The sequence below is a fragment of the Notolepis coatsorum genome (assembly GCF_963971535.1).
Source record: "Notolepis coatsorum genome assembly, chromosome: 13".
Taxonomy (NCBI): Eukaryota; Metazoa; Chordata; class Actinopteri; order Aulopiformes; family Paralepididae; genus Notolepis; species Notolepis coatsorum.
Genome location: NC_140177.1, coordinates 29,507,781 through 29,643,930, shown reverse-complemented (window position 1 = coordinate 29,643,930; position 136,150 = coordinate 29,507,781). Strand labels below are relative to the sequence as shown.

At 45.4% G+C, this 136,150-nt stretch overlaps 3 protein-coding genes across 3 annotated transcripts; all 3 read left to right on the top strand.

The window, feature by feature from the left end:
- Positions 1 to 20,819: 20,819 nt before the first annotated feature.
- On the top strand, positions 20,820 to 25,819 carry tmem200ca (transmembrane protein 200C-a; the record flags this gene model as incomplete). The annotated part of the gene is made up of 2 exons (XM_084327614.1): positions 20,820 to 20,884; positions 24,254 to 25,819. The coding sequence occupies exon 2, from the start codon at positions 24,287 to 24,289 to the stop codon at positions 25,817 to 25,819; it is 1,533 nt and encodes a 510-aa protein (XP_084183740.1). The 5' UTR covers positions 20,820 to 20,884; positions 24,254 to 24,286.
- A 1,398-nt stretch (positions 25,820 to 27,217) lies between these two features.
- On the top strand, positions 27,218 to 111,325 carry LOC311239505 (band 4.1-like protein 3). The gene is made up of 28 exons (XM_084327811.1): positions 27,218 to 27,336; positions 41,412 to 41,558; positions 57,523 to 57,698; positions 69,892 to 70,035; positions 82,956 to 83,060; positions 83,728 to 83,770; positions 84,749 to 84,824; positions 85,431 to 85,649; positions 87,735 to 87,822; positions 89,477 to 89,521; positions 90,183 to 90,335; positions 90,444 to 90,541; positions 93,695 to 93,870; positions 95,048 to 95,259; positions 95,816 to 96,412; positions 98,627 to 98,680; positions 99,410 to 99,445; positions 100,076 to 100,141; positions 100,724 to 100,909; positions 101,890 to 101,958; positions 102,152 to 102,781; positions 104,020 to 104,052; positions 104,337 to 104,444; positions 106,089 to 106,181; positions 107,402 to 107,500; positions 107,644 to 107,724; positions 108,282 to 108,397; positions 110,252 to 111,325. The coding sequence occupies exons 3-27, from the start codon at positions 57,534 to 57,536 to the stop codon at positions 108,390 to 108,392; spliced, it is 3,687 nt and encodes a 1,228-aa protein (XP_084183937.1). The 5' UTR covers positions 27,218 to 27,336; positions 41,412 to 41,558; positions 57,523 to 57,533; the 3' UTR covers positions 108,393 to 108,397; positions 110,252 to 111,325.
- Positions 111,326 to 112,961: 1,636 nt separating this feature from the next.
- Positions 112,962 to 114,967, top strand: LOC311239307 (zinc finger and BTB domain-containing protein 14-like; the record flags this gene model as incomplete). Its single annotated transcript, XM_084327613.1, has 2 exons — positions 112,962 to 113,092; positions 113,697 to 114,967. The coding sequence occupies exon 2, from the start codon at positions 113,720 to 113,722 to the stop codon at positions 114,965 to 114,967; it is 1,248 nt and encodes a 415-aa protein (XP_084183739.1). The 5' UTR covers positions 112,962 to 113,092; positions 113,697 to 113,719.
- Between the last annotated feature and the right edge of the window lie 21,183 nt (positions 114,968 to 136,150).

Here is a 136,150-nt window from a genome sequence, read left to right as displayed (position 1 = left end):
GTTTCACATGTGTGTATGTGTGAGTGTTTCACATGTGTATGTGTGTGTTTCACATGTGTATATGTGAAGGTTTCACATCTGTACTGTATGTGTGAGGGTTTCACATGTGTATATGTGAGTGTTTCACATGTGTATGTGTGAGTGTTTCGTGTGAGGGTTTCACATGTGTATGTCTGCACATGTATGTATGTGTTACACAAAGTGTTTCTCTCGTGTGTATCTGCTAGTAAACTATGAAATACAACTGCCCTAAAGGACATAAACTCACGTCATGCTAAAATATTGTCCAAAGAATCCATCTTTAATGATGACTTTGAGTCAAAATTACACATTGATTTTGTGCCACATTTTCACTACGTTACCTTAATAATTTTCGTGTTTTCTCTTATTGGCTATGCCCTCAAGGACATAACCTCACACATTTCATAAAAAAAGGAAAGAAATTATATTATATATAATTTAATTTAATTTAATTTTATAATATATATATATATATATATATATATATAAAGATGACATTGAGCAAAAGTTACACTGCACTTCACTTTCAGACAGCACAGTTCCGGATAGCAGCCATATTGCGTCACCTGACCTGAATACTGCACGTTGATTCGCTGTGAACTGATTTGTTGAGCTCTATAAACAAAAACAGCAGTGGTGTTTTCTGCTGTAAAACGTGAACTTGCAATACAAGATACAAGATACAAGATTCCTTTATTGCCACACAACCAGGTTGGTGGTATTCGTGATCGGTACAGAGTGTATTAACTCTACAACATAAAACTGGAAAATAGATACATTTACCCCCCCCCCCCCCTTCCCAGCAATGGATACATAATACAGCCCAACATGACACAATAAATACATAAATACAGCACAGCATGACACAGCACAACATAACACACGGAAGAGTCTAGTCCATCAGGTCAGGAGCTTGGTTAGTGTAAGGGGGGGAGGGGGAGAGTGGGGCCAAGGGATGCTCTTCGAACTCTTTGATGGACAATAACAGATTTTGTGACAGAACTCACCCAGGGTTCAGAATGGGCTTAATATCCTACCAACTGATATTTATGTGATCAGGTATTTTATTTACTACTTTAATTCAAATTTCTGTCAAATCTGTTTCTTTGAATTTCTTTCTTTTTATCCTCTCTCATGCTCTGTAACTCAAGTATGATCACGTTACATAACCCCTCGACTGGATATATCTATAGTGTCTCAGGCAGCCAGGAGGAGCGTGTAAACGACTTCAATAATTGAGACCAGCGTGGCCTTTTCTAAATGTTTAATTGATGACTCGTCATCTTCCTCAGATCCCCGAACACTCCCCGGGCTTCCCTCCTCAACCCAGAGCCTCTTTGTGGGCTTTTATCTGGGAGGAGGTGAAACCCGATGGCTTCTGCAGCAATTATGGGCACCGTGGAAACGTCTGGGGGGGGGGGGGGGGGGGGGTAGTTGAACCTTAACTGAGCACAACGCGCCCGTTCCCACGTTCTCAATTAGTCTCTCAAACATCCCGAGCGAACGCGGGGGAACAGCTCCAGTATAGCTTCTTGAGTCCTCGCACCAGATGGCATCTGATTGGTCTCCACTCTCGGCTCGCTAACCAGAACAGTACAGTGTCTGTGACAAGCGGGAGAGGCTGAAGGACGGAGCCGCGCGACGCCGTGGTGCATGGTGATAACGAAGCCGCTTGGATTTCAGAATGAAAAAGAAAAAAGGACCCACAGGCAACAATTATGGCCTTGTCCATGAGCCATGACTTAGAGGGAGTTGTCTCTCCTGGGCTGATGTGCCTACATATAACTGATGGCCCCGGCTCCAGCGTAGCCTGCTGGGACCACAGACCACAGAGATGATCCATCTCTTTTGATAAAAAGGCACTCAGAAAATGGTAGGATCAGATACCGTGCCTCGATAGGGTCCTGTGGTGTTGGAAGCCCCATCAATCTGCAGCCTCTGGTAGTAGAGGAGGCAGAGACGACTGGAGGCAGTGATGTCTGAAATTACCGTGACAGCAGTGAAGTGATCAGTCAGAAAAATAAATGGAATTACTGAATTATTGCTGCGATAATGATGGGAATGATATGCCCTCCCCCCCACACACATACACACAAGATGAAAGCCACAGGATTAGAGGAACTCTCTCTCTCTCTCTCTTCTCTCTCTCTCTCTCTCTCTCTCTCTCTCTCTCTCTCTCTCTCTCTCTCTCTCTCTCTCTCTCTCTCTCTCTCTCTCTCTCTCTCTCTCTCTCTCTCTATCACTCACTCACTCAGTTTCTCTCTCTATCTTTCTCACTCACTCTATCTCTCACTCTCTCTCATTTTCTCTCTCTCTCACACACTCTTTATCTCTCTCACTCTCTTTCTCTCTAATTATCTCTTCTCTCTCTCACTCTCTCTCTCTCTTTCTTTCTCTCTCATACTCTCTCTCTCTCTCTAACTACACACCCTCAAGACCCCTACGCTCTGCATCTTCTGGCCGCCTCAGACCGACTCCTATCCGAGCTCCGGGAGGGTCATCAAAGAGAAGTCGCCTATTCTCTGTCCTTGCCCCACAATGGTGGAACAAACTTCCCACCACAGTTAGGACAGCCGAACCCGTCCAATCATTTGCCATCGACTAAAGACGCACTTCTTCAATCATTATCTGAAATTAAATGAGAAAATAATAAGAATAATTAATAAATAAATACTCTAACCCTAACTAACCTTACTGCACTTGTCCTAATATACTAACCTACATTATAGCACTCAACACTTTGATGAACATTGTTACTCAGCTGATAGAGTTTGTGAGATCCAACTGGTTTTTCAATGTGTACATAATGTAAATATCTGTAGATGACAGCATCTACTCTGACGGATCTATAGATCTTAAAGTGGAGGCAGCCAGAGTGTGTGTTTCCACGGTAGACGGAGGGAGAGCAGCAGGCAGGGTGCTAGAGATAGGGCCAAGGTCATTGGCCAAGGTGTTAACATCAACATAGCAGGCCGCAGGTAAGGGAGGTGTCAACACCGTTGCTATGGGGAGAAATAGAGAAAGGGTGGGTCAGAGGTGACGTAGAGACATGGTTGCTATGGGCTATCAGCCGTCGCTAGGGATTATACCTTATAGATGGGAGCTCTTCCAGTTTGGAGTCAGACTAGGAAACGAAGCTGACGCGTAAACACGTTTATAGAGAGACACCAGTGAGCTGGAGCGGTGGGGGAGGCGAGGCTCCTCCACCCTCCTACGCCAGGAGGTAGCTAGCTCCACCCTCCTAGGCCAGGAGGTAGATAGCTTCGGCTAACAGGGAAGGCTTTCGGCTAACCACTAGGCCTCAACCATCTTCGAACAGATAGCAGGAGAGATCGGTAGACATGAATTCAATAGACCTTCAAAGACCTTTCAGAACTGTTTTCCATCTGGTACAGAGGCTATGTTTATGGAAATAAACATCACCATCAAGGAAAGGTATCATGTTTCCAGTGTGTCATTAATTCTTCTGAGTCAAATGCATCACCGGGGGGAAAGAGGGTATCAGTCAGTACGATGAGTAAGAGATAAACACAACGCAGAAACATCACGGAACCACAGGTGACGAGGTGATTACTGGCTGAGGACCCGAAAATCCAACAAGTTGTACCCTTCCTGCTTTCTTGTTGTACAAAACTTGTAAGTCGCTTTGGATAAAAGCGTCAGCTAAATGACAAAATGTAAAATGTAATGTAAATGTCTCTCACACACTCTCTCTCTCACACTCTCTCTCATACTCTCTCTCATCTCTCTCTCTCTCTCTCTCTCTCTCTCTCTCTCTCTCTCTGTATGTGACAGTGAGTCTCAGAGGGGGATAGCGTGTGCCCAATTCATCAGCAGGCTCTAGGTGAGTTTAATTACCCAAAGATGTCTTCATAATTTGATTAAACATGCAAGAGTAAAGCCATTAAGACAAGCTGGAGTCTGGAAATAAAAACATATCTGCAGTTCCTGTGCTCTTCTTCTCTTTTCCCCAACAATAGACTATCTATCTCTTTCTCTCTCTCTCTCTCTCTCTCTCTCTCTCTCTCTCTCTCTCTCTCTCTCTCTCTCTCTCTCTCTCTCTCTCTCTCTCTCTCTCTTACACACACACAATCTCTCTCACACACAATCTCTCTCTCCCTCCCTCTCTCTCTCCAGCCTCTCTCTTCATCTCCCTGCATCCCTCCCTCCTGTCTCTATTCCTACCATCACAACACCCGGCGAGGTTCTATACACATAAACAAACATTTCTTGTATGTCCTCCTCAGCCTCCTCCTTTCCTTCATCTCCCCTGTGAATAATTTGCCACGCCAGTGAGATACTGGAGCCTTCAAGGCGCGATAACGTGAGAATTCATAACTTGCCCTACATTGTGTAAAAAGACTAACGCCTTTAAATTTCGCCCTGTTCAATATTGCGACTAATTTAAACAGTGAGCCTTGGCCATGAAGGGCATGTTGCTAAATGTCATCGGAGGGACCATGTTAAAGGAACACGCCAACATTTTAGGAAATTAGCTTATCGTCTTCTCCAGAGAGAGACAAGAAGATAGATACCAGTCTCCTCTCTGTGTGTTCAGTAGAAAGCTATCTGGCTGCACGTTAGCCTAGCTTAGCACAATGAATGGAAGCGGACAGTGCCGGTTAGCCTAGGCATTATTTTTACGCCGAAAGATTATACGTTTAGTCACGTCTGTCTGTCTGTCTGTCTGTCTGTCTGTCTGTCTGTCTGTCTGTCTGTCTGTCTGTCTGTCTGTCTGTCTGTCTGTCTGTCTGTCTGTCTGTCTGTCTGTCTGTCTGTCTGTCTGTCTGTCTGTCTGTCTGTCTGTCTGTCTGTCTGTCTGTCTGTCTGTCTGTCTCTGTCTGTCTGTCTGTCTGTCTGTCTGTCTGTCTGTCTGTCTGTCTGTCTGTCTGTCTGTCTGTCTGTCTGTCTGTCTGTGCTTCTATACTCAGCTAATCTTGCATACTACTATGCCCCACTCAGCTTAATGTTGGCTGTGCATGCTGAATATAGCCTAAGGTTTGCTGTGCTCGAATATTTTTCCTATCGGTCAACAACAACTATTTTATTTGAATGAATGTACATGTTTTGCAGAGTGATGCTGGGCCCAGCAGCAGCGAAAGCTCGCCTGGAGAGGACAGACCAGTGCAGACCAGCAACAGTGTGAGGATTCGCATTGTTCAAAGTAAAGGGAAAATCCTCATTGTGGATATTAGGCGAAAGCTAGGAAGACATGAAGACATGAAGACATGAAGAGATGAAGACATGGGAAACACGATGCAGATAATAAAACCACTCTCCAGGCGACAGAACATCGCCTGTGTATTCATACCTGTATCACTATACATAATAATACTGTAGGCCTACATACATCATATTAGTATTACTCAGTAGCTTTGTTACAGTTTTTCTCAATTGCTTAAACACATTATTTGGAACATCAGACACAAGGTGCACAACCTGAAACTCATTTACCAACTGCTAAACCAATTCTGCTAAACTCCAAACACATTTTCTGCTTCAGACTCAGATTCCCATTCCAAACCACACATTTTTCACAACACTAGACACAATTCTCTATATCTTGCACACTCTTCTTGATTTCCCTCTCTTGGTGTTCACACAGAACACACTGCCAATCATATTTCTAAACTCCAAAGGCTGTTGTGCAATTTACAATCAGAAATTGAGCTCCTGGATTGTTTGGAGAAAAATGGATGGCGGCAGCATTGAAGAGAGAGGTGAACAGCAAGGCAGAGGAGTGAGAGTAAGATGAGGATGAGGAAGAGGAGGAGTAGGAAGAGGACAAGGAGGAGGGGAAGGAAGAGGTGGAGGAGGAGGAGGAAGAGGAGGAGGAAGAGGACAAGGAGGAGCAGGACAAGGAGAAGGAGGTGTAGGAGGAGTAAGAGGACAGAGAGGAAGAGGACAAGGAGGAGCAGGACAAGGAGAAGGAGGTGGAGGAGGAGGAAGAGGACAGGGAGGAGGAGGAGGAAGAGGAGGAGGCCAAGAGGCCAGGGAGGAGCAGGGCAAGGAGGGGGAAGAGGAGGTAGAAGATAAGGAGGAGGAGCAAGAGGAGGAGCAAGAGGAGGAGGAAGAGGCCACAGAGGAGCAGGGCAAGGAGGAGGAAGAGGAGGTAGACAACAGGGAGGAGGAGCAAGAGGAGGAGGAAGAGGACAAGGAGAAGGAGGTGGAGGAGGAGGAAGAGGAGGTAGAGGACAATGAGGAGGTGGAGGAGGTGGAGGAGGAGGAGGAGGGGGAAGAGGACAAGGAGAGCAGTTCAAACATATACCATACCTTTCTATCAAGCATTCAACAGTTCAAACACCTGTCTATCAAACATTCAACAGTTCAAACATATACACCTTACCTTTCTATCAGGCATTCAACAGTTCAATCATATACCTTACCTTTCTATCAAGCATTCAACAGTTCAAACATAGACCTGTCATAGACCTGTCTAGACCTGTGTCATTCCACTGCTACGCTGACAACACCCAGTTATATATCCGGATCACACCATCATCACCTTCATCACCCCCCACACTGACCGCTTGCCTGGAGGAGACTAAGGCGTGGATGAACCACAGGTTTCTCCAGGTCAACAGTTCCAAAACACAAGCCATGCTGATCGGTACCCCACACCAGGTCCGGTCAACCACCATCACCACCATCTCCTTCTCCGGTCAGGACATTGCCCTTTCCACCCTTGTCACCAACTTGGGCGTGAAAATGGACCCCCACCTCACATATGATACACACATCAAACACCTCTGCAAGACCTCTTTCTTTCACCTCCGAAACATCACTAAACTCCGCCCCTCACTCACCCTGGCAGATTCGGAGAAACTCGTCCACGCTTTTGTTTCCTCCAGGCTGGACTATTGCAATGCACTCCTCATCGGGATTCCTAGCAAAAGCATTAAAAAACTGCAAACCATCCAGAATGTCGCTGCTAGGATCCTGATGAGGGTGCGCAAATATGATCACATCACCCCCACCCTCAGATCCCTTCACTGGCTCCCCGTGGAACACAGAATTGAGTACAAGGTGTCCCTCCTCACTCACCAGTGCGTACACGGTGGTGCCCCTGCCTATCTCAAGGAACTCCTCACCCCCCAGTCCTCCTCACGTTCCCTCCGCTCCGGCACAGCCTACCTCCTCAAAGCCCCCAGGACTAAGCTGCACTCCATGGGCGCCTTCTGCTCCACCGCACCCAGACTTTGGAATGCTCTCCCCATCCACCTGAGAGCACCACAATCCGTCGAAGTTTTTAAAAGGGGCCTAAAAACATTTCTTTTTAACAAGGCTTTTGCCTGAATTTTCTTTTACTTTTATTTTTACTTCTATTCATTTTACTATTATTTTTATTTTATTTTACTCTTAGGTTCTTCCATTTCACTGGTTGTTAGTCTTTTTAATTGTTTTTATTCATTTTAAATTGTTTTATTCATTTAACTTTTGTCTTTATCTCCTGTAGCACTCTGAGATTCTCACGAATGTAGAGCGCGGTACAAATTGAATCCATTATTATTATTATTATTATTAGGGGTGTAACGGTACGCGTATCCGTACTGTACCGCCTCAATGTGGTCCTCCGGTACAGTACGCGCTGTGCACCGAACGATTGCAATGGTATACGGAACCTTTTTTTGCAGAACTTAAATCCCCCCGTCCCAAATATAACGTGCACAACTAACCGGATGTTGTTTGGTCATCCCACGCAGCACGCAGCCATGCTGAGCGATAGCTGTAATTCAGCATAGCATATTAGCCTTAGTATGGCGGTGCAATACTAACTGACAAGCCAGAGCTAGAAGATGCTCCCACAACATTCAAGTCTCCCGTTTGGGATCATTTCGGATTCCCAGTTAACTACAGCAATGGACAAAGACAGGTGGATCGCACTAAAGCTACGTGCCGGCATTGTTCAACTGAGATCGGGTATGTCGCTGGCAGTACGTCGAACTTTATCACGCATTTGAAACGGCATCACCCGAATGTGAATATCACTGGTACAAGGAAGAAACAGACCCTAGTGCAAACCCAGCTCCCCGTGGCATTCAAGCAGCATCTCGCTATTAATTCAAACCGGGCCAAAGCAATAACAAACGCCATAGGTGTTTTTATAGCAGCAGATCTGCGACCATACTCCGTTGTCAAGAACACAGGGTTTAAGCACATGTTAAAAGTAATAGAGCCCCGCTACGTAGTTCCCTCTCGTCCGTATTTCAGCCAGCAAGTCATACCAGCTCTGTATAAACAAGCACACGCTACAGTTGTCCACGACTTATCCAAGGCATCTGCTATCGCTCTCACTACCGATGGGTGGACATCCCGAGCTACCGAGAGCTACTTAACAGTAACGTCACACTACGTCACCCCCGAGTGGAACATGGAAAGCCACGTTCTGCAAACTTCCCCCCCACTGTACCGGAATGAACCGTGAACCGTGAACCGTGACTTTCAAACCGAGGTACGTACCGGACCGTGGTTTTTGTGTACCGTTACACCCCTACTGTCTATCAAGCATTCAACAGTTCAAACATATACCTTACCTTTCTATCACGCATTCAACAGTTCAAACATATACCTTACCTTTCTATCAAGCATTCAACAGTTCAAACATATACCTTACCTTTCTATCAAGCATTCAACAGTTCAAACATATACCTTTCTATCAAGCATTCAACAGTTCAAACATAGACCTTTCTATCAAGCATTCAACAGTTCAAACATAGACCCGTCTATCAAGCATTCAACAGTTCAAACATATACCATACCTTTCTATCAAGCATTCAACCATTCAAACATATACCTTACCTTTCTATCAAGCATTCAACAGTTCAAATATAGACCTTTCTGTGGGCGGTCAGGTGGCGTAGCGGAGATTGTGCTTGTCACCAATGCAAGAGGCTGCGGTCTCGACTCCCGGAGAGTCAGCATTGCCTTGGCTTGGGCTGATCGCTATACTAACTCGTTTGGCTGAGTTAGGGGGAGGGAAGCCGTGGGTGGGTCCTGGGCGTTGTGGACAGCGACCCCTACAGTTCGGTCGAAGTGCCTGCACAGCGAGGGTAGGATCTGGAGAAAGGTAGTGTGACCTTCCACACGTTACACTCTCCCGGTGAGAATCTGCGCTGCCAGGCTGGCTGCCGGCTGGCTGCACATGTGTCGGAGGAAAACATGTGACAGTCTCCGACCTCCCGGACCAACAGTAGGGGGGGGTGCGCAACAACCAGGAAGGGGGTTGGGAATTGGCATAACGACTAACAGTGGGATGGGAGAAAAATCGGAAAAAGGAGGGGGGAAAAGATAATAAAAAAAATATATATAGACCTTTCTATCAAGCATGAATGAATGTTATTAATCAGCATTAGAAAACCTAATATAATATTTCTGATAACATAGAAACTATATTTTACTTTGGATTCGTTCAACGTGATTTTTGGAAGAAGTGGACTACATATGGGTGTTTCAAACAATTCCAACATCCATGCAAATGCACCAGACTGCTGCACTGGTTACAACAGAGAACATTGAATTGTTTTTGCCGAGCGATGAGGATGGAAACAGCTGGTTGGGGAGCTCTGCCTGGTGGAGATTTGTTCTCTACTGCGCACATCTTTCTAGTAACATGTTGAAATACATTGTGTGACACAACACCATCCTCCCCTTAGCAGTATAATATGCTTTATTTCTATAGCACTTTTTGAAGCAGGGTTCACACAGAATACAATATAGCATATACCGTAGTTAAAGATTACACAAAAAACACTGTAAGAGAAGAAAATAAAAAGCACTAACAAATAACACCATAAGATTTTTGCAAATGAGAAGAGAGCAATTTGTTAACAGAAGCAATTACATAAAATAAAACAAAACTACTATGAAAAAGCTTTTACATAAAAGTGAGTTTTGAGACATAAAATATGTCACAGATTTTGCTATAGATTCTCAGGCAGGGAGTTCCACATCTGAGGGTCCCGAACAGCAAAAGCCATGGTCACCTTTGGTTATAAGGCGTGTTTTAGAAGCAACAGGAGACCCCGACCCGAGGAGCTCAAAGGGGACTAACAGGTCTGAAATGTAACTCGAAGCCTGACCTTGTAAAGCTTTAAAAGTCAATTCTTTAAATCAATTCTAAAAACTACAGGCAACCAGTGCAGAGAGGCGAGGATGGTGTGTAACATGGTCTCGTCTCCTATAGAGGAGGTTAGAAGACTAGCAGCAGAATTCTGCACCAGCTGGAGGCGGGGAGTGGCTTTCTGACTCAGCCGTGAGTAGAGGGAGTAACAGTCATCTAAACCTGAAGAAATAAAAGCCTGGATGACCTTCTCAAGGTCTGTTAAAGATATGATGTTCCTCAGCTGGAGAAAACACAATTGTACAATTGTATTTCCTTGGCCATCAAAAGCTTGGAAGTGTGACCTTAATATAACATTGAGGACTTCCCAGTGGAGTGCAAGGTGGAGGTCTGCTTTGAGCTCATCTAAATGTGTGACATTCAGGATTATACAATACAAGATTCTGTGTAGAGCATGTATCACCCCTATTCAACACCAAGATTTATGCTGGCACAAATGTGGCAACCGAGGTTCATTATTGCATCTGCTTTGGGAGTCCAGCTGTTAAAACTCAGGAGTAATATCCCTACTGTCAGAGTTTATTTTAATGTTAATTTCCCTATATGTCCCATAGGACGCCGGCTGTGCCAGAAACCAGATGATAATGCTGGAGTTACTGTTAACTGGACCCTGAATTTTTTTTATTTAAAAGATTAATTATTTTAAACTGGAAGGAGGATAAATCAGCCTGCTTTTCTAGGGAGTCTTGGCTGGAGGAATACCTGGCTATTCATGAAATGGGCACCCTGCCTAAGATGCTGATAAGGACCTGGATGGACACTGGGACACTGTTTTATTGTTTTATTGTTTTTTTATTGTTTTATTGTGGATCCCCATTAGTCTACACCAAAGTGAGAACACTGTCCAGCCTGTTAAAAGACTATATAAGGACCTGGATGGACACTGAACACTGTCCTGTCTGTTAAAAGACTATATAAGGACCTGGATGGACACTGAACACTGTCCTGCCTGTTAAAAGACTATATAAGGACCTGGATGGGATGTAATTGTTGGGATGTAATTGGACCCCTATTACTTAATATGATTCTATATTCAATCAAGGAGGGGAACTTCCATAAGAACGACAATAGTGCACTCATAACAGTCCTTCTTAAAAAAGACAAAGACCCCACCGATTGCGGTAGTTATAGACCCTTAAGCCTCCTCGGAACCGATATCAAGCTGTACTCCAAGGTATTAGCCATCAGACTTCAAAAGCATATGACGTCTTTAGTTCATCCTGACCAGACTGGCTTCATAAGAGGCCGCTTGATCACGGATAATATAAGACGGTTACTACATGTGCTAGATGCCAGCAAGGATGACACCACACCTAAGGCGATGCTGTCCCTGGATGCGATGAAAGCCTTTGATAGGTTGGAATGGTCTTATCTATGGGCAGTATTAGAAAGGATGGGGTTAGGAAAAGGATTCATTGATATGATTAAAGTATTATACAAAGACCCATCGGCCATGATTACAACAGGTATAATCACCTCCGAAATCTTTCCGGTATCGCGCTCTTCCAGACAGGGTTGCCCTCTTAGTCCCGGACTATTCGCTTTATCATTAGAGCCTTTAGCACAATATATAAGACAATCCCAATCCATAGAACCAATCGCAATTAAGGGAACACAACATCATATTAGTTTATATGCGGACGACGTAATATTGTTCATGCAAAATCCTAACACCTCAATGCCTCATCTTCTCAAGTTGATTGATGACTTTGGCAATCTATCGGGATTTAGGATAAATTGGCCAAAGTCGGCTTTCCTTCCACTTAATGCCCCTGCAAAGAATATACTCCTTCCAGAAGAAATACCAATGGTTAAACACTTCAGATGTTTAGGAGTTGAAGTATTCCGTACTATAAGCCAAACGGTGAAGTACAATTACATAAAATTCCAAGATAAGATCAAATACAACTTTGACAGGTGGTCCAAACTTAAAAACTCAGTACAGGCACGGGTATCAATAGTTAAGATGGATGTTCTACCTAGAATCAACTTCATTAGCTCAATGTTACCGTTACCCCCTCCAGATGGTTACTGGAAAAAATTACACTCCACCGCATACACATTTATTTGGAATAACAAACCTCCACGTATAAAAAGATCCACCGCACAGAGAAACAAAGCCGACGGAGGTATGGCATTTCCAGATTTTTACCACTATTTTAAGGCGTACTCTTTAAGACCACTGACAACCTGGTTTGATTCCCAAGCATCTGTATCCTGGAAAAACTTAGAAGTAAATATAGTAGCACCACATAGACTGCAGGACATAGTATACACCATATTATCAATTAAGCAATGCGAATTGAAATTTGGCCCCCTTATTACTCATGTGATCCGGATATGGCGTGAAACACAAAAAAAATATTCTAACCTACATAAATGGCATAGTCATACTCCCCTATTCAATAATGCACTCCTGATTGGAAAACGACCTATAAGATACCCTAAATGGGAAAAGCAGGGCATACACACATTAGGAGATGTTTTCAACAAACAGGGTTTTTGTAGCTATAAAGACATACATGAAAAATTTTATCTCACCAGTTCCACATATTATTTTTATGCACAGTTATTGGTCTGTTTGAAGGCTCATGGAGTCCCATTAAGGATACCAATTGAGCACCACAGATATCACAAATTCTTCTATGAAAGAGAGACATCGAGAGGTTTCGTATCTGATTTTTATCATCAATTACTAACGTCCTCGTATGGAATCCTCCCCCTAGACTCAATCTGGAGGAGGGATATACCAGACTTGGAAATAAATTTTGATTGGCAAGAAGTCTGGGCAAATGTTCGAATTGCGTCACGTAACCCGGACCATCAACAAATTAATCTTAACTATATTCATAGGACATACCTGACTCCTATAAGATTGAACAGAATGGGACTTAAACAAGACTCCAGATGTTCCTTATGTACAAATGGGGATGAGGGTACATTTATGCACATGTATTGGGATTGCCCACCAGTTAAGATATTCTGGAAAGAAGTGGCCCAGCAATTATCAAATTTCTTATTGCTGAACATACCTGTACACCCCTCTGTATTGCTGTTGAATGATGTTTTTCAGTATGGAGCCCCTATACAGCTAAAGAGATTAGTTTTATCTGGTCTCACAGCGGCTAAAAAGCTGATAGCATCACAATGGTTTCAACTGGAAAAAATGTGTCGTAAGGTATGGGTTCTTACATATCTCGATGTTGTTATGGTTTGTAACCGACCCCAATCGCACAACACAAGACAGGTATGAGAGTAAGCCAAGAACAGGGCATTTATTGAATACAAACAAAAAAGCGACACTGTCCCTTTAAGGGAGAACACAAAAATACTGGAACAAGGAAATAGGGAAAAATGAGGCACTGTGCCTTTAAGAGGCGAGCAGGCTACGGGGAAGGCTAAGGGACTGGGCCAGGGCAAAGGACAGGGCAGGAACAGGGGCACTGGAGAGGGGAACAGGGACAGAGGCCCACGGAGGCGGGCTGGAGACAGGGACAGAAAAAACAGGGTTAAGGCCTTGGACAGGGCGAGGGCCAGAGCTGCTTACAGGGATGGCAGGGTTCAGACGACGGAGGCCTGGCAAGGAGATCCTCCTTGGAAGCGAAGAGACGCATCCTCCCGTAGATGATTAGGAAGCGATGCGCGTCTGGAGTGGGGCGCGTCGGCTTGAAGAGCGCGCCGGCTCGGAGAGCGCGCCGGCTCGGAGAGACGCATCCTCCCGTAGAGGATTAGGAAGCGATGCGCGTCTGGAGTAGTAGCGCGCCGGCTAGAGGTCTGGAGTGGGGCGCGTCGGCTTGAAGAGCGCGCCGGCTCGGAGAGCGCGCCGGCTCGGAGAGACGCATCCTCCCGTAGAGGATTAGGAAGCGATGCGCGTCTGGAGTAGTAGCGCGCCGGCTAGACGTCTGGAGTGGGGCGCGTCGGCTTGAAGAGCGCGCATCCCCCCGTAGGATAGGGAGCGATGTGCGCCGGCTTGGAGAGCGCGCCGGCTCGGGGTCTGGAGTGGGGCGCGTCTGGCTTGAAGAGCGCGCATCCCCCCGTAGGATAGGGAGCGATGTGCGCCGGCTTGGAGAGCGCGCCGGCTCGGGGTCTGGAGTAGGGCGCGTCGGCTTGAAGAGCGCGCCGGCTCGGAGAGACGCATCCTCCCGTAGAGGATTAGGAAGCGATGCGCGTCTGGAGTAGTAGCGCGCCGGCTAGACGTCTGGAGTGGGACACTGGAAAACCTCCCGTAGAGAATTAGAGAGCGCACCGGCTGTGTCCCACTCCAGGCAAACGGCGACAGGTGGCGATGGCTGGCACCTCGTCTCACGCCGGAGAAGAACCAGCATACAGATACAGATAAGATACGGATACGGAATGACCCGACCAGGACTGGAGGGGAAGTCCAGGTATTTAAAGCCCTCTGGGGCGCTAATCATAACTTAACACAGCTGTGAAAGGTAGTCCAAGGGTGTGGGCTGCTGAAGAGCAGAGGAGAGTAAAAACAACGCGAGGGTGGGGGCTGGTGAGGTGAGGAGACAGGGAATTAAAGGTCCAGGGAACAGGCAAACCTCACAGATGTGATCTATGTAGAAATATCTACAGCAAGAATTTTAGGTGTCAGTGAAGCCAAAATTGCAATCTGGTTAGAAGTGGTGGAGAGAATAAAAGCTAGCATATGAATGGTAGTGCCTGGATAGGAACGAATGATAATGGATGGATTATCCAAGTGGGGGTCCGGGGGGTGGGGGGGTGGGCGAGCGAGAGCATATGTATGTAGGGTATTAGATAGCAAGTATTAGGTGTATATCTCGTATACTACATTTATTTAAATGGTGATTTCATTGGATGTTTACTGTTAATGCTTGTATGTCTAATTTTATGTTATGTTTAAAAAATAATAAAAAAAATAAAATACAAAAAAAATAAGGACCTGGATGGACACTGAACACTGTCCTGCCTGTTAAAAGACTAGATAAGGACCTGGATGGACACTGGGACACTGTCCTGCCTGTTAAAAGATGCTGATGAGGACCTGGATGGACACTGGGACACTGTCCTGCCTGTTAAAAGATGCTGATGAGGACCTGGATGAGACACTGTCCGCAAGTTCCTGGTGGAACGCCCTACCCAAAGCTGCAAGGAATGTGAATCCCTACCCACATTCAAAACCGTAAATGTCCAAACCCCCCCACCCCCACCCCCTCCTATAGACAATCTTCTCCCCACCGTATGTATATATTCTCTCCCCACCGTAAGTATATTTCTCTCCCACCCACCCCCTCCTAATGTACAGTCTCCTCCCCATCAGTTGTATATATTCTCTGTTAGGATCTATGGGTAACAGTACTGTATATTTGCATATCGTATATATGTCACAAATGTAACAGTACTATATACTGTATGTCATGTATGTCCCTATGCCATAAATGTCATGATGTCATGTATGTTGTGTATGTCATAAATGTCACTATGCATTGAAAATGGGGGACCCTGATGTAAACAAGACAAACGTCTTTCTCTGGTCTGCATCCCCTTAACAATTGTGTGTATTGAGCCGTACTGTATTGTACCCATTCTGCAATCTGTTAAATAAAGTTTTCATTCATTCATCATGTTGTAATTATTCAATGATAATATTTGTCTTTGTATGCAGGTTTTAGGGCGCCACCCTTGCTTGGAATTCCTCAGAAATGCTAGACATTGGTCTAAAATTATATAAAACAAGTGGATCTAGATTAGGTTTCTTAAGCAAATGTTGAACTATTACTTGCTTAAGGCTGCAGGAAAATGAGCCCGTAGCCAGCGAGCAATTGAGACCGACTGTCTGGAATATTTTTTTCAGGAACCAGCAGGGAGGATGTCTAAGCGGCAGGCAGAGGATTTCATGTGGAACGTGGTATCCTCTAACGTTGACAAGGAGATGGGTTTTAGCAAGGCAGGGGGATCAGAGGAGATCCAGAGGTCTCTGGTCTCAGGGGAAATCTTCTGACTAATCCCCTGTTTTGTCGAGAACTCATCACGTTTTTCACTGGAGGCTTCTGTTTACCATATTCACACGGAGGCCATTTTGCTCTTACAGTATGTCATGCTCAGGTTGGGATTCCTTTCCACCCTGAGCAGAATATGGTCAATTGACTGATTGGAAGGGGGGATTGATCACTGAGTCAGTGGTCTGAAATAGGATCCTGGGATTGTGACACTGGCTAGAAGGTCAATTAGGTAAAAATAAAATAAATTCTTTTCTTTAAAAGATGCAATAGAGTCAGGAATATTCTTAGGGTTCCTCCAGTTTGCTCTGAACTAGGAAACACTGCTTTTTCCTTTGACGCTTTCCAAGATCTGGAATGCCCTCCGACTGACTCTGAAGCTGAATGTTCTTCCTTCTTTTGCTGCATTTAAAAGTACGACCACTGTGTGTCAACTTGTAACTGTCTTAGCTGTTTATTCTTATTTATTGTGCTTATGTGTATGGAATTGCTGATAAACTATGTCTTGTTTCATTAGATATTCAAGCGGAAACTGGCTAATCAGTGTGAATTGAGAGAGCGAGGATGGATGGAGGTTCAGCAGTAGGGAGCTTGGTCTGCTTTGAGGTCAGAGACGGGGACGTCTAGCCAGTGTAAATGATCCAGAGAGACAAACCACAAGACAGCACAAGGTCAAGAGATGACCCTTATTGTGTTTAGGACCTCTGACAGACTGAACAAGACTAAACCATTCAGAAATATGAATAGAATCGGGAGCGGCCGGGTAGCGCAGCGGACTAAGCATCTCTCTACCACCGCAGAGACACTGGTATCGAATCCGGCTGTCAGCGGTGCCTCCGGCTTGGCCGGTCGTCATACTGACACAATTGGCAGTGTCAGCGGGTGGGAAGCCGGTGGGGTGTGTATCCTGGTCGTTGTAAACAGCGACTCCTACAGGTCGGTCAGGGAAGGAACTGGTGAAGGTAGTGTGATCCTCCCACGTGTTACACTTCACCAATGAGAGTCCGCGCTGTCAGGTGAAAAGAGGCTGCTGGCTGTCGCCTATGTAACCTATCGGAGGAAGCATCTGATAGACTTCAGGGCTCCCTAGACCGGCAAGTAGGGGGCGAATGCACGCAACAACCAGGAAGGGGAGGGGGGAATCGGCATAACGACTAAATTGGGATAGGAGAAAAATACAGAAAAATAGGAGGAGAAAGAGTGGATAAAAAATATATATATATGAATAGAATCAAAAGAAGGAGTGGGGTGTTAAAATCACCAAGAAGAACTCTGTCATAATGGGACATAATAACTGATAGAAAATTTAACCAAATTTAATAAAACCAGCATTTACCCACTCCCTCAGTGGTTTTCAATCAGGACCCCCACATTGATACATGTTAGGACCCCCACATTGATACACATTAGAACCCCCACATTGATACACCTTAGGACCCCCACATGGATACACGTTAGGACCCCCACATGGATACACGTTAGGACCCCCACATTGATACACCTTAGGACCCCCACATTGATACACCTTAGGACCCCCACATTGATACGTGTTAGGACCCCCAAATTGATACACATTAGAACCTCCACATTGATACACATTAGGACCCCCACATTGATACACATTAGGACCCCCACATTGATACACATTAGAACCTCCACATTGATGTGTGTTAAGACCCCCACATTGATACACATTAGGACCCCCACATGGATACACGTTAGGAGGACCCCCACATTGATACACATTAAGACCACCACATTGATACACATTAGGACCCCCACATTAATACATGTTAGGAGTAGGACCCCCACATTGATGCACATTAGGGCCCCCACATTGATACACATTAGGACCCCACATTGAAACACATTAGGACCCCCACATTGATACATGTTAGGAGTAGGACCCCCACATTGATGCACATTAGGGCCCCCACATTGATACACATTAGGACCCCCACATTGAAACACATTAGGACCCCCACATTGATACACATTAGGACCCCCACATTGATACATGTTAGGAGTAGGACCCCCACATTGAAACACATTAGGACCCCCACATTGATACACATTAGGACCCCACATTGATGCACATTAGGGCCCCCACATTGATACACATTAGGACCCCCACATTGATACATGTTAGGAGTAGGACCCCCACATTGATGCACATTAGGGCCCCCACATTGATACACATTAGGACCCCCACATTGAAACACATTAGGACCCCCACATTGATACACATTAGGACCCCCACATTGATACATGTTAGGAGTAGGACCCCCACATTGAAACACATTAGGACCCCCACATTGATACACATTAGGACCCCCACATTGAAACACATTAGGACCCCCACATTGATACACATTAGGACCCCCACATTGATACACATTAGGACCCCCACATTGAAACACATTAGGACCCCCACATTGATACACATTAGGACCCCCACATTGATACACATTAGGACCCCCACATTGATACACATTAGGACCCCCACATTGATACAGTTAGGCTGCAGATTCCCATTTGATAAGGTCTTGTATCAGGGAACCCCATCTGTGAAGATATTAGTTGTTAGATATGATTAAGTCCATAACTGTGAGTCTATACTGCAGTTGAAGAGATAATATATATTTGCTCAATGGGTTTAACATCTAACAAATGAGATTATAGATAAATTAAACAATTCCGTTTTTCTGGGGACCCCCCTGGAACCCCCTCAAGACCCCCCTCGAGGACCATGTGGTTTTCTGTTGGATTCTGTGGCTGAAACTGTTTGTAACCACGGTCCTGTCTCCAAGCGCTGTATAACCTATCGAAGGACCAGTGACTGTGAACTCGAGGGACACGTGCTCAGAAACATCTGTTGTGTGTCACTCTTCGTTATATTGCGCAAATGTAGCCGTACACTCTAGGTCTGGGCCTGGGGCCGGACTAATCCTTACCGACACGCAACCGGTTGACACCACTATAGATTAAGGACAACCCCTTCACGTTAATCATCTGAGAAACCGCTGGATTATTTCCTCATTCGTGCACGTAATGAACTCAACAGCAGACTGGAGCCATATCGCTCGGTTCCATCCAGTAATTTATGCCGTAAACAACACACATTTCTGGGTCACAAATTCAAACCTCTGGAGCATCACAGGGCTTTTGTTTTTCATGTTCCCTCCTGTCTAATGTCCCCCCTTCGGTCTCCAGTCTCCGCTCATGAAGACACATCTGGGCTCTGTCATATTTCATTGTTTATGTGTATTCGTTATGTATAAGCCAAATGTAACATGGCAACGTTTCCCTGGTAGGATATGGAAGAGGGAAATATCGTTATTTTGTCCCTAGAGAGCATTGATTGATTGATTGATTGAAAACTTTATTAACAGATTGCAGAATGGGTACAGTACAGTACAGCTCAATACATACAATTGTTAAGGGGATGCAGACCAGAGAAAGACTTTCGTCTTGTTTACATCAGGGTCCCCCATTTTCAATTCATCGTAACATATATGACATACATGACATACAGATAGACAGAACTATACATCTATACATTTATGACATATCAGATTTGCAATTACAGTACTGTTTGTGATACAAAAAGAGTCCAGAAAAAAAAAGTATATACATTTGACGTAGAAACTGTACATTGGATTGGGTAGGTGGGGGTGGGGGGGGACTGTACATTGGAGGTGGTTGGGTGGGTGGGGGGGGGGGGGGGGGGGTTGGGTAGGAGTGGGGGGGGGGGGGTTGGGTAGGAGGGGTGGGTGGGCGACACTGTACAACTGTACAAACAAAACTGTACATTGGATTATTGACAAGACCATACTTGGTAATTTACTGTACATTGGAGGGGGTTGTGTTCGGACATTTACAGGGGCCAGTTTCGAGTTGCAGTCTCCCTTAGGTGTTTTTTGAGAGTGTTTTTGAAAGTGGGTAGTGATTCACATTCCTTTACAGCTTTGGGTAGGGCGTTCCACATTGATGTGGCATAATTGCGAAACGTGTTTAGTCCCTTGTTTGAGCCGAATCTGGGTAGGGTAAAGCAGTAGATTATAGTCATTGTACATATATGCCTTTATACGCATATCAGAGGACATTGTCATATGACATGTGTGTTTGTTTCTAACCTCACGCACACACTGTCCTGATGCATTCATTTTGAAATACAGCCCATCATTTATTCCATTGCTGTACATGTGAAGTTACTTAGTACACGCTGCACTTAATGGGTACAAATAAATTATGTAGTGTGGCCTATGTCCTTGATGTGTGTGTGTGTGTGTGTGTGTAGGTGTGTGTGTGTGTGTGTGTGTGTGTGTGTGTGCGTGACGTGAGTGTGTGTGTGTGTGTGCGTGCGTGTGTGCGTGCGTGCGTGCGTGTGTGTGTAGCGTGTGTGTGGGGGGGGGGGGCTATTCTACTTTATGCTGAAGTATAATATGTGCAGATAGACGTTTCTAAAGCAACGAATCCACATGAAAACAATCTAATTAAAGCATGTTATGAAATAAATGTGTCCGGCATCACTCGTTTTGACAAGAGAAAGTGATTTCCAAGTAATCACCACCACCTCCAAGGTAAACGCCGTTGTCCCGCCCATTTGGGTGTATTATGGTGAGTGCGTGTTCAATTGAAAAGCACTCTTCCAGCCCGGGTACCACAGCGGCAGCGCGCCGAGCCAGGGATGCACGCAGAGCCATTGGATCGTATACCGACGGTGCGGGTGCATGCGCGCTTTTAAAGATGCGTGATCATCAAGGAGCGTTTTCTGGTAAGATATCTGCTGTCTGTGGGGTTTTGGTGACCTTTTCTAATTCAAATAGCAAAGGTATACCTTCACATTTGCCTTATATTGAATAGACGCGTATGTCTTTTGTATTGCATAGACGCATGTCATAATGGTCATTGCCTATTGTCTCCCCACACAACCATGGTCGGCTATGTGAGGCTTGTGTATGAGCTATGAGGCTTGTGTAGGTTTGTAGATACTGTTGTCAGGTCATTCGAATTTTCACATTTGATCTTAAACAAAATAGAACAGGAGTTTTGTTGTCACGCAGCGGGTGTTGCATTTGGAACGATGTGCTCTATCTAATTTCATTATACCTGATCTCAGAAATATGACAGATTGAAAAGACTGTGATGGTTGTTTGATGCATTGAAGTAGCCTAAACATGCGACGGGTATAGAAAGATCATCGGTAGTATAGCTTGCCAATATCTGCACCTGGCCCAAAAATGAGAAAGACCATTTTTTTTTCAAGTCAATTGACATTATAGTTGAACTTTCTATGGTTCCGTTGTTTCTGTAATAATCGTTCCTAAATAGTCGGGCGGACTGCATGGCAGATGAAATAGCTATTTCTCTATCAAGGTATTGTAACACGAGAGTCACGCAGTTTTGAGTTGTCTTCATATAGAGTATATGGACTATATCAGGCCAAGGGATATGTTTGTTACAAGGTAGACGTGTGCATATTTGTCGTGGTGTGTGAGTCTGTGCCCGTGAGACGAAACATACTGTGTTTTGGTTTGTATTGGAGACAGATGCCTGGCTGTGGCTCTGGCTATTCTCCCAGTCACACCTCCGGCTCTAACGCAACTGATATTTGTATCACAGTCCTTCCAACAGAAGAGAAACAGATGTGTGGTAATATCAACAGTGATTATTCATGCAGCTTTGCACAAAATATGTACACTGTAGTCTCTTGTCAGAGGAAGCGTAATAATGCTACCCTTCTCAGTTAGCACGAGACAAAGCTACGAGCTGGCAGCTTCCGTTCAGCACCATGGACAGGGGACGACAAAACAATTGTCCACACACACACCTCTATGGGGTCCAGGGGGTCCACAGAAGGGACGTCTCGTGGTCACCCACGCATTCTCACTTTGCCTCGTGCAGGTTGACTTGCCAGGGCGCATTTGGGTGCTCATTGGTATAAAGGGAAATTATATATACATAAAGTGAGTGTACCGTTTGTTCCTCAGTTTAGGTATGGAACTATGCATCGCAGTCACTGTGGGGATTGCATTTTAACTTGGTCCTTGAAGGGATTGTAAGCATCTCCATCGTTGTTTTATTATTAGGGCCAGGCTGATCAAAACGAATGCTCAAAGCATCTAAAAAACGTCTTCCTATTTGCTACTCTGAAAATGATTTGTGGAATCATTTATTCATAAATCTAAGCCTTAAGGCATACATAATTAGGCGTGATTAGTCAAATTAAACACCTGGCTATCAGCATATTCAAGATAAGAAGTGTTATCTTCACTTTACTATTCACTGAATGTGATTGGAACCCATCAGCAGACATTTCTGTAATGACAATAGGTGTAGGTGGCTTCAACACCCTTTGCCTTTGGACCAGAGCGATTATTATACAACCATAACTCATCTGGTTCTGGCATGAGCCAACAACCCAGAACAAAGGCAAACATCAGCCAGCAGTGACCGTGGATGGAGTGGAAAGCTGGTATAAACAGATGCACCATTAGCTTACTGTGTGACATATTATTTGGGGGGAAAAACAATTGTTATCTTCGTTCATATTCGTGTGGATTTGGGGGTATATATTTGGGGGTATATATATATATGTATATATGTAACGGTTGTGACATCGTCACCTTAAACTTCGATGCCCGAGGGAGTTTCGAACCCGGGTCTCCCACGCCGCGGGCAAAAGCACAGACCGCTATACCAAGAGGTGAATTCACTGCTTTGTAACGTGTCTAATGTCTATGTGTCTTTTGAGGATGAGAGTGAGTTTAACCCATAGCACCGCTACTCACCCCAGTCACTTCACAACATCTGAAGTCCTTTGTGACTGCGCTTCACAATACCATCCGTTACACTCACCCTCCTTAAACTCACTCCACTCCACCCAAGGCATCCGGCACCAATGTAACGGTTGTGACATCGTCACCTTAAACTTCGATGCCCCGAGGGAGTTTCGAACCTGTGGTCTCCCACACCACGGGCAACAGCACAGACCGCTATACCAAGAAGTGAACTCACTGCTTTGTAACGTGTCTATGTGTCTTTTGAGGATGAGAGTGAGTTTAACCCATAGCACCGCTACTCACCCCAGTCACTTCACAACATCTGAAGTCCTTTGTGACTGTGCTTCGTGGTACCATCCGTTACATATATATATATATATATATATATATATATATATATATATATATATATATATATATATATATATATATATATATATATATATATATATATATAGAGAGAGAGAGAGAGAGAGAGAGAGAGAGAGAGAGAGAGAGAGAGAGAGAGAGAGAGAGAGAGAGAGAGAGAGAGAGAGAGAGAGAGAGTGATAGAGAGAGATAGAGAGAGGGAGAAAGAGAGATAGAGAGAAAGGGAGGAGGGTTGAATAGATAGAGCATGAGAGGGATAGAGAGAGATATGGAGAGAGAGAGAGGGGGAGAGATAGATAGAGAGAGTGAGAGGGAGAGAGAGAGAGAGAGAGAGAGAGGGAGAGAGAGAGAGGGGGGGGGTCAAATATGGTGGGAGACGGGAGCTGGGGAGAGAACAGGCCTGCTGGGCAGCTGTCTGGACACATTATATTTTCATAGGTTGATATCACACTGCTGAGTCGGCCAGAGATAAATGCCAGGGCTTGTTCCTAACTGTCAACTTGGCTGCTTGTCTCCATGTCAATCACATCACTGTATTCATACCGTGGCAGATGAACATTGTCTGTTGATTCAGCTTGTACATGATGACAGATGTCCTTCTCGCCTTTGACAATTGTTGGGGAACACACACGTAACATATACAGTATGTAAGGGTAATGTCCACGACGTGCCTGGATTTTATATGCTGTGCAATATGAAATAACCTTGGATTTATGGGACTGTGCCACATCAAATGAATAACGTTGGTTGGGAAGGGAAGGAAGGGGTTAATAAAATAAATTGTAACGCAGTGTTGTGTGTTATGACACAAAACAAATATCTGTATCAACGGACAATAAAGAATTATCTTCTCTTATCTTATCTCTTATATGTAACCCCTCATTGGATGACGGCGGTATGATGTGGATAGGCCGAATCTGGCGTGTCGCCTGGTACTCTCTTACGAGGCAATTGACTTATCGCCCCCTCTTTTCTGTTTCTGGTTTTCCCAGGTTGAGTGACGAGCCCGCTGCCCAACTGCCACCATGATAGCCACGGGCGGCCTGCTGCGCATGAACCGGCGCCAGGACTCGCTCCGCGCCAAGAACCGAGCGGAGAACAAGCGCAAGCGGAAAGCCAGGAAGCGGAAGAAGAACGACGTGGTGGTGGTGAAGGGCAAACTCAATCTTTGCTCCCCTGCCGGCGTGGTGGCCGCTGTCGGGGTCGTGGTCCTCATGGTGGGGATTTCCATGGCCGTTCTGGGCTACTGGCCCAACCAGAGCCACCAGGAGTACCAGGAGCGCCGGAGAGCCGGGGCACGAGCCAACAGGATGAGCTACTCCAAAAGTGCATCTGTGTCTTCTAACTGGACGAGCAATAAACCCCCCTTTCACCAGGCGGAGTCGTTGAACCAGAGCCATGTGAACAGCAGTGTCCCTGAGCCCTCCCCTTCCTGTGGCCTCCTCTGTGACTTCCTGGACAGCTACCTGTACTCAGACAATCTGAAGGTCTTCGGCCCGCTGGTGATGGGGATCGGCATCTTCCTCTTCATCTGTGCCAACGCGGTCCTCCACGAGAACCGGGACAAGAAAACTAAAATCATCAACCTGAGGGATATCTACTCCACGGTCATCGACCTGCACAGTGTTCGTACGAAGGAATATTCGCCCATCAACGGCTTGGTGAACTACACGCAGTCGAGGGGCTCAGAGGTCATCCCCCCATCACATTCTGGGATGCTAACGCGCGGCTCCTGGCCTAACACCGGCCTGGGTTTCCCGGGGGAGCTGGGGGGCGACGAGTTCTTCAGACGCCCGTCGTTGGCCAGCAGGCCGCGGAGCTGGTCCAGAGATGTTCAGACGTTCACAGACACCGTGTACAGTATCTACAGGGACCACAGCAGCAGCACCGAGGAGGCCCCGCAGCCCAGGCAGTGGGAGACCACCTCCATTGTCACCTCCTCCGTCAACGCCTTCACCCTGCCGGTCATCAAACTGAACAACTGCGAGGTGGAGGAGTCCGCGAGGGCCGACGCGCGGGGATGCGCCGAGGAAGGGCCGGTTAGCGACACCGCCGGTGAAAAGGGCATCGAGGACGCGCAGGCAGGTAGCAGCGACGGCGCTGCGATGGACACCAAAGAGAAGGACACCGGGAAGACGGATTCTCTCCTCCCTCAGGAGAGGGACGATACAGGACCTGCTGACACGTGCGAACAACAGGAAGCGGCGAAAGCCCAGGCCCAGTGGCCTCAGATGCAGCTGCTTCCTCCGTCGCCGGTCGCCAGGGCGACGGGGTCGCGGCTGTCACTCAATTCGCTCACGGAGCAGCCCAGGGCCGCTCGCCGCTGTAGCCTGTCTGTGTCTGCGTGTCGCCAAGGCGACAGAGCCAGGCGCCTCAGCTGCCCTCGCCTGGAGCGGTGCAACAGTAAGGGCTACATCAAACTGGCTGACCTGGGGGGGGAGTCCTTTGAAGCCTCCGACACGGACACTTCCTTATTGGTCACTGACCAGGAAGTGGCGGTGGAAGCTGCAGAGGTAGCTCAGGGGGGCGGGGATGTGGCGACCTCGGCAGAGACCTAGACTGACTTGTGCTGACAAGCTTCGTTTTGATGTCTTCTTTTTCCTCGTTTCATTGTAATCCTTCTCCGACTGCTGATGATGAGGGAACGTCTGTTGGACCATGAAGGAAAGGAAAGGAGGAGAGGAAGCAGCTAAGGATTATTGAAACATAGCCATGAGCACTGTAGAGCGAGACTCTTTACAAATACCACGTTCCCCAGCTCCATGTTCAGATGTAACTTTTTCTATTTTTTCATTGTAGCAAGAGCAATATTAAAGCATCATAAGATTTGTTAAAAAAAAAAAAAAAAACAGTAGGACAACTGCAGGAATTGCAGAATTGTCCAAACTGATGTCAAAAAACTAGGCTACGTTACGTTATGACATGTGTGCTGTAGCATAAAATTGTGCCACAGAAAAGTTTTAGTTTAGATTTGTTTCTATACATCGTCATGTGAATAATATCTATGTGAAGGTGAATTGAACTGAATCTCAGGTAGATTAGGACTGGGACCTTCAGGAAGAGGTCATCTCTCTGTGCACACTTGTAATAAATTTGACTGTAACCTCGGTTGTCATTGTGTGATATTGTCTTCACGTTCACTAAATTGAGACAATTAACTGCTAACCAGTAAAGGGACCTTTAGAATAAAAAATCATCGTAAATTTGTGTAGTAGAGCTATGAAAACATGTGAATTGGTATAGGCCTATCTACAGTATTATTATCATTATGGACCTCCCATCCGCAGACCACCACATTTTTTGATAAACCAATCCACATTTGCACTTTGGTCAATAAATACCTCTGTTACAACCCCAGTTGTGTTATCCTTCTTGCTTCGTGTATGATTTTCATAGACTAACATGGCCATCTGCCGGTCACATTGCATAGCGTTCCTCCCATAAACGACCTCAAGGTGGCAGTCAAATTGTATGGAGTAGAGTGTAGACCATAGATATAATATCTATGGAGTCAGTAGACAACCGCAACACTTCCGGTATTTTGAGCTCATGGGAGAGAGCGGGGGGAGGGGGCCAGGGGGGAAGGGGGGAGGAAATGGAGTGTGTGAATGAATGTTGATTAGAGCCTTGACGTAAGTGGTTGTAGCCGTGTTCTATATATATCTATGGTGTATGGTTGTAGCTACGGCTAGCCTACAACAACCACTTACGCCAAGGCTCTAATCAACATTCATTAGTTGTATCCCCCCGCGCTCTCTCCCCCCCCCCTCCCCCTCACGAGCTCCATGTAATACGGAAGGCCATTTCTTTGTGGGCGTGCTGGTATGTGGAACGTGGGCGTCTTTGACGGTTGCGTTCCAATCAGGATCACGTGGGGGCGGGGCCAAGTCGCTCGTGTGAAAGGGGCCGCCCTGGGTAGGTTCGTCGAAGTAGACAGAAGTAGACGCTCACAGGTGTCAAATCTTCCCTGTTCCTCTCTCTCGGGATCCTCTCCCCCTCCCAGTGTGACAGCCACTTGTCACATTTTGGCATTTTTGGTTGTGCTGGAACTTCTTACCCGTCACACAGGAGTCAGGTACAGTGTGCACTACTACCGACATTTTCAGTGTTTTGTTTCGGCGCTAAACTACAGCTTCAAAACCACAACAACACATGCCCATACAGATGTGTGGTAAACTTCTAGCCTATAGCCGAGTAGTAACGAATACAATGTTAACTTGTTTACGCTGCGTTGTTATGGTGATGTATGATTATTCATAATGATTTGAAAAAGCCGAATCAAGTCATGTCAACTGAATTGCTTTTGTTTCGTTGTCTGTCGGTCTGTTGGAACAACCATATGGGCTTCCCATCACGATGCGACCTGGCTACTGTACTGGGAAATTATATGATATGGTGAGTACCAGAGACAAGGCTGTAACTTTCCCCAGACAGGGAATTAATGAATATCAAAATATCTGATGGTTAATACAGTATGTGATATTAATGTGAATGACAACATTAATAATAATAATCTTGTTGATGATGATTGTTGTTATCATTGTTGTTGTTGTTGATAATAATAATAACAACAATAACAATAATAATAATTATTATTCTATTGTTAAATAAGATAAGTTAATACCTAAGCCTACGATAGTATAATGTAAATTCCTCTATGACGTATACGGTCATAATGGGGATCTTTGGAGTTGCTGATTGTGGTGATATTGTCCATATCAGCACTTTTTCTCAAGAGATTCCTTCACTTTGACCACTGTTCTGTTCTTCTAAAACTGCTGATTGGGCACAGCATGTTTTCCTCGACTCTCACTCAGCTGACTACATATGAGTGGGCAAAAGCAGCCAGCTCGGAAAAAGGAAGTTCTCCCAGCATGTGTTTCCTCTGTCTTTGCTAAGTTCTGAGACAAAAAAGTCTGAGAGCTCTTTGCTTTATTTGTATTCAGCCAACTTTTATTACCAGAGAGAGCGAGAGGACACTAATCACTTTGCTGAAAGGACGGGTGTTGTAATGCTGTAATGCACAACCGTGGGGTTGTGATAATGTTTTCCCATAGTAAATAATGTAGCATTCTGGAGTTGAAAGGTTTTTAACCTTGAGGGCCAGTCGGGATTTATGCAGGGTGACATCTTCCTTCCTACCGGTCCCGGTAGCTTTTAAAATGGGTTTATGAAGTTGAATAGTGAAGTTGAATTTACAACACCAAAGAAAGATAAGACGGGGTAAAGTCCATGAGACGGCACGCTCTTTGGTTGGTGTTTGACCCACAGTACATACATAGGGCTAGCCGATGGAACCGAGACAGAGGGGTGGGGGGTAACCTCCTGTTGAAGTGATGCAACGTTGCCAATGTCAAAGAGCATTTAATCTTCGGCTATCTACCCTAAAGGCATTTGAATCAATATTACGTTCTATAACATTTTTGATCACTAGCATTTTGCCACTGTATTGGAACAGCGTAGATACTGGTCTAGCCTGCGCTGTTTGCACATGATTAAAGCAACGTGTTGTCTCTCGCTAAAGAAAGGGTACGGTGGCACGAGGAACGTGTGTGAGAATCGAGAGAAAAAGGTCAAGGGTCAAATTAGATGGTTTGTCATTACTAGGTCCTTATCGTGATTTAGAATGAGGCACGCAGAGAGATAATCTTGGGAGAGGTCGGGAGCGTAGTATTGAGTCATGCCAGTATAGGCCTTGGGCCTACTGATTTGACACTTTTTCAAATGTGCCATCTCACAAGTGAGCAACGCAGACTTTCACCCTGTAGCCCAGCTTTCTGAACCATGTGTGCAGTTCCTCACTCTATAGTCCAGCTTTCTGCACCATGTGTGCAGTTCCTCACTCTATAGTCCAGCTTTCTGCACCATGTGTGCAGTTCTTCACTCTATAGTCCAGCTTTCTGAACCATGTGTGCAGTTCCTCACTCTATAGTCCAGCTTTCTGCACCATGTGTGCAGTTCTTCACTCTATAGTCCAGCTTTCTGCACCATGTGTGCAGTTCTTCACTCTATAGTCCAGCTTTCTGCACCATGTGTGCAGTTCTTCACTCTATAGTCCAGCTTTCTCTACCAGGTGTGTAGTTCTTCACTCTGTAGTCCAGCTTTCTCTACCAGGTTGGTAGTTCTTCACTCTGTAGTCTATATCTTTCTCTACCAGGTTGGTAGTTCTTCACTCTGTAGTCTATATCTTTCTCTACTAGGTTGGTAGTTCTTCACTCTGTAGTCTATATCTTTCTCTACCAGGTTGGTAGTTCTTCACTCTGTAGTCTATATCTTTCTCTACCAGGTTGGTAGTTCTTCACTCTGTAGTCTATATCTTTCTCTACCAGGTTGGTAGTTCTTCACTCTGTAGTCTATATCTTTCTCTGCCAGGTTGGTAGTTCTTCACTCTGTAGTCTATATCTTTCTCTACCAGGTTGGTAGTTCTTCACTCTGTAGTCTATATCTTTCTCTACCAGGTTGGTAGTTCTTCACTCTTCTTCCACCGGCCAGTGTGAGGGAGTGGAACCCAACACGTGAGCACTCTGTACAGCGGCGTGGGTTCATGGTCCCCAGACCCGGGGAGAGAGATAATGCGTTATGCCTCAATCCCATTGGGTCGAAAGGATAAGCGTGTCGGGAGTCCGTTATCTCCAGAACGTTGCCTGATCACTTGAGGGTGGTATGGGCTTCGCCTTATAAAGCTACGGCTCTGAGGATGCCACCTCTGCAGCCGCAGGGTATTTATAGAGTGGCGGTCGACCTCAGCCCGCGCTTTTCTTTTGAAGTCCCTCTACAAGTGTGTTATTGTGCAGACACCTTTGGTTCCTGCCAAGAACCTTCTTGGACCGCTATCAGTCCGTTTGTGTGAAGGAGCGCTCCAGACAGATGGACGCTGTGGTACCGCGTTTTGAACCGTCCCCTAATGTTTTGACAGATGGACAACATTATGCCGTGTTTTGCACTGTCCTATAATATTCCGTCTGGTTGATCTGATGTACTAATGTATTAGATTAGATTCGATTAGATTCAAATGTATTGTCATTATACAGCAGTACAGTACAACGGAAATACGTTTGGCATCCAACCAGAGTGCAAATATAACAGTAAGGTTACAGGTGATTAAACTGGGTATAAAGTAATAAATGGGTACTACTGATTAGTATATTGCTGTGTACAGAGTTGTAGTATTAATATGTACAGTGAAACAGGTATAAAGACACTAAGGTAGTAAGTCATACTGGCCAGCAGCGTAACTAGGAAGAGTAGGTAAGGGATATGTACAGATATAGATGCAGTATGATGTATAAAAAGGATTATATGCAGGTATGTACAGACAGACAAATATCACTCCTATATTCGATTTTTGAATGCTGAGAAATAGACTAAAATAACATATTTCATTGTGGAACAACAGTTTGGTGGCAGTACTTTTTAATTGTTTACATTCACACGTCAATGAGAGTTGATTCCCAGTCGAGTTGAGCTGTTAGATGCCTGAGGCCGTCAGGCTGCTTATCCGACTTGTTATCAACAGCTACAAACAGATTAAACATAATCAAACATATCTACTCCCGTGTTTGTTTGAAGTGTGAGTTTCTGGACTATCTTCTCGACGAATGCAAGTGGGTGACATGCATCACTCCAGATTCCACAGGCAGCTAAAAAAATAAGTGAAAATGACTAAAGTGAGTCACTCACTGTAAGCAGTGAGTTCCACAGTGGTAATAAGGAAAGAGTTGTTGTTGCAATCGCTGCTACTACTGTACTAACTCTGTCACAGTACACATGTGTGGTGCCCCTCCCATCGGTCTAAACATGCGTCCTCTGCAATCATGAACCCTTGGAAGGGCAGAGTCAGATTCATTACCCGGGTCGCTTTCCAAAGGTTAGAAACACTTAACGCCGTTTATGACACCCTCTGATTACATGTGTGTCTCATGCAGGTAAGGGTCCCGACCACGTCCATTTTGCTCGTATGTCACGCTCAGGTTGGGATCCCCCCGGCCCACCCCCACACACACACACATACCCTAATCTTTTCGGCGATTTGTATCCACAGCCTCTTTTTAGGCATCACAAATCTCAGCAACGGCTTCACTAGATGAAAGGGGGGGAAGAGTTAAGAGCCGGACGTGGTGCCTTGCATCCCAGTAGGAGAGGCGTAATGATTGAAGGCTGAAGGTAGGGGGTTGATTCTGGAACATTGGGCTAGGTCTGCGGGTCAGAATCCGGCAGTAATTTGGCGTGTAATCACTGGAGGCCTGCTGAACCGCAACCCCCCGCCCCCCCCCCCCCCCCCCCCCCCGCCCCCCCAGCACTTAGGCCATAGGCAAACAGTTGGGGACAGTGGCTATGAACAAAAGAACAAACAGCAGAGGTAAAATCAGCCCAGCGCATATCCCTGTGGTTTTGATTGTCTCTGACACCGTCTGTGTGCTGATCAAACACACAAACTAGACGTTGGATGGTGTTTTTTTTTCTTCTTGTACAGTCGCTGCCCTCGGAGCGGTAATTATTTCCCACCAGGCCTCGGGGACAGTGAGGAATGCGGGCCCCAAACCTGTTTTTGGTAATTGGATCACATGGGCGATTTGCCGTGTATTTTAAGGGATGTGCCTCACTGTAATTATGTATCGATTAGTGCCAGATCGCTCTCGAGAGACGGCACAGCGCTAAATGAGATCACGGTGATGAGGTCCGTGAGGTGGGACACCTCAGAGACGCGTTTCTGACACGTCGTAACAAGGTTTTGGAACAAGGCCGTCGAGATGTGTGCTCGTCATTTTCCAAGTGAGGATATTGTTCGAGACGTTTAAAGTCTCCCCGTCTGAACAGTCGTGTGACTTTCATGCGACTTTTACGTCACTCTAGATTGACGTTTTTGTAAAAAAATTATAAAATACATCCATCTTCTTCATTATTATTATTTTTTAATTGTATAATTTTTGGGGCATTTACTGTACACATATTCTTGGAGGGTATGGCTTACTAATGAAAAATACACTGTAGGATAAAATTTTTTATCCAAACCGAAATAAATGTGAGTCTATTGAATGAGCATAACCCAAACTATTACGTGTTGCATATCTGTCATCGGAACATTTTAGTGGTTCAAATGACCGCTGTTCCCAAAGGGTTCAGATTTGGGACATTCCACTGTAGTCTCTATAACTCCCCAGTACCTCAAACTACAAGGCTGATTTAGCCCTTGTCATTTAAAAATAGTGCAAAATGCGAACCTTTTACAGCGTAAGCAATGGTGGAATGAACTACCCACCCCAGTTAGGACAGCCGAAACACGTCCAATCTTTCGCCGTCGACTAAAGACGCACTTCTTCAACCATTATCTGAATTTAAAAAAAGAAAAAAAAAATATATATATATCTAACCCTAACTAACCATACTGTCATGCACTTGTCCTAATAAACTAACCTACACTGTAGCACTCAACACTTTGGCGAACATTGTTACTCAGCTGATAGAGTTGTGCCCTTCCTGATGGCTTGTCGTACAGAACTTGTAAGTCGCTTTGGATAAAAGCGTCAGCTAAATGACTAAATGTAAATGTAAATGTAAATGTAAGCGAACATAGCTGTCATCTACCATCCTTGTATCAAGAGCTCAGTCAACCAATCTCACGAGTAGCGTTGAGGAATCATTCAATATGATCGTTTATCTTGGTGAAATTATGACATCATGATATTGTAGTACACAACTTTTGTTGTCTAAATGAGCATAAAAAGCACATATCAACATGTATCCGTATTGACATACTTCAATTGGGATTTTACCATTGTAGGATTGCAGTTATGAATACACTGCCAGTGTATAACACAGTGTATAACTCAGTGTATAACTCAAATCAACTCTATTACTTTGACATGTTTTATCATGTCCATGAAATATTTTGTTACATAGTACTAGTTTAGATTTGATTACATTCAAATGTATTGTCATTATACAGCACAAGTACAGTACAACGAAAAGAGGGTTGGCATCCAACCAGAGTGCAAATGTAATAGTAAAGTGCAATAATAATGTACAGGTGATTAAGCTGGGTATGTACAGAGTTAGTAGTATTAATATGTGTACAGTGATGCAGGTATAAAGACACTATGGTAGTAGTCATACTAGTCAGCAGCGTAACTAGTAAGAGTGGATAAGAGATATGTACAGATTAGGGCTGACCCCTATTAATCGATTAGTCGACTAATCGGTCGAAAGGAGCCGTAGTCGACTGGCCAACCTCTTAGTCGAATATAATAAATAAAAAATATTTAATTTTTTTTGTATCATTCTTTCCAAAAGAAAAGAGGCCTAGAAGCGTGGCTAACGATAATGGCACGCATACCAGAGGCTAACTGCCTACGAAAACAGGCACAGAGGCACTGAAAGAGGATTTCATCTAATGAACACACTAGACTAGACAAATATCAAGATGTATCCATCAGTGGACCAATTGCATGCTTTTGCAGAGGACAAGAAGCCTTCAGTACATTGAGTTAACCATTTCACTACCACTCTACAGAAGGTTAACCTTCCACTACCACACTACAGACGGTTAACTGTCTGTCACTACCACACTACAGACGGTTAACCGTCTGTAGTGTGGTAGTGAAAGGGTTAACCTTCTATAGTGTGGTTGTGAAAGGGTTAACCATTTGTCATGTGACAGTGAAAGGGTTAACCTTCTGTATTTTCGTAGTGAAAGACTTAACCCTTTGGTGGTGTGGTAGTGAAAGGGTTAATTGTCAGTGGGCTTTGTGAGAAAGCCATTGAGATTTGGGACCCTGGGTCAAAGTTCAAGGTTAGGTAACTGATTGGAGCACATGAGCCCCTGGACTGGAACAAGAGTGTCTGAAAACAGCAGGGGGAGAGGGGGAAAAGTGAAGAGGCAAGCAGAGTGGTAGAATCCACAGAGATCACATGTTGTCTGTCTGGTCTGCTCTGAGTCATCCTGCTGACCAAGGGTTGCTCCTTAAGACTCTAAAGAGACATTGGATCTGTCATCACGCTAACCACTGTTATCCGCGTGTCCCCATACGTCAATTACACAATGTTACAGGACCGGGGACAAATAGAGAGGCAGCAGTAGAGCGTCGTTTACTTGAACCTCAGACATGCAAACCGGCCATTCCGCGGAACGGGGGTAATGGACAGATGTATGCAGCGTCAAGATAATAATATGATATTAATTATGTGCAGCTGATGGGATTCTGCCGTTGACGTTTTCACAGTGTTTTGCCCTGCCTTGTAGAAGTATTGAAGGTCTGGTGCTTTATGGTAATTCAGTCCTCCAAACATTTTGTTAGTTCGATCAATCTTTTCCCATGTTTAATTTAGTTTAGTTTAGTTTATTTAGCACGTTTTAAAAGACATACAAAGAACAAATACAGAAATGTGCCAAAGCGGAGGGAAGAGACCCAGATGGGCCTCCACTTGAAACAGAAACCACATTAAATACATAACAAAAACATTATGTTAGCTTTTTATGAGCTCAAATTGAAGACAATGGAGGGGGAAAAAACGTTCATTGTCTTCCCCTCCATATCTGAGGGGTTCTGAAGAGTGAGGGTTTTACGATGACTTTATTTGACTGCAAGAAACGGACACACAGGCCTGGAAGCCGGGTCACGTCATATATCTGAAGCATTTTCTATTCCCGCTTTCGGTAGAAGCGGTATCTCAAATAATGATTGAGTGCTGCTTCAAAGTTCACAGATCATTATTCATTCCTAGACTCGTCCGGCTGTTAACACTTTGATCGCCATGCTTAAATTCATAATTTACCATCCTTCGCCAGCCCTATTTAATATGGAGAAGTTCCCCTTTGCAGGGCTATAACCTTTTAAATTGTATTGCTAAATTGACATTACTATGGCCCATTCAACGTCCTATATCTATTGTTCAGGGTGTAGCAACGTTATACTTTTTCATTCACATATTCATACTAAAATACGGTCTAAAGTATAAGTATGTTTTTATCGTTTTCTGCAGCTTTCTCCAGAACTTGATTTATAGCCCCAAATGCATTATATTGATGATGAAATACAGTTTGATAGGAATCTGAGCGAGATAAAAAAATTCAAGTGGACGTGCTTCTTTTTTTTTTTTTTTTTTTTTACTTTATTTTTTAGCGTTTATCGCTTTTCTGGTCAAGCATGACCGACAGATACAGGGTGAAACGGGATATAGAGCAGGGGAAGACATTCTGGCAAATGACGGCGGGTCCGGGAATCGAACTCGGAGTCCACCAGATCCGTGACGCAGCACGGTTTTCCCCGACGCAGAAATAGCGCCGAGATATGCGGTGAGCTACTGGAGCCCCCCCAAGTGGACGTGCTTCTAGAAGTTACTAAGTATGATCTGATGATGACCGGATGGGGGGGGGGTCATTTATAATTCCGTGGCCAACGTTATATGATTCATCTAGTGTGGGTGATATGATCATTAGAGCAGTTAGTATCGAACACATTGAAAAATAACGCTGAATCTTACCGTAGCTTCCTCGCGCCGTTGGGCGATGAGCGTGGAACAGACATTTTCTTATTATGGGATGTAGAAATATCCGATCCATTTCCAGGTTGTATAATAGTATATACGTCCAAATCATGTTGTTTATCGAGTTATTTGCAACCGATCGATGTCCAGTGGATCAAGATGGAGTCCCGCTAACGATAGCGAGTGCCCGGACGAAATATGGGAGAGCACCACATCCGGCGCATCACTTCCTGTTTGGGCGATCCGCCGATCGGCCACCTGATGGCGCTCTTGAACCGTTGGAGAGTTGAGAGGGGCTCAACAGTAGATCTCAGGTCTCCGGGGGAGAAATATGATTTCGATCACAGATTTTTGAAATATTGATATCAAAGACGTGGTCCAGCGTCTTTGGCAGAATGAGCATGGCGGGGAAAGACGTGTTCCAGCGTTTTTGGCGATTAAAGTGTTAAAAGGAGTCAAAAATCTAAGTCACAGTGTTTACCTCATTGCTGTTGCTTTGTTGCTTTCGGGTGTACAGTCTCACATAGTATGAGCGTTGGGGTAGTACGTTTCACATAGTATGAGCGTTAGGGTAGTACGTTTCACATAGTATGAGCGTTAGGGTAGTACGTTTCACATAGTATGAGTGTTAGGGTAGTACGTTTCACATAGTATGAGCGTTAGGGTAGTACGTTTCACATAGTACGAGCGTTAGCGTAGTACGTCTCACATAGTATGAGCGTTGGGGTAGTACGTTTCACATAGTATGAGCGTTAGGGTAGTACGTTTCACATAGTACGAGCGTTAGGGTAGTACGTCTCACATAGTACGAGCGTTAGGGTAGTACGTTTCACATAGTATGAGCGTTAGGGTAGTACGTTTCACATAGTATGAGCGTTAGGGTAGTACGTCTCACATAGTATGAGCGTTAGGGTAGTACGTTTCACATAGTATGAGCGTTAGGGTAGTACGTCTCACATAGTATGAGCGTTGGGGTAGTACGTTTCACATAGTACGAGCGTTAGGGTAGTACGTCTCACATAGTACGAGCGTTAGGGTAGTACGTCTCACATAGTACGATCGTTAGGGTAGTACGTCTCACATAGTACGAGCGTTAGGGTAGTATGTCTCACATAGTACGAGCGTTAGGGTAGTACATCTCACATAGTATGAGCGTTGGGGTAGTACGTTTCACATAGTATGAGCGTTAGGGTAGTACGTCTCACATAGTACGAGCGTTAGGGTAGTACGTCTCACATAGTACGAGCATTAGGGTAGTACGTTTCACATAGTATGAGCGTTAAGGTAGTACGTCTCACATAGTACGAGCGTTAGGGTAGTACGTCTCACATAGTACGAGCGTTAGGGTAGTACGTCTCACATAGTACGAGCGTTAGGATTTAGAGAACTTAACATTCTACTTTGGAATTCTTCTGGAATTCAGGCGGAACGTTCCAGAGGAAGAAACCTGAAGGGGATGAGAATGTGAAGTGAGTTTCGAGTGCGAGCCCCGGTCTTCATAAGCACTCACCACATTCTACGAAGCACATGAAGAGCGAAACTCGCCTCCTCCGGGCCTTTTTTTAAAGGCCACCTAGACGTGATACGCCACACACGGTTACTGCTGTGAAGCGTGCAAACCTGCCCATCGGCTGCGGGTTCTGAAAGACACTTTCATCTTTTCTCCTCTGTGGTATCTTTCAGGACAGGATGGACTTTAACCCCTGGTTTCCCATTTGAAACTAGTTTTTATTTGCATTACAGGCATAAATGCCTGCCTGCTGGCCAGACAGGCTATGATGAGCAATGTCTGAGACGAGACAATGGAGTCACAACAGCCCTGTGCTGGACTCCACCTCCTCTATAAGGAGCTGACTGTTGTTTGGTTGTACAGGCTTCCTAGTTGGTCTTTTAGAGCAGTGGCTCACAAAGCCTGTCATGTCGAGGACTCCTGAGTAGGCTGCGTTCAGACTGCAGGCTGAGAGATTTCTTTCTTGCTCATATGTGACTCCGATCTGGGGGGGTTTTCATGACAGTGTGAACAGCACACAGCGCACATCACATGGAATCTGATCTTTTCAATTCTGATTTGGTCCACTTTCACCTGTGCAGTCCTAAATCAGATGCAGGTCTGAACAGTCTGAATACGACCTCAGTCTGAACAGGCATGTGACTTTCATGCGACTTTTACGTCACTCTAGATTTGATGTTTGTCAAATCTTTTAAACATCTTCTTTATTGTTCATTTTCGCATGCGGGTCAGTTCAGGAGCGTGACCGGTTCACACTGGAATCAGATATTGGCCACATTTAAAAAAATATAATAATAATAATAATAATAATAATAATAATAATAATAATAATAATAATAATAATAATAATAATAATAATAATAATAATAATAATAATAATAAAAATTAAAAAATAATAATAATGTTAACTCATTCAGTGCCATACCCAACATTTCTCGGGGTAATCTCGCCAGCGGTTCAGCGCCATACCCGAGATTTCTCTGGTTTTGATCCTTTGATCTTTTTCATCTGATCCCCGTTCTAAACTATCATCCTGATCATTCTATGTGTCCCTGGCTCGCTAGCCTACGTTGGAATTGCAGTATCGCCTACCAGAAAGACTCAGAAAGAAATGGGTCAGGAGAGGCAATGAATGAACCGGACTATCGAGACTCGCTCTGAGGGGGAGGAGCTCTTCCAAAGCAATCGCTAGCAGATCTGCTTGCCTCAAAACCTATAGTGTCCCGTAAACACGTGTAATTACTAGGGGTGGGACGATACATCGATCCAGATCGATACATCGATGTAATTATCAACAATCGAATCGGATCGATGCAATGTAATAAGATCGATTCATATCGATACTCTTATTTTGAAAATCCTGTGGCGAGTCTCATATCCGCCCAAGAACAACAGCAGTAGCTCCGTGTGTGTAGACGTTACAGCATAGCATTCTCCCTTTCTGTGTGTGTGTGTGTGTGCGCGCGTCTTTGGAAAGACCAGATGAGGTCAGAGGAGTTTGATGTTTAAATGTTATTTAAACATAAACAATATAATACATAATAAATGTAGGCCTATACATGATCATGCAACATCAACAAATTGTTGTAGGAACGGTTGGGGAGAGGGAGGTAGGGAGGGGTTTTAGGTTGAACAGGAGGTCTATTTGTATTAAAAACAATAGATTGATTTTCCTTTAAATGTCTGGAAGAGCTCAAAAATACAAATGTCAAATGATATTTTCGTTACCTTTTTTTAGTTGATCTAAATGTTACTGATTGTGTTGAATGGGCATATGATATCATCTCATATCGATTGCAGGCACCTGAATCTAATCTAATCGTATTGTATCGTGAGAGACTTTGTGATATCGGCAAATATCGTATCGTTGTCCAAAGAATCGATATCGTATCGTATCATGATGAAACTGGTGATTCCCACCCCTAGTAATTACATATAAATGAGTGATCGCGATCGGCGATGGGATCATTGGAATTATTCTTTATATATTTCTCATATTTATATTATTCTCATATATTCTCTTGACTGGCCCATCTTCTAGTGAACAGAAAAACTATAGTGAAACTTAGTGATGCACCGATGTTATATATTATATCGGCGGCCGATATATCGTGCATCACTAGTGAAATTGAACTATTGCTCGTTTTGCTGGTAACCCCCTGAATCTACGCTGTCTTAACGCACATACATCAACAAGGATAGTTCCACCCATTGGCTGGCTACTCTGGAAATATTCTATACAAAGATTTAATATGTATTTAAAAATATTTAAAAAGCTGGGTGAGGACCGCGATCGACTGCCACTCGCAAAGTCATTTGAAAACACAAGTTGTTTGTCACTTGCCCAAGCAGGAGGACGGGTCGATGCTTGTCATTGACCATATTCAAAAATGGCCGCCGTGTGAATACGGTCAATTGGGGGGGAAACATGGCCGTAGATCTTAGGTTTCCTAAGCGGAACTCGAGCCGTATTACAACATCACTGTTACTGAATTGCTGACATAATTTGATCATGTTGTCACGTTGCCTGCTTCATGAGATGTGCCCTGCAGCTAGCTAGAAGATACACAGGGTGCCAGCTAGCTTCAGCTCACGTTGTAATTATGTAAAAAATATATGCACTTAGGCAAATTTGAAAACAGCCATACAGAATGTTGTTATATGTACCTTCTACTGTCTCAGCGGGGGATGTGTGTGTACTGTTTCTTCATACACACTAAAGATTTACCACAGAAATACTGCTGTGATTTATATTATTTTTAATTTTTTTATCAGATTTTTATTTTCAATTTCTTTTTTTTCCAACAACAAACACAACATTGACATCAACAATAATAATAATAATGACAAGACAATAAAAATAATAAATACAGACTTAAAACTTGAGTAATAATTACAAAATACAAAAAAACAAATACAAAATATAAAATATATAATATAGAGGACAAAATAATAATAAAAAACACTATAAAGAACACAAAAGACATTAGACATTTCACAATTCCTCCCCCCATTCCCAAGACCGCCGGATCCCCCAGGACCAACACAAGTGATTTGTATTATTCTTGTTTTTTTTCTCCATACACACTAAAGATTTACCACAGAAATACTGTAGTGATTTGGTTGAACAGTGCGGTTCATTCTGGTGTGTGTGTGCGCGCGTAGACCGCGTACTGTATGTGTTTTCATGCTATGTGCTATACCATGAAAGCAATTAGATGGGATAAAAGTCAAAATAGTGCCCAAGCTGTGGCAGAGAAGTGGGGTCAAATTCCCACTGGGTGACAGGAGGCAAGACCTGCAAAGAAGGAACAGCCCAAACACTAATTAAAAACGTGTGTGTGTGTGTGTGTGTGTGTGTGTGTGTGTGTGCAAAATACTTTTAATTTCAAACCTTTATTTCAACTCGTAAGACACTGAGGTTACCCTCATTTACAGCGATGGCAAGCTTAGAAAACAAGACACAGTTTATATAAGCAATTTCATACATATAGGCAGTTAGGCACAATACATACCTAAACAGCTAAGACAGTTACAAGTCAAGACAGGGTCGGAGATCATACTTTTAAATGCAGCAAAAGAAGGAAGAACCTTCAGAGTCAGTTGGAGGGCATTCCAGGTATTGGAGGAAAAAAAGGTTTTTCCTAGTTCAAAGCAAACTGAAGGAGCCCTAAGTAAGAACCAACCAGTCACGTCTGTGCACACTGTGAGCACTTTGAGTGCAGTAGGTCTGTGTGTGGTTGTGTGTGTGTATGTCTGCTAGTCTTCGTTTGTGATATGAGGTTAAGTGGTTGTCTCCAGAATAGATGCATGGGATCAGACAGGAATGTAGCCATGTGTGTTGTTGTCATCAAAACCAGCGGAAACGGTGTGTAGAGAGAGAGAGAGAGAGAGAGAGAGAGAGAGAGAGAGAGAGAGAGAGAGAGAGAGAGAGAGAGAGAGAGAGAGAGAGAGAGAGAGAGAGAGAGAGAGAGAGAGAGAGAGAGAACATCTGTAAAGAACCATTGTTGAATTTCATTAAGCATGTTGATTACCCTACTTCAAACCATGACAAAGGCCGTGGCGGCAGGCAAGCCCAATAAAACATCTGCTGGAATAATGCCCCTGCAGGCTCCTGGCTCAGCCGCCGTCCCACAATTCTACTCTCAGCTGCATAGTCGACTTTGATAGGAGGCTGGCGGAGGAGGAGGGAACTGCAGCCAGAGCACCTCAATGGTAGCACCGCTGTCAGGAACTACTGAAGCAGTCTGCTACGAATGCAACTCGCATATCCCAACTGGAAAGGAGAGAGGACGTTTTGACCGGTAATAACATGCTTTATTCTCAACAGTTCTTTGTATGGATGATTGATAGAATGTAGTAGTCTGTGTGTGGTGTATACAAAAAAAACGTGTGCATTGTATCTTTTGCGTGGCAAGATAGGGTCGTCTGGTCTAACCACATCACCAATGACAGATAATTGGCTTGAAAATACATTTCTACTCTGTTCATTCAGCCATGCGGTAAAGTGGAGTGGACATGCTAAATATCTTTGACATATTGACCATAACCCTCTGCTGGAATGTAACCTTTTACTAGTGCGCAACGTCGTAAGGATATTTGTGCTGAATGGGCTCCCTGCCTGCAGTAGTTGGGATTGAGTGAGTCAGGCTCGGGGGGAGACCGAGCACTTCTCGCGAGAGCTGACACGTCTGCTCAGCGCGCGGGGAGACGACAGACGTTTCAGCTCGCGAGAAGAAGCAGCCTGTGTGTATTATTTATTTCCCCCAATATCTTAAAAAAAAAAAAAAAATTACATCACGGTTAACTCTCATTTCATATTATTATTCTCAAATAATGTATTTACCAAACAAATGCAGACGACTACTACTTCTCGCGAGCTGAAACGCCTAGTAGTAGTAGTACCCGCGCGCTGCTCAAGGTATATAATTGTGTTACAAATTCTCATCGAATCGGTAGAAAATGCCAGAAGAAAACAAACCACGGTGAAGATTGTTTTTTTTTCAACCCAACGTTTTCGAGCGAGATGTCGTGTCAGTGAAACAACGACGACGACGTCGCGAACACAAACGAGTCGTGCGCTTATTATATAAGCGACATATGAAACCAATTTGATTAAAATGAACAATGTTTATTAAAGTTCAGTGTTTTTGATCTGCAGTGCGGTGGGCGTGGTGTGCTGGGGTGGGCGTGGTTAACTGGGGTGTCTTAACTGGTCTGTATCCTTTTGTAGCATCTTCTCTACACCCTTGAGCTGCTATCGAAGGCTATTGGCCCGTATGTGACTCATATAACTATATAAAACCGTCCCGACATGACCATTTAATCAGCCTACTAAGCTACTGTAAGTGTGGTCTTTCGTAGTGTTTTTGTGGAATAGCATTTGGCACTACTGCCACAGTGTAAGCATAGCTGCGGTGAGAAGTTTATCACCGTTACTAGGTTACCTGGCGAGTGCACGTCAGGTCACACTGCCTCTACTCGTGATGAGCTTCAGAAACATGTCATTGTAGAATTGGAGGAGAAGATTGTCTCATTTTATATCCCTATAAGGTTACAGCATAGAAGGAAATATACCAGAGAAAAACGTCAAAGCAAGAGTTGTTTCCACCGTGTGGTAGTTGTCACACACTGGGTGGGTGAACAAGCAGCGCGTGCTACGTAATACTGTATCATGCTGGCCGTCAGACATTAGCTGGAATAGAGTCGCAGCTGATTTAACTTGTTAGTGATTAGCAATAGCTAATCTCATAAGATGGTTTAACCCATCTGTACCCTATTAGATCGGTGTCTCGGCATAAGCAGACATTAGTATTTCATCCGGTTTTCTCAAGCTAATATTTTACACTAACGGGGCTATTCATCTCATCTACTGTATTTGTGGAAGCTAAGAATGGAGTGGTTCTGGATTGATGGGATAACCAGAGAGAGAGAGGGAGGATGTGTTTCCAGAATAGTTATTTTGTGCCATGCCTTTAGGGATTCCAGCCTGAGGCTAGGTTTAGGCTACAATACACAACACACAGACACAGTGATCTTGTCTCGTAATGAGCTGGAGACTCGGGGCACAGCAGTCCAGTAGTGACAACTGACAGCTAGATGTAGCATCTCGTCAGTAGCCCGGGCTCGGCTTTCAGTGCCAGTAATGTTAAGAACTGTCCTTTGGGTTTACTACAGTCAAGAGAGCCTGCGTGGGTCTTTGGAATGCAGGACGGATGCATCCATCCAGGCTAAAGCAGAGGTGTCCCGGCCACCAGCCCCATAGTAGTATCTCCTTACAGTAGCTGTGTGTGTGACAGCTGTCAGGCCTGCAGTCATAGAGAGAGAGGGGGGGGGGGGCGCTTCACATAGGCCTACTTGGGACAGGCCTGGACGTGTCAGAAGTGACCATGCAATCACCTCTATGTAACCTCCCTAAGCCCCGAGGGTCTGGATGTGGGGGTGGACTGGGGAGGTACAGAGATGGGCCCAGCTGTGCTTTAATTCCAGCTAATGGCACCCAGCACAGATGGCATCTGCTCATCCTCTGTGCTTCTCTCTTTTTCTCTCTCTCTCTCAATGTGCACAGGCCCCTGTCCAACAGTGTGCATTACAATCACAAATTGGCCTTAAAATGGAGGTTGCGGCGCCAGAGTGTTTAGTGCCAGGCAGCCGTGCATCAAATTATGTCATCCAGCTACATGCAGATAGGCCTCTGTTTCTCACAGGCGTGCGTTTCATCCACTGCTGCCGCCGCTGCCAGGGGTTGATTCACCGCAACCGTCATCCCTGGATGTGATTAATGTTGACGCGTTTGGATTTATTTGTTAGTTCAGCAGCAGCAGCACCAGGATGTTTGTGTCCCCCCCCCCCACATAACCAGAGCACAGTGAGGATGTAATGTAACACGGCTCTCTGTGGAGAGGAGGACGTGTGTCTAAAAGGTGGACAAGGATGCAGATGGCCCGGCTCCTCCCCCAGGTCAAAGGTCACAACACTCAACTTATTAGGTTTGCGTCTGAGGGGTCTGTGAGAAGACCGCAAGTGCCCTTTTTCTCGCAGCGGCAATTAAGTTAAAAGCCGTTTTAGAATCGACTTGTCGTCTTTGCACGGCGGGTGGACACGCCCAGGCCTCTTCTCTGGGTGTAACGTGCATTTGAAATGAATCCCCCTCACACTTAGGAGTATATCAGAGCATAGACAGAGGGGTCCTCCTAGCAGCCAACAACAGCTCTAAATGTGTTGTGAATACAGTGTTTCTGACTGCATAATGTATGTGCCAGTCTCTCAGCATAGTGTGGAGCCGCACACAAGGCTACTGTGTGGGTCGGTGTGAGGAGTGCCTGTCACCAGGCAGTGACTGAACGTATTCTTCCTCCATTTCTATGGTGCTAAGATGTTCCCTTCCCCTCCTCCTTCTTCTTCTTCTTCTTCTCTTCTTCATAGGTCCTGTTTCATAGCTGGTGGAGAACAAGCTATAGGCTAGCTAGCTGTGCTGTGCTGTTGTCCTCCTCTTTGTCAGTTCATCGCTACCAAGCCGGCACTCAACTCTGACCCAAATAACATAGTAAAGGCAGTGGCACGCATGGATTTTTGGGGTTGAATTCACATCGGTGGATGTTTCTAGAATTCCTTTGGCTTATCTTCCCCCTTGAAAACGTTTTTTTAAGATAGTGATGGAATTTGGAACTTGTGACTTGAGCCTACGTCATAGCCATGTTGTTCACATTAGACTCCTTACAGTAACTCAACCCTGTAATAAAGAGTCTGTGATCTATATGCAGTCTTTTATAGTCTTTAAGCCATAGGCTCTGAAGGGAGTCTGGTCCGTACTTGTGTACGTTAATGTCCCACCCAGCCTCCCAACACATGGCGTGGGGATTGGAATGCCACCAAAAAGTCACACCGAAACACAAGCAGCTTATGTTTAGCCAATTGCTTTACTTAATGTCTAATTCCAGAGACCACAGAATCAAATCAACAGCATCCTGATCCTTTTTAAAACAACTAATACAGCTCTGTCCTCAAATGGGTTTTTGTAAGTTGGCAAAGCGTGCTTTGGCATCATGGCCTAATCCTATTTCCAACAGTTAAAAACAGAACCCAACCAACGCGCATTAGCTGTGGGAAATTATCTCTTAGAATTCAGACTGCCACAGCGAAGCCACACGTGGGCTAATTGACCATATTCACACGGCGGAGAGGAATCCCAACCTGAGCATGACATGAGAGCGAGATGGCCGCTGTGTGAATATGGTCATTAGGAGTCCAGCGTTCTGCCTTATTGTTAATGGCAAACTACATTGTCAAGAGAGCTGTATGAATTTTGTACTAAGGCCTAACAAAAATAATAGTTGGTTTCAGGTTGGTTGTCAGTTTGGCCATGGGTAGGTAGGGAATTTTTTTTTATTTATTTTTTTTATTATTCTTTCCCACGGCGACTATGGATAGGGAATTTCTTTATTTAATTAACCCTTTCACTGCCACACGACAGAAGGTTAGCCCTTTACTATCACACAACCGACGGCGATGCTCCATCATTAGCATCATTAGCTCCGCGGATGCGGAGCTAATGATGCTAATGATGGAGCATCGCCGTCGGTTGTGTGATAGTAAAGGGCTAACCTTCTGTATTGTCACAGTGAAAGGGTGGCTGTCGTGTGGCAGTGAAAGGGTTAAAATGTTCACAACAACATGGATGCATGTACTCTGCCAGCATGTTTAATATCCATAATACTAAATGTTTGACTAAGATTTCTATGAAACTTTATTCTAAAAAAAAAAAAAAAAAAAACGGATTTTTTTTTTTTTAATATATACTTTTTTTTTAAAACTCATAAAATATATTGGGTCGCACCTAAATCGGCAGGGTCGGTCGGCAACCTGAAACCAACCATTATTTTTGTTAGGCCTAAGGCTATTGTTAGTGATAGACCTATCATAGGGCTTGTATCTGCTGTAGGTTTCAAAGGTGCACTATGTAGCCTTGGCTTGGGAGAGAAATAAGGAACTCTGGGAAGTGAAGACATAATATGGTACGTCGTGTTTTCATAACTGAATAAAACAAACTGTCCCCCAGAGGGAGATGCAGTTTTCCTTTACACTCACAGGCCTACAGTATTTATTATTCAAGTGGGATCTTCTTGGCTTACGTTTGGTTTAGTGCCTCAAAGTCATATTTAGATTTCTGGTGACACTACTATGTTGAAACAAACTTCTCGGTTCTATCCACAAACTGTATAGTGCACCTTTAGCCTAAATTAACATACAGTATTATACAATAGCATATATATTATATTATATATATATAATAAACAGTGTTTCCCACAGGATTTTGTGAGACTGTGGTGGGTGAACCTCGGCCCCTCTAGGGGGGTCCGGGGGGCGTCTATATTTTCTACAACGGAGTTCGGCGATTTGCGAATCTGATTGGCCACTGACGTTTCTGGTCATGTGACATGTGCGCCCAATAGCGTGACGAGCTGTGTCTTTGCCCATTTCCGCGTCGAACAGCCTGCAAAGCACCTGGCGTTCAACTTCTATCGCCTAACCCTAACCTTAACCAACTTCGAAAGAGTGCCTAAGCTTAACTGTCGGAATCAGGGCAGGCGTTCTATCGCCATGCTCTAAGACAAACTCTAACCTTAACCGACTTCGAACGAGCGCCTAAGCCTAACCAGTAGGGCTGTCTTAAATGCTTCGAAGCTTCGAACGTTCGATTCGATGGCACAAGCTTCGAACATTTAAAAAAAAATCGAAGTTAAAAAAAAAAAAAATTTACTTCGATTTGTGTGTGTGTGTGTGTGTGTGTGTGAACTACCCATCCCAGTTAGGACAGCCGAATCCCGTCCAATCTTTCGCCGTCGACTAAAGACTCACTTCTTCAACCATTATCTGAAATGATAAAAAAAAAAAAAAAAAATCTAACCGTGACTAACCTTACTGTCATGCACTTGTCCTAATAAACTAACCTACACTGTAACACCCAACACTTTGATGAACATTGTTACTCAGCTGATAGAGTTGTACCCTTCTTGCTGTCTTGTCGTACAGAACTTGTAAGTCGCTTTGGATAAAAGCGTCAGCTAAATGACTAAATGTAAGTGTGTGTGTGTGTGTGTGTGTGTGTAGGTGTGTGTGTGTGTGTGTGCGCGCACCTTGTAGAATTCCACACATAAGAAAGAAAGATACTGGGATGAATAAACAAAATAGGAAATAAAATGTAGAAATGCATGCAATACATAAATAAATATGAATCTCCATATATGAAATATAACATTTAGATAAGGTGCTACTGAGATGTTTTGGTGAGTTCTTTGTTTTTTTGTGGAAGTTGCCCTTCTTAAAAATGCATGAACATTCACTGATAATTGGTCTGTAGTGGAGTCTACAAGGTCTACATTGCCGGACCATGTAGAATCCGGACCTTGTAGACTGACATAATTCTGTGCATAGTTTAGTCTACACAGGCCATATTTCAAATAATCAAAATCTTACTTCATTCATCTTAAACATTCTTGATTTGGGGGATTGGTAGTTCCCATGAAATCTGAAGTTGTTCAAACGACAACAGCGATCCACCTTGAATTAAATCACACAGCCGAGTGAAACCTTGTTGGATGCGTCAGTCACGAAAGGGGCTACTTAATTAATTAATCCAACCCACTTTATTTATAGAGCACATTTAAAAACAACAACGTTTACGAAAGTGCTGTACAAGTCCCACAACATAAGATAAAAAAAAAAAAATATTAACACTTTGAGTGCCGGGACACGTCTTTTCACGTCTTTGCTGGCCATGCTAAAGTTGCCGGGGGACGCTGTACAGCGTCCTTATATCAATATTTCAAAAATCTGCGATCGGATTCATAATGTCCCTCCGCTGGCCTGAGATCCACCAGCAGGACCCACTGAGCTCTCTGGCGGTTCAGGAGCGCCATCTGGTGGCCGATCGGCGCAATCGCCAAAACAGGATGTTGAATAGAGGTTGTCATGACGACCGTAGTACTTCCGGGCGCTCGCTATAGTTCATGTGACTCTGGCTCGTCACGCTACACGGTGATCGATTGCCAATAACTCGATAAACAACATGATTTGGACGTATATACCATTATACAAGCTGGAGATGGACCGGGTAAAAATATATCCCATAATGATAAAATGTCTACTCGACGATGATCGCCCAACGGCGCGCGGAGACTGGGGTGAGTTTCAGCGTGTAACGTTACTGTAACTGAGGGGTACAATTCCCTGACTGTATTGATAAGTATGGTATCATTAAACCACTACCGCTTTATGTACTTTAATTACTGGCCATACAGTACATGATATATAAATATGATGAACACTTCCCACATTGAATCGGTTCCACACAAAGGTATAATCAAGTATTTATTGCAGCAAAAGGTACATAATATACTTCTCTATTATACTTTGGATGCGCTTATAAGGCAAAGGAATGTGCGTAGGCAAATCAATAATGAATGTCCATTCTCTGGTTACGCAGGAGGTAATTATACAACCTGAATCTTAGGGAATTATATCTATGGTACACTAGTAATATATAGCGGGAGATACTGGAAGGGTCCCCCCGGTTGTAAGCCAGCAGGGGTAGAGGATCTGTCGGTAGTAGAGAGTCTGGTCAACGATGACTAAGGAGACTCCAAGTACAGGAGACGGTGCAATAGTCTCTTGATCCACAGACGAATACAGCTGTTCTCCGTAGACTGTAGCTCCACAGTGAAGAAAGCTAGCCGGCCTCAGGCTCTCTGAGGCGCCGACTCGACCTGGCTCCTCACAGGGTAAATCCAACACGTGTAGGCGTCGGCGATTCTCCGCTCCATAAATCACAGGACCAAAACAAATATAATCCAGCCGCAAAGGGCTATGCAGTCGTCGGGTAGATTAATCCAGTGTACATGTCCACACGGTTCTCGTCTAGGTCTCCTCGGGTGAAAGCGCCATGAAAGCAGCCCAGCCTGGATAAGCACTCTAGCTGATACGAGGAAGCGTTGGTGATGCTGGTCACTGTAGAACTTTAGCCGCACGATACACTATACACAAATAGACTATTACTGACTTAATAGAAATATGTCGCACTCGACGGTATAGCGCCAAACTCTGACAATTCAGTTATTAATTCGCACGCGGTCTCAATGCTCTATTTGGGGCCAAACAGGCCATACTTCACCGCACAGTATCGTGGGTGAGGCTTCAACTTATTGGGTAACTCTACGACTTCTGACTAAGTGCTTCTGTATTCACCTGCGCCATATTTATATGCACGGCGAACAATCTAGCCCCAACCTCATTTCTGTCGCGTATCCCTGGGCAAGGCCGGGCATGCACAGACATGTCTTGACGGTGACTTTGAACCTGACTCCGGAGGCATGGCCCCTGGCGCCTGTGGACCGCTGTCCAATAGGAGAATGAAATATTATGGTCTGGGCTAAAGGGATATTCCGTGTATATGTACAAGGAATATACAAGGGATATCAAACGATATACAAATACTATGCAATATATATCAATCAAAAAATATATATATTCAGTTTAATCTGATCCTTTGTAACAGTTACCGTCTTCGATAATAACTGATATTATCAACATTTGACCCACATTAGATGATTGGTATAACGCTGCCCACGGAATTATAAACGCCCCCTCGCCCATCCGGTCAACATCAGATGACGTGTAGTAACTTCTAGAAGTACGTCTAGTTGGAATTTTTTATATCGCGCTGATTGCCATCAAACTGTATTTCATCATCAATATAATGCATTTGGGGCTATATATCACGTTCTGGAGAAAGCTGCAGAAAGAGATGAAAACATACTTATACATTAGACCATACTTTACTATGAATATGTGAATGAAAAAGTTTAACGTTGCTACACAATGAACAATACATATAGGACTTTGAATGGGCCCTAATAATGGCAATGTAGCAATAGAATTTAAAAAGTTATAGCCCTGCAAAGAAGGGGACTTTCTCCATAGACAAATAGCGCTGGCAATCTATGGTATATCATTAATTTAACCTTAGGCAACCAAAGTGTTAAAAAAAAAATATTAAATTGTTTTTTTTTTTTTTTTTCTCGAAGCTTCGAATTAAAATCGAAGCTCGGCCCCGAAGCTTCTATTGCCAAAAAAAGCTTCGAAGGTCAGCCCTACTAACCAGTGTAGAAACTTGCGGTGCCACGATTGGGCGTACGCGTCACATGACCAGAAATGACACTGGCCAATCAGATTCGCAAATCGCCGAACTCCGTTGTAGAAAAATAACAGGCGTCCGGCATGCCCCCCGGAAGTTAAATGCATCAATCTGGTGCACTTTGAGAGCAAAATAAAGAGGCTAGATCTATGATGAACTTTGTGCTCAAAACACAAAATCGAGCAGCGGTTCTCAACATGGGTGCCGCAGAGAGCTGCCTGGGGTGCCTTTAGATAAAAAAAAATTATTTTTATTTTTTATTCTTTTTGGATTACAGAAAATTATCACTGAAGTGCTATCTGTTGCAGCTGCACTGTTTTCCATGAAAATACCATATTTGGATAAGTTTGACCATTTCTCAAAATCTGAAAATCATTATGAAACGTGGTGTTAATAAAACACAGAAAAAAAAGGATCACCAAGTTACTCTGGATAAAAAAAAAACTTTACAGACAACATTGAGACAAAGCTTCCTGACACATCTCCATCCAACTCTTGGAAGAACTCAGTGAAATCTCATCTGATACCAGCTGGAGAGCTAGTTTCAGAGTGTGGTGCTGAGTACCAAGTATCTCATGATGCAGCAGTTAAGGTGTTGATACCATTCAGCACCACATATCTGTGTGAAGCTGGCTTTTCATCCATGACAGCTCTGAAAACAAAATATAGGGCCAAGTTGAGCCTTGAGGATGACATGCGTGTTTCCTTGTCAAAGATCTCCCTGCGTATTGACCGTATTATTAGCCAGCAGCAGCAGACCTCGCATTGAGCTAGAAATTTCCACTGAGTGAACGAGTGCTTATTTTCTGTATTTATTTATATTTTTTGAGAAATGGTAACTTGGTGATCCTTTTCTGTATTTAAAAAAATACATGATTTTCTGTTTTTGAGAAATGGTCAAACTTATCCAAATATGCAATTTTTATGGAGAACAGTGCAGCTGCAACAGATGGCACTTTAGTGATAATTTTCTGTAATTTTATTTTAAGAAATATGCTATTTGATTTACTACTACAAGCAGTGTAATGTCAACAGTACTAAGCCATTTAGACCTGAAACACCTGTTAATAATGCATTATATAGCCTGCATATACACACAAATGTGTTTCCCAGTTTCTTAAATAAACATTATTTTGAAAGAAAGCACTTTTGTCATCATTGTAGCAAAAAAGACAGGACCGGAAAAGTCTTTATCGTATGTAGGGGTGCCCTGGAATATTTTATTGAACACATGGGTGCCTTGGCAGCAGAAAGGTTGAGAACCCCTGGACTAGAGCATACATTGGCATCAAAAAAATTAAGCAAAAGTGGTTACCTGTGTTGAACTGGTTTCTTTTTTAGAAAATATAAAAATAAAATATACTGGATTACTGCGGCCCGCCACAGTCTAGGTAATTAATGGGAAACACTGTAATAAACCTTATTTGTATAGCACCTTTCATATGAAAAGTGCTTCACAGCAGTCATGTAGACATAAAAAAGGCATAACATGAGCAGAGAATTGACATAAAATGAGTATAGAATAGGGATGCCCCGATCGATCGGCCACCGATCGTTATCGGCCGATACTCAGTATAAATATGCGATCGGTGATAATGCTTTATTTTCACCGATTGTCAAAACCGATTTCACTCGCTGTCGCTGAGTTCTGTCTCAACACCGGGTGGTGCGGCGTCTGCTCATCCCTCCAGCACGCATGTAAACACGGGTCTAGTAGTGGTCTACTCTAGTGGGACGGGACACGGGAGGACGGCGTCTCCATGAGCTAACCTTAGCTTAGCTACCGTTACAAAATGACCCAGTCAACTATTCACTTTTAGTTTAATACATGATGAGGCATTGTCTAACCGAACGGTATCTAGCCGGCCAGCTACCGATAGCTCCTGACATAAACAAACGCTCCACAAAGTCTAGTAGAGTGTATGATACCTGTTAGCTGTTAGCTCACGTTAGCGCAAGCTAGTTCACTGTTCAAAACGAAATGTCCCATTGAACTAAATAATTCACTGAGGCGTTGTATTAACGTTATATATCCGGCTAGCAGTAGCTACAGATAGCTCCTGATATCAATGTCTTATAACACTGATTCGATGCGTATTCGAGCTGAGGGCTTGTGAATGTGATTTAACGTTATACCAATACTAGGGTCCAGCTGCAGCGCCGGAGAATCCTTGCCGTAGCTCGAGGCTACTCGAGTATAGGGTCCAGGTGCAGCTCCGGAGAATCCTGGCCGTAGCTGGAGGCTACTAGAGTACACACAGACAGTGGAGCTTGTTGCGTGGTGGCGATGTCTCGCAGATAATACAAGTACAAGTCTAATTATATAATATATATATTTTATAAAAAAAAATTATATAAAATAAAATTTAATTTCTTTTAATCAAAAACGATCGGTATCGGATCGGTATCGGCCGATATGGCTCACGACGATCGGTGATCGGTATCGGTGGCAAAAAACGTGATCGGGGCATCCCTAGTATAGAATAGACATAAAGTGAGCATAAGATACACAGAATAAAGCGGTGCAATAAAATAGCTCTCATTTACAGAATGAAAGCAATGCATACGGTGCAAACATAAAAAGAGACAATCCAAGTGGCAGAGTGCATTAAAAGGCTTAGGTAAAGAAGGGGTATGTTTTTTTAAGCGTACTTTTGTAAATATATATATATATTACACAATATAGGCTACATATAATAAAAATCAAATGTCGAAGTAATGCTAGTACTGCCATGGCACACTGCAGTGACACAGGGGGTAAATAACACACGCTCGCCGGGCCGGCCCTGCGCGCATCGGTTGCATGAACCCCTGCTATTAATATTCCGGCTATGTCCGCACTGCCGCGGCCTACAGTATTCCCTGTGGCTACTGTCCCCCGGCCGCGGCCGCTCGCGGATCCTCCCTTGAACCCTCCCGCCCAGAGTAAACACGGGCCTATAAATAGAGCCCAGGGAGAGCGGGAGGCCGACACCAGAATGACAAGCATCCATACTACCAACCCCAGAGTCTCCGCGTAGACCCGCATGCCTTCCCAAAAAAAACACATGCCCAAGCCCCTGGGACAGGGTTAGAACTGGCTATGGGGGGGCTCAGGGCCCCCAGGGTATATGCTATCCTATCCGTCATCTTTGTTTTGGCAAAATGGGCAGATAAATGTTTCTTCTCATTACGTAAATGTGGTCCTTAGGGAACACGTCTTTTACTGCTATGTTGTTATTATTGTGCTGAGGGAACGGCTCGGGTTATGAACGACACGGAATTACCATAGTTCAGATGTTTGGGATGGTTGCGTGAATAGTAAACATCACATGGTCCGTTTAGCCTTGTTGTTGTTGTTGTTGTTGTTGTTGTTGTTGTTGTTGTTGTTGCTGCAGCACATGATGCATAGGTTTGTTTTTGCCCCTCACTGTCCCAGTAATGAAGTAAGATCTAAAGCACTAAATGGCACAATGACTCGTGCTATCTCATGCTCAGCTCACCGTTGAATGCCGATTGGACTTTAGTCCATCCAAATATGCAGATGATGATGATGGAGGAGACATGCTTAACACTTTGACTGCCCAAGTGTAATTTCTTATTAGTCCCTTGAATGCCCACATCCACTCCAATGTTAATGTTAATATCGCCTAATCTATGTTTTAAATTATGGCTATGTGTCTAATCTGCCCGTCGCTTATCAAAGACTCATTTTCCAGTCAACATTGTCATGGCAGATTGTTTTTTTTATCGCTTCATTTCCGTTTTATAGCATTTTGAAAATCACTTGATTTCACGGAAAAAACAACACATTCCATGAGAATCGCCTTTTACTGGAATATTCTAGAACGTTGTCATTGTTTGGCCATGTCATGAATCGTTTTCAAATAAACGCTAGATTATCGATAGTATATGTGTACGCACGCACGCTCTTGCGGCGAGCCGAAAATCGAGTCTCCTATTTCCTGACGGCGCGCACAGTCAAACAGCGATAACACACAATCACATAAAAGCTTTATCTCTGTGAAAACGAGTCTGATTATCCTAATACTGATAACATAGATTCCTTACCTGAGATCAGATGGTATCCAAATGGTTTATTCCAATTCCCGATCGCCATTCGAAAAAATCGCTCATTTGATTGATCTATCGTGTATACAGTAAAACACATATTCCCCGCGGCTCCGAGGCTCCAGAGTGAACTCTGGTAGACCCCGGTTACATGAGTGAGAAGTAAAATGTGGAGTGCAGGTTTTTTTTTCATTGAGTCCAATCCAAAAGGGTGATTTACCATCTGGGAGACGATAGGGGGCGCTTTTTTCACATCTGAGCGCCTGGGGTGACTGGATCTCCAACTGTAGACTCGCTTGATGCAATATGATTTCAGATCGCTAATAAAAAAAAAAAACGAATAAAACGAATATTCTCGTGAGTGGGCATTCAACCCGAGTAAACACGAGAAAACTCGTGGATGGCATTCAAAGTGTTAACACTTTGAGTGCCAACGACGAGATTTCTCGTCCTAACTCGCCATGCGTTGAGTGCCAATGACGAGATTTCTCGTTATTTAATTGTTATTTCTTTTATTAGCGATATCCATTCATTTTTCATCCATCCAGCCTGACGTTATCATTGGGAATGGCTCTGAGCTCGAAAAGGGCAAATACCGCCGTCTATCGTCTCCCGGACGGTAATGCACATCATTGGATTGGATTGGGTGAAAAAGTGCATCAGAAAAAAACTCCGGTCCAGGGTTTCCCCATCTCTGGCAAGCAGTGTCTGTTACCACATTCACTGGGGAGGCTCGGAGCAGCTTTCGATTATGCGTTTCGGACTATAACGTTGGATCAATAAACGCGATCAATATTTGGAATGGCGATCAGGAATTGGATTAATCTTTTTGTAGAACATCTGATGTGAGGTAAGGACTCTATTTTACCAGTATTGGGTTAACACTTTGGTTGCCTTGGGTTAAATTCATGATATACCATAGGTTGCCGGCTCTATTTGTCTATGGAGAAGTACCCCTTCTTTGCATGGCTATAACTTTTTAAATTCTATTGCTACATTGCCATTATTAGGGCCCATTCAAAGTCCTATATGTATTGTTCATTGTGTAGCAACGTTAAACTTTTTCATTCACATATTCATAGTAAAGTATGGTCTAATGTATAAGTATGTTTTCATCTCTTTCTGCAGCTTTCTCCAGAACGTGATCTATAGCCCCAAATGCATTATATTGATGATGCAATACAGTTTTATGGCAATCAGCGCGATATAAAAAATTCCAACTAGACGTACTTCTAGAAGTTACTACACGTCATCTGATGTTGACCGGATGGGCTAGGGGGCGTTTATAATTCCGTGGGCAGCGTTATACCAATCATCTAATGTGGGTCAAATGTTGATAATAGCAGTTAGTATCGAAGACGGTAACGTTACACGCTGAAACTCACCCCAGTCTCCGCGCGCCGTTGGGCGATCATCGTAGAGTAGAAGTCTTATCATTATGGGATGTAAATTTACCCGGTCCATCTCCAGCTTGTATAATGGTATATACGTCCAAATCATGTTGTTTATCGAGTTATTGGCAATCGATCACTGTGTAGCGTGACGAGCCAGAGTCCCGGGACCTATAGCGAGTGCCCGGAAGTACTACGGACGTCTAGCACAACCTCTATGGCACATCCTGTTAAGCGATTGTGCCGATCGGCCACCAGATGGCGCTCCTGAACCGCCAGAGAGCTCAGTGGGTCCTGCTGGTGGATCTCAGGCCAGCGGAGGGGACATATGAATCCGATCGCAGATTTTTGAAATATTGATATAAGGACGCTGTACAGCGTCCTCCGGCAACTTGAGCATGGCCAGCGATGACGTCTAAACACGTTTCATGGCAGTCAAAGTGTTAATCAGATAAATTTTTTCATAGCGATCACAACGTGTGTGTGTGTGCGTGTATGACGTTAGCGCTGACCAGGTCATGGATAATAGATTTTTCAGCCTGCTTCTCTAGCGTGCATAAGTACACGTATACTATCGATAATCTAGCGTTTATTTGAAAACGATTCATAAATCAGCCGAAAAATGACAACGTGTTTTGTGTATTCCACTAAAGGGCTATTATCGCGGAATTTCTCTGAAATTACTAGAACTTTCAGAAACTATACTCTTATTCAAAACGGTATAAAGCGGAAATGTACCAATGAAAAAACTATCCGTTTCAGACATGTTGACTGCAAGCAAGTCATTGATAAGCCAGGGGTGTTTTAGACCCATAGCCATAATTTAAGATATCGTTTAAGCGTTTGCAAATATCCCCGACCTCCCATTGACTAAAGCGCTGGCACTCAAGGGGTTATCTGGGCAAAGGGGCGTGGCACCCAATGTGTTAATCTCCATCTGCCCCCTTCGATGTGCGATTGCCCTTCAGTCAGAAAGCAGCAGCAACCTCAGACAACCCTGAGTTGTTCCTCAATTTCAATTAAGATGTTGGCTTCCCACGATCATGAAAACAAGATAATAATAGAGTAGAGAACTAGAGATGCAACGATTATTGTGCCACATGCCGTGTTGCTCTCATTCTGTTGTGTTGTAAATGCAGCGCACCCTTCCTTCACAGTGGTGCGCTAAACCCAAACGGTAGTTCCAGCTCACGAGGGCCACGGCGAGTTCCTCCAGTTATTTTGAACTCGTAGAAGATGCCTGAAAGGCAGCCTTTGGTTGAGAAGAAAGACCAAACTAATTCAGTACATGTCATATCATTGTGTTTGATAATCGTGATTTCAATATCAATCAAAATAATCATGATTATGATTTTTGCCATAATCATGCGGCCTTACTTGTGATGCGATGAAAGGGAGCCTGAGTGAACCAGTAATGGCCCAACAACCTGTTTGCTTACCACCACATTCATGTCATAAATAATAACATCTTCTTTATTTGCGTCCACATCGGAGAACTGTTCATCCCTGTGAGATTGAAATAAAATAAATGAGTTAACTTTCAGCTAGTCTTTAGTTAACAACTAAGTGAAAAGTGTTCAGAGGTGAGTTGGCTTACTCATCTAATTCCTCCTCCTCTTCTCTCCCTTGCTCCAGCGTGATTCGCCATGACGACTGAATCAGGAGCCGACTCGGATCCTAAGCAACAGGAGAAGGAGAAGGGGAAGGCAGCGACGTCATCCCCTCAGGCCCAACCAGAGCAGCTCTCTCAGGCCCAACCAGAGGAGCTCCCCGCCGCTGCCGGACACAGCACTCCCACCAAGAAAGAGCAGGTTAGCCCCCCCACACATAAACACACACACACACACACACAGCACTCTCACCAAGAAAGAGCAGGTTAGCCCCCCCACACATAAACACACACACACACACACACAGCACTCTCACCAAGAAAGAGCAGGTTAGCCAAGAAACAGACAGACACGCGCACACACACACGTCACACAAACACACACACAGACACACAGACACATGTCACACGTACACACACACAGACACACACACACGGATACAGACACGCACACAGATACAGACACGCACACAGACACACACACACAGCCCTCCCATACCAGAATGAACTGCAGTATTCAACGAAATCACTACAGTATTTCTCTGGTAAATCTTTAGTGAGTATGGAGAAAAGAAACACAACAATAATCTAAATCACTGCAGTATTTCCGTGGTAAACCTCTATAGTGAGTATAAGAGAAACGGTATGGGTTCACTCACTCCAGTGTCTGAATAGGGGGGCGAGGAGGACAATAGAAAATCCCAGGGCCTTTTTTGTTTGTTTTTTTGAACCGGTTCCAGCCCTTCATAACAACAGACTGCTCTCTGTTTCTGGGAAGAACCTCGGCCTGCAGCCTGTTTGTATTGTGTCTGCGTTAGAGATATATCGCCCAGGTAGCAGCTAGGAGATGTTATCCGTCTCCTAAAGTGCTCGTCCGCAGACATCGGCCCTGACGAGTCTCCCCGCACCCGCTATCTGATCGATCCACCGAAGCTAAGCGGCGTCTACCTCCGAAAACCGTGCGGGGTGTCGACAGAATACACGCTGGGAAAAATTGGGTGGGGGGGGTCTTTTTTTTTGGTGTATGAGTCTCACGGGTCACACATTCTGATAAGCCCCGGATCTACCGAGAGCGGCGCAGTCGACCCCGGCTGCTGATCTCAGAATCGATGCATGTTCTTCTCCGCTAATCGTAACCGACGAGACGGATAAAAAGGATGAGCTGACCCCAGATCAGTATCTAAAAAGGCAGGTGTGATTCTGTCCCCGCATGCGGGTGGGATTAGCCCGCCACGGCTGGAGCAGTCGTGTCCCGCCACAGTGCCACAGTGCCCTGTCACAAGCGCTCGCACTTAACATGCTGGATGGCACTGTGTTCTGCTAAGGCGGAGCAGGCTGGCACACTCAAAGCACCCTCCGCCCCGGCTGCCACAGCGAGGCTTGTTCTTCTCTCATAATGCAGGAGAATTAAGTATGGAAATAGGTTGTTTGATGAGAGGAAAGTAAATAGAGCGTGAAATGACAGATGACTCATCGTAGGTTAGGATGAGCGAAGAATGGAACAGCCAGGGGAGGGGCGGGCGGTGTGGGTTGAGAGATGGGTTAGTCTACATCACACCAGGGGAGGGGCGGGCGGTGTGGGTTGAGAGATGGGTTAGTCTACATCACACCAGGGGAGGGGCGGGCGGTGTGGGTTGAGAGATGGGTTAGTCTACATCACACCAGGGGAGGCACGGGTGGTGTGGGTTGAGAGATGGGTTAGTCTACATCACACCAGGGGAGGGGCGGGCGGTGTGGGTTGAGAGATGGGTTAGTCTACATCACACCAGGGGAGGCACGGGTGGTGTGGGTTGAGAGATGGGTTAGTCTACATCACACCAGGGGAGGCACGGGTGGTGTGGGTTGAGAGATGGGTTAGTCTACTCTACATCACACCAGGGGAGGCACGGGTGGTGTGGGTTGAGAGATGGGTTAGTCTACATCACACCAGGGGAGGGGCGGGCGGTGTGGGTTGAGAGATGGGTTAGTCTACATCACACCAGGGGAGGGGCGGGTGGTGTGGGTTGAGAGATGGGTTAGTCTACATCACACCAGGGGGAAGATGGCTCTGCTGTTTAGGGTTGGGTACCCAACTCATTACGTTTTTAGAGTACTTACCGACTAGGGCTGGGCGATGAATCGAGTTTCAATTACGATTTTGGCTTTCCACGATCATGAGAAGATAATCGAGGTAAAACGATTAGTGTGCCGCATGCCGTGGTGCTCTCATTTACCGTACTTTTCGGACTATAAGCCGCGGCTTTTCCCCCCATTTTTCGACCCTGCGGCTTATATAACGGTGCGGCTTATATGTGACTCGACGTGACCAAGCCCGAAAATGTTAAAATCAAAATATTGCTTTTTTGACTGCATTGAAATGTTATTTATCTGTTCCCTTATTTGCCAAACTTAATACAACTTGTAAATGAGTTAATTCGTGTTATTTGTCCGACAGTATTGTGTCCCAATGCTAATTACATATGGTAATTAAACATTAAAACACCTGCGGCTTATAGTCCAGTGCGGCTTATATATGTACAGATCATTCAATTTAGCTGCTGCGGCTTATAGTCAGGTGCGGCTTATAGTGCGAAAAGTACGGTAGTCTTTTATTTTTTAATACAAAAAAATTTGTTCACTTTTTCTATATTTATTTTGCTCCCATCCCAATTTAGTCGTAATGCCAATTCCCTTCCTGCAAGTTCCTGGTCGTTGCGCGCATTGTCCCACTGTCGGCCTAGGGAGGGTGTAGAACTACCACATGCCTCCTCCGATACATGTGGAGTCAGCCAGCCGCTTCTTTTCACCTGACAGCGAGGACTCTCACTGGGGGAATGTAACACGTGCAGAGGTTCACGCTATTCCCCCCCGATGCCCTCCCTGCTGAACAGGCGCCCCGACCGACCAGTAGGAGTTGCAGTTTACAACGACCAGGACACATACCCCGCCGGCTTCCCACCCGCTAACACTGCCAATTGTGTTAGTAGGGACGACTGACCAAGCCGGAGGTACCGCTGACAGCTGGATTTTATCCCAGAGTCTCTGTGGTGGTAGGCGAGTGCATTCTCCACTGCGCTACCCAGCCGCCCCTTCTCTCTCACTACTGACGGTTACCGTCGGTGTGATAGTAAATGGTTAACCTTCTGTAGTGTGGCAGTGAAAGGGTTAACCTTCTGTAGTGTGGCAGTGAAAGGGTTTACCTGCTGTTGTGTGGCAGTGAAAGGGTTAACATTCTGTGTATTGTCGCAGTGAAAGGGTTAAGGGGAAGAGAGACAGATGTTACAGCTTGGTCAAGGTCACATACTGATACTCATACTCCCATTTAGTCTTGTGTTGTAAATGCAGTGCACCCTTCCATCACAGCGGAACACTAACTAAGAGAGGTCAAACAAATTCAGTCATGTGATGTTCTCAAATCAATGAGTAATCGTGTTTAATAATCGTGATTTCAATATCAATCTAGATAATCATGATTAGGATTTTTGCCATATTCAAGCAGCCCTACTACCGAGCACCTATTCATGTTAGCTCAATCGGTGCCACATTTCGGTACCTTGAGAGTGGGTTAAAAAGAAAATCTGATCTAATAAATAGGTTGTTAGAATAGCCAATCATTCCTCCTTTTTATTGTGGATTCAAATAAATATTGATAGATTTCCTTCTAGTTTACTGCTTGTTCCGATTACTTGAGTTGATTATCTGAGTGAGAGACTATACATTAGAGAGAGAGAGAGAGAGAGAGAGAGAGAGACTACCCCCTAATCCTACAGCATGTTCAATAGCCTTTCTCTTTATGATGGATATAAATAGACACTGCACTTATCGTCTCTTTATTGGCATAACCGTATAAACCTATAGAAGAATGTCCCTATCTCACTGCTTCTGTTCACCCATTTGTTTTTTCCGTTTGCTATCACGGTGCCGTGTTGTGAATTCAAATAAATATGAATGCGATTCCTTATGAGCCTTTCAAAACATCCCTCCTAGTTTACCGCTGTGCATCTGGGTGAGAGTGTATACACATTAAGGAGAAGAGAGACGGATGTTACAGCTTGGTCAAGGTCACATACTGACAATGAGAGAGATGGATATGTTACCCCTTCTATTGTAATGGGTTCAAATTAGGGATGTTCGATATTGGCTTTTTTACCGATATCCAATATACCGATATTGTCCAACTCTTAATTTCCGATACCGATATCAACCGATACGCAGGGTTTACCCCCCCCCTGGGCCTTTTCTATCTCTGTTTGCTGTCATAATGCTGAAGTTTGAACTGCGCATGGAGAGAGGGGAGAGGAGGAATACCCTCTTTATTGACATAATTAGCAAACAGAATTTAAACATTCCCCTAGCTTCCCACTTGTTTTCATCCTGCTGAAGTTGAAAGTACTGCTGCAAGAGGAGAGGGGATCAAGGACACATGAGTGTGAAGTGTCTCCTCTCTTCACCTGGTAGAAACACATCAAGGACACATGAGTGTCGAGTGTCTCCTCTCTTCACCTGGTAGAAACACATCAAGGACACAGATGAGTGTGAAGTGTCTCCTCTCTTCACCTGGTAGAAACACATCAAGGACACAGATGAGTGTCGAGTGTCTCCTCTCTTCACCTGGTAGAAACACATCAAGGACACAGATGAGTGCCAAGTGTCTCCTCTCTTCACCTGGTAGAAACACATCAAGGACACAGATGAGTGCCAAGTGTCTCCTCTCTTCACCTGGTAGAAACACACCAAGGACACATGAGTGTCAAGTGTCTCCTCTCTTCACCTGGTAGAAACACACCAAGGACACATACCTCACCTCCAGACATGGCCCCCTTGACTCATGTGTCAAACCCATAGTCACCAAACTGGGGGTGAAAATAGACAATGAATTTCAAATGGACAAAAAGATTAATTCTGTGGTTAAGTCCAGCTTCTTCCAGCTGAAGCAACTCTCCAAGGTCAAGCCTCTTCTCTCTTTTATGGACTTTGAGAGAGTTATGCATGCCTTTGTGACAACACGGCTGCACTACTGTAATGCGCTCTACGTTGGCGTTGCCCAGGCCTCGCTGTTGCGTCTTCAGCTGCTCGGCTGTTGACAGGGACACACAAACGGGAGCACATCACTCCTGTCCTCGCCTTCCTTCATTGGCTGCCTGTGCAGTTTAGGATACATTTTAAGATCCTGTTATTTGCATTAGCAATGCATGGTATGGCCCCACCCTACCTCACAGAGATCCTGCACCCCTACACCCCATTACGGTCTCTGAGGCCTTCTGACCAGTCCCTCCTTGTTGTCCCCAAATCCAGGCTAAAAAACAAGGGGGACCGTGCGTTTGCAGCCCCCAAACTGTGGAACGAGTTGCCCACCCACATTAGGCTGGCCCCAATGCTCCCAATGTTTAAGTCTCATCTTAAAACACATTTGTTCTCCCTAGCATTTAAAAAAAATTACAGTCTGCTGCCGTAATTGTGTTTGTAGTTCTGTGTGCATTGTATTGTGTTTGTGTTTTTTTTTCTTTTTTTTTTACTATATTATGGATTGATTGTGAAGCACTTTGGTTAACCTTGTTGTTTTTAAACATGCTATATAAATAAAGTTGGATTGCAGTGCCAAGTGTGAAGTGTCTGCTCTCTTCACCTGGTAGAAACACACCAAGGACACACACATAACATATAAATAACAACAGATGAGACATTTACAGACGAGCAACCAAGTGGTATTAAAAGTCAGAAAGTGACGATATACTTTCTATCAAACATATTACTATACATACCACATTCCTAATCATATGGAATCATACATAGTACAATATTCATTACATAACATATATTAATATGCACTCAATTCACAAGCAGTGAGAAACCATATACTGTAAACTCTTACCCCGATTCATAGGCACTGTATATACATACAAAGTAAACTCTTACCACCATTTGTATAGGCTACTAATGTTCCTGTCACTAAAAATAAGATAAAATGAAACAAAAAGTAACTATGTATGTGTGTGTGTGTGGTGTATGTATATGTCTAAATGTACAGAATGTGTTTACAGGCGTAGGGCTGTTGGATGTTTCAGTTGTCTTTTAAAGCTTGCTTTAGTTTGTGCTTTAGCACTCTGTTCTGGAAGTGAATTCCGATACAGCACTGTGCGTTGCATTGATTGTGTTCTAACTTTAGGAACTGTATAGCAACCTCTGGTGGCATGTCTCGTGCGGTATGCATGTATGTTAGAGCTGAGTGTTAGTAGATTATATAAACAATTAGGATATTTCAATACATTAATATTTCTAACAAAAACAAGGAGTGATGCGTGACTTTCATCCAGGAGAGCTTGACCTGCATATTGTTTACACTAGACCTTAGTGTGCATCAAAGGGCCAGCCGACCTGCTCTGTTCTGAGCCAGCTGCAGCTTTCCCACATCCTTCTTGGTCGCATTTGACCAGATCATTGGGCAACAGTCTAGATGTCATAGAACTAGAGTTTGGATGACTTGTTTAGTCAATTGTGGTGTCAGAAAAGCCAAGCACCTTTTTATAACGGATATATTCCTCCCCATCTTGACAACAACAGAATCGATATGTCCCGTCCATGACAACTTACAATCTAAAATAACACCAAGAAGCTTTGTTTCCTCTACTTGCTCAACAGCTACATTGTTTAGCCTCAGGTTCAGCTGAGTTTTAGAGCTCAATGAATGATTTGTACTAGAGATGTCTGAAGCCCACCCTGCAGAAGTCCCTGGATGGGTGCTACACCAGAATGATGCGTGTGGTGCTTAAAGGGGAACTATTTTACTATTTCTTTCACTATTTGGGCAATTTTACACAATTCCTGTGAGTCTATGGAACACATCTAAGGTATTTTTCCAAAAAATGCATTGTTTTGTATTTCTAATCAAGTACTGTAGAGCAGGACTTTCTGCACTTCAAGATTCCAAGCTGTTTTTGGCTGGGCTCCGCCCATACTCGCAATGCGCTTTGAGTGACAGTCACCAACCTGCACTATAGCAAATAGCTCCGCCCATACTACTCTATATATGTTACATCCAGGAACTTACATCCAAACAGCCTGTTTGAAAATACTAGAATCCAACATAGTCTGGTGAAAACACACCTTATGTTATGGATGGATCATCACCGTTTGTCCTCTTCCTCTTCATAATAATATCCAATAGTTCGCTCCCAGGCGATCGCCATTGTAGTCTGGGGAGCTCTCGACTCTGCGACAAATAATGTTACCTCCTCGGCCGGTGTTGTGCCGCATTCGGACTCCCTGCCAGAATCTGACTCCTCCCTGATCAGATTTCTGTCAAACGATAAAGCGGACAGAAATGCGGGAACGTTTTGATTATATTTAAAAGGCTTTGACATTGTAAAACTAAATGAGTGGAGTTTCGAAGCTGTAAGCTGAATACAAGTCATAGGAACACACACGATATAGTGTTCTTCCCCCTTCCTACTGTATAAGAAAGAATTAAAAACGCATTGCAAGGAGAACAGAGGTTATTTGTTGAGTTTATGTGTATACAAAACCCTTGCAATGTGTAAAAAAGCATACATAGTGGGTGTTCATATGACTTGTATTCTGCTTACAGCTTCAAAACTCCACTTATTTCATTTTACAATGTCAAAGCCTTTTAAATATAATCAGAGCGTTCCCGCATTTCTGTTCGCTTTATCGTCGTTTTATGACAGAAATCTGCATTGGTGTATGCACCAATAATAACGAGTTGAGTTCTAACAAAGAACGTATTACATGCTGGGTAGAGTGTATGAGCGTTCACGCGGCACGGTGGTGTAGTGGTTAACACTGTCGCCTCACAGCAAGAAGGTCCAGGGTTCGATTCCCGCTTGGGGACCAGGTTTCCATGATGCCAGTTACCCAGGTGCGGTATCTCCCAGGCCTTTCTGTGTGGAGTTTGCATGTTCTCCCCGTGCTCGCAAGGGTTTCCCCCCCGATAAGATAAACCCAATGGAAAAACATGCACAACAATAGATCGCTAACGCTGTGGCGTCCTTGACGAAGACGGACAGGAGCACTTGGATTGGTCCCCTGGCGCGGCTCACGTTGACGCCTGTCTGCTCCCGGCTGCCCTTGGGGGGGGGGAAGGACGACGGGATGGGTTAATCGCAGATACGAATTGCATGCATGCATCGCATGTGTGCCGATTGATGACCTCTGAGCAGGTCCTAAATTATTATTATTATTAACAGGGGATGCCTTTCCGAGGGGGAGTCGGATTCTATAGTCAAACACCTGTTTGACTATAGTATTTTTATGATTTACCAGAAGTGCTGACTGAGTCCAATGTAGTCTGGTGAAAATGCACGTTATCATCCATAAGTGTGATTGTTTTGTCCTCTTCTAATAGTCTCCACAAGTCGCGATCGCCATAGCTCACAAACTTGGCCCATTGCTGGCGGATCACGACATCATCAGGGAATGAATGCAAGGACGTATTTGCTGCTTGGCAGTCAGGAACAGCACAACATATCTTGCCCGTTTTGTATAACGTTTTTAAATGCTAACCCAATGCTAACTCACTGTTAAACTTCAATTCCACGCATTTGCTTGCGTACTGCAATAAATAATCATGGTTGAGTGTGGGTGGTGGCTACAACCATAGAGGGGGCGTTAGGTATACAGATGAGAATAATAATAATAATAATAATGCAGGACCTCTTTAGAGGTCTTTATTCGGCATGCAACGAACTGGGACATGCAATGGGAGCGGCACACACACACTGGAATACACACACGCACACATGCATTGTCTTTTTTCTCAGTCGCCGATGCGATTGAGCTCTGCGCTTAACCCATCCCGTCGTCCTTCCCCCCAAGGGCAGCCGGGAGCAGACAGGGCGTCGGCGAGGTACCGCGCCCGGGGACCAATCCAAGTGCTCCTGCCCGTCTTCGTCAAGGACGCGACAGTCGCAACAGCGTCAGCGATCTGTTGTGTGCATGTTTTTTCCATTGGGTTTATCTTATCGGAGGGGAAACCCTTGCGAGCACGGGGAGAACATGCAAACTCCACACAGAAAGGCCTGGGAGATCCCCCACCTGGGTACCTGGCAACGCGGAAACCTGGTCCCCAAGCGGGAATCGAACCCTGGACCTTCTTGCTGTGAGTTGCAGTGTTAACCACTACACCACCGTGCCGCCGGAATTCCCGGAATTCTTACACGTCAGAGGTACGCGTAAATTCAGAATGGCTTAGTTCAGTGGGGGAGGATCTCGTGACATCTGAACTGGAGGAATGTGCCAAAATGAGAATTAGAGACATACAACCCCACATTGCTAGAAAACAATGCAAACCCCTGGAAAATGCCATTTATAAGATAGTTCCCCTTTAACATCAACAGGGATGAGCATGTCGCTAATGCAAACTTGTATGGGGGGGGGGGTATAGGCTCGGGAGGTAGAGCAGTCGTCTGGCAATCCGGAGGTTCCCGGTTCGATTCCCGCTCCTCCCGGGCAGCGTGTCGATGTGTCCTTGAGCAAGACACTTAACCCCTAATTGCTCCCGATGAGAAGGTTGGCACCTTGCATGGTTGCCTCCGCCGTCGGTGTGTGAATGTGTGAGTGAATGGGTAAAAATGTGAGTAACAAATTGTAAAGCGCTTTGGATAAAAGCGCTATATAAAAAAGCAGCTTACCATCTAGTACTTTTTGCAATTCTTTGTTCACGGTTGCAGTGATTTAAATAACTGTGGGTGCATTAATCTATATTGTTGAATCATCATTCAGAATACATGTGCTTTTTTGAGAGCAAATGGAAAATCATTAGTGAAGATAGAGAAGTAAAGGACCATGCCAACTTCCTTGTGGAATTCCACTCTCAACATGTCTAGCATCTGAAAAGCTGCCATTAAAGAAAACAGATGAGTGCCAAGTGTACCATTTAGTTAATTTCAGTGCCCATGTTCATAAAAACAAAAAAATACTAAGCATGTTATCAATACTTAGTCAGACAACATTATAAACTGAACAGGACAGTAGATCTATTTTATAGGGCGCAGTACAGAGTAGCTTTCACTTTCAGTAAGTTTCACTTTCATTTAGAGTATATTTAACTTTGAGTGAAGCAGAGAAGTAGTGGTGGGCCTGATCTCTGCAAACGACAAGAGGGCCTACCTGGAGGAGGTCAAGGTTCTAGTGGGATGGTATCAAGAGAACAGCCTCTCCCTGAACGTCAGCAAAACAAATGAGATGATTGTGGACTTTAGGAGGTCAGGGGTCAGGGACTACAGCCCCCTCAGCATCGACGGGGCACCGGTTGAGAGAGTCAACAGTTTTAAGTACCTCAGAGTCCACATATCCGAGGACTTGACATGGACCTCACACATTGACAGTGTTGTGAAGAAGGCACGGCAACGCCTCTACTTCCTCAGATGCCTAAGGAAGTTCCAAGTCAGTCAGAAGATCCTTAAGAACATCTACTCATGCACAATAGAGAGCATACTGACTGGCAATATCACCTCCTGGTTTGGGAATAGCACCGCACAAGACCGTAGCAGACTACAGAGAGTGGCCCGCTCAGCCGAACGCACAATTGGAGGGGGGCTTCCCACTCTCCAGGGCATTTACAACAAGCGGTGCATGGGCAAGGCTAAGAGAATTGTCAAAGACTCGAGCCACCCAAACAACTGCCTCTTTGAACTGCTGCGGTCAGGCAAGCGATACAGGAGTCTCATGGCAAGCACAGAAAGACTCAGAAGAAGCTTCTATCCCCAGGCCATCGGGATGCTCAACAAACAATAACACTATGTAACAACCATCAAATGCACTCGCAGCACACACATCCACACGCACACACTCACTTTAAACATACAACTCACTGCAGCACCCACTTTAACCACTTTAGTACACCTAAGCACACTTTATATTTATCGGTAAAGAATTTGCACTACAACCCATACCTCATTACACCTTACTGTAAATTATATTGTACCTAAATTGTACCTCATCACACTTCTGCTTTGCACTGTATAGTATATTGTATGGTAACTCAGTTACTTCTACTCTACATAGAACATTGTATATATATATGTATACTGAACATTTTTGTCTACGTACTTGACTTCTATTTTATACTTGCTATACTTATTTTTATTATCTATTTTTGCCTAGCACAGTCTCTGGAGCGAAACAGAAAGAAGCATTTTGTATAAAAGTATTCTGTACTTCTGTATGACAACTAATAAAGAAACTTGAAACTTGAAACTTGAAAGGAGACTCTAGAGACACAACAGGTTATTTAGGATTAAACCACTCAGCAGCTCGACTGGCGAGGAGCTGAGGTCCAGACCAGCAACAGTATGTTTACGTGATGCGCTAAATAAGGTTGCAGCTACATTGATCCGCTCTACATATATTGAACATAGTTTTGTCAAATGTGCGGTGTCACCGGTAATACTGGTGTTGTCATTAGTCATGGGAAATTTCACATCACCGCGTGGCAACCATAAACGTCAGTATTTCCTCTTACTCTTTTTCTTATGCTGAGATAATACTTTACTGTAGGATTGGACGATATGACCAAACTATCATATCACCATATTTTCCTTCGTTTTTTTGACTGTATGTGACGGTATAGTTTTCCAGTGCAAATTACATCATGATATGATGTTTTCTTTTATGTCTTTATCTTGTAATACAGTTGTCATGATCCTATTTAATTCAAAATGCTCTATTTTCTTTGGCTTTTTAAAGACTGCTGCAAGTCATCTTTTCTTTTTGATTGACTTAAAAATATCACTTTGTACATATATATATATTCTTTTTACAATATGTATATATATCATGGACGACTGTATAGTAAAAATACACACCGTTACATGGTATACCTTCATATTCAGTCTACAGTACCTCCTAGCCCTTATAGACTGATGCCTCAAGTCTACACCAGTAGTAGCAGGTATTCTACAATCTACAGACATGGCCGGGGAGAGCAGGTCGAATAGAAACGAGAATAGCCAATAGAATAGAAAATAGTTATAAGAAGAGTTAGAGTATAGCGTAAGAAGGTAAAACATCTCTGGGGTCAAAGTATCTTCTTCTTTGTCTTGTTGCTGAAGAAAAGTAAATCAGGAAGGGCTTTTGTTTTCAGCCAAGTGGAAAATTGGATTTTCTCTGTTTAAGACAAAATGGCGACGTACCCTTTTTTTTTTTTTTTTGCTCCTCTCAGTGGGACTCTCTTCACTCTGTCTCTGTTTTTAGCTGGTGGACATTGTGTCCGGACTAGTTTCCCTTTTGTCAATGACCTTTCAGAGCAGAGTTTTGATGCAGCTGGGGCTTCAAGGTAGAGTACAGGAAATGTGTAGCATTCTTGTTTTATTTGCATGAAGTCGGCATCGTGGAAAGCAGGCGGATCATGAACTAAACAGCTGTCCCTCTGTCTCTCTCTCTCTCTCTCGTTCCCCCAGGAGTCGCAGGAGGAGGAGCAGGTCTCCCGCAGGTCGTCCACCAGTCGTCTGTCCAGGTCTCCTCTGAGGGGGGTGAAGAAGCTGAGGAACATGCAGTGTAAAGTGGCCCTGCTGGACGGCTCCGACTTCACTCTGACTGTGGAGGTGAGGAACCTGCTGACTGATTGATTGAAAACTTTATTAACAGATTGCAGAATAGGTACAATACAGTATGGCTCAATACATACTAGGGATGGGCATTTTAAAGAAAAATCCAGATCGATTGATCGCATGCTATACTCTATTGATCGTGTATTACTCAAAAAATATATATATTAAATATTCGATTTTTTTTCACGTATATATGTTTAAGGAAACCAACAAACAGTTATAATCTTACACATACATGTGAAAAGATATGTAAAAAAATATATATATATTTTTTTCATAAAAATTTATAAATTTGATTTTTTTTTCTTTTTTTTTCTTTTTCTGATAGCTACGAGTAATTAATCGATTACTCACGCCCATCCCTAATACAGACAATTGTTAAGGGGATGCAGACCAGAGAAAGACTTTCGTCTTGTTTAGGAACAACATGTTTTGTGAAGGGACAACATTCGCTAGAGTATACGCTAACACATCCTGCGCCAAAAACGTTGTACAACGTGTTTCAAGTTCATGCTAATTCTGCCAATCCACGGCGTACGACGTTATTGAGATCATATAAAAAAAATTCGCCATGTTATTCATATTTCCCTCACGGAGCCTGGTCTGATGCAGTGTGAGCCGGCACAACTCTGCAACGCTTCAATACTGCCCCCTGGTGGATGATCGGCGAGTTGCCAAACCGGAAATGGCAGAGTCGATCTCGGTGCGTCTCCGAAATGCGTCCGGCCACTGGCATATTGTTGCGGGACTGTAGACGCACGTCCGTGTGTAGCGATCGCTGCCGTAACGTAATAATCGATAAGATTTGGCCGTGTATTATGATTATACAAACCGGAAATGGATTTAGGCGATCGCCGTCAAATAAGTGGGATCTTTTTCCTCCAGTATCATCGGCAAACAGTAAGAGGACGCTGACGTTACTTTCAGCCTGTTTGTTTATTATTATCCATGCAAACTGCTCTGATCAATATATCACCCATACTACATAAAGCATTTAACGACGATCACGGAATTATAAACGACCCCCTCCGCTCATCCGCGCATGATCAGTCATAACGTTTAGGATCATGTACAGTTGAAATTTTTAATATAGCGTGGATCGGCAACAAACGGCATTTGATAATCTATATATGCGTTTATGCCTATATCTCACGTTCTAGGAATTACTGCAGAAAACGATAAAAACATATTTATATTCTAGACGGTATTTTCATATGAATGTATGCATGAAAAAGTTAAACGTTCCTACATCCTGAACGATAGATAATCGATGTTGAATGGGCCATAGTAATGTCAATTTAGTAATGCAATTTAAAAAGTTATAGCCCTGCAAAGAAGGTGAACATCTCCATAGACTTACAGTGCTGGCAGAGAATGGTATAAGATGCTCAAATTGCGTGGCAGGGAATGTGTTAAGGAGAAAGCGAGAGATGTTACTGCAATTATTCCCTCTTGTCATAAATTGATGAACCTATTGGAAAAATGCCCCTATCTTACTGCTTCTTCTCATCCCCATGTCTATCTAAATGGTGCATTGTGATATGCAGGTCCTGTAGTCATTCTTGCCTTCACATGTGTCCTTTATGACAAGGTGGGATGGCCCCCTCTGACCTCCTTATACTACATCATTATTGGAATGGAATTTTGGAACCAATGGAAACCGTTCTAGTGACTGGCTGGTCCTTATGGTCCCCCGAGTTTGCTCTGAACAGGTTCAATCTGCATTTTGCTATGATGCCCCTCTAGCTCATGGAATGAACTCCAACAGATTTTTCCCTCTGTTCTACACTATTCGATTTCAATTCACAAGGTCGCCATTTAATTCGATATTGATTTATTTAGGCATGATCATGCTGGTTTCAGGGGGTCAGCACCTGTCATTATTGTCAAAAGATACACTTGATGTAACTGTAAATTAGGGAAACCTCAGTTGTCTTTCGAGTTTAAATAAAAGGTTTTGAAATGAAATATTAATGTTCAAAATCTCAAATAGTGCTCCTTTAAAGGATAAAATGTGGGTCTAGTTTTCACATGTGGGTTCCAGATCATTCTGGTCCTTAACACATTGTGCGCCAACAACGGCGTAAATCGTTTTTGGGATCAATATTTCATTTTTTCGCCATGGCATTCATAATTCATCCAGCCTCCCTCCGGACTGCAGCGGCACCCTGTCTGAGATTGCAACGCCTCAATACCGCCGCCTTGTGGATGGTCGGGCGAGTTACACTCACGCCAAACCGGAAGTGGCGATCGGTGCATCGAGGAAATCCCTCCGGCAGTCATATCTTGTTACGTGGGTCCAGACAAACACTCAAGTGCATTTGGATCGCTTTCGAAACGCAATAATCGATATGATTTCGGCGTTTATTGCGCCATACAAACCGGAAATGGATCTAGGAGATCGACGTCAAATAATTGGGATCTTTTTCCTCCAGTCTCATCGGAGGACAGTCTCAAGAGGACACTAACGTTATTTTCAGCCCAATTGTCCATTTCTTTGTTTGCAACCAGTCTGATCAATATATCAACCCATACTAAATAAAGCCGTTACTGACGATCAAGGAATTATAAACGACTCCCCCCCCCCCCCCCCCCCATTTCCTTCACGCATGATGAAGCATAATGTATACCGATCATATACATTTGAATTTTTGAATATAGCGTGTATATAGGAAAGAAACGCCAATCGATAATCTATCATATGCGTCGGGGCCTATAACTAGCGTTTTTGGAATTACAGCAGAAAAGGTTAAAAACATACTTATATTCTCTACGGTATTAACACAACAATGTATGAATGAAAAAATATAAAGTTCCCACATCCGGAACGATAGATAATCGATGTTGAATGGGCCATAGTAATGCAGATATAGCTATAATATTTAAAAAGTTATAGCCCTGCAAAGAAGGTAAACAGCGGTGGCAGACTGGGTATAATGATGGGCACAATGCCCCGGCGCCCAATGTGTTAAGGTCCCCAGAGTTTGCCCGGAATAGGCTAAATCTGCATTTTGCTATGATGCCCCTCTAGCTGATGGAATGAACTCCCAACAGTCCTTAAAGCTTGAGATTCTCCCATCTGTTGCAGAGTTTAAAACCTTGAACCCCAATTGTCAAAAGATGTAATTCAGTGAACTCAGTTTTCTTTTTATATATATTATTTTTCCGTTCGAGATATATTTATATTTATTAGTCGTCTTGTGCAGAGTCATGCCTTCCTTTCCACAGTATCTGAAAGTGTAGCCTCAACACCTCCAGATGGCTGTAACTCCAGCACGTATTGCTGCATAGCGTAGTTTTCTGGGATTAGACAGGATTACTCTAAAACGACACTCATATTCACCACGGTATAAAACGGTAATGTATGGATGAAGAAATTATTTCTTTAACACATTGAAAGATAGATAGTCGATGTCAAATGGGCCATAGTATTGTATCCATAGCTATTATAGAATATAGTTATAGCCCTGCAAACACCGCCACTTATTCCTATCTTTTAGAGCGTCTGCATGGTAAGTACAAACGATGCTCAAATGCGTGGCGTCCAAAGAGTTAAAGGAGCCCTGTTTGACATTTTGAACATTAATATTTAATTTCAAACCCTTATTTAAGTGGGGAAGAAGCATATAAAAATCACACGGCACATAAAATCATAACAATAAGACAAGAAGGCGAGTCAAAAAGCAAGGATAACAAATCAATTAAAAAAACACGTACAACTAGAGTGACAAAGGTTGGATATCAAGGTCTTAAACTCTGCAACAGAGGGGAGAATCTCAAGCTTTAAGGACTGTTGGAGTTTAATAGTAGTTCCATTCCATGAGCTAGGGGCGTCATAACGAAATGCAGATTTACCCTGTTCTCTGGGGACCTTAACACATTCCCCGCCAACAACGTTTATACACGTGTTTGGCCAACAACCGTTGAACGCCAACCATATATATATACGTTATTTGGTCCGTTTTCATTTTTTACGATTTTAATATTCTATTCAATGTCACAGACTTGTATGTTGCCGTTAAAAGGCATATTTGGACACCAAGGGTGCAGTACTGGCCAGATCCTCCCAGGTGGCAGTATCGAGAGTGCAGTAAACTCTGTTCCAGACCGTGTTTTACGTTTAAACCGCTCCGGGCACAGTTTTTTAGTACAGGGAAGCCTAGAGGTTCACTCGGTCGCATTGAAGCGCGTCAAATACCCCGATGCGTGTGTTGTGCTGGATTATGTCGTGGACCAGATGGACATCAGATGGACCAGATGGCGATCAAACAATTGGAATATTCTTTTTGGAATAAGCCCGACCACAGGTAAGGACTATCTGACGTCAATTTCAGCTTGATCCAATAATGTTTTCATTCCGATCCAGCTGATCAGCGTGTGTGGGGTTCACTGGCAATCAAAGCATCAGAAACGACCCCCCCCCCCTGTCATGCATTCATGATGAAACATAATACCTATTATATACATTTGATTTGGAAATAGTAGCATGTCCGGGGATGAAACGCCAATGCTTTTAGTAGAATTCACGTTGCACCCTATAACTCGGCTCTCCAGGAATTAGCCAGGATCACTCCGAAACTATACTTATATTCACCACGGGATAATGCGCGAACGTATTCATGAATTTTTTTTATTCTTTTTTGCATCTTGGACAGAAGATTAAGTTACTGTCAAATGACCATAGTATTGTATCCATAGCTATAATATAGAATATAGATATAGCTCTACAAACAAAGTGACGCACTCCTATCTTTTAAAGCGTGGCCTAGCTAGAACAGGATGAGGCCAATAGCTGGCAGTCAATGTGTTAAGGACCAGCCTAGAACGGGTTCCATACGTTCCAAAATTCCATTCCGATAATGATGTAGTGTAGCTGATGTAGTATAGCAGCAGACAGATATTATTTGCTCTGTAAAGATATAGAGGAGTGATGGTGTCCTGAGCAGAGAATGACGTCACACTCCCTCTGTGTGTGTTGTTATCCGATCTTCTCTGTCCTTTGTTTTGGTAGATGTGCTCCGGCCTTAAGCCACACCTGTGAAACCGTTGCCCCTCCCTGTGTTTATAAAGCTTAGACGAGGGGCTGCTTGACTTGTGTGTCTTTTCACGACGGCAGCTTGCTCGTCGTAAACGTTCTCTTTTTTTAACCTAGTTTGAGAGTTTGATGTTCCAGAGTGCACGTGCGCAACATGGCTCATACACATTCTACTTTTCCACCTAAACGGTTCACTAAAAACGAAAAAAATTTAAGCGACAAACACGATGCTCTGGATCTTAATGCGAGTTGTGGGGAACGCAAAGCAAGCACACTGTGGTCTGATGCAGTTGCAATAATGTGACATCTAGTGGCTGAAACATGTCACATCTCCTTTAACCCCATCTTACTTACAAACAATCCATAGAGCTCAGAAATCCTTTGTAAGAATTGCAACCAACTCTTCTTATTTAGCCCCAACCAAACCATTATTTAAAAAACTGCAACTACTCACAATTTATGAGGTCAACAAGTATCAAACAGGGGTTCTTATGTACAAAGTAATTGGTCTTCCTTTATCTTTGCCTAATTTTTTTCAAACTTATTTTGAGTTTAATTCTCATTATCATGCACATCTCACAAGAAGAAATAAAGACTTACGCATTCCTTTCTGTAGGACCTCTGTTGCCAAATTCTCATTTGTTTATCAAGGTGCAGTGATGTGGAATGATATACAAAATCTAATAGAAACATGTTCCACTTTAAATATATTTAAAAGTAAGCTTAAAAAAGAACTACAGATCCTGTAGTCTATAGTATCCATGTGTATTTGTGTAAAGTCTTTTTAAATTTTTTCCCCAACATTATAATAGTTGTATAATGCTGTATTGTATGTATCTGTGTGTATGAGAGAGGGATATGCACATGTGTTTGTGCATAATGTGGGGGGGGGGGGGGGGGGGGTTTGTGTGTAGTTATCCTATATAGGTTTAAGAGGGGAGGTCGCTTATAAGCCCTTGGGTTTTTTGACCTTTCCTGCACATTTTAACTGGTCTTCTTTTTACTTATTATTCCAGAATGTATGTTTGTAAGTGCGAATAACAATAAACGACCACACTACCAAGCGGTTAAAGGTAAAGGGTAAAGGGTTAACCTTCTGTAGTGTGGTAGTGAAAGGGTTAACTGGGGATTCAGCAAATCTGTTTAAAAGTTGTATCTGAGACTCTTTAGCCTGTGAAAGTATGTGCTGAGCGAGGCAGAGAGAGAAGACTCTGCGAGGAGGCAGTGACTCACCCCCATTTCAAATCTCATTTAACCGGATCACCCCCCACCCCCTCCACACCAGGGGTTTGGACTGGCGGATTAGCTGCATGTTTGGAGGGGTGGAGGGTGGATGGGGGGCACCGTGAAATGGGAGCGTTTGTTGGAGGGAATTAGTGTCACACAGCAGCTTGATCTCCCACTGTGGTCCGGGCAGGACATCCAAGGACACGGGGGTGGAACCCACAGGCTGCCCCGCCCTGATCCTATATCACACACGGCACCTGTGACTCCCTTCCAGTGCTTCTCACCATGGGGTCTCCCCCCTCCAGGGGTGACTGAGAGAGGGTCCCCAGAAAAACTAGGACTAGTTTCACTTCTCTAATTCATTCAGGTTCCACTCTCTCCACGGTGATCTGCTCAACTACAGTGGCAGACACCTAAGGAATTCTGGACTCGGATCATATCGAACAACCGACATCTCCTGAGGCTCTTGGCAAATGGGAGTCTTGCGGGGTCTAGTGTGTATCCGTCTGGGGGGGTTCCCTGACATGAAAGAGGTGGAGCACCACTGCTGCATTATATGAACAATTCCTCCGCTCAACTTTTGCATTGTAATACTGCCCTGTGTGTGTGTGTGTGTGTGTGTGAGAGAGAGAGAGAGAGAGAGTAGTGGAGACTCCGTAGAGGAATCACCCTGCGCATCGCCATCTGTTTGCTCGCCTCTAATCTGCTCTGCCTGCGGCGCTGGCACAGGCCTAGGATCACCCCCTAACATCCCCAACGCTTTAGCACTAGAGGGGGGATACTCCAACATGACCTTGGAACAAGGCCGCGTATGCACCGTCGCCCCCAGAGCGGTAACTCTATTCCTGCACCCTGCCCAAAAGCAGAATCTCGGCGTAAGGAAGACGCACCCACCCCCACCCCCCCCTAACTACGGCTTTAAGGATCAGCCAGCTTTTAAGGGTGCAGCGGCCAAGGCGAAAGCGGCGCCAAACAGGCGGGTTAAAGCCCACACTGGTTTCGCATTGTGATACCGGAGACATTCCAGAGGGGAGACTGACCGAGTCCTGCTCACTTCCTGTGATGAGTCACGTGAGCTACGCCAAGTGTGTTATTGGTGGACTTGCTGCCCCACCCCCCCACCTTAGGAGACTAGAGCTTGTGCACAGGGAAGGCTCCATTCACCCCCAACGACAGATGTCAGAGGTTTTTGGCCGAATGTGGTTTTTTCATTTTCTTTCTCTACCATACAAATGGAGGTAAATATTCCAATGTATCGGTCTCACAAGTTGCACCTTTTCACACTGAATCAGTGTTTTCCTGACCTGTAGATCCAGCGCAGAACAGGTTTCCGAGACTCGACCTGCGATCTCGGTGTTAACAATAGCCCCTGTGTAAAATTCCCACCCACTTCACATGGAGCCGTTCCAATTCATCATCCCATTGGTGCTGCTTTCAATGGGTTCTCTTCCTTCATTAGAGTGTCTTCGGTGAAACTATTGAGGTCAGAGGAAGATCTTGAGCTCAGGGAATCCTCCTCGCTCCTCACTTCTATTTGAAATCACTCCAATATGTCAAGATGTGACATTTTTTATCTCATTGACCCTGCAGTTTTTTTTGTTCCAGAGAGGAACTAAATCTTCCCTCCTGTGAACGGAGGAGTTTCTCACAGAACTGAGCCCTTATCCTCTTCCCTTCACCTCAGAGGACTTCTCTTGTAGGGGAGGGGGGGGGGGGTGTTCCCTCCTTACCGTCTTTTGACTAGAAACTTGATCTATTTCAGTCTCTAAGCCTGATTCTTCTGTTGTCTTTTAATATGTGGTTTGGTGAGGTAAGCCTCGCCTGTAAGCTCCCTCCAGCCCACAGCTACTGTTCCTCTACCGTACGTGAAGATTGCTTTAGAAAGACATGGGTTTTATGGAACAGTAGCCGGTCTGCCTGTTGGTTATATGACCAGAGGCCGGCCGATACTGTGTTTCTTCAGGCCGACACAGATGGTTTGTAGTTAGAGAATTCTGATATCGATATATTGGCCGATATTCACACACATTTTTACTAGCACGGATCCCTCAAACCTAGTCATCAAAGAGTTGTGACAAAGATATGTACTGGAGGTAGCATATTTTACAGTTGGAATGAAATTGACTGTATATATATATGTCTGTGAGTGTGTATTACTTAAGCTAAAGTAACCTATTTGTACTGGATGCAAAAGAAAACCTGCCTGGGTTTGGGCCTAATTTTGCATGACCAGCTTAATTAGCCTGGCTGTAAAGAGGAGTCTTGAGTGTTTTTCTATTGAGCAAATTTTTATTCAGATATCTTTAGGTGAGAAGTCAAGGGACCACTTTTGAAAATTACCATGGCATTTTCCTGCCAGCATATTTAAGCTATCTTAAAATAGCTAAACTATTTTAAATTACCCCCCATTGCCAGTGAGCTAGCATGACATGGCTGGTACCTTTTGGATTCCTCAAGATTCTAGTTTCATATGATACCAGAACGGCGGGATATCTGTGACATAAACACTGATACCGATATATCTGTGATGAGGTGATATCGGCCGATATATTGGTCAGGCTTTAAATATAACCTACCGCCTGGAATAATGTCCACCACCTGGTGTCCACTGTGTTGTTCGCTATAAGCACTTGCAATTACAATGTAACTTGATATGCTTCTGTCTCTTAACTCAATGGACGCCACTAGGGCTGTCTTAAATACTTCGAAGCTTCGTTCGATGGCACAAGCTTCGAACATAAAAAAAAATTGAAGTTTAAAAAAAAAAAATATATATATATATATATATTTTTTATATCTTTTTTTGCCTCTAAAATCTTGCACCTCCATTCCAATGAAACGAAAGTAAGCGCGCCTCGACTCCACCTCTCTACAACAAGCACGTGGAGATTATCTGTGTTGAAAACAACAAGGACATGTGCAGCAGACATGTCGACGAAGAAGCGAAGCAATGCCGTTTGTTATTTAAGACTATGTCGGACAGATTTGTGTTCATTGTGCTGCTTTTTTAAAGTGTCCCGACCCATATAAAAATATGTCTTAATAAAACGTGCTTAATTAAGTCGAATTCTGCCTTTGTCTCCATCAACTACATATAAATATTTATATAATTGTTTGCTTGATAGACGAAGGCAACAATTATGTAATGTCATGTCGTTGGCTGTAAGAGCAGCCCCACTGCACCCAGGCAGGGCAGCCGAGTGAAACCTTGTTGGCTGCGTCACAGTCACGAAAGGGGCTACTTAATTAATGAATCCAATCCACTTTATTTATAGAGCACATTTAAAAACAACAAAGTTTACCAAAGTGCTGTACAAGTCCCACAACATAAGATAAAAAATAAAAATAAATCTTTTTTCGAAGCTTCGAATTAAAATCGAAGCTCGGCCCCGAAGCTTGGATTGCCAAAAAAAGCTTCGAAGGTCAGCCCTAGACGCCACGCAGTTGAGCATCATTTGTATTTACCACGCCAAGCTCTAAGAGATAGGAATAAGTGGCGGTGTTTGCAGGGCTATAACTATATTCTATATTATAGCTATGGATACAATACTATGGCCCATTTGACATCGACTATCTATCATTCAATATGTGTTAAAGAAATAATTTTTTCATCCATACATTCCGGTTTTATACCGTGGTGAATATGAATATAGTTTTAGAGTAATCCTGTCTAATCCCAGAAAACGACGCTATGCAGCAATACGTGCATTACACTAAAAACCGTGCAGTTTCTTGCCTGTAGGCTACACACTACTATTTTGAAATCACATCTATATTATTGGTATTATGTTTCATCATGAATGCATGAAAGGGTGGGGGGGTTAATTTTTTTATGCTTTGATCGTCACCAACGGCACACGTTGTGGAGTAACGTTACAGACATGTTGTGATCGGTGTCGATCGTGTCGCCAACATAATCCGCCACACATCATGCACCGGGAGCATTTCACGCTTCTCAATCCGATCGGGACAACCGGTCCACTTGCGTGACAAAGAAAAGTCCGACCGGAGACTTTTGATCTACGCACAGGCCAAGATATAATGTTTCAAAGGGTGCTCGATACTGCCACCTGGGTGGATGCAGCCGGTATTGCACTTTGGCATTATCAGGATGATTCCCCATGTTAACCCCGAGTCCATGTGCCTGTAATGAATGGAAATATTGAATAAAAGAAATAACGATGAAAACCCGACTATACTCGGGTTTTCGGGGGTCCTGGCGCTCAACGTATGGCGAGATAACCCGACTATCATCGGGTCTGGTGCTGATTGAGTTAATGTCTGTGTATTGTGTGTGTGTGTCATGTGTGTATATATATATATATATTCAACTGAAGGTTATCTGTAGATATCACACGTACTCAAGCCTAGTAATAATTAACAATCGGACACACAAAAGTCCCCCATATGTGTAATAAGCTGGCCCACTTGTGCGCGCGGCCGACGTGACAAGCAGCTGCAAAGTGTTGTTCCTCCAGAAGCCCTTGAACATAGGACAGGACTTAGTCAATGATGATGATAAACAGTGGTTATTGTGATGAGCTTACATTTCACATCACACTCCATATGCACTCCTTTTTTTTTTTATCATTTTTTTATTTTAAATTTAACAACAACAAACAACACAATATCAACAGTAATAATAATAATAATAATAATAATAATAATAATAATAATAATAATAATAATAATAATAATAATAATAATAATAATAATAATAATAATGACAAAACAATAAGAAATAGTAAGATCTAAACGTAACTAATAAATACAAAATACAAATATACCAAATAAAAACAAAAAACACACCACAAACACAAAGGACATTAGGCATTAAACATTCCTCCCCCCCTCCCAAGACCCCCGGATTCCCCAGGATCAACACCCTACCCCTACTCTGCCGCTACATGGAGCTTTTGACCAACTCGGCCGCTGCAGTCCACACTCCATATTCACTCCTGTAACTTTCACCAGAATACATTATTGAAATACAAAGAAAATAAAAACTGATGGCGGTAATGAGCTCAACCAGCCCTAAGTAATAATAATAATAATAAACTTTATTTGTATAGCACCTTTCATACAAGAATTGCAGCCGGAAGTGCTTCACAGCAGTAATGTAGACATAAAATGAGCAGAGAATTGACATTAAAACATCCTGGAAATGGTTTAATAGATTTCTGTCATTAAAATCGATCCAAAAAAATAAAAATACGTAATAGATTTCTAACAACATGAAAAGCGCACATTCGCCTTTCCACAGTTATTGATTATAATAGATTTCTGACATTAAAATCTATAAAAGACTATTAGCAGGTTTCTGACTAAATAAAAGCAATGCATAAAGTGCATACAGAATAAAAGCAGTGCAATAGGGCGGTCAGGTGGCGTAATGGAGATTGCGTTCGTCACCAACCCCGGAGCAGCTGGATTCGCCTGTTCGAATCCAGCTCACAGCTCCGGGGTTGTCACCAGCTTGGCTGGCCGTTCACACTAATACAATTGGCTGTATCAGAGTGTGGGAGAAGCTGGCGGGGTGGGTCCGGGTCGTTGTAAACAGCGACTCCTACAGTTCGGTCGGGGCGCCTGCTAAGCGCGGATAGGATCTAAGTGGGATAGTGTGATCCTTCCACACGCTACGCCCTCTCAGTGAGAATCCGTGCTGCCAGGTGAAAAGAAGCGGTTGATTGGCTGGACGTGTGTCGGAGGAAGCACGTGGTAGCCTCCACTCTCCCAGACCGACTGTGGGGGGTAAGTGCGCAGCGACCAGGAAGGGGATTGGGAATTGGCATAACGACTAACATAGGGATGGGAGAAAATCGGAGGAAAAAGGAGGGGGGAAAAGATCAAGAAAAAAAAAGCAGTGCAATAAAATAGCTCTCATTTACATAAAACTACCATAGAATAGACGGAATAAAATAGTGCAATAGTGCAGTGCAATAAAACAGCTACATAAAACATTTACAGTACAATAATTGAGTAATGAGTCTTAAGTAGCAGAGTGTATTAATTAATTAAAGAGGCTGAAGGTGAAGAAGTACATTTTTAGCCTACTTTTGAACATATTTAGTGAGTAAGTGCACACATGCATGTGTCCAAGACAACTTAAAAGAAAGCGTTGTATTCATGCGCATGCACGTGTTTGCACACAATAGACTGCGTGTGCTGCAGCTGAGAGCAGCCCAGGGTAGACCAGTCATGATGGAGGGGCTGAGGCTGACCGGAGGTGCTCGCTGTGGGACTTGTACAGTGAGTGGAGTGAGGCAAGGCAGCGGTGGTGGGGGGGCGGGCTGGTGGTAACACAGACCTAAAAATAACCCCCGGGAGGGAGCCGGCCAAATGAGCCGGTGAACTCCAGCCTCCTCCTCCTCCTCCTCCTCCTCTGGGGAGATGACAAAGCGAAGCGGAAGCCAATGACACTGTGTGTACATGGCACTCAGGGCTCTGCTAGACAAAGATGCGCCATTGATCGGCGCTGTAGCCTTTTACCAATGCCGATGTTGTCCACAGGGGGAGAACGTGCCTTTAAGCATAACATCTCAACTCTGGCTAGAGGGACGCAAGCCCACTTCCTGCATCCAGTGATGTGTGATGTCAGTCACGTGACACTCCTGTTTTAATTAGTCAACGTTTTGTGTGTTTTCTCCCCCAGAAACGAACCACGGGTCGGGTGCTGTTCGACAGAGTATGTGATCATCTGAACCTGCTAGAGAAGGACTACTTTGGCATCACACACAGAGATGTAGAGAACCAGAAGGTACAACTGAACCGTCCGATTGGTTGATCTTTGATCACAGGGTCTGTATCCTGTGGTCAGTGAAGAGGATACACAGTGTCACTGTTTCAGTAGCATGCGTTATGTTGCCTAGTAACAGTTTCAGTAGCATGCGTTATGTTGCCTAGTAACTGTTTCATTAGCATACGTTATGTTGCCTAGTAACAGTTTCAGTAGCATGCGTTATGTTGCATAGTAACAGTTTCAGTAGCATACGTTATGTTGCCTAGTAACAGTTTCAGTAGCATACGCTATGTTGCCTAGTAACAGTTTCCGTAGCATACGTTATGTTGCCTAGTAACAGTTTCCGTAGCATACGTTATGTTGCCTAGTAACAGTTTCCGTAGCATACGTTATGTTGCCTAGTAACTGTTTAATTAGCATACGTTATGTTGCCTAGTAACTGTTTCAGTAGCATACGTTATGTTGCCTAGTAACTGTTTCAGTAGCATACGTTATGTTGCCTAGTAAGAAGCATATGGGCAACTTGTGATTCAAAGTATGGGAATTTTCACTTTTATTTTCATTTCAATGTAGGAGAACAAATACTTATTACACACAATGTCACCATAGAGCTTTGCCTTTACAATGTAATAACTATTGTTCAGTGATTGTGGTTAACGCTTTGGGTCGATGCTGTGTGTTTCAGAACTGGCTCGACCCGACCAAGGAGCTGAAGAAGCAGATCAGGAGTAAGTAGGATAGAAACACTAGTTGTTTGTCTCAAGGAAATGGAAAACATATGAAAACAGCCAAATGAGTCCAATATACAGATCGTTTTAGTTTTTTTTTTTTTTTTTCTTTTTTTTAGATTTGTGTTTTCCAGGCCCAGAGAAATGATAAAAAAAAATTACATACCCAAAACTGTTTGGAAATGTTAATTTATACGACAATTTACCGATATTGTATGAGATATTTGTACATACGCTTTTTAGCTGCGACCAGCAGCTCTATAGGTCATTCGTTCGGTCAGTCGGTTCACAAAATTTGCCACCCGCTCTAGCAGCCACATTTTTTGCCCTAGGAGGCAGAAATTTAGCATGGAGGGTGTGTGTGTGTGTGTGTGTGTGTGTGTGTGTGTGTGTGTGTGTGTGTGTGTGTGTGTGTGTGTGTGTGTGTGTGTGTGTGTGTGTGTGTGTGTGTGTGTGTGTGTGTGTGTGTGTGTGTGTGTGTGTGTGTGTGTGTGTGTGTGTGTGTGTGTGTGTGTGTGTGTGTGTGTGTGTGTGTGTGCACCAGCCAATTGGCTAAAAGAGGGCATGGGAGTGGCCTATCGCAAGAGGCGCATAACTTCCAAATGGATTCATAGACTTGCACAAGATTTAGTGGAAAGGTTTGTCATGAGCCAAACCAATTGACAAAAAGGGGGTGTGGCATTGGGCGTGGCCTATGACAGAAAGGCACATAACTTCTAAATCGATCACGTAAAATGGCCAGACTTTGTGGAAGGCTTCATCATGGAGCAAGGACACATGGGTGTGTGTATGAATGAATGCATGCATGTACCAGGGTCAGCTATTGTAAATGTCTGCTTTTCCTGGTAGATTTATCTTTCGAAAGGACACCTTCACATATTATTAATGGAAATTGCCATTTCTTTTGTTGTTTTTTTATCCTTGAATCATGGGACTTGACACGTTAAAAATGCTCACTGATCTTGTGCTCTGTTCCAGCCGGCCCCTGGAACTTTGCCTTCAACGTGAAGTTCTACCCTCCAGATCCCGCCCAGCTCTCTGAGGACATCACAAGGTGAGACGCAGCCGCTGAGCCAGCCTGCTCTGTATTCACTGACAGTGTGCCCTTTGTCAATACATCCCTCATACCTCCTTCTCTTTGACCCCCCCCCCCTCTCTCGCTCTCTCTGTCTCACTCTCTGTCTCACTCTCTCTCTTTTCTGTCTCTCTGTTTCTCTCTCTCTTTTCTGTCTCTCTTTCTTTTCTGTCTCTTTCTCTCTCTCTTTTCTGTCTCTCTTTCTCTCACTCTTCCCTCCCTCTCTTTCTCTCTCACTCTTCCCTCTCACTTTCTCTCTCACTGTTCCTTCCCTCCTCTCTCTTTTGCTCTTTCTCTTTCTCTCACTCTTCCCTCTCTCTCTTCTCTCATTCTTCTCTCTCTCACTGTTCCTTCCCTCACTCACTCACTCTCTCTCTCTCTCACTCTTCTCTCTCTCACTGTTCCTTCCCTCACTCTCTCTCACTCACTATTCCTTCTCCCTCACTCACTATCTCTCTCTCTCTCTCACCCTTCCCTCACTCTCTCACTCACTATTCCTTCTTCCTCCCTCCTTCACTCTCTCTCTCTCTCTTCCCTCACTCACTCTCTCACTCACTGTCCCCCCCCCCCCCCCCCCCCTCCCAGGTACTACCTGTGTCTGCAGCTGAGGGACGATGTGGTGTCCGGCCGCCTGCCCTGCTCCTTCGCCACCCACACGGTACTGGGTTCCTACACGGTGCAGTCTGAGCTGGGAGACTACGACCCGGAGGAACTGGGCAGCGACTACATCAGCGAACTGCGGTTCGCCCCCAACCAGACCAAAGAGCTGGAGGAGAAGGTCATGGAGCTGCACAAGAACTACAAGTCAGTCCTCACAGTATCTGTTGTGGTACTCTCTGACACAAAACAACTACAAGTCAGTCCTCACAGTATCTGTTGTGGTACTCTCTGACACAAAACAACTACAAGTCAGTCCCCCCAGTATCTGTTGTGACTCTCAGACAGAGAATAACTACAAGTCAGTCCTCACAGTATCTGTTGTGGTACTCTCTGACACAAAACAACTACAAGTCAGTCCTCACAGTATCTGTTGTGGTACTCTCTGACACAAAACAACTACAAGTCAGTCCCCCCCAGTATCTGTTGTGGTACTCTCTGACACAAAACAACTACAAGTCAGTCCTCACAGTATCTGTTGTGGTACTCTCTGACACAAAACAACTACAAGTCAGTCCTCACAGTATCTGTTGTGGTACTCTCTGACACAAAACAACTACAAGTCAGTCCCCCCAGTATCTGTTGTGGTACTCTCAGACAGAGAATAACTACAAGTTGCGGGTGGGAAGCCGGTGGGGTATGAGTCCTCGTTGTCGCATCAGCGACTCCTACTGGTTGGTCGTGGCACCTGTTCAGCAGGGAGGGGATCTGGGGGAGATGGTATGAACCTCTGTGCCGTTGCGCTCTCCCAGTGAAACTCCTCGCTGTCGGGTGAAAGGAATTGGCTGGTGACTCCACATGTATCGGAGGAGGCATGTTGTAGTCTACACCCTCCCCAGACCGACAGTAGGGCAACACAAGGAAGGGGATTTGCATAATAAGGAAACTACAAAAGGTATCATGTCAGAATACCAGCGTTCTATGCTCTGCTTGGTGTCAGACTTTGGTGCCACTTCTATTGAAGCCTGTATTAAAATTCAAAATATACAAGCTATCTGAGGAAATATACATCAACCAATATCAAACATTAACTAGTTAACAATGCAACAAATTGCAGATGATCCTGATATCCGAGGTAATGACCTGTTATGTATTGTATATTATATTACACTTGGCACCAATGTGCGTTCACGCACTACATAGTTCCTTCTTTTATAGTTTCCTTGCATAATAACTAAATTGGGGGAAAGTTGGGGGGGGAAGAGGTAAGAGGTAAGCCCTATTTCCTACTCATCGAGATGCCCAGCTCCTCTTCAGTTAGCCACAAAGCTAATATAAAGTAACTGGTAAACATTGTAAAAAGCACTTAAACCTAGTTGAAAACAAACTTCTACACTGGAGTAGGTTTCAGCATTTATTTCCGGGCGTATACACTGAAGCATGGCCCCATTACTTGACATTAGTTATGCGGCTAACTAGCCAGAGCTGCGGCATCCAGTGTGGATTCTCTACCGATGGACATCACTGGTAATTGGTTAATAGGGTCCAAAATTCTCAACTTACCCTTTGAGTAACAGCCAATGTCTCTTGTATAACCTTTGATCTGAAATTAACGTAAAGATTGTCCGTAGACCACCTCTGTGAGTGACCACTCGTGATCTGACAAAGCTACTAGGCAAATTCTTAGACCCGTCATCCACACTCTCCACTGCATTAAAACCCAGCATCCATACAAATGGATCTTTAGCTGGCTATGCTTTGTCTGAAGCTATTGATTCATATGTAATTTGATGCCATTCCGTGTAGTTCAAATGGATAGTGAGGGCCATTATCACCGCCAGGATTAGAGGGTCGATTCTCCCTGGAGCCATTCATGCTAAAAATTTACTCTCAGCAGGGCACTCTTGCTAAAAGTGCCCCATACAAATGATATATTTTGGAATTGAAATGTGCCATTTGGCCGATGCCTTTTAGTGGGACTGTGAATACGCCTTTTTAGAAATGTTGTCATTGGGATTGATTCCATTAACACATACAGTATGTTCCATAAATCACGTTTACCCGCCAAGAGAGAATCGATACCTCCTCGATTTTTCTCGAGAGCTGTTCTCCGATCGACCTTGCGCTCGGCGGGTGTATTGTCGGGGACCCGAGGCGGCGGGTTGAGCGCGAAGTCGATCGGACGAGCGGTTCTGGAGAAAAGCCGCGCTGCACTACTGTGACTAATGACGGGGATATTCATTGGCGATAAAAAAAAAAAACGTGAATTCCGTTCTGTCCTGGGCTTTTCAGAGCGATGACGCCAGCCGAAGCGGAGATGCACTTCCTGGAGAACGCCAAGAAGCTGTCCATGTACGGAGTGGACCTCCACCACGCCAAGGTCAGAACGGGCTTAGAACCTTCCACTTAGCACTCGCTAAGAATTTATCATCAGGTAACCACAGATGGCTGGAGTGGGAGGAAAGTGCCTTTCCCGGTAGGTCTCGGTAATTGACCAATCTCAAACCTGCCCTCTTTTCCTGATCCTCCAATCACAACTGTCGCTGCCCAAGGGAAGAGGAAAGAAGAAAAAAGACTAACCTTCGTACTGTCTTTTACTATTATGCATTCTGCTCTAAGGAATCTACCTTGCCTATATTGCTACCTACTATGCTAATATGTCTATGCTACTACCTACTACGCTAATATGACTATACTACTATGCTAATATGTCTATACTACTATTCACTCAAGATTGTAGCATGCAAGTTCAACACTGTTTGATGAACAATCTTTCTGACCCTTAGCTGCCAGAGTTGTACCCTTCCTGCTGACTTGTTGTACACAACTTGTAAGTCGCTTTGGATAAAGGTGTCGGCTACATGACTAAATGTAAACGTAAAAGAGGGCAGGGTTTGAGATGGGTCAGTTATCTTCGGAGGATCTTTCGGACTCCCACGCATTTCCACGACAATGTTTTCAAACATTCTGTGGGATTAAGAGGTTTAAAGGAACACGCCAACATTATGGGAAATGCGCTTTTACCGTCTTCTCCGGTGTCGAACGAGAAGATCGATACCAATTTCCTCTTGTTCAGTGAGTTCAGTAGAAAGCTATCTGGCTGCACGTTAGCCTAGCGTAGCACAATGAATGGAAGCGGACGGTACTGGTTAGCCTAGGTGTTGGCCAACTAACACCTCAACACTCTCCAGGTGTTTAAGCTAGGCTGCTTCCATTAATTTGTGCTAAGCTAGGCTGACTTGCAGCCGGATAGATTTCAACCGAATGCACAGAGAAGAAACTGGTATTAGCATCTTGTCTGACTCCGACAAGAAGAGAACATAATTTTGTTAAACATGAAAGTGTACGAATTAAATGATGATTTCTATATTCAAATGATGATAGCCCGTCACATCAATACAAATTCTATGTCGCTAACACCGCTCCATCATGTCACTGTGAAAAGTCCAAAAGAACTCCCGCAGGCTTTCGTGTCGTTGTTTCTGTACATGTGTTTGTGCGTTTGGCTCCAGCGCTAATGCATTTCACTCCTGCCGACGCAATGATGCCACGACACGCCGCTTCCTTTCCAAAACATGACTGCTGCTGCTGCCACGGCAACGCCACAGCTTAACATGCCACCCGCAGAGTTGAGGGGGGGCCGGAGCCCAGCTTGACTTCAATGATCCTCTTGTTGTTCTAATCCACCTGCCGGATGAGATCAAAAAAGGCATCATTAGGACACTGGAGAGAGAGCGAGAGAGAGGATTACCATAATGACATATGACTGTTATTGTCAGCAGGGCAACATTAACGACCATCCCTCCTAGATATGAAATCCGTTATCAATTTGACTTTGAAGAGTTAGATATCTGGAGATGATCCGGGGCCATATTGCCTTCACAAAGCCACTGTGATTACAACAGTATGCAACAGATGCTCAGTATTGAGGATTTACAGTTTGAGTGTCTTAGTTGTGAGAATAAGAGTAATGGAGAATATATAAGATCAGCATACCTCTTGTCTTTTTTCCCCCACCTCTTGTTAATGCCTAGTTGGTAGGGAGTCTCATTGAGTGCTTGGCTACAGCTGAGGGAGAGGTAAGCTGCTACATGTGTACCTGAGTGTGTCCTGAGTGTGTGTGTGTTGCTGTGTCTCCCCCCCCCCCCCCCCCTGCATGGTTTAGGTTTAGGCAACCTGCGTGCAAGTTGTGGTTTGCATCATCCAGTTAAACCCTGTTGTTATTACTGCCGGTTTGTTCCACCTGCAGCCATCACACTTCTCTCTCCGACCACCACGGTTGGTTTCCTTTACCTCGGGCCAGTTGTGCAATGAGCAACCCTCGCCGAGTGAACTCATGCAACCTCGTGACGCGCCTCATCCGCGCGCCCCGCCACTTCATTGTTTTGAATTGCCGCTTGATGCCCCTTTGAATCATTATTCACGGCCCACCCTTCATGGCCTGCAGTAGATTTAGCAGACCACCTGCCTGACTCCATCCTCCATCTGCCTGCTTTAAGCCCCTGCCCCCCGTCAGAAAGCTGCCACCGTCCCCTCCGGCTCCTGTACTGTACTGTACTGTAAGGCTTACTACGGAGTTGGAGCGGCATGTGAGAACTGGAAAAAGAAGAGCAATTTCATGGTCCATGGCTTCTTTTCACAAAGCCTATGACCCTCTGTTATTACAGTGTATTGAGGCAGCGTAAATGGGTATTGATCATGTGTGTATGTGTGTGTTGTGTGTGTGTGCGTGCACCCTAGGACTCTGAGGGGGTGGAGATCATGCTGGGCGTGTGCGCCAGCGGCCTCCTCATCTACAGAGACCGGCTTCGCATCAACAGGTTCGCCTGGCCCAAGGTCCTCAAGATCTCTTACAAGAGGAACAACTTCTACATCAAAATACGCCCGGGAGAGGTCAGTACGGTAGTGGCACGCTGACTTAACGCATTGGTTTTCGTTTGATGAACGGCTCGTCGATATATATACGAGGCTTGACCCTCACGTCCTCCTCCTGTCTTGCAGTTCGAGCAGTTCGAGAGCACGATCGGCTTCAAGCTTCCGAATCACCGGGCCGCCAAGAGGTTGTGGAAGGTCTGCGTGGAGCACCACACTTTCTTCAGGCAAGACGTCCTCCTGACCGATGATTGATCTGCTGTCATACAATGGTTCTTGAGTAGAAATGACCCCCCCCCCCCCCCCCCCCCAGGTGTATTTCAAACAGTCAGCCTAAATCAATGTCTCCAGAGAAAATTCTCGCGAAAGGGGAAGTATATTTTATGACTATGTTGATATATATCGGTATATATATATATAACGCTGCACGCACTTGAAGACGAGACAAAGGTGCAGGAGTTGGAACAGCTATGTCCTGTTGAAGGTCATGTAAGAACAAAAGTTTAACAGGATATTTAGCACTAGAACAGCAGGCCTTAGGCTTTGTGTCCACCGGGGCTGTTTTTTTCAAGGCGGACCGCTTTGAAAAGCAAATATATGCATGCTCAGAGCGTTTTCCTGAGTCTCGCGACTGCCGCGGCTCCGCCACTTGCTCAATGTTGATTGGTCGGTCGAAAAAAGTTACCTTGATGAGCGCCGCTCCTCTCCAAAAGTTTAATTAGTTTCAACTTTAGGCGCTGGGAGCGCTCCGCCCAAAAAGGCTGGTGCCGAGAGCGCTAAAACGCGAGGCGAGGCGCTGGGAAAAGGGCCGCGCCTGTCGCGTCTGTAGCATAGAAATTAATGACAGAAAGGAGCTGACAACTCATAAAACATCCCCGTCGACACGGGCCCTTACTCACCTCCATCAAACAACCTGCCTCCCCTCCGCTGCTAAACCAGTGCCATGTGTGCTCTTTTTACACAGCCTGTAGACTAATATGTAGTAGGCCCCCACGTAAGATTGAGTTTTTCTCTGAGAATAATCTCTAATCTAATATTTGTGAGATATAAAATCAGCTTTAAGGCTGAAAAGGTCTAAACGTGATGCTTATTATGCGTAGAACACAAATCTTTAAAAGATGCTTGCTTCTCCCATGTTCAAGGTTTAGTTTCTAAAGTCTTATCTAATGAATTCCTCATACATGAGAATGATAATTAGTAAATGTGAAATTTGTGAGCTATTTTGCATAAATTAAGAATGAGGAGTGGTACCCCCTGTTCGTGTCTGAAGATACCTATAGTCATACAACATTCTTTGGAGCAGTGAACATATTCTTTTTGAAATTTTAGAATGATGTGTGTCTGTAGAAATAGAATATCTCCACAATGCCTGTTTGTATTTGTCATACCATGACGACTCCTGGCAACTTCTGAACAGATCAATCATATCTATAAATCATATTCCGGTAAAGGCATGCTCTCAGCGGAGGAGCGAGAGGAGAGACAGGAGGAGAGGAGAGACAGGAGGAGAGGAGAGACAGGAGAGGAGAGACGGGGGAGGAGAGGAGAGACAGGAGAGGAGAGACGGGGGAGGAGAGGAGAGACAGGGGAGGAGAGGAGAGACGGGATGACAGGAGAGGAGAGACGGGATGACAGGAGAGGAGAGACAGGAGGAGCGGAGAGACAGGAGAGGAGAGACGGGGGAGGAGAGGAGAGACAGGATGACAGGAGAGGAGAGACGGGATGACAGGAGAGGAGAGACGGGATGACAGGAGAGGAGAGACAGGAGGAGCGGAGAGACAGGAGAGGAGAGACGGGGGAGGAGAGGAGAGACAGGGGAGGAGAGGAGAGACAGGGGAGGAGAGGAGAGACGGGATGACAGGAGAGGAGAGACGGGATGACAGGAGAGGAGAGACAGGAGGAGCGGAGAGACAGGAGAGGAGAGACGGGGGAGGAGAGGAGAGACAGGGGAGGAGAGACAGGAGGAGAGGAGAGACAGGAGGAGAGGAGAGACGGGAGGAGAGGAGAGACGGGAAGAGAGGAGTCCAAACAGCTCTTTAGGCCACTAATGGCTACACAGTCCTGCATCACACTAACTCAAACGTATTTGTTTTATCCACAAAAAACATGCAAACCTTTTTTTCAAGGGACAAAAGCCACAGAGTGGGCGATCAAGAAACACTGACTCGTTGATTTGACACTAACGGCACATCAGTCCTCCTCTGAGCTCTCAGTGAAGGAGGGTGGGGGAGAGGTGGGGCGAGTTAGTTATGTAACTGAAAACCACAGCACTAAGGGCTAAACGGCGTCAAACCATTTCTTTAAAAGAAAAAAAAGCTTGAAATTCAACGTCTTAACATGTTTTTAGGAACAGTCGGGACAGCTGAAACCCATCCAACTCGTCGACTAAGAACATACTTCTTCAATCAATATCTGAAATGAAAAGAAAAAAAGCGAATAACCTTTGTACTAGTATGCACTCTGCTACTAAGGAATCTACCTTGCCTATATTATTACCTAATATGGACTCAAGACTGTAGCATTCAAGTTCAACAATGTCACTGACCCTTAGCTGCCAGAGTTGTATCCTTCCTGCTGACTTGTCAATTGTCATACAGAACTTTTAAGTCGCTTTGGATAAAAGCGTCAGCTAAGCTGAATGAAGGGAGGACGTTTTATCTTTATTTTTTCTTCCAAGTTATTGGAATTCTAAAATTCTAAAACCAGTGAGGCTGGTCCAAGGTACAGCTTCACTTCTGGTTGATGAATGTGAGCGTTTCTACCGTCTCTTTCTGGTTGATGAATGTGAGCGTTTCTCCCGTCTCTTTCTGGTTGATGAATGTGAGCGTTTCTCCCGTCTCTTTCTGGTTGATGAATGTGAGCGTTTCTATCGTCTCCTTCTGGTTGATGAATGTGAGCGTTTCTATCGTCTCTTTCTGGTTGATGAATGTGAGTGTTTCTACCGTCTCTTTCTGGTTGATGAATGTGAGCGTTTCTACCGTCTCTTTCTGGTTGATGAATGTGAGCGTTTCTATCGTCTCTTTCTGGTTGATGAATGTGAGTGTTTCTACCGTCTCTTTCTGGTTGATGAATGTGAGCGTTTCTATCGTCTCTTTCTGGTTGATGAATGTGAGCGTTTCTACCGTCTCCTTCTGGTTGATGAATGTGAGCGTTTCTATCGTCTCTTTCTGGTTGATGAATGTGAGTGTTTCTACCGTCTCTTTCTGGTTGATGAATGTGAGCGTTTCTATCGTCTCTTTCTGGTTGATTAATGTGAGCGTTTCTCCCGTCTCTTTCTGGTTGATGAATGTGAGCGTTTCTACCGTCTCTTTCTGGTTGATGAATGTGAGCGTTTCTACCGTCTCTTTCTGGTTGATGAATGTGAGCATTTCTCTCCGCAGGCTGGTGTCTCCGGAGGCGCCTCCTAAGAAGTTCCTGGGCCTGGGCTCCAAGTTCCGTTACAGCGGCAGGACCCAGGCTCAGACCCGCAGGGCCAGCTACCAGATCATCAGACCCGCCCCCTTCTTCGAACGCTCCGCCAGCAAGCGCTACAACATGTCCCGCAGCCTGGACGGAGGTGACCAGTCTCCCTTGTTTCGCATCGACTGCCGCTAACGCCTCGTTTATACTCCGACGTCAAAGTGGTTGTGAACGTCTACAATCAGTATCTGAAATGAATCAAATAAAACGACTAACCTTTGTACTGTATTTTACTAGTATTGCTACCAGGTAATTTACCTTGCCTATACTACTACTATGCTAACATATGCTAACATCTATACTACTATACACTCAAGTCTGTAGCACTCATGTTCGACACCGTTTGACGAACAATGTTACTTAGCTTCCAGAGTTGTACCCTTAGTTCCTGCTGACTTGTTGTACAGAACTTGTAAGTCGCTTTGGATAAAAGCGTTCAGCTAAATGACTGAATGTAAAATGAAGATTGCAGCGAGTCTGTCGAGCTGGCCAAAAATGTTACTGCATGTCAAAGCTGCGTGAGCTGACGTGTACAGCACAGAGCTGTGATTGGCCGCTGCCCTGGGCTGGGCTGGGCTAGGCTGTGCACGCATTCCTCTGACTTACTTCCCTGTTTACCATTTATCATCTCTGGAGCTCAGTCGGAGTATTGCAATCAATCGTGATGAACTACCTTACAAACACGGACCAAATCGAAGAGGAAGTCCAAAAATATTTAGCCATTTGTACAACACAACACAGCCACCTAGTGGTCCGGTGGTGTACTGCAACCTGTGTGTTGAATTGACGTATGTCGGTCTGTCTCCAATATGCGCAAAATATCGGCAACGGCCTACATTGAAGCATATCTCAGCCTCAACGATTTGTGTAGGAGCATTCCTTTCCCTGCAATTGGATCGCTTTGAAGTGCAAATCAGTTGATTGTTCCCTTGCAATGCTAATCTTTTAGAGGAAAATAATATATATATATATATATTTTTCCACCTGGAAGCTGACAAAGCCCAAGGCGGCGCTGGCACATTCTGACTCGTGGACGGTTGGTAACATGAGGACAATGTGCCGTTAAGCTATTCAAAATCAAACGCCTTTGTCCTCAAAAAACTAAACTGCTCTGATCTTTCACAGCACGAAGAATAAGTGGCCCATTTTCCCCTTGTTAGGCGTTGAAAGGGAGCCATTGTGTGTGTCTTGTGTGAATGCCTGCATCATCTGGGCAATGACCTCATCAATCCCGGTCTTTCTCTCACTGCTGTGTGTTTTCTCTCCCCTCACAGCCCCCATCATGGAGAACCACGAGACCCTCATGAAGGACGCGGCGGCGGGCGACGGGCCGGCGAAGGCCATCGCCAAGGGGGACCTCATCACCACGGTAACGCCGGAGAAGAAGGCGGAGGAGGAGAAGGCGGAGCAGGAGGAGGCGGCCCAGACCAACGGCGTCGAGGCGTCCGAGCCCCTCCCCTCCACCCCGCTCAGGCCAGACGCCAAGGTAAACCGTTCAGACGGAAAGGTTTTAGACACTACTACTGATGTTTCGGTTTAATGAGCAATGGCTTTTTTAGAAACACGCCATCTTGTCAGCGATGCACTGATGCACTGATGCGTACCGAGAGGAAGTGGTTTAGTTGTTTTTCCAGTTTCTGTCCGCGTGACTCGTCTTCTGTGAGGTCCTCTTAAGGACGTCGTTTTATTTACCTTTCTCTTTTCCCTCCTACTTAATGGACTATATGGCTGTGGAGAATAGTCTCCCGGACGCTTGCATCTTACCCTGTAGACTAGACCTAAGTGCTTCTTGTCTGTACGCTTTTACTAATTAGCTTTTCTTTTCTTGTCCTTCCTTTGACCCAACACTACACGTGTGTGTGTGTGTGTGTGTGTGTGTGTGTGTGCGTGTGTGTGTGTGTGTGTGTGTGTGTGTGTGTGTGTATTCATGCAAATTTGCCCCCTACCCCCCTCCTCCCCCACCACTCCTCTCCATCTACACACACATCCTCTCCCTCCATCCCCCACTCCTCCCCCCCCCCCCGCCCCCCTCCATCCATCAGCGCTGTTTGTACTCGTCCGACCCGCTCCGCTCGGAGCTCTCTCTCCCCTCCTCCCCCGTGTCGTCCACCAAGGTGCGGCGGCGGCGCAGGGAGAACGCAGGAGAGCGCAAGCGCGCCTCGTCGGTCAGCCCGGGGGCCAGGGGCGGCGGGCCCGGGTGCCGCCGGCGGCAGGCGCGCGCCGACCGCAAGACGGCCCTGCTGGAGGAGCGGGCGCTGCTGCTCTCGGCGCGCAAGCAGCGGCTGGAGCAGCGTGGGGGGCGGCGCGGCGGCGGCACGCTCTTCTCCTTCTCCCTGCACCTGCCCGACCTCTCCTCCATCCTGGACGACGACGGCTACATCTCCTTCCCCGACATGTCGGAGATGCGCTTCCTGCCCGACTGCGCCCACCACTTCATGCCCATCAGGTCGCCCTCGCTCATCCCCTGCTTCCTCTTCATCTTCTTCTTCCTCCTCTCCACCTCCTTCTCCGTGCCCTACGCCCTCACCCTCTCCTTCCCGCTGGCGCTGTGCCTCTGCTACCTGGAGCCCAAGGCGGCCTCCCTGACTGCATCCATAGCCCAGGGCTTCCATGACCATGACAGTTCAGAGGAAGAGGAGGTGTGTCTGCTTAACGCTTTGTTGTATTGGAATTCCCTCCTCCTTGACGGTTCAGTATCGGCAGTTATAGACTCCCCGCCCCGCTCTCTCTCCCGTCCTGTGTCTCGCTGTCTAGACCCCGACCTGGAGACCGGTCTGTCCCCGGTGTCCCGTCAGTGCTCCTACTTTCAGAACCTCATCTCTGCCTGATCACGCCCCGCATCCCGTAGACCACATCCCATCAGCATCACCACGCGCGCGGAGTGGACCATGCACGCCTCCCCCCCCCCCCCTCGTGCGCGCCGTGTTAATGAATTGGCTTGTATTGGCTGCTCCACTTAAACGAGAGGGTTCGCCACAGATGAGTGCGTGGGTTATCACGGTCGACTCACGCGCCAACAGTTATAAGATATTCTTCACCGAGCACGTTGACGAGGTTTTAACGAGGCCATATTATGCTCCTACTTTTAGTCTTATCTAGCTGTAGAACGTCTGCAGAGTTACAAAGTCCGCGTCAAAGAGAGTTATCCGCTCCTCGACTGTCTGAAACACCTCGTCTGTTAGTCCAGCCTTTTCTTCCCGCCACACGTCCGTGTCACTATGTGATCCAATAGTATTACAACGGGACGTTCCGCTCCTGGCCTCCCTGACTCCTAAACTCTTTATCTTTTTTACACTTAAACGGTTTATGGAAATGAGTTTCTTCTAGGCGAGTAATAGGATTTGCAATTGCTGGGTCTTTCATTCATATTTGAGCTGCAACACTTGGGTTTGACAATTCCGCGACGGCGCGCGGGAAGGGAAGCACGAGCTCATTTGCATTTAAAGAGACCAGAGCCAGAACCGCCCGCTTCGAGCCGAGTGAGCAGAATAGAATAGAAGTACTTTATTGATCCCGAGGGAAATTCAGCACCGTAGATCGCTCACAATGAACATCCAGGTAGTCAAAAAAGCTCAAATAAGAATATGAGTGCACAGTCGATATACATTCTAATATATGTTGTATATATATTCTGAGCCTGTAACTAGGTGCTTTTTGACCAGGAAAACATGCAAATGTTTTGGCTAAAATACTAAGCTGGGAAAATTGGCATAATATGGGCTCTTTATGGGCAGCTTCAAAGGCTTCATCGACAAATATGCTTGTAAGGATATCGCGGACTAAAAGATGCTGTAGTTGAGAAAATCCTCATGCAAATACTTTAATACTTGACCCAGTGTCGGCTCATCCTGGATTATGGGGATTTTTTCAGACTTCATCCCTGCTAGTCCTCATCCATAGATTCCCACCCCATGTTTTAATGATGTGAATAGATCGTAATATAGGTTTGCGCCAATTAACCCATCTAGTTGTTTTTTTTATTTACATCCACATCCACGGTTTCATAATTTAGACTATCCCATCGACTGCACCCGCATGGAAACTCCACATTCCACGCATCGCATCCGTCCGGGGGTCCGAGTCTCTCTGCATCGCGACTGGCGTCGAGGCAGACTTAACTAAAACCGCTCAGACTCCAGCTGTGCGTTCCACGCGGCTTTTGGCAAAAACAAATAAAAAGGGAAAGCCGCAGAACGCAGAGTCATGGTTTCTCCCGCCTGAAGCGTGAATCCTTTCCTCCCGAGATCCAGCTCCAGCAACCCGAGCAGCTGGCGGCGTAATGTATATCCTGATGCAGAGAGACTGCGACAGCCTAGCGCATCCCCCGTCGCCCACGCGGTGTCATCTTGCACATGGATGGCGAAGAGGGGAGGGCCTGAAAGTCGGGTTACTGTACATCAGCCACATCCCACAACCAGGGGGGGTTATTATTGATATGCGGCGAAGACTATAACAGCAACTCCCCCCTAAATCCAAGTCATATAATCTCTCTTTCGAAAGTCCTATTTTTTTCACTGTGACGTGACTGACCGAAGGTTTCCCCTGATCTCCTTCCTCTGAGTCTGTTTGCAAACATTTTTGTTCACGTATTTTTTCTGTTGCCAACCCCAGCCCACCCCCCCCCCCCCCCCCCCCTTCTTTTGCTAATCGTTCTCTTTTAATTGCTGTGTCTGTGGAGTAGTATAGCTAAACAAAAACAGAACCCTGTGCATTTCTTTACATTCTACTCCCGTTGTGTTGGTCATGACTTGTCAGCGTTGAGAAGCTACTGGGTCTCTTGTTGACGAGATGGGTTGTTGTGGTTTTCTCTGCTTGCCGACGGGAATGCGCTCGCTCCGTTTCCACAACGGCAGACAGACAGCGATCAGACAGACTTTGCCTGTGACGGGGAGACGACGGCCACAGAGGTTTGTACGGCTGGAGAACAACACCCTCCTCTAAAGAGTTAACAGGCATGAGAGGAATTCTATTAAAAGTGAAACTTAATCTTTTTTCTTGGAGGCCCCTTTTTCCCGGTGGAATGTTCTTATTCCAGACGGATTTAAACCTAGAGTGGAGTGAGGCATGCGTAGACTGCATGCTGTTTGGGATATTCTGTATATATATATATATATGAGATATAGTGAATATACTGTAGACTGAATGTACAGGGTGCTTTTCTCTCTCATTTCCTATTCTGTCACCTTGTCCCCTGTGTCTTATTTCCTAGTTGTATATAATGACATTTCCTTCTCGCTACGCTCCTCTACACCATCTCATCCTCGTCCCCATCTGTCTCATCTCTGTGCTTTCTGTTCCCTGTGGCTCGATGTCTCTCTCTTTCTATCTCTCTCGCTGTCTCTCACTCTCTTTCTCTGTCTATTTCTCTGTCTATTTCTCTCTCGCTGTCTCTCTTTTTCTCTCTTTCACTCTGTCTCACTCGCATTCTCTCTTCCTCACACTCTCACTCACTTTCTCACTCACATTCTCTCTCTTTCACACTCTCACACTCTCTGTCTCTCACTCTCTGTCTCTCACCCTCTCTCTCACTCTCTGTCTCTCTCACTCTCTGTCTCTCACCCTCTCTCTCTCTGTCTCTCTCTCTCTCTCTCTCTCTCTCTCTCTCTCTCTCTCTCTCTCTCTCTTCGTGCTGCCAGTCGGAGGCTGAGGAGGACTCAGAGCTGAGAACTCAGGTACACTGGGCTCACTTCATAGCCCAGCTCACAGCATCACCGGATGCACTGAGCTACCTAACCCCACCCCCCCCCCCCCCCCCACAACCACTTCCAACACCATCACCCCCCACCACAACCACCATCACCCCCCAACACAACCACAACCCCCACCACTTCCACTTCCACCACCCCCCCCCCCCCCCCCACCCTCCTCCAGACAGTAGCCCCTCCCTTCTGTTGTGCCTTGCCTGCCGCTGCCGCCACTCTCTCTCACCACAACACGACCAGACTGAGCTTGATCTCAGTCGACCTCACAAGCTGCCGCCGCTGGCTCCAGGCACACCGTTTCAGTTCCTCTTTTTGTTGTCGTCACTGTTGTTGTACTTTGTGTTTATTTAAGTGATGGACTGATGTTCAAGATTCTGTTGCTGCTTCATTTTAGTTTTTGTTCCTTTGGTGTATTTTCAGTTTGTATGATTTCAGTCGAGCTTCAGCAGCTCTCCCGGGAGTAGAGTTTGACCCGTCGCTTTCATACCACAGAAACACAAAACTCCCAAACTCTCCCAGACAAACACGGTTTGAATTCGACCCGGAAGAGCAAACCTCAGCTGACGTCTCGTCTCCCGCTCTTGTGTCTCTCTTTCACAGTATAGTTTCATAAGACGAGTGAGAGGGGAGAACGTGTTTATCAGGCATAGTAATCTGATGTTAGAGGTTGGTACCGTGAGACATGCATGGCGCAGTTTACGCATGCATGGAGAGTCCTGACCGGATTGATCTGCAATATATCACCGACTCACCACCAGTGGACGTGTCAATATTTGACACGTTGTCTTTGCATTTACATTGTGGATTGCAGTAGAATTAACATCATGACTCACTGTATGGCGTGACTTGAGTGTTGAAACTCACCCTGTGTGAGATCAGACGATAACTAATCGATCGGATCGAGTCGATGTTTGCAGTGTTCCTAACGAGAAGTGGGAGTGTTGTTCTAATCTAGACTAAACCCATGACACTCTGCATGAAGCCTTATATTTTCATTGCATTTCGTTGGTCCTAAATGCTCTCTTAGCATTTAAGCACCAACTTGCTATTTTTTTTGTTCTGCCAACCGTATGGATGGACTTTTATTTCCCATTATTTTTTTATTAAAAAAATTTGACCGGATGTGCAAACTAACGAATGTGGCGAGCCGCATATTCGAAAGCATGGCTTCCGTATTTCCCCATTGGGCACGGCCCTCGGGACTCACCCCACCCCCCTCCCCCCCATGTGTGGTGATTGCTGGACTAGGACACGGAGCCCTCCGAGGACCTGGCGAAGCACCAGAGCAACATCAGCGAGCTGAAGCGCTCCTTCCTGGAGACGGGCGCCGGCACTCCGGGCATGACCGAGTGGGAGAAGAGGATGTCGTCGTCCCCGGCGCGCTCGCCCAAAACGGACGAGGCGCCCATGATAGAACCCCTGCACCCCCAGGATGTAAGCTACGGCCACACTCGTTAGCAGCATGTGTGTGTGAAGTGTGACATCAGCGGGGGGGGGGGCGTGCGGCTGGGCTCATGTGTGACCAGCAGCACGGGAAGTCACGTTCTAGAGAATAGAGTTGCGGCCTGCAGTGTTTTACATAATGAGTCTAGTGCCAGAGGTGTTGTGCGTACGATATGAGTACCTTGGCAAAGGATATTAATCTAATGTCCAGTCGTTACATTTAGTCATTTATCCAAAGCGAAGTTCTGTACGACAAGTCAGCAGAAACTCTTTCAGCTGAGTCACAATGTTCATCAAACAGTGTTGAAACTGAGTGCTGCAGTGTTGAGCGCATAGTAGTAGAGACATGTTGGTATATTAGGAAGAGTGCGTGATAGTAGAGGACAGTAAGAAGGTTAGTTTTTATTTATTTATTTTTTTTTCAGATATTGATTGAAGAATTGTGTCTTTTAGTCGGCGGCGAAAGATTGGTGGTGTTTCGAGAATAGGCGGCCTCTCTTTGATGACCCTCCTGGGGCTCGGATAGGAGTGGGTCGTTGGAGGTTTTGTATGAGACGTTGATCTCTTTCATATCTCGTGAACAGCCGATAAACGGATTCCTCTTAAGATCCGTATGAAACGGTATGATTCACACACATGGCGGTGTTTGATGCGAGCGCTGGAGTTTGACGTCGTCTCAAGCCTGTCCTTTTGTCCACTCGCTGTGTGATATAATCACGATAACCTGACGCGGGATGAATCGCTAGCTCTGATTACAGTATTTTTGAAGGTAAATCGTTTGCATCGGAAGTGTGTGTGAACTCCGGAAATGAAACAGCCGCCGGTTCTCTCCGGAGACCTTTAGGATACGGATCTCTTTCATGGCAGCTTGTGACGGCAGCGCCGTGGACGGACTGCATGCGTCACGGTTACCGTGTACGTCTGGTTCGCTCTGACTAACGCTCCTTCATCGCCGTCTTCCTCTCCCACAGGCGACGGACGACGAAGAGTCCGCAGAGTACGAGGTGAAGGACGAACCGGATGCCACCGCTGCCCCTAAGGTAAGTCACCATCCGTCCGTTTGTACGTGTGTCTTCTCTACATATGTCTCGGTGTGTCACTGTCTGTATCTTTGTCTGTGGTTCCTCTTGAGCTCACTGATGGTGGCTATGTGTGTCTGTTACCACTCACGCCTTCTGTCTGTCCAATGAATCCGAGTGGCCGAGTGTCAGTAAGCCAGGCTGTGTCCCCCAGGCAGCAGGCTATGTGGTGAGATACGTGGTGGACGGTAACGTAACGGACGGGGCCACCTCCTCCGGCCCGCAGGGCATCAGCGCGTCCACCACCCTGGACGACGACGTCTTTAGCGCCCTCAGGGAGACTCAAGAGAAGACCCCCGACTCTGCGGTGAAGGTCAGCCCCGGGACCGTCAGGCAAGAGGTGTCCCAGGCCATCAGCGACAAGAGGGGAACGCTCATCATCCTGAAGGAGGCGGACGACGGGGTTCGGGCGGAGGTGGGGGAAGAGATCCAGGCGGAGGAGGTGCCCACTACCTCTGAAGAAAAGGATGTTCTACCCTCTCTAAATGAAGACCAAGCAAAGACCACCGTGGTTCAGAGCGATCGGAAGGGGGAGGAGGACGAGCAGATCAAAGGTAGCGACTCGCCCAAGAAGGCCACGGCATCGTGGCTGTCGGAGACGGTGACAACTGAAGAGGTCACCAGCGGGTCGTCGACTAGGCGGGAAGTCACAGAGTCTGCGTCCGAAGGGTTCCGGCAGAGAGCCGAGTTCTTCACCTTCGAGGAAGTCCGTGACAACCAATCAAAGCCCAGCCTGACTACTGCAGAGACCGTAACCGAATCCTCGACTACGTCCTTAGCAGTGGTACTGTATGAAAAGTGAACCTCCCCCTCACCACCACCACCACCACCCTCCCCCCACTGCTTAACTAGTTTAACGACAAAGTAACCAACTGCTCTGCATGGCTAACGGTGCCAAACCAAACCACAGTGTTTACTCACCGAACTGCTTGCTTCTGTTGCTCACAAATGCTTTGCTTCTTTTTTATATAAATGTTGTTGTTGTTGTTTTTTGGTGTGTGTGTGTTTGGGGGGTTACTTTGGTTTTGTTGACAGCAAGGACACTATAAAAGAAGCAAGGGTGATCACGTCGCCGTGTAGCGCATGCACGCATATTGGTGCCAAGTATGGAAACTTTAATTTACAGCTGAACTTGAGTTGAATGGTATCAGCCATCTCCTCGTTTATGACCCGTCATTTAAACAGGTTATCACCTTGGATGTCGGAATCATCAGCAATTTGTTGCTTTTTTAACTAGCTAACATTTGATATATTGGTTGATGTATATTTCCTCAGATAGCTGGTAAATTTTTCAGCTTCAATAGAACTGGCATCAAAGTCTGGCACCAAGCAGAGCACAGAGCGCTCTTCCTTTTATAGTGTCCTTGGTTGACCGCGTAACTGCTAAGCAGCTTACCTTGCATCAGTAGCCGTCTGACACTTGATAAGGGGGGAAAGGGCTCTTGTTTGTTTTACTCTTTTTGCTCAGCAGGGCCGTTCTCGCTTCTTAGCCGTGTCGTCACCAGAGTGACTTCACGGCCCCCTGGCTCCCTGCCACCACTGCAGCTTCTCCCCCGTCTCACTCTCGTCTCACTCCTCCCTGATTCCCCCCCGGTGCCCCTGTAACCCCTCTGTAACCACCACTCTGCCGACAGAAAAATTGTATGGGTCTGTGTTTTTCAAAAATAAATGTTCAGGTGTTCCTTCTTACAGATGCTTCGGAATGATACACATTCCTGGGACCTCATCATCAGTCACGCTAAATCTGAAAACGGGATTTCCATTTTAGGATTCACTTACTTTAGAGCATCATAGGATTCAGTATTTGGAGATCCTCTGGTAGAACGCATGCCATATCCATACAATGTTTTCTATATTTTCCGAGCCATCCCATCTTTTCCCACACTTTTACTTTTCGTTCTCTGTCCTCCGAACCGTGTCGTCCATTTTGTTCTCTGTCGGAACTCTTGTGTCCATTTTGACTGTCTTCTATTTTTCTGTCTGTCTGTCTGTCTGTCCCTCTCTGTCCTTCTGTCCCGTCAGTCTTCGCTGGGATGGGTCTCCTCGTCACAACAGGTGACCACTCCTCTCTGGTCCTCCTCAACACTAACAGAATAGGGCACCACCGAGAAAAACAAATTAAATAAAAAATTGTCTTGAAGTTATTTCTACCCAGTAGATTATATTCTTTCCTAACCGGCTGTAGTCGAGAGAACGTCTTATCAAAGGACTGGATAACCCACAGACTCTTGTGCTTTTCCTTCTAACAGGTGTGATGTGAGACTGCCTTTTGCCGTGTGATTATGTAGACCGCGATTGCAGAGGTGAGGATCTAATGCATACTTTAATATCATTCACAGACAACGGCGGAGCCGGAGGAGGTGGTGGAGGAGGAGGAGGAGGAGGAGAAGGCGGTGGTGGTCGCCATGGTGACGGAGGCGGTGCCGGCCGAGTCGACGGCACCTACGGTGAATATCCCCCCGAGCGCAGCGGCCGAGCCGGTACACACAGTCAGAACACACCCCGCAGAGTCCCCCGGCGCCGCGCCAGACCTCGCCGCGCCACGCGAGTCGGCCGCTATTGTGAGCGAACAAAAGCCTGAGGCTTTTGGAGAGAAGCCTGTAGAGAAGCCTGTAGAGAGCGGTGCTCCTCCTGACTCTGTTTGTGCTTCTGCAACCGTAGTTCTTCCCTGTTCTGTGCCATCATCATCATCATCATCATCACCACCATCATCGGTGGAAGAGGAAGTAGAGGCATCCGAGTGCTCAGAGCTGACTGAGCAGACGCAGCTGCCAAAGGTAATGACGGAGAAGGTAGACTGCGTCCAACCCGCCGACGGTGCCTGGTCAGAGCCTGCAGCGCTGTCCTCCGCAGGAGCGGCCGGTGGGGGGAGCGATGAGCCCGTAGAGGAGATGGGGAGGGGTGCGGAGGGGGAGGACGTGAACGAGGCGGGGGCAACGGAAGAGGCGACTGAATGCTCCAGGTTCACCGTGGAGGCGGTGCCTGTCAGTGCTGAGACGGTAGGCTATAGGGACGAGGTAGACGGCAAGAAGGTCCAGTTCTCCACCGAGGTGCAGTACTTCAAGGAAGAAGAGCTCCCCGCAGACTTAGAGAAGGCTATGGAGGAGGAGGAGGAGGAGGAGGAGGAGGAGGAGGAAGAAGAAGAAGAAGAAGAAGAAGAAGAAGAAGAAGAAGTGGAGGAGAAGAAAGAGGACACTTCAAAGGCCTTATTGCCTTACACCAAGAGGTTCTTCCTGCCTTTAATCTATGAGAAGGAGAGGTACCACTACGCCCAGGACAGCTCAGAGGACGAAGACGTGGAGGATGAAGGAAAGGTCGGAGGAGGAGAGCCGGAGGCGCAGGGAGAAGCGGAGGTCGAGGAGCAGCAGGCCGACGTACCGAAGAGAGACGACGCGAACGGAGACGATCACGAGTCCAGCTCGCGGGAGGTAACCCCGGACGAGCCGAGGACCCCGGAGGCCCCTCCCACACTCGCACCCCCAGACATGCCTCAGCCAGAGGTAACCCCTACCCCAGCCCCCACCAAAGGGCCCCCGGGCCAGGGCCACGTAAATAACTTCACCGCCATCCTCCCCCAACGGCACAAATCTGCCACTAATAATAATCGAGGTCAACGCACAGCATGGACCTCCCAGTGTCAACTTTCTTACTTCACTGTTTGTCTCTGAACGGATCGGGGGAACCTATGAAAAGGGCACAGACACACACACACACACGCACTCTGATGGAACCCTTGTGATTTGCATCCCACCCGTGTGGTCATTTCCAGTCGACCGCTTCAGTATCTTCTCCCTTCACTGTAATAGGGACCCTAATGCATGACTGCATGCCTGTTTTTAGAGATCGAAGCCCTTAAATTGATGGTGGTTTGCTTTGTGTTTACGAGCATGTGGCATTCATTTGCTCTGATTTGATTACGTGGAGGTGGTTTTCTAGAACGAAGCCACGGCAGTTATTAACGAAAACACACTCTGGTCGTAAACTTAATTTGTTGATGGTACTTTTTTTTAAGTGCCTTGTAAGTGCTGTTCTGTCAGGAACAGACCGGCTCATGCTCCTCTCTTCCCCCCCCCCCCCGGTTTGTCTCCCAGAGTCTGCAGGCTGCACCGCAAGAGGAGTCGTCTCCCAAGGAGGTGCCTGTCGTCCACACGGAGACGAAGACCATCACCTACGAGTCAGCCGAGGTACACATACAGTGTTGCCATACATCTTAAAGGCCACATGAAATCAAAATGGATGTTTGTTTATGTTCTTTTATCACATTATGTCTTGCACTGATTTTCACTTATACGCCAGTATCTGTCCCAACAATTACAAACTAGTTGTTTTGTAGATATTAATGGTATTTTAGAGTTTGTTTATTTCCTGGAAAACGAGAAAAGGAAATGTTGATGAGTCATCCTGCACATGGGGGCGTGTACTATTTTAGCATCCAATGAAATGCTTTCTAGAATGATTTACAGCACATTGTAACTAAGCTAGCACTCTGCCTCTTTAACTAAATGTTTAAAATGTTCCCCAGAATTTTTTAACATTACTAGCGTATGTTGCTAACATTAGGATAATGGCAACCTGGTATTTCAGGTTACAAAATTATCGATCATCAGTCATCGATCCTAGGGCAATGTTTTTAAAACAAAACTGAAAAGAATCGAGAGGGAAGCTTGGAGGCAACAGAGAGTCATCCTGTCTTAATCTATTTCAAATATATTGCCCTAGGATTAATAACGCCATGTTAACGCAGTGAATCTTGAAATGCAGGCTTCAGAAAACAGAATTATCAGCATTGTAATTTCTAATTCACAGTGATGTATCTTGGCCTAAGGCTCTACATAAGGAGGTGTATATATATTAAAACTAATTTTGGTATTTAAACGGGCAATATAGTCGTTTTTGGCAAGAGAGTATACTATACAGGGGTGAGGCAGTGGCTCAGGAGGTAGATCGGTCGTCTGGTAATCGGAAGGTTCCCGGTTCGATTCCGGCTCCTCCCGGCAGCATGTCGAAGTGTCCCTTGAGCAAGGCACTTAACCCCCTAACGGCTCCCGATGAGCAGGTTGTCACCGTGCATGGTTGCCTCCACAGTGGGTGTGTGAGTGTGAGGTATAAGTTGTAAAGCACTTTGGATAAAAGCTGTTATATAAATGCAGTCTATTTACCATTTATGTAATATAGTGTAATGGAAACGGTTCACTGCTCTAAATTAACTAGGAAGGCGTGGTCAGCAAGGTGGTCAGCAAGGTGTTCAGCAAGGTGTGTTCAGCAAGGTGTTCAGCAAGGTGTGGTCAGGAAGGTGTGGTCAGCAAGGTGTGGTCAGCAATGTGTGGTCAGGACTGACCTCAGGTCTGTGGTTTTCCAGACTGTCTATGTAGTGATGAACAACGTGTGTAAATAACACCGACAGGTCGACACCAACGGCGACACGGACCCCGGGGTGCTGCTGAGCGCGCAGACCATCACCTCGGAGACCACCAGCACCACCACCACCACACACATCACAAAGGTCACCATCACCACCATCATTATTATTATTTAACTCCCTTTTGACCTCTGAACTCCCCCAGCCTATACATGGATCTCAGCCGTCCGCTTGTGACGGAACTGTATTAACGAGAGCCCTCCTTCTCCTTCCCCCGCCGCCGCTAGACGGTGAAAGGAGGAATATCAGAGACGAGAATCGAGAAGAGAATTGTCATCACGGGAGATGCTGACATCGACCATGATCAGGTCTCTTGATTGTTCCTGGTTCTCGCTCTTCTCTCGTCATGCTCTTTCCAGTGCTTTCTCTCTGTTACTCTCTCTCCTTCTCTCTGTTACTCTCTCTCCTTCTCTCTGTTACTCTCTCTCCTCTCTCTCTCTCTCTCTCTCTCCTCTCTCTCTCTCTCCATACTGTCTGTGATTATATTCGTACAGATGACCACAGCTTAAATAAGAAGCTGAATTGAGCCTGTAACCCTAACCCTCCTAAACCCTTAACAGATCTTCTTAACACAGCAGTCGGCTCATAGATATCTGATATGGAGTGACTCTCTAATGTGTGATGTTTTTCAGCCCATATTAACAGACCATGTGACTTTAAAACCAGTAATTGTCCAGCTGTTGTAGCTTCCGCATTTGCCACAATGACTTACAATCCACCTCCCTCCCATTCTCCCCCCCCCCTCCCCATCTCCTTGCCCTTACTCCTCCTTATCTCTGTCTCCCCCCGGTGGTCCTTCCCGGTACCGCACCCACCCATCCACCCACCCACCCACGTGTGTGTGTGTGTGTGGGCGGCTCTCTAGGCTCTGGCTCAGGCCATTAAGGAGGCTAAAGAACAGCACCCTGACATGTCAGTGACCAAAGTAGTGGTACATAAAGAGACAGAGATCACGCCAGAGGAGGGTGAGGACTGACCCAGGTAAGAGGACGAGGATCCCGTAGTGGTTGTGGCTCAAAAGCTGGTTCTCCGCACGCTGCTTTACCCCCCCCCCCCCCCCCCTCATTAAGCCGCTCCTCTCACCCGGCCCTCGCTTTCTCTGTAGCACTAACAGCCACCGCATCAACCCCCATGTCATCCCACCTCCCCAGCACCCAGCAGGGCCGGGGCAGCTCCTCTACACACACAGAGCCCGGGGTATTCTAGTCCCAGCTCCCCAGCACCCAGCAGGGCCGGGGCAGCTCCTCTACACACACAGAGCCCGGGGTATTCTAGTCCCAGCTCCCCAGCACCCAGCAGGGCCGGGGCAGCTCCTCTACACACACAGAGCCCGGGGTATTCTAGTCCCAGCTCCCCAGCACCCAGCAGGGCCGGGGCAGCTCCTCTACACACACAGAGCCCGGGGTATTCTAGTCCCAGCTCCTGACGGCGGGGCTTTAAAAACCCACAGTAATGCCCCCGGCAGCCTCTTGCAAACACTAGTAACTCGGTTGTGACACGCTCCCCCTGCTGGCGAGGGAATATGTTTTATCCTTGGGAGATAGATTTCTGTTTATCTACTTATTATAGCACAACGTCGTTGTCGTTGTTGTTCTTGTCTGTGTCCCCCCGGATTATACTTCCAACTTGCACAAGACGTTTGTAGGATATTTTGCTGCAGTAGACGCCAGCAGTGATGACGAGGGAGGTAATACCAGCAAAACCAGCTCTGCTCCCTGCTTATGTGTCTAGTCTGAGGTCTGCCAAGCCATCTGCAGTGACTGAAATTTGACCCTGTGTATACAAGATCAGATGTGCCTTTAGTCATCTAAGGCCTACGTTCAACCTAACTCATACAGTACAATTACCGTTGTAGTAATAGCAGTAGTAATAGTAATAATTATAGTTTTTATTTTAATTTTTTTTGTAATTATTATTATTGTAAAAAGCAGTATGTAGTTGGACGTAACCTTTTGTAAGACATGGTCAAGGACAAAACGTGTCCATAATAAGACCTATATCTTCCCATTATCGCGAAAGACACGTTACGCATACATGCACATCGAATCTCTGTATAATAGGTCAGAAGTTCATGTTGCAACTTTGAAAACCCAAGTATGCAAACATGACCCAAGTTGTGTTTCAACATGTCTGTGGCTTCAGCACTGTCAAGTTTTTTTTTTCTTTTTTCTTTCTTTCTTTCTTTCATTCCTTTGGTGTGTTTTGACTGACAGGCATGGAGCTGTTGAGATGAAGCCTCCCATTCCATCACATTGCGTTGTATATGTGTGTTTTCTTTTTTATTTGTTTTTTTTATGTGTTGTTCTAACCCTGTTCCCCTTTTCTTTCAAGTGGTGTGTTTCTGGAAACTGTCATCACGACTGTCTGATGATGACCTTATTTTTACATCAACTTAGCATCCTAGCTTTTCTTTCTTTTCATTAGCTTTGGAGTGAAAATAACCTGAGGCACAGGGTTTGTGAATGCGTGTGTGTGTGTGCTTGCGTGTGTTTGCGTGACTCACCACATGGGAATGGCTTTGTTTCTGTGGCCTTGCCCTCAGCCGTGCGTGCTGCCCTGTTTAACGTCTTGCCTGTCAGAATAACTGTGTTACGGGAAGCATTATTAACACTAAACATTGTTTGTGCCCAGTTAGATGCCATGCCTCTTTCACCCACTACATATACGTCTTTCCCCCGAATGGGGACATTTTCGTGACCTCTGTTTGGCACCCGTGGTAGCGTTGTTTTTGGTTCTGGTGTGGTTCTGGTGTTTGGTACGGCCCTGGCTGGTTTTTTAAGCTGCCGTCGGATACATCGTTTCCAACGGCTGTTTTCTCCTCCCTTTTGCTCGTAGGAATAAAGGCTGAGGACTCGCTTCGTCCTCCCCGACATCCAACACCCAGGATTCCATATATAGTGCTGGGGTTCTCAGAAGACTAGACGACGCCTCCTCTAGAAACGCTGCAGCTCATCCCCCCCCCCCTCATCACCTGCAATTTTGCATGAGACGGACGCAATGTTGCAATTATCAAAAAGAATGACCGTATCCTACAGGAAGCTGAGATATATATTAAAATAAATAACAACGGTTCTCGATACATCTTCTGCACGCTGTGCCCCGACTGTGTGCGAAACAGGCCAATCGTTTTATCTTTTTTTTTCACTGCCTTATGAATTTGATGCGTTTGTATTGATTCGTTTGAGAATATTATTTTAGCAACATTTTATTTATGAAATAAAAGCCATCACTCTAAAAAGAAAAAAAAACTGTAAATGCTGTCAGCTGTACATGTTAGAGCACATGCACTATAGCCTTTCTATGGATGTGCCAACCTCATCGCCAGCTAGCATTAGCCTCTCACTCTCACTCTCCACCCATTCGATGATTTTTAGTCGAGATGTGCATTACAAAAATGAACATGATCAAGTACTGTACATATCTACGCTTTCTGAGGAGAAAAAAAGGCAAATTATATCTCTAGCAAATTATTTGGTCATGTCTACTTGAAATGTTTATTTTATTTTATTTTTTTTAGTATTTTTCCTTCACCAAATGATTCCACCAGTGCAACAGATCATGAGACGGTGAAACTTTCAGTCTTGTTTCGTTTTTTTAGTATACTTAAAGGAGAGGGATCAAGCTAGATTGCCACGCAAGGAGGATGATTTTTGTGGCTGTGCTAAAAAGCCTTGAATGTTCTTCATGGTTGATGGTTAGATTCCTGGCTGTATCCCAGGTGTCCCAGCTTGTACGACTGGCCAAGGAGCGATGGGTGAGCTCTGTCCGACGACGCAAAAGCCAAGAATGATCTGTTTAAACCCCAGAACATGCCAGATATATGCCTCATCTGTTCCAAACTGTATGTGAATTACTAAGTATTATTCATGTGCAGTGACATCTCACAGTGAAATAAAGGTGGCAAATGCATTAATTTTGTCTTTTATTTTATATCAAATAAAATATTGACTACATTGTTGAAACTCATGTCATTAGTGGGGATGTATTCAGTTCACATCTGCACATATATCGTGCGATATTGAGCATATCATCAATGAATAGCCCGATGACTTCTACATGACCCTCATCCACAGACTGTTGGACCAATTGAATGGCTTCTGCAACCTGATCCGTAGCATCACAGGAAGGATACCATTAAAAACGCTGACTTGTTGACCTAAATGACGATGTCTATTAGCTATTTAAAAGTGATGATCTATTTAGGTTAAGGTGTATGAAACATTAAACCTAGCTATGGGATGGCTAACTGAACTTCAAACGTGATCAACTTCAGGATCGGTGAATCTAAAGACATCGGTAATGTGTTCCAGGGACAAATCTAAAGATAACGCCTTTCCCTCAATTTATTATTAATTCCGAGTTCGGGATATTGAGGTAAGACTTTATTTCTTGTATATATTGCAGTTATGGGGCATGTGCGGCATGAGAAGTCATCTGATAAAAAAAATAGATTGATCTAAATCCTTAATTGACTTCCCAATAACACGACCCCTCGGGTCAATTTAGACTGGTATACATTACTGTCGCTAATAGTGGCGCGGTGCGCAGCATAAGTGAAGAATAACGGGCAAAATATTAAGAAAACGAGTGTAAGTTAACAATACCTAACCTGTAGCCTACAGCCCTCGCCTATTTTTATTTTATAATTGTATTCCATTATATTGTGCTTCTATTTTTATTTAGTTTATATTCCCTTTTATTTGATTACCTGTCCGTTAAAGTCGTACCAAACACGACCAAATCAAATTCCTTGTATATGTGTGTAAAGCTACTTGGCAATAATAAAGACATTTCCGATTTCTGATTCTAAACAGAATCGTCGTTAAATTGACCACCGCAACACTTCCGGTATTATGAGCTCATGTGAGTGGGGGGAGGGGCTGGGGGAGGGACGCGTGAATGAATGTCGAATTGGATGTCAAATCAAAAATAATTATTAAAAAAAAAGTCAGTATGAAAGTCAAATGTGATCTGAATAGTGAGATTTTTTCTTTTTTTCTTTCTTTTATTATTTATTATTATTATTTAAAATTGTCTTGTTTAAACTGGATTTTTGTTTCTTGTATATGGTATACATTATTATTTTGTGTAAATTAGGTTGTACGCCGACCATTAAGTATCCGGTAAATATACTTGTTTAGTTTAGGAATAAGGGGCAGGTATATATATCTATGCAGGTAACTATAAGATTTATTCTTCCTGCTCCTTTTGTCCATGGTATGTATGATATTTATGATTGTGTATGATGAAACTCGTGATTGTATTGATTCCATGTGGCAAATAAAACTCTGAATCTGAAATCTGAACATGTTGAGAGCGCCGCCTTGACGTAAATCGTTGTAGCTACGCGACCAGAGCTACTACGAGTCTACGACTTGCCAAGCTCTAATCATCATTAATTTATTTGATCCCCTCGCGCGCCCCTTCCCCTCACGAGCTCCATGTAACGCGGAAGTGCAGTGGTCTGTTAAGCACGAGCTCCATGTAGCTCCGCCCCCCGGAATGTGCGCGTGCGGCGCTCCGGTGCTGTAGGTGGCAGCAATACAATGCAGCGTTTCCTCCAGAGTGCAACACTAGTCACAACAAGAGGAGGAAGAGGAAAAACGACAGCTTCTCGGATCGTCGTCGACTCTCGCCTTGCGTGACAACACAAGGATCGCGTTCAGCAGGCTTCGGGTATTACATTTTTTTTATTCACTATTTAACGCTTCGAAAGAGGCGCCGAAAGCGAAATAATACGCCGTGTTTGTTTGTTCGGCGAACGCGGCGTGTTATTCGATATTTCCCGAGTGTGTTAAAGACGCCGAAACATGCCAATGGAGGCTTGCTGAGCAAAATGGCTGGGCGCAGTGAAATGTGAAATATTCTAGCTGAGGTTATCCTTTCTACACGCAGCCCAGCCGGCACGCAAACACAGAGCTAACGTCGTTTGCTTGCGATACTAATGTTGCACCGATATTTATGTTGTTGCGAGTTGCAAATCGACGTGTTAAGCGCGTTTTTTAACGTGTTTCGGGCCTTTTCCCCCCGAACGGATTTCTGCACGACTGATTTGAGCACTTTTGTTTACTCTCTCTGTTCTCGCCACTGATCCGCCGTCGAATACACTAATAGTCAACAAGTTAGTAAAAACGTGTCTGCTAAAGTCGTTCTTGGACACTGATCTGTGTTGCATAGTTAATCTGTATAAATTACCATAATAAGTATGTACCTGAGTGTATTATAAAAAAAAAAAAATTAAAAGTTTTTATTTACATTTTTTTCCTTCTTTATTTAACAGGTTGCTCCTATTTGACCTGCAACATGTCTGACTTACTGAGATATATCGACTATGACCACAAAGCCACCTTCCTGAAGATGCTGAACCAGCAGCGGATGGAGGGCGAGCACTGTGACGTGGTGGTGGTGGTGGAGAACATAGAGTTCAGGGCTCACCGCTGTGTCCTGGCGGCATGCAGCAACTACTTCAAGAAGCTCTTCAAGAAGCAGAGCGACGAGGACAACTCCATCGTGGAGCTGGACTTCATCCGCTCCGACATCTTCGAGGAGGTGCTCAACTACATGTACACGGCCCGCCTGGCGGTCAGGAAGAAGGACATCAACATGATGATGTCGTCGGGTCAGATCCTGGGCATCAACTTCCTCGACAACCTCTGCACCCAGAAGCGCGAGTTGACCAACATGAAGACGCGGGAGAACCAGGCGCCGGGCGAGCACGGCGGCATGCGGGCCCAGGACGCCATCCTCAAGGAGCTGGCCATGGAGGAGGTGAGGAAGAACAGCTTCTACGACCAGGGGATGGACAGCATGGGCCCCGGCGGCTCGCACGTCTCCCAGCCCCACAACTACAGCGGCAACATGGGCAAGGACCAGCACGGCCACGGCTGGAGCTCCAGCTCCTCCTCCAGCGACATGAAGCTGGAGTACCTGCTGTACGGCCACCGCGACCACGGCTCCTGCCAGGGCCCCGGCGGGAAGCCCGTGGACCACAACGCCAAGAAGGAGCGCCTCCTGACCGCCAACCGGCCGTACGGCTGCGAGCACTGCCCCAAGGCCTTCACCACCGCCGCCCACCTCAAGGAGCACCTGAAGATCCACACCGGCTTCAAGCCCCACCGCTGCCTGGTGTGCGGCAAGGCCTTCATCCGGGGGCCCGACCTGAAGAGGCACGAGCGGGTCCACAGCAACGAGAGGCCCTTCGGCTGCCAGATGTGCGAAAAGGCCTTCAAGCACAAGTCCCACCTGAAGGACCACGAGCGGCAGCACCGGGGCGAGAGGCCCTTCAACTGCGGCTCCTGCGACAAGGCCTTCATCAAGGCCTCCGACCTGAAGCGCCACTGGAACACCATGCACAGCGGGAACCCCCGCAGACAGATGTCCCTGTCCCCCGCCACCTCCCAGCAGCCCCAGCAGCAAGGAGGGGGCGGCGGTGGTGGTGGTGGTGGTGGGGGCGGCGGCGGCGGTGGTGGTGGTGGTGGTGGTGGTACCACCGACGAGAGAGACTGGAAACTGGAGACGGGGCCACACTCGCATAACTCTGGGGACTGTTGAATATACACACACACACATAAACATTGATACACACTGATGAAACACACAGACACACGCACTCAATCACTCACTCGAACATAAAAGATACACATATACATGTATGTACACACGTATATATATCCACAACCCTGTGATAGGCTATATAAGCCTTCTATCACATGGACAATGATCGGTGAGCAACAAGAGATCATTAGCATGTTCATAGGCTGTGGGGCTGTATTATTATTATTATTCTAAAGAATTCTCTAAAATCATTTCTTTTCTCCGCCTGTAAAGATCATGTAAATGTTTTAGTTCACTCTACTATACGTATATTTTTCACAAGGCATCGTTGGTATCTAGACAGGTGGGGTCCTCATAACATTATTCTCTTTTACTTTTATGAAAATATGTAACATTTAAATGTTTTGTTTAACCTTTACTGGATTTGTAAGGAGATGATGAGGTGAGATTATGAGAGAAAAAAGGGGAGAAGATGAGGAGAAAAAAAAGATATTTTTTTTTGCATAACATTTGTTGCGTTCAGTATATTCATGTGGATGTTTTAATGGATGTGTTTAGTTGTATTGATTGATATTACACTGTAAGAGTAAGAGTCACCATTCTGCATTTTGACACAGACGATACCAAAGTCTTGGGTCTTTGACGGATTGTCTAAGAGGCTGTCCTGCCCAAGCAACCGGCCAACTAGATTTACTGTTATACAGTATGAACTGTCATCCAGCTATCAACAGTTAATGATAGATGTGTGTATATACTGTAGCTTAGTTTGTTGCACAATTAGAGTACACAATATTGAATTATGCACATATAACATTGTCCTACTCCTACACTTTGACAATAAACACCATTTGCTGCGTTGTATTCCTTCCTATGTTTTCTTTGAGCTTTTCTTGGTTTGTTTGGTTTCGACTCGAGAGTATACCGTATTTTACAAATCTTATGTACTTAGTTGAGGTTTTTTGTTTGCCGTTCTGGGTGTGCCACGCCCTCGGGACTGATATCTAGGCAATCTCTCAGGGGGTTTAATATCTTGTTATACTTTGCTTGGGTGAGGCGAGTCTTAAGTAGGTTTATATGATTTTTTAGGCCTCGATTTCCCCTGCAGCGTCTTAAGTTCAAATGAATAATTCTCTTTTAGAATGGAAATGTAGTCCTTCTGGTTTAATCAACGGATGCTTTGCTGCTAATTGGCACTTGGTGGCTGGTGAAGTTAACAGGAAACCAACCCCCAGTACAAAACTTATTCCCATGATCTCAATATTCAAATAGGTGAATTACAGATGATTTGATTTGACAATGAAATACTAGCCCTGTGGCGGGTGAGGTTTGTCTGTATGTATGTACACCACTCCACTCGCCTACAGACTTGTTATATATTTCCAGTGGTTTATGTTGTGCATAATCTTAAATTTGGAGAGATTTAGTAGGTGCCAACAATGGTCTGGTGTGTGTTTTAAAATAACACAAAACAATACTGGCAGAAAGCTCTCCTGCCCTGTGGAGAGTAATCTGAGAATACTGTGTCTTTCAAAATATGTTTCTCTCGTCTTGACACAAGCGGCCGTACTGGCTTTGGGTTTGTTTGGAGGCCTAGCCTATGCAAACAATCACATCTGGCACCCAGCCCCCCTAAAGTCTACTGCCCCTTGGGTTAGTGCCCAAATAATGTGGCCTGTTTGAATTCCTAGCTCGGTAGTGCAGGTGGAGCTAAAAAAAAAAAAAAGTAGAACTTGATCTAATGACCTGTGTTTTGGATAATAAAAAGTACAGATCCAAACCATGCAGGACGGAGCCGGCTGGGCCGACCACACTGCTCTCACACAGCCCTGTTGGGGAAAAGGAGGAGGGGAACTTTTTCGAACTCTCCCATACTCAGTATACAACACTAGATGGTGCCCTGTTCATAGTGATTGACCTGTTGCTGACCAATTTCAACTGTGTTGAATGCTGATCTTCCAGGTCCAAAAGAACCATGTTCCAACATGGGGGGCAGTTAGTTTCAAATAAATACACGTCGGTTCCACCGAGCAGGGGGTCCGTTTGAGCTCAGTCGCCAGCCAGACGTGCTGCCTGAGTTAAGCGTATGCGCTGTCACACACCTGCATGCTTTCCATACATTACCATACATCTGAATGCAATGGTTGAAATACAGCAGTGTTGGTGGGGGCCAACGCAATATCAGCCTTTCACAGTCACCTCTCAGTAAAACAGGCGGCCAGGCGTGCACCTATATTTATGACCGTTTCACTGTGCACCGTGGAGGGAAAGCGCCCTCTCTGCGCCAGCACGCTGTATGTAATATGTACAGTGAGATTGATCTATTCTTAACCGTTAACAGAGGACAAGTTTGATCTCCTATAATTTGGGTTGAAATGGCTCTGTGGAAAACTGACGTCAGTGTCTTAATGGAAAAGGCGGACCTTGCCTCACTGGTGTCGGTGGATGCCCAGGATCTGTTTTTTGCATTTCCTGGCCCTGGTGTGTGTGTACGTGTGTATGCATTCAAAACCAATGAGTGATGCAGGATCTGGCTTTTGTATCACACTGTTGGACTTATTGGGCCATGTGTGCAATGTATTTATTCTATTTTGTGTCGTGTGACTGCTTGTGTGTGCGTGTTGTCTGTGGGGGGGATTGGTGCATGAGTTATTTTGGTGTGTGTGTGCCAAGGGATTTATGTGATGGGGACTTATTGTTTGCGTGTGTATGTGTGTGTGCTCATGCATGTGCCTAAGCGCATTTGTATGTGTGTGCACGCATGTGTGCGTGTGTATGCATGTGTAATGATTGGGGGTGGAAATAGTGTGCGTGAGCGAGTGAGTGTGCATCCATGCGTGTGTGTGTGTGCGTGCGTGAGTGCATTTGCGTGTGTTTATATGCCTGTGTGTGCTATATGCATCTATAATGAGGGCTCTGTGTGTGTGTGACTGAGAGAGAGAGTGAGTGTGCATTCATGCGTGTACCTATGTGCGTGTGTTCATCTGTGCGTGTGCCTGTGGACTGTGCATCAGAATTGAGGGGGTTGTGTTTCAGTGTGCGTGCATGTGTGTGAGAGTGGCTATCTTTGTGTCAGTGCTTATGTGTGTGTGCTGTATGCTTGTGTGTGCATGCATTTGTGCACGCCATCAGTATTTATGGAATTTGTGTGCAAGTGTGCCAAATGTTTCTATAATACAGGTGTGTGCATGACTGTGTGTGGGGTGTGGTGTGCACACTGCACACGCATACATTAGTATTGTGTGTGTGCTCACTCTTCAGTACGAATACATATGTGGCTTTGTGTGTGTCCTCCATCATGCGTTTGTGTGTGTGTGTACTCCATGTGTATGTGTGTTGGTGAGTGTATACTTTATGTGTGTGTGTGTGTATTTGTATGTATCTATATGTGTGCGACTGTATGTGTGTGTGTTTTTGTATGCATCTGTGTGTGTGTTTATACATGTGTATTTGTATGCATCTATGTGTCTGCATGTGTGTGTATAAGTGTGTGTATTTGTATGCATCTATGTGTGTGTATAAGTGTGTGTATTTGTATGCGTCGATGTGTGTGTATTTCTATGCATCTGTGTGTGTGTGTGTATTTGTATGCGTCAATGTGTGTGCCTGTGCATGTATAAGTGTGTGTATTTGTATGCATATATGTGTGTGTATTTCTATGCATATGTGCGTGTGTGTATTTGTATGCATCTATGTGTGTATAAGTGTGTGTATTTGTATGCATCTATGTGTGTGTGCCTCTGCGTGTGTGTGTGTGTATTTGTATGCATCTATGTGTGTGTGTATATAAGTGTGTGTATTTGTATGCATCTATGTGTGTGCCTGTGCGTGTGTGTATTTGTATGCATCTATGTGTGTGTGCGTGTGTGTGTGTATGGTGAACACCCGGTTTCCATTACCCAGCCGGCGTGGTTCTCTCAGCCAGACCACAAACCTCCTGTCTCCACACTGGCTCCACCCAGCGCTGCCACAAGCTTCCCAGAAAAGAGCAGCGTCTAATTAAAAAACTTTAATTACATTCATCTCATCACACACTCGCACACACACTCGACGAGAAGAAACGGACTGTACACAAGCAATTTCATGCAAAATACGGGCATGAAAGGCGAGCCCGGCGTGTTTTTTTCGAGAAATTAATTTCATTTAGTTCTTCCCCCCATATGTAACGGTGTTTAATGAAAGTTGCTGACATTCATAACTTAGTCATATCGTCTCCCATGATGTCGTCGTCCCGGGCTCCAGCGCCATCTGGATTCGTGCAGCCGCCCGCGTACAGCTTCGCTTCTGGACGCCCGGCCCTCTCTCTCTATTCCCCGCTGTCTTATTCATGAGAATCTTTATGTCCCAGATTGAGTCTCTGAGGCGCCTTTAGCAGAGAGGAGAGAGAGAGGGGCGTGGGTTATCTTCCAACCGCGTATCCTCCTCGTAACGCATTCGACGTACGCCGCTGATTCATCTCCTGAAAACAGTCTATCCGTATTAAGTCTTCAAAGTGAATTAATCGAAGGAGAGAGCGAGGATCTCTGAGGAGGAGACGGACCCGGGGGATTCACTTGTCACCTTGACCATGGGAACTCCCATCTGCCTCGGCCTCCTCCATTCACATAGGAGCACTTTTATTAACCATGAGCCCGTGTGTTTTCCACAGACAAGGTACGCCTTTGTTGCGCGGCGTGGCCCTGACCTCAATAGGCTGCCTTGGTTAAAAGGGCCCTCGTTCGCCCGGGCAGCGAGGGGTTATCAGGTCATCTCCGTGGCCCTGAGAGGACTGGCCTTGTGGCCGCTTCGGCCCCCAGACCGAGGGCCCGGGCTCTCTCTCCGGCTAGGCCTCATTGTTCTGCATCGGGGGCCAGATGTTCCAGCTGAGAGATTAGCATCACATCACTCCTCCCCACCGGGGTACCCAGCCAATCTCCCAGGCCCCTCTCCTCCTCTCCTCCTCTTCTGTCCTCACCACCCAGCAGAGATAATGACCAGGGGCTGTCCTTGGTCAAACACAGCCCACACTGTTCTCCTCTCTCTCTCTCTCTCTCTCTCTCTCTCTCTCTCTCTCTCTCTCTCTCTCTCTCTCTCTCTCTCTCTCTCTCTCTCTCTCTCTCTCTCTCTCACTCTCCTCCCTCCTCTGCTCCTTTCATAGCTGTAATCAGGCTGACCCATGCAGGTCTCGCTTTAATGAAATTCCCCTGCTGGATCGATCTAAGGCCACTAGTCATTAGGCGTATGTGGCACGTGGATAACTGTTTCTGTGTTCAGCATGTGTGCTACCTGTAGGTATATAAATCTCAGGCTATGTTCACAACACAACAGACTAACACAACGTAACACATTGTACAGCACTGTATATAGGCTGGACCTGGAAAAGCCCATTTTCAACCGGTGACTCAGATCAGTTTTTCCATGTGAAAAGATGAGATATGGAGCCAAATCAGCTGTTGTTATCCGGTGTTAAAGTGGCAATGCACAAGATCCTCGTTTTTTATCTCTGCCAGGCCTGGGTAGATTATGGTTTTGGTTGCGTATCTGTGTGTGTGTGTGTGTCTGTCTATCCCCCCCCCCCTCACAGTAAGCTGTGGTGTTCCACAAGGAAGCATACTAGGTCCGCTACTGTTCCTAATTTATGCAAATGACATGTCGTCAGCTTGTGACTGCAACTTGTTCCTGTTTGCGGACGACTCAGCCCTGCTGGTCTCTGACAAGAACAAGTTACAGGTTGAAAAAACCCTCAGCTCAGAACTAGGCAAAATCTGCATAAGGCTCGCTGATAACAAACTATCATTACACATGGGCAAAACAGAGTCCATTCTCTTCGGTTCAAATAACAAACTCAGCAAGACCGACGGCTTCTCAGTTACAGTGGGTGACAATATTGTCACGAGGAAAGAAGATATTACCTACCTGGGTTCCATCCTAGAGGCAAATCTTTCCTGCGACAAAATGGCATCCAATGTAATAAAAAAAGTCAACCAACGAACTCGATTCTTGTACCAGATCTCCTCACTGGTAAACAAGAATACCCTGAAGACTCTGGCAGGAGCACTCATTCAAGGGTACTACGACTATGCTTGCACCTCATGGTACCAAAGCACCTCAAAGGCGCTAAAAACAAAATTACAAACATCTCAAAACAAACTGGTCAGACTACTGCTTGACCTTACTCCTAGAACCCACCTCACCCCTGCCCACTTTGACAACTTAGGATGGCTTAGAGTAGACGACAGAGTACAGCAACTTGCAATGGGCCTGGTCTACAAGATACACTACACGACCAAGGTACCCATGTACATGTCAAAATACTTCCCAAAGGTCAGTGAATACCACGATCACAACACCAGAGGGAGCTCTACAAATCATGTTAAACCCAGATTCGGCTCAAACAAGGGACTAAACATGTTTTGCAATTATGCCACATCAATGTGGAACGCCCTACCCAAAGTTGTAAAGGAATGTGAATCACTACCCACTTTCAAAAACACTCAAAAAACACCTACGGGAGACTGCAATTCAAAACTGGCCCCTGTAAATGTCCTAACACAACCCCCTCCAATGTACAGTAAATTACCAAGTATGGTCTTATCAATATTCCAATGTACAGTTTTGTTTGTACAGTTGTACAGTGTACAGTGTCCCCCACCCACCCCTCCTACCCAACCCCCCCCCCCCCCCCCCCACCCACCCAACCACCTCTAATGTACAGTCCCCCCCCCCACCTACCCAATCCAATGTACAGTTTATACGTCAAATGTATATACTTTTTTTTTCTGGACTCTCTTTGTATCACAAACAGTACTGTATTGGGCGGTTAGGTGGCCGAGCGGAGATTGCGTTCGTCACCAACCCCGGAGCTGTGAGCTGGATTCGCCTGTTCGAATCCAGGGTCGAATCCAGCTCCGGGGTTGTCACCAGCTTGGCTGGCCGTCCACACTAATACAATTGGCTGTATTAGAGGGTGGGAGAAGCTGGCGGGGTGGGTCCGGGTCATTGTAAACAGCGACTCCTACAGTTCGGTCGGGGCGCCTGCTAAGCACGGATAGGACTTGAGGGGGATAGTGTGATCCTCCCACACGCTACGCCCTCTCAATGAGAATCCGCGCTGCCAGGTGAAAAGAAGCGGTGATTGGCTGGACGTGTGTCGGAGGAAGCACGTGGTAGCCTCCACTCTCCCAGATGATCTGACTGTGGGGGGTAAGTGCGCAGCGACCAGGAAGGGACTGGGAATTGGCATACGACTAACATTGGGATGGGAGAAAATCGGAGGAAAAATGGAGGGGGGAAAAGATTAAAAAAAAAAAAAAAAAGTACTGTATTTACAAATCTGGTATGTCATAAATATATAGATGTAGCAGTACTGTCTATCTGTATGTCATGTATGTCATATATGTTACGATGAATTGAAAATGGGGGACCCTGATGGAAACGAGACAAAAGTCTTTCTCTGGTCTGCATCCCCTTAACAATTGTATGTATTGAGCTGTACTGTACTGTACCCATTCTGCAATCTGTTAATAAAGTTTTCAATCAATCAATCAATCTGTGTGTATCTGTGTGTGTATCCGCAGCTAATCTCGCAAACTACAGGGCCGTTTTGGATGACACGTCGCACACAGGCTGACAGCGGGCCGTCGTGCCGCCTGGCGGAGATTAGCACTCCACTGAGCGCACCTTTCTACTTACGTTTGTTTTGGCAACATCTCTTATTGCTGTTTGCGCTCGCTTGCTCTCCATCTTGAAAGGCCATGCTAACTACTGAGTTTGTCTATTCATTCAACAAAGCGGCGTTGCCGTTAGCGATGTAAAACGCATCGCTTCATGTCTGTTCTTTTCCCCTGGTGGACCCTGGTGAACAGCAAGCTTGAGTTGGATATACAGTAGGTGGAATTACGGTATACCAGGGTATTTAGAAATCCCGACGGTATGATTTTTAATACCATCAAAAATACAGATACGTTTCTTTCTAGATGTGATCGTCGCAGCGAGTGTGACGTCACAGACTGTGCGCCACGCGACGTTATAGTGTGTTCCTGTGGGTCGGCCATCTCGCATGTGTGTTAATCTGCATGACAAATAAAGACTTATTCTTCTATAGAATGCGGTTATGGACCGGTGGCTGTCCGTTTATTAACTCATTCACGGCCAACCACGACTATAGTCGGGTTATCTCTGCAACCGCTGAGCACCAAAACCAGAGTATAGTTGGGTTTTTGATCGTTTTCTTTTTTTGATCCACTTTTTCTCCCATTCCAATTTCGTGTTTCCAATTCTCCCCTCCCCTGTCTTGAACGTTGCTCGCATATGCCCCCCACTGGTCGGTTGTAGGGAGGATAGAAGCCTTGCATCACGTGTCCCCTCCGGTACACGAGAAGGCAGCCTGTCACATCTTTTCACCTGCCAGCATGGACTCTCATTGGCGAGGTGTAAGGTGTGGGAGGCTCACACAACCCTTGCCATTTCCTGTCTCTGCTGTGCAGGCGTACCCCAACCGACCTGTAGGAGTCACTGTCCACAACGTCCAGATTACCACCCATCGACTTCCACCCGCTGACTCTGCCAATTGAGCCAGTATGACGGCCGGCCCAAGTCGGAGGCAATGCTGACACCCGGATTCAAGACCGGAGTCTCTTGCATTGGTGACAAGCGCAATCTCCGCTGCGCCACCCAGCCTCCCGGGTTTTCAATCGTTTTCATAATTTTTTCTTTTATTCGATTTTAATATCCTATACACTCTCACGGGCCTCTGTGTTACCATTGGAACTCATTCTGAGACCCAGAGGGTGCAATACCGGCCGAATTCTGCTAGGTGGCAGTATCGCCTACCCTTTGAAACCTTATTTCACACTGTGTGTTACATTGTATGGTCCGGGCGGAGAATTTAGACCAAGCCAAGTGAATCGCTTCATCCGAGCACTTTGGAACGCGTTCAGCACACTTCATGCATATTTTGTTCATGTCAGGGACCCGATGGACATCAATACTGGAAATCGCGATCAGACAATTGGAATATTCATTTTGGAATACCTCCTAGCAAAGGTAAGGACTATATGACGTCAATTCTACTTTGATCCTACAATGATTTCACATCGATCGCAACGATCATATGTCACGTACTCCAAAACGTATGCCGTTGCTGACGATCAGAGCATCACAAAACGACCCCCCCCCCTTTGATGCCTTCATGATGAAACATAATACCTATTATATACCTTTGATTTGTAGATAGTATCGTGTCCAGGCGAGCAACGCGAACGACTTTCGCAAAATGCACACAGCGCTCCATAACTCAGCTTCCAGGAATTATCCCGGATCACTCTGAAACTACAATATTCACCATGGGATAACACGCGAACGTATACATGAAAACATTTACTTTTTTTTACATGTTGGACAGATAGATAGATACGAGAGATAGTGACTGTCAAATGAGCCATAGTATTGTCTCCATAGCTATAATATATAATATAGATATAGCTCTGCAAACATCGTGAAACACTGTGAAAATGACCATCTTTTTAAGCGTGGCCACAGGTAGCGCAGATGGGGAAATAGCGTGGCGCTGAAAGTGTTAAGATACCACAGTTATGTTGTGGATGTAAATTAACGTGTGCTTGCTTATGTAGAAACAATGCAAGATAACGAGACCTTTTTATTATAGTTTCAAGTTTCAAGTTTCTTTAATAGTTGTCATACAGAAGTACAGAATACTTTTATACAAAATGCTTCTTACTGTTACGCTCCAGAGACTGTGCTAGACAAGATACGTATCAAATAACATAGTATAGCATGTAAATTAGAAGTAGAAAATGAGGTCACAGTGTTCAGTATAGACATATGTACAATGTTCGATGCAGAATAGACGTAACTGAGTTACCATATAATATACAATACTATGCAGTGTACTAATATACAATACTATATAGTGCAAAGCAGAAATGGGATGAGGTACAATTTAGGTACAATTTACAGTAAGGTGTACGAGTTGTAGTGCAATCCTTTATCAATAAATATAAAGTGTGGGGAGTGGGTGCTACAGTGTGTTTGTTTAAAGTGAGTGTGTGCTATAAAGTGTGGGGAGTGGGTGCTACAGTGTGTTTGTTTAAAGTGAGTGTGTGCGTGTGGATGTGTGTGCTATGTGCGTTTGATGGTTGTTGTGTAGTGTTCATTGTTCGTTGAGCAGCCTGATGGCCTGGGGATAGAAGCTTCTTCTGAGTCTTTCTGTGCTCGCCTTGAGACTCCGGTATCGCTTGCCTGACCGCAGCAGTTCAAAGAGGCAGTTGTTCGGGTGACTGGAGTCCTTAATGATTCTCTTAGCCTTGCCCCTGCACCGCTTGTTGTAAATGTTCTGGAGGGTGGGGAGCCCCCCTCCAATTGTGCGTTCGGCTGAACGCGTCACTCTTTGTAGTCTGCTTCGGTCTTGTGCAGTGCTATTCCCAAACCAGGAGGTGATGTTGCCAGTCAGGATGCTCTCTATTGTACATGAGTAGAAGTTCTTAAGGATCTTCTGACTGACTTGGAACTTCCTTAGGCGCCTGAGGAAGTAGAGGCGTTGTCGTGCCTTCTTCACAACACTGTCAATGTGTGTGGTCCATGTCAAGTCCTCGGATATGTAGGCTCCGAGGTACTTAAAGCTGTTCACTCTCTCAACCGGTGCCCCGTTAATGCTGAGGGGGCTGTAGTCCTTGACCCCCGACCTCCTGAAGTCCACAATCATCTCCTTTGTTTTGCTGACGTTCAGGGAGAGGCTGTTTTCCTGGCACCATCCCGCCAGGACCTTGACCTCATCCAGGTAGGCCCTCTCGTCGTTTGCAGAGATCAGGCCCACCACCACTGTGTCGTCAGCAAATTTGATGATTGTGTTGCTACTCTGCTGAGCCACACAGTCGTGTGTGTACAGGGAGTAGAGGAGGGGACTCAGAACACAGCCCTGGGGGGCCCCTATGTTGAGGGTGATGGATGAGGAGGTGCAGTTGCCTGCTCTCACCACCTGGGGTCTGCCCGTCAGGAAGTCCAAGACCCACTGGCAGAGGTCATAGTTCAAGCCCAGGTCCCTGAGCTTGGCTATGAGTTTGGAGGGGACTATGGTATTGAATGCCGAGCTGTAGTCGATGAATAGCATTCTCACATAGTTCCCCTTCCTCTTGTCCAGGTGTGATGCTGCTGTGTGCAGCACATGGGCTATGGCGTCCTCCGTGGACCTGTTGGGGCGGTATGCAAATTGCAGGGGGTCCACGTCTTGCAACTATGGTTATGATTAAGATATCAAGTTTTTACTCCCGGAAAATCTTTATGTATGGTGATAACGAGTATATTGTTAACTTAGCTATGGTGTGGACTTAAAACCGAGTGAGTTGAGAGAAAGCATGGTAGCTTGGAAATTGGGCAGTAATGATTCAAATCACCCCTTAGGGTGATTGACCCCTATCACCACCCTTATGAAGAGGAGTCACATGGGCCGATTTACAAATACAAGGAAATGTACCCGTTGAAATTGAACTATTACATGTACCAACTGCTCTGCAATAACTGGGGCTAGTTTTAGAAGCTTCTACTCCATCCTCGCCAGCAGAACACCTGGAATCAATGGACCTCAGTGCCTCAAGAACATCACCAGGAGAGGAAGGATGGAAGTCAAACTGAGAAGCAAGGTTCATAATATAAACACATTCATCATGATCATTTACAGGAGACCCTGGGTACTCTCAAATGGCCAGAAACAGCAACATGTTTGTTGAATGCAAGGCAGATCTCATTCTGATCAGAAAACAAACATAATCAATACTAGTAGGCATGGAATCTGTCGTTTTATTTTTGCTTAAATTTACCGCTTTCCAAAAACGTGCTGGGTTTGCATATAGGTTTGTGATTAGGTCTAGAAAATAGCTAGATTTAGCTTTTATTAAGACGAAGAAGAAGAAGAAGTCTTTATTTGTCATGCAGATTAAACACACACATGCGAGATGGGCGACACACAGGGACACACACACATACAGGAGTGCGTTTATCTGGGATTTGTCTGAAAGATAACCAATGAGCCTCTGACACGAGACCAGGAAGTACTCCTGTCTTTAAACAGAACCGATAGCTCCTGTGAGAACCATGCTGCTGTTTTATCTTTAATTCAAGTCTCTTGAAGGGTGCATGTTCATCAATGAATAAATTACATGGTTCTGTGGGCGGCTACGTGGCGTAGTGGGCAAGGCGCTCGCCACGAATGACGGAGACGCTGGGCTTGCCTGTTCGAGCCCAGCGCTCCACATTGCTTTCAGTTTAGCTGGTCGTTCATACTAATACACATTGGCCGTATTAGGGGGTGGGAAACTGATGGGTGGGGATCGGGCGTTGTGGACAGCGACTCCTACAGGTCGGTTGGTGCGCCTGCGCAGTAGAATCAGGAAGTGTTGGGGGCAGCGTGAGCCTCCCACACGTTACTCCTCGCCACTGAGAGATCGAGCTGCGCAGGTGAAAAGATGCGACTGCTGTTACCTCAAGTACCGGAGGGGACTTGTGCTATGTATGACTTAGTCCACATTGCAGCCGGCTTGTGGGAGGCAAGAAACAGCGTTCGTGACAGGGGAGGGTTGAATTGGATGATACGAAATTGGGATGGGAGAAAAATATAGAAAATGGGAGAAAAAGTGGATCCAAAAAAAATTACATGGTTCTGTGAAGAAATCCAGGGCTGCATGGACATCAGAGATGCAGTATTTGACGTACAACGGATGTTGCTATTTGTAAAATGTTCCAAAAATGCTTGGTCATTAAAAGGTTTAAAGGTGTCTCCTCAGAGTTATGTGAGATTTCGTTTTTGCCAATTTCATGCTGTCTTCTACATGCCGTGGTGCAAATACTCCACTAGCCACAATTTGATCAAATCGATAAAAAAAACTCTTGAGACCAGTTGCTCATTCATTACATACAGTATGAAGACTGAACACTATTAGGGGTGGAAGTATTCTCTGGGAGACATCATTACATACAGTATGAAGACAGGACACTATTAGGGGTGGAAGTATTCTCTGGGAGACATCATTACATACAGTATGAAGACTGGACACTATTAGGGGTGGAAGTATTCTCTGGGAGACATCATTACATACAGTATGAAGACTGAACACTATTAGGGGTGGAAGTATTCTCTGGGAGACATCATTACATACAGTATGAAGACTGTATTCTCTGGGAGACATATTTACATACATATGAAGACTGAACACTATTAGGGGTGGAAGTATTCTCTGGGAGACATCATTACATACAGTATGAAGACTGTATTATCTGGGAGACATATTTACATACATATGAAGACTGAACACTATTAGGGGTGGAAGTATTCTTTGGGAGACATCATTACATACAGTATGAAGACTGTATTCTCTGGGAGACATATTTACATACATATTGTAGCAGGGTGGATTATCCCTGCTTCGTGGGAACGGGTGTGCACAGTCACTGGGTAGCGAGACACAGTAGAGCTCCGTCTGACTGCACCCTCGTCTTTGGGCCTGGAGCGTCGAACTGGAGGCCGGCAGTGGGAGTGGATGGGGCCCGGGATTTACCAACCTGGTCTGGTACTCTGGTCTTCCTCGCCCTTCCGGGGCGGTCAGCAGTACTCCCCAACTCGCTCTCACTTCCCCCAATACCTCTGTTAACCCTCCCACACCTAGTGACTGAATTGTAAATAAATAACTTAGTTCCTCCCGCAAGCAGTACCCTCCCTCGGTGACATTAGAGACCTTAATAACTGAAAGGGGGAAGTGGGGTAGGAAGGGGTTAAGTGTGTTAACGTTACCCGCACCAAAAGGGTTAATATTAGGCTCAGGAATTGACACGCACACAAGACTCCCATCTACATTCTTTATCGTTATTGAATCACTGTTCAGCTACAAATATTTAATAGCAATGGGTCAAATGGAAGGTAATTCTATTATTACTTCAATTGTAATTCAATATCTTGCAACCACTTATATCGTACACTGTACAAACAAACAAAATTGTACATTGGACTATTGACAAAACCATACTAGGTAAATGACTGTACATTGGAGGGGGTTGGGTTAGGATATTTACAGGGGCCAGTGTTGAATTGCAGTCTCCCGTAGGTGTCCCTTGAGAGAGGTTTTGAAAGTGGGTAGTGATCCACATTCCTTTACAGCTTTGGGTAGGGCGTTCCACATTGATGTGGCATAATTGCGAAACGTGTTTAGTCCCTTATTTGAGCCGAATCTGGGTTTAACATGATTTGTGGAGCTCACTCTGGTGTTGTGATCGTGGTATTCACTGACCTTTGGGAAGTATTTTGACATGTACATGGGTACCTTGGTCGTGTAGTGTATCTTGTAGACCAGGCCCATTGCAAGTTGCTGTACTCTGTCGTCTACTCTAAGCCATCCTAGGTTGTCAAAGTGGGCAGGGGTGAGGGGGTACCCCTATGAACTGTAGTTAGCAACCATTAGCTTCGCCCGTAGGCCGCGACACACTGTGTACTGTGCGATAGGATCTTGGTCACCGAAGTGCCAGTGTACTCAACCAAGATGGCGGCCTCGCCGCACCACCACTAGTCCAGGTGGTAAGATGGCGTCGAACGCTCTCGTCCCAGGAGCTAGCAAGCTGTGTTAGGCAGGGGGGCAGTAGCGGGCTGGAGGTGCGTGCTGGGTGATGGCGACCTCTGCTGGACGGGACGAACTCCCGTGCTAGGCTGCCGACTGCCGGTGCTGAGAAGAGGCTGACTGCCGGCGCTGACAGGCTGCTGACTGCCGGTGCTGGGTTGACGCGCTTTATAATCTGGTGCTACCTTAACTGAAGCTACTCTGTGGGTCCTAGACAGCCCTCCTGCTAGCCGAACATGCAACAACGCACGGTGCCTCTAACCACCAGTTCTCTTCAGGCAACGCTTGCCGGGGCACCTCGCTGGAGGGGATAACGTTAACATTAGCCACTTTGATATACCGCTTTCTTCTAGGATAACTCGCTGTATCACTAGGGTTATTCCGTGGGGATATTCAACACGCTACTACGCTTATATTTCTACTATTGTAGGAAAGCCCTGTTAATAAGACTACTTTGTTCTGTAATAGCCCTTTAATATGTTGTTGTTGACAGGAAAGGGTAATTGATTTATGCCAGTGTAATCGTTCAGCGTGATGTGCCCCAGCTAGTGTTGCACTCTAGTCTTCTGATAACGTTACTGGCCCTTTAAGAGTTTCTCCTTCGAACATGTGCGCAAGCTGTTCTCTGTGCTGCTGTCTGATGGTGCGGCTGCGGCAGTAGTAAGATCTGTCCCTTTGAGGAACATGTGCGTAAATGACACGTGAGTACAGTACTTATGTTTAGTCCTGCCTAATTCATTCCTTCAGCTTACTCTACCCTTACAGTATGTTCACATTGATCTATTCCTGTTGACGTTGTTTCTCTCTGTTCTCGATATGCTGCGCCGTTTGCTTAGCCGCAGGTTAGCCAGCCTAGGCTGCCTGCTAGTGATATGCTGCATGGTTAGCTTAGCCGCACGTTAGCTAGCCTAGGCTATATAACTATAACTCACTCACTACCTCTAGAATAGAATGTATCTTTACACCTGGTTTACAGTCTGCCTACCTATATTGTTTACATGCATTGCATGAGTAATTCCCTGCATAGGCTATGTAGGTTATATATAATAACTCTGGTTAAGTGAATGTCTTAGTTACTAGTTGCACTATATTACTAATGAATATTATTGTAGCTATAGACCACATGTTTATGACATTATGTTTATGTACGTCACTACTGTGTTTACTAATGTATACTGTATTGTATTCCTTTGTGTTTACTAATGTATACTGTATTGTATTCCTTTGTAGACAACCACACACACATGCAAATTCCCAAATACAATCATTAACTGCAGCACGCCCCTGTGTGATTCTTTAATCGGAGTCACAACCCCATAGTGTCCGCCAGCTCTATCAAACGCACCCTGTGGAGGCCCTAGCCCTCCGTTTCATGGTCCTTCGAGCCGAATAGAGCTCCTTCAAGACGCTATGGCAGACCAGGACACCACAGAGACCACCGCTCACCCACAGAGAGAGCGCCACCTACTGTACCAAGCCACCTACGTGACTTCGAAGTGGGATATGAACCTCAACTCAGTACTCAGATCAGTCAGTACTCGGATCAGTCAGTACTCGGATCAGTCAGTACTTGGATCAGTCAGTACTCGGATCAGTCAGTACTCGGATCAGTCAGTACTCGGATCAGTCAGTACTCGGATCAGTCAGTACTCAGATCAGTCAATTCCTAGACCCACCATAAGGTCAGGTGTCGGCTCCCATCGTTCATACCCGGCGAGTGAGGCAAGGGAGCCGTCTGAAGGTAGTAGGTTCTCACATCTGTCACTTCCTAGACCCACCACAAGGTCAGGTGTTGGCTCCATCGTTCATCTGGGAGTGTACACCGACCACATGCTCTCTCACCAGTCCAGGAAGCTATCCTTCAGGAGCACATCCACCACCTGGAGCTTGAGGAGCTACAGCGCCAGGTACAAGAAGACCGCAACGCCGACCTGGAGTGCCAACGCTTACAACGCCTACAGCAGGAAGCACAAGGTGCACGGGAAGCTATCGCTAAACGCCTGGACAGACAGAGGCGGCTTAAGAAGAAGGAGAAGGAACTTCAAGTAGCCAAACTGGTCACCTCACTTCTTCAAGAGTCAGAGATGAGGGCTCTTGTGCGTGCAGCAGCATCTGAGCCGACCTATCCACCACCCGGAAAACAGCACCACGTAGTGGCACCTGTGCCTCTAGCCCTTCCTACCGTACCACAGAACGTGCATCCCCCGCCGGCTAATCCAGCCGCCATCACTCCAGTGATACACCATCCAGCACAGGCGACGCCTCGCTCTGCTGCTCCCCCTGTGTCATGGTACCCAGCTCCCAACATGCCTGGTTCAATTGAGCAACCTACAATCTCACACAAAGCTTCTGTAGCTACACACAGTACCCAGAGTCCTACCTATGGTGCGACCATCCCTAGTACTCAACCCAGTACTCAACCCAGTACTCAACTCAGTACCCAACCTAGTACTCAACCCAGTACTCAACTCAGTACTCAACCCAGTACTCAACCCAGTACTCAACTCAGTACCCAACCTAGTACTCAACTCAGTACCCAACCTAGTACTCAACCCAGTACTCAACTCAGTACTCAACCCAGTACTCAACCCAGTACTCAACTCAGTACCCAACCTAGTACTCAACTCAGTACCCAACCTAGTACTCAACTCAGTACCCAACCTAGTACTCAACCCAGTACTCAATTCAGTACTCAACTCAGTACCCAACCTAGTACTCAACCTAGTACTCAACCTAGTACTCCACCTAGTACTCAACCTAGTACTCAGCCTAGTACTCAACCTAGTACTCAGCCTAGTACTCAACCTAGCACCCAGCCTAGTACTCAACCCAGTACTCAACTCAGTACTCAACCCAGTACTCAACCCAGTACTCAACTCAGTACTCAACCTAGTACTCAACTCAGTACCCAACCTAGTACTCAACTCAGTACCCAACCTAGTACTCAATCTAGTACTCAACCTAGTACTCAACCTAGTACTCAGCCTAGTACTCAACCTAGTACTCAGCCTAGTACTCAACCTAGTACTCAACCTAGTACTCAACCTAGTACACAGCCTAGTACTCAACCTAGTACTCAACCTAGTACTCAACCTAGTACCCAACCTAGTACTCAACCTAGTACTCAACCTAGTACTCAACCTAGTACTCAGCCTAGTACTCAACCTAGCACCCAGCCTAGTACTCAACCTAGTACTCAACCTAGTACCCAACCTAGTACTCAACCTAGTACTCAACCTAGTACTCAACCTAGTACTCAGCCTAGTACTCAACCTAGCACCCAGCCTAGTACTCAACCTAGTACTCAACCTAGTACTCAACCTAGTACCCAACCTAGTACTCAACCTAGTACTCAGCCTAGTACTCAACCTAGTACTCAACCTAGTACCCAACCTAGTACTCAACCTAGTACTCAGCCTAGTACTCAACCTAGTACTCAACCTAGTACTCAACCTAGTACTCAGCCTAGTACTCAACCTAGCACCCAGCCTAGTACTCAACCTAGTACTCAGCCTAGTACTCAACCTAGTACTCAACCTAGTACTCAACCCAGTACTCAACCCAGTACTCAACCTAGTTCTCAACCCAGTACTCAACCTAGTACTCAACCCAGTACTCGACTAACTCAACCTAGGACCTCTCCCTGTCCTCCGCTCCCTGCCGTTGAAGACCTCTCTTCATGGAAAGATCTCGTCCAAGCAACAGTCAGGTCCCTTCACGGTGCGGCTGATGCCCAGACCACTGATCAGCCTTATGAAGCAGCCGACTTCCTCAACGCTGAGAAGGTGCTCCTTAAAACGAGCCCAGCTGGACTTATTCCCAGAGGAGATCAAGGCCCTCAAGTCTGACCGACCTCTTCCCCCAGACAGTCGTTTGGGCTCTCTATCTCCGGAGTATGACAAGGCTACATGTCTCCTCAGAGTAGGCGGTAGGCCGCACAGGGCCGAGAACTTGGAGATGGATGACATTCACCCAATCGTCTTGGATCCACATCACCCCCTGACAAAGCCGATCATCCAAGATTATGATCAAACTCTTCTCCACCCCGGGCCTGAGAGGGTATTCGCTGATCTTCGATCCCGATTCTGGGTCCTACGCGGAAGAGAAGCAATCCGCAACCACCAGGCCCTCATCGTTGACCCACAGCTTCCTCAGGCACTCTGGCCTGTTGGGAAGGTCACTCAGACGTACCCTGGAACTGATGAGCGCATCCGCACCGCAGCTGTCCAGGTGAAGGACAGAACATACCTGCGCCCTGTGTCCCGGTCGGTGCAGCTCCCGAGTCTCCCGGATACAGAGGACCCCTGAGACTTTCCTGTTTAGTTCAAAAGGTCTAAGTAGACTTTTGGGTGCGGCTGTGTAGGAAAGCCCTGTTAATAAGACTACTTTGTTCTGTAATAGCCCTTTAATATGTTGTTGTTGACAGGAAAGGGTAATTGATTTATGCCAGTGTAATCGTTCAGCGTGATGTGCCCCAGCTAGTGTTGCACTCTAGTCTTCTGATAACGTTACTGGCCCTTTAAGAGTTTCTCCTTCGAACGTGTGCGCAAGCTGTTCTCTGTGCTGCTGTCTGATGGTGCGGCTGCGGCAGTAGTAAGATCTGTCCCTTTGAGGAACGTGTGCGTAAATGACACGTGAGTACAGTACTTATGTTTAGTCCTGCCTAATTCATTCCTTCAGCTTACTCTACCCTTACAGTATGTTCACATTGATCTATTCCTGTTGACGTTGTTTCTCTCTGTTCTCGATATGCTGCGCCGTTAGCTTAGCCACAGGTTAGCCAGCCTAGGCTGCCTGCTAGTGATATGCTGCGTGGTTAGCTTAGCCGCACGTTAGCTAGCCTAGGCTATATAACTATAACTCACTCACTACCTCTAGAATAGAATGTATCTTTACACCTGGTTTACAGTCCGCCTACCTATATTGTTTACATGCATTGCATGAGTAATTCCCTGCATAGGCTATGTAGGTTATATATAATAACTCTGGTTAAGTGAATGTCTTAGTTACTAGTTGCACTATATTACTAATGAATATTATTGTAGCTATAGACCACATGTTTATGACATTATGTTTATGTACGTCACTACTGTGTTTACTAATGTATACTGTATTGTATTCCTTTGTGTTTACTAATGTATACTGTATTGTATTCCTTTGTAGACAACCACACACACATGCAAATTCCCAAATACAATCATTAACTGCAGCACGCCCCTGTGTGATTCTTTAATCGGAGTCACAACCCCATAGTGTCCGCCAGCTCTATCAAACGCACCCTGTGGAGGCCCTAGCCCTCCGTTTCAACTATAACCCGTAATATACTCAAGTCCAATACGTTCACCCGCGTGTTCCACTATGGGGCTCTACAACGACACAACCATCCAGGTTCACGTTCAACGTCGAAGAGGCTGGTTCTCTCCACTTCCGTTTCAGTTGACTTGCTTCTCCTGGGCGCCTCCCTCCTGCGCTCCGCCTGCCACCGCCGCCCCCTGCTGGCACCGCCAACTAGCCCCACAGGAAGAACTGGGTGAATTGAATATGATTCAGTTTAGTGTTTATAATCCATATTCCAGCCGGTGAGAGAAGGAGAAACTTGCGTCATTGTTCAGGAGAATATCAAGGGAAACTGGTTAACATGTCTTTGTGCACAAAGGGGAGATAAAAGGCAAGTCAGCACTTCTGAATAATAGTCGAATATTCAGGGTGCTACAATATGAAGACTGAACACTATTACGGGTGGAAGTATTCTCTGGGAGACATCTTTTAACCCAACTCATAGGGTTCTTGAACTTTAGAGGGATTTGATTTGTAGCCCCTTCCAGCTCACGCTGCAAAGAGTCGGTTGCTCAAGATTCCCGAGCTATGTGTAGACAAGTCTAATTTACTCGCATGACACACAAAATTATCCAAATTGTATTTCACTTGAAAGCTTCTTGGAAGAGTCAGATCCATTTCCAGATCATCTTCATAATCAACTCCAGACCGGCCCTCCAGGCAGAAGACAAGCCCCCTTCTCTCTTCTTCCCCCTTCCAGGATTAAAAGCTCCAGCATCTCAGCGTATTCTGTAGCCTCTGGGGGGGAAAGAGGACGCAGATTTTGAGACGTCTATGAGACACTATGTAAATTCAAAAGGTCTGCTCTCTTCAGGGATACAGTCTGTTTGTTATTCAGACTATGGACTCTCTCCATGAGACCTGGAAACTCCTGACAATATTGTCGTAAAGGTAGGGTGTTAGCCCGCTATGGCATGACTTTTTAGTTTAGGGGGAAAAAATATATTTCACTCCATTTTTTGAGAGCTTGTGGGTCCCTTATATTATATAAATCATAAGATTTGACACCCCCCGCCCCCCCTAACCAGATATTGGTTGTTGCCTCAGGCCAACAGTGTGCTACGAGGAGGGCACTAACACCAAGGTTTTCAACCCCCCTAATGTTGCTAATGTCTGCACAATGTTACCCTGAAGCAACAAACGAAAACACACAGTTTTAGTATATAAATAAAAATAAAAGAACACAGTTTTAGTATATAAATAAAAATAATATAATACAGTTTTAGTATATACATGTAAAAAAAACACA

Excerpts from the sequence above, each read along its gene's own strand:
- LOC311239505 (XM_084327811.1), top strand. The coding sequence starts at position 57,534 with ATGACGACTGAATCAGGAGCCGACTCGGATCCTAAGCAACAGGAGAAG. Across the intron at positions 83,771-84,748 it reads GCTGAAGAAGCAGATCAGGA|CCGGCCCCTGGAACTTTGCC; the intron begins GTAAGTAGGATA and ends GCTCTGTTCCAG. Across the intron at positions 87,823-89,476 it reads TGGACCTCCACCACGCCAAG|TTGGTAGGGAGTCTCATTGA; the intron begins GTCAGAACGGGC and ends GTTAATGCCTAG.